The sequence below is a fragment of the Thalassophryne amazonica genome, chromosome 21 (genome assembly GCF_902500255.1).
Source record: "Thalassophryne amazonica chromosome 21, fThaAma1.1, whole genome shotgun sequence".
Taxonomy (NCBI): Eukaryota; Metazoa; Chordata; class Actinopteri; order Batrachoidiformes; family Batrachoididae; genus Thalassophryne; species Thalassophryne amazonica.
In genome coordinates this window covers 3,651,096-3,768,851 of record NC_047123.1, presented here as the reverse complement: position 1 = coordinate 3,768,851, position 117,756 = coordinate 3,651,096, and the positions used below count along the sequence as shown (strand labels likewise).

The 117,756-nt window shown below is 43.3% G+C and overlaps 3 protein-coding genes and 1 long non-coding RNA gene across 7 annotated transcripts; 2 read left to right on the top strand and 2 right to left on the bottom strand.

Moving 5' to 3' along the window:
* The first annotated feature begins 2,775 nt into the window (after positions 1-2,775).
* Positions 2,776-29,019, top strand: tube1 (tubulin, epsilon 1). The gene is made up of 13 exons (XM_034161665.1): positions 2,776-2,895; positions 2,980-3,053; positions 6,434-6,486; positions 6,566-6,623; positions 7,484-7,599; positions 11,285-11,406; positions 12,359-12,546; positions 12,629-12,801; positions 13,875-14,015; positions 19,991-20,131; positions 21,451-21,625; positions 22,602-22,762; positions 28,661-29,019. Exons 1-12 carry the CDS (start codon positions 2,871-2,873, stop codon positions 22,758-22,760), a joined length of 1,425 nt encoding a protein of 474 aa, XP_034017556.1. The 5' UTR covers positions 2,776-2,870; the 3' UTR covers positions 22,761-22,762; positions 28,661-29,019.
* On the bottom strand, positions 23,357-28,726 carry ccn6 (cellular communication network factor 6). The gene is made up of 5 exons (XM_034161666.1): positions 28,677-28,726; positions 27,423-27,702; positions 26,984-27,226; positions 25,723-25,916; positions 23,357-23,689 (listed from the first exon to the last, which is right to left on the bottom strand). Exons 1-5 carry the CDS (start codon positions 28,722-28,724, stop codon positions 23,408-23,410), a joined length of 1,047 nt encoding a protein of 348 aa, XP_034017557.1. The 5' UTR covers positions 28,725-28,726; the 3' UTR covers positions 23,357-23,407.
* A 2,677-nt stretch (positions 29,020-31,696) lies between the features above and the next one.
* On the top strand, positions 31,697-116,930 carry fynb (FYN proto-oncogene, Src family tyrosine kinase b). 4 transcript variants are annotated; one of them, XM_034161889.1, is made up of 14 exons: positions 31,697-31,824; positions 58,952-59,020; positions 92,384-92,638; positions 96,767-96,863; positions 98,431-98,529; positions 98,921-99,024; positions 101,467-101,616; positions 107,009-107,173; positions 107,428-107,583; positions 109,669-109,848; positions 114,829-114,905; positions 115,583-115,736; positions 116,258-116,389; positions 116,685-116,930. In XM_034161889.1, the coding sequence occupies exons 3-14, from the start codon at positions 92,392-92,394 to the stop codon at positions 116,891-116,893; spliced, it is 1,770 nt and encodes a 589-aa protein (XP_034017780.1). In that variant the 5' UTR covers positions 31,697-31,824; positions 58,952-59,020; positions 92,384-92,391; the 3' UTR covers positions 116,894-116,930. The 4 variants fall into 4 exon arrangements, with proteins under 4 accessions (XP_034017780.1, XP_034017779.1, XP_034017777.1 ...); XM_034161888.1 differs by lacking the exon at positions 107,009-107,173; XM_034161886.1 differs by lacking the exon at positions 107,428-107,583.
* Positions 116,840-117,199, bottom strand: LOC117502774. Its single transcript, XR_004558406.1, has 2 exons — positions 116,987-117,199; positions 116,840-116,950 (listed from the first exon to the last, which is right to left on the bottom strand). It is a non-coding gene; the product is annotated as an uncharacterized LOC117502774 (long non-coding RNA).
* Positions 117,200-117,756: the final 557 nt, after the last annotated feature.

Below are 117,756 nucleotides of genomic sequence, written 5' to 3'. Positions count from 1 at the left end.
TGCTCTCTGATGCCTTTAATTAATCAGATTGAAAACATAAAACATTCAGAAAGCTGTAAATACAAGATTAAATTTGTAAAAAAAATTAACAAATTATATTACAAATGTAATATGAATCTCACGCTTAAAATGAAGACTGAGTTTCTACTATGTTGGGGTATAAAGGTCAAACTTGATGACAGATATTTGTGACCTCAAAGCAAAGATGTAAAATATTGTTAATTTAATAATCAACATTAGTATTAAAGTAGTTTTTCTTCATGATTCCTGGAACTCCAGCAGATAGACTGTGAAAGTGATGATGATTTTTGTTTGTTTGTTGTTGATTGATTTGGTTTACTTATCAAATGCAACTTACAGTTTTTATCCCTTCTTGTGCATCAGACACAACACACATACACACACACACACACACACACACCAAAGGTCAGTCACTGGGGTCAAAGCTCCGAGTTTTGACTTTCATTCCAGTTTGCACAAACGTTGGCAAACATCTGTAGTGTGGTTCTGAAATTGCTTAAATGATAAAAAGACGGTATTTGTATCGCATTTTTTAATCCAATGTAGATGCTCAAAATGCTTTACAATCATGCTTCACATTCACCCGTTTAAACACACTGATGCTGCTGTGGATGGTGAGTCAACTGCACACCACAAGCAACTTGGAGATTAAGAACTTTGAATTGAACCAAGGATCCTCTGACCTTGAGTCCCCTGTTAGTGGTTCCAAAACCTGGTCCCCAGGAACCCTCTTGTGGGCACATTTTACGTCCTGCTCTGCCACCGGCTGATGAGCTCATTCATGTACCTGTTAGCTCGTGACTGGCTGAGCACACCTGAATGCAGCATTCACTAACCATCCAGCAGGTGGCAGTCACGTCTTTTTGATCTGGTTCATCAAAGTTCACCAGATAAAAGTCCTCATTATACAGTGCTGTTCTATTCTAACAAGCTATAAGACAACTGTTTACAGTCATCATGTTAAACATGACAAACTGGACTCATTCAGTCATTCATCTAATTTATTTCAGAGGATTTGCACGTGCCGACACTTTTCCAAAGCTTTGGCACATGGATGAAAGCCGACCCTGGAATTGCTCTGAAATGGTTAATTTGACACATTTGAACCAGACTCGGTGCTCACGTACAGTTGGATGCTGGAACTGACCCTGGCAAGGCCACCAACAGGACAATCATTCAGGAGGAAGTCAAGGTCATTGGGTCAAAGGCCATTTCCCCACCAAATAATGAACTGTTATTTGTTAATAAACGATCCTAAAACAGGAGATCACAGCCTTGTCAATACTCAAGGGTGATATTACCCAGTTCTTAAAATATTTCATGATTATGGGACAAACATATTTCATGAGCCAGACTTTCTGGGTGTGGATCACCCTGCATTGGGACATCAGGTTTCATCTTTATGACATCATCAGGCAGTGGGTTGAACCCCACAGTCAGATCTTGAGGGAATTCTACCTCCACAGTCTGCGTTCTTCAATCCCGTCAAAGAAACCTGTCCCGTCTGAAGATGGACAGTCCACAACCACGGAGCACCACCAGGTCAAATGATACGACTGTCAGGAACACGTGCTGCCAGTGATGACGTCACAGGAGAAGAGTGGATGAGAAGGGATGGCCGAGGCCTACGAGACGATTTGATAGACGTGTGATGTTGACGAAGATCTGTGGTCAAACAGGGAGCAGCAACAAGACACTTTGGAAATGTGATTTTACAGCGATTTTATGTTAACTTTGTGTTTCTGTTCGATATCAGTTTGATATTTTATTACTAAAGTACACATATTAATGCAGCATGTTTTTTAATACTGTATTCAGTTTTGTGTGACGTTTTTGTTTCTGTTTGCTGTGTTGAACGAAAAAAAAGGAAATAAAACTGAAATTGTTTCACTATGACACACGAGCAAAACATTTTGACCACCTTTGGGTTACACAATGAACGTTTACTCCCTGTGATTAGCAGAACAAATACAGGATTAAGTCATTAAATTTGTCAGTGGGTTCGCAAACATTCTGTACATAACTCCATAAAAACAACAGCACATTCAGCTCCAACATTCTGAGTCCTGATGGATCCTGAGGAAGACCAGTGAACCTAGTTTTTAACGCCACATCGTTTTTGTTTTAACGTACAAAAATAAAGTAACGCAGACAAGACGATCATTTTGTGAATTGCAGTTTTTTGCTGGCCACTAGAGGTCACTGTGGTCGTTTTGATAGTTAATTTTAAAACACGAGCAGAGTTTTGATGAATACTTATTTTTGTTGATCAGTTCCATTGTTTTGACAAATTTGCATCATTATATTACAAGAAATTAACAGAATCAATCAAGTATATTTTTAAATTTAAAATCAATTTAAAAGTATTTAAAAAAATCTAAAAATAAAACAATTATTTTTGTGTTTGTGTTGTTTCATTTGAAGTCAATTATGACGATTTTTATTTCTGATAATTTTATATTACTTGACATATATTAATTTTTTTCTGGACAATTTTCATTTTTATATTTCTATTTATGCATGATGTGCTTTTTTAATGTACAATTAAAGACTTTTTTTGTTTCTTTTTTTTTCCAAACATACCAAGTCACGTGATTCTCTCGTCAGACGTTTTTTCTTTTAAAATTTAATTAGGACAATTTTTATGTTTTTCCATATATGCATAATGTGTGCTTTTTATGTTGTATTTTACACTTTTTATCCCACTAATAAATATTTTTTAATTAACACAGCCGCATGTATGACGTGTTATTACGTCATCAACACGCGTCCTGATAAACAGAGGAAGCGGCAGTTTAAAAATCTTTGTTTTGGGGAGTACAAAGTGTTCAAAGTGTGAGTTTGGTGAAATGACGCAGTCGGTGGTTGTTCAGGGTGAGCGGCAGCCAGCAGCCGGTAAAGACTGTGGAAATGGTATTTTTATTTTGTTTTTTTCAGACGTTTTTGTGTGTTTTTCAGTGGGTCAGTGTGGGAATCAGGTCGGCTGCAGGTTCTGGGACTTGGCTCTGAGAGAACACGCTCATCTGAACAAAGTAAGTGGTTATTATAAAACAAACAAACAAACTTTAAACAAAGTGACTGTAAAACTACCGCCTGCAGGTGAGAAGTAGACAAGAAGGCGCTTTCTTGTCGAAAATTTGAATATCACTCTGTCTTTGCATTAGCATTAATATGTTTTGTCTCGCCGACATTAATGAGTGAAGCTTCTCAACATCTCACCATCATTTCAGCCTTCAGACTTTTTTCTGTATCAATTTAGATTATTTGACATGTATTTATTGTCAAAGATCCAAATATTTTTACATGTAATTTACACACTGGATAGTCCCTGACTGGCTGTCATTGTGAGCGCTGCCTCTCAGGTTAAAATTTCCGGTGTTGCAGACTGAACGGTCCCCCCTAAAAATCAGTTCGCTCTGCCTTCACTATGCATGCGTCATTAGCCTCGGTTCACGGATTATCACCTTGTTTCTGATTCAAACTGCCCCCAGTCATCATCTGTCTCAACGACAGATATCTGAAGCTTTTGTACAACAATCATTTCCACATAAATTCAGCATTATGTCATGGGGAAGCAATCAGAGTGCTGTGACTACATAAGCTGCTACCTGTTGCGTTCACTGCACATCAGTCATTTCAAAGCATCATCAAGTATCCCCTCATTTCTGCTTAAAACTGACTTTAGAATAATTTAAGAGGTTTTACCTTGTCATCTGATAGTTATTAATCCCATTAATCCATTTGATCGCTTTGGGTGAAGAGACTGTCTCAGACAAGCTGCTGAGCTCCTAAATGATGCATGCGCAGTGGACGCACGGCGGACCAATTTTTAGGTTGGTGTGGGGGAGGCGTTTGGTCTGACACCAGTTTCAGTGTCGACTGTCCACTGAGATCTCGTCTATTATCGCTCCAGGAAGATCTCATTATTTGGCATTTCTGGTTTTGGCATCGTCGACCATGGAGCGAGCTTGCACCAGCTCTTTGCTCATATTAATATTCATGATTGGCCCCGCCCTGTTGCAGGCAACTGTTTTGCATCTGTTCTGGGAGGTGGTGGCGTAATGGTTTGCACGTTGGACTGGAATGCCAGTGATCTGGCAGACAGACACCCTCTCTACTTTTAAGATTAGGCTTAAAACTTTCCTTTTTGCTAAAGCTTATAGTTAGGGCTGGATCAGGTGACCCTGAACCATCTCTTAGTTATGCTGCTATAGACGTAGACTGCTGGGGGGTTCCCATGATGCACTGAGTGTTTCTTTCTCTTTTTGCTCTGTATGCACCACTCTGCATTTAATCATTAGTGATTGATCTCTGCTCCCCTCCACAGCATGTCTTTTTCCTGATTCTCTCCCTCAGCCCCAACCAGTCTCAGCAGAGGACTGCCCCTCCCTGAGCCTGGTTCTGCTGGAGGTTTCTTCCTGTTAAAAGGGAGTTTTTCCTTCCCACTGTCGCCAAGTGCTTGCTCACAGGGGGTCGTTTTGACCGTTGGGGTTTTTACGTAATTATTGTATGGCCTTGCCTTACAATATAAAGCACCTTGGGGCAACTGTTTGTTGTGATTTGGCGCTATATAAATAAAATTGATTGATTGATTGACTTCCCGATTGCAACGAACCTCGCAACTGGTACTTTAAACAGGAGTGCTGGGGAGGAGTGAGAGACACGGACTGTGGGCCCTTCTGGAAATAAGCTTAGGGCTTTCGTTGGCTACCCACATTAAATAAGAACGTCTTCTTCAATATGCCTGTAGACAAATTTTGCACTCCTGATGTTTTTGTAAGGGTGCTGCGTGATTACATATTTGGAATGAGCTGAGCAAACTTACAAATTTCTGATCCCCTAATTCACGTCTGACTCCTGGGTAACAGATCAAGTAGGGGACTGTCTGTTGGTGTGAAATACGGTGGGGACCTTGTGTGCCCCGTGGCCACTAGGAACCATGAAGACCCAACAGGAACCCTGAACATCAGAATCGGAGTTCAGAATCAGAAGAAGTTTATTGCCATTGCCAATGAACAGGATTCACAAGACTAGGAATTTGCTTCAATATAATGGTGCAACATTAAACAGAGAGCAATATAAAATGCTAAGATAAAATATACAATATGTGCCAAAATAAGACAAAATATAAGATAAAAAAAAAACATAAGACAGCTAATGGAGCTCTGGTGAAACAAGGAAATCCTCAATGGTAGATCAGGTGGAGGAGACAACTGTGAAGGTGGATGAAGGCTCCAGCAAGTACTCAGACCCTGATTGTTTGGGATTTCCCAGGCGCCGGACCAGGCTAACGATCTGTCAAGGACCATGTGTTTGTCGGTGTGCAATGACATTCCCATGTTAAACAAACCCACGCACAGGCATCTCTGTATGGACACTGGATGTAGATATCCCTCATCCTGTCCAGGAATACAGCCTTCCTTGCCACAGAGGGATTGCCATGATGAAGACAGAAATGTTTTCAGGTTAGGATAAGAGTTAAGGATAAGACGACTCAATTTCCTTTTAAAAGCAGGAAAAGTCTGGAGTTTGGGAGACTTCTAGACTTCCCATATGGTCTGTTCACTGCTGGAATTTTGTGACTTCACATAAAAGTAAGTTATTCTGAGGTGGATGTGCAAGTTGATTTGGCACAAGTTTTACGCCGGATGGCTTTTCTGAGGCAACCCCATATTACATGGTGAATGAGCAGGGGTGGCCTTAACCAGGAGCGTTCTGCTCTGGACACAGACACACTAAACAACTCTAGTTTTGCAGCTTCACATACATCTTGTGAAATCAGTCATTTTTCATCTCTGGTGAACTTTAATGACAAAAATAACACACCAGGAGCAAAGACGCTGAGAGACATATAAATGTACAGCTTAAGTTATCTTTTGGCTCCTCCCATTAATTTCAGGTGGCTTCAGTACGTCATCCAAATTCATATTCAGCTCTGTTTTTTTCTTTTCTTTTATGATCCTCATATTGATCAGTCGCAGGATTTCCTGCCGCAGTTCCAGATGGATGAGGATCAAGAACCAGATTCAGATTTTAAACATTCCTAGAAATGGTAGAACATGTTTTCAAATCTTAAGATTAATCTTGATCACTTCATATAAAAAGTAAAATATGCAGCAGCAGGTTTAGTGACCACGGCTCAAAAGGACACATTATATTGTAGTGATTTGTCATTTAGCCCACATGGGGGCAGTATTGCACGCAGCAAAAATGGTCTATGACGGTCAGTTTTTCTTGCATACTGAGAAATTGGTTTACGTTTGTCATCACAAAAACCATGAATTCTGAAGAGCAACAGAAGACTGAGTCAGTTTGAGGTAAAATTTCAATTTCTGTTTCAGTCAGCTGAATCCGTCATCTGTGTCTGTGGCGGCGTGTCAGTTCTAACATCTGACTTTCTTCTCTTCTTCAGAACGGCTTGTACGATGAGGCCTTAAGCAGCTTTTTCCAGAACGTGGACTTGAGGTCAACAGATGTACTTTATTCACTGCTTTGTAGTTTGATCTGCCACAGACGTCCACATCTACACTTGTTGCTTTTCCAGGAAAGGAGGCGGGAGGCCGTGTGAGGTCGGTGACAGGATCCGACATCTGAAGGCCAGGGTAAGTTCTTCTCACATATCACTCTGCTTCTGTGTTTGGTCACGGGTTTGCAAACATACATTTCATTTTGAAGTTTAATTGCAGATCACTATGTGTTAAATTGATCAGTGTTTCATTTAGGGGTTGAGGTTTGGTTTTACTTTCTGTGATTTAAATGATTTAATGCTTTCATTAAATGGAATCAAATAATTTTCATTCCTAATCCATCACTGACTTCGTAAATAAGTACGTACTGTTTGCTCTGAACAGTCTTAGTTTTATGACTTCATCATGACACCACTAATACCAATCAATCGTAGATTTTGCTGATCAATATCAACTTTGGATCTTCTCTCCAGCCTATTGGTTGTGGAGAAAATATGTTTTTTTGCACCATGTTTTGTTGACCTTTGTGTTTGTTTGATCCTCTTCACAAGTTAATCATCTCAAGATATTTGCTAAAGAAATATTTCCACCAAATTTGGTTAAAATCCATCCAGCTACGTTTTAGTTATCTTGTTCACAGACAGGCCCACACGTTCACAGGACCGATTGTAATACTAACCAGATTGAAACATTTTTGACAATTTATTTATTTTATTGCCCCCTTTTAAAACCAGTAGAAAAGAGAATATCTGCATTAAGCAGATTTTAAAACTGTTTTAAAGCAATAAAATCCATTTGACTTTGGTGTAGAGGAGTTTGTTTCATCTACAACAGGAGAAGGCAACTCTAAATGTGATTATTTTTTCTACGAAATCAAAACACTTGGCGGTTTATGTTCTGCCAATCCTGGATTTGATTGACTTTTGATTTCAGCCTCAGTAAAGTTGTCATTGGTGTGCAGTGGTACTGATATATGTGCATGTTTGAATCCACAGGCGGTGCTGGTGGACATGGAGGAGGGCGTGGTCAATCAGATCCTGCAGGGCCCACTGAGAGAGGTGTTTGACAGCGCACAGCTTCTCACGGACGTCTCGGGTTCAGGCAACAACTGGTGAGAGACAGACTATTTACTGGACTCGGATCACACACACAAAGCTCCAGCAGCAACTGGTGCAAAAAGCATGGGGCCCTATCTTCCACCCGACACAAAGGAGTATGCAGCGAAAAAGTTACTGGTAGTTTCCACCCCATCCCTGACTGTTTTCACGCCCAGCATGCACAACATGATTATTTACACTTTGTTTGTGTAGCCACTCTGAGCACTTTGAAGGTGAAAATCCCTGAACTTTTCAGAAAGATGATACAATGTCACTGCAGCACCTTTTTGGGCAATTGGGAGAAGAGGTTTAAATTTCTGATTTGTCACTCAAAATCTAGCACGATAGAGAAAAAAAAATTCTGTGAAAGCAGATTGGACAGATGCTATGTTGCTGCTGAGAGTGAGTACTTTTTTGTCTCTGTACATTATAAGTTAGTTGTGGGGTGTTTTTATTTTTGTGAAAGAAACAAATCCTACGTATAATCTCAGTGCTTGCATGGACTGGGTGTTGTGTAGGGTTGTCTGAAAAATACTGGGAGGACGGAGAAAGAGTCTGTGCAACTTATTAGAAAGGCAGAAACTATTAAAGTGGGGGTGTGTTCTCTGTGGATGTGGAGGATGTGGTTGAACACTGGATATGTTAAAAATAAAAATAACGCAGCCAGCACATTGTTGAATCAGGAAGCACTAAGAATTAAATGAGGATATGTTAACGAGTATGTTGATATATTACAGACTTAACTGACTTCAGTCGGGTCTTCGCTGACATAGTACAAATGTGGTGCAGACAACCTCACCCTCAGCTTTCTGTTCACTGAATGAAATGTGTCAATCGCTGTCCATGGTGCTAATACACGGTCAAAAACATTCTCCCCTCTTATCCACACCAAGGTTTGTCTCAAAGGATGCACACACATGGAGCATATTTGCATGTGTGACATGTTACCATTAATTTATCATCGCGTGCGTATCACATGCAATTCATTCTTACAATATGCTTTTTTGGGGTTTGGGGGGTGTACTTTGCAAAAATATTGTGAGTACAGTAACTTATTTCCTAATTGTCTTATGGTCACCAAATTTTGTGTGTGCATTAGGCATGCTGAACCCAAAAAGTCTATTGATTCTGGGGTCAAAAAGTCAAAAGCTTTCTGCAGAAAATGTCACTTGTTATCATTATCCCAGGGCCCCATGGGTTAGCACAAATTATGCGCTACTTTTGTCTCAGATTCTGTTGCTTCAGGATAATGGTGTAGTTTATAATGTGAAAAACACATCGACACTCAGTAAAGACTAAAATCATCATCACCCCTGTGGATGCTGCAGGTGGTCTAACTGTCCTTCTGGGCTCTGCACTTCCAGCGGTTTGTGTTGTTTTTCTTTCTTTTTTTTCTTTTTTTTTTTTGTTGTTTTTACCTGCTGCAAGTGTGTGTTTGGAGTGCACTGAATTACTCCCACTCCAGGGGCCTGTACTACGAAGCGGGGTTACTGGCTTATCAGGGTAACTTCGGGAGTAAGTTGATGACGTTTGGAGTAACTTCCCGGTTAACCCATACTACGAAAGGTGGATAGGTTTTGATCGAGGTATGCTGTCATGGCAATTTATGCTGTGTGCCAAACCTGCTCTGAGCAGGTTATGTTCTCGGTTAGCTTGAGGTTTTCACTTAACCACTCTTTAGAAGTACCGTCCATCCACCTTCAATCACTCCGAAGACAATGCCGGCCTACCTGGATGATCCGTTTGATATTGGAGCACAAATTGTGAGGGGCTCTCTCCGCAGGGCGAGGGCTTTTAAAGACCGCCGGAATCCGCTGACATACCCGGACGATATTCTCTATGAAAGATATAGATTCTCAGCTGAGGGAATTCGTTATCTTTGTCAGCTGATCGGGCCAGAAGTCTGTAACATCACCCATCGTACACTGTAAAAAAGACTTGTTTTTACAGGAAAACACTGGCAGCTGTGGTCACCAGGGAATTCCTGTAAAAAATACAGCAGTTAAATGTGCAAAAAAGAGCTCTTCTTTGTAGATTTAACAGTTCCTTTAATGTGAATCAGCTGTGGTTCATTCACTGTAAAACCATATACATATTATGTCTGTAATGTTATCTACTGTGCTGCTGTGTGTTTTACAGGAATTCCCTGGTAACCACAGCTGCCAGCGTTTTCCTGTAAAAACAAGTCATTTTTTACAGTGTATCAATGCCCCGACGATCGAGCAGATAATGTGCCTTGTGCCTATTTTGCCAGTGGACAATTTATGTATTCCATCGGTGATGCTGAACATCTGAGCAAGAATACTGTACGTCATATGATTCGCAAGGTAGTACTTGTTCTATCTAAACTGTTGGATGCATTTGTCGTTTTCCCTGGCCATTTATCCGCAGTACAAATCAAAGAAGGGTTTTATACAATCGCGGGTAATTACTAATATCAAAATAGGTCTAATGCATGTCCATTAATTAGGCAAAGTGGGACTTATCAAGCTCTGAATATAAAACTACCGTTCTGAAGGATGTTTTTTATTTCATCTTCACCTGCTGCCAGGTGCGTTTGGCACTGTTGTTGCATCTGACACATTGACAGGATTAGGAATAGCAATCATACAGTCAAGGTAGCCTATTTAAGAAATATTAAATTAACCTAACATTTATTAGTAGGCCTATGCCCACTTCTGAATCGTGTTGCATCTGGGTGTAATTAATGGAAGAGGGGCATTTATTTTTACACATATCAGACATTCCACAGGTTAATCATCTGTAACAGATTTGGAGAACAATTACGCATTTACCTGATCAGCAATATGTTGCCAATAAGCCTGTCTTGCTTTATTGGCAGACGATGTGTTCGATTTCCCCCTTAACATTAATTTAAATTCCTCGTAGCTCCGCATAATAATCGTGCATTCTTCTTCAGTAAAGTAAGGTGACCGCGCCATCATTGAAAAAATGGTGACGTGTGCTGCAAAACGCCCCTTTTATGTGAACGCGCACAAACTCCACTTAGGTTAACACAGGTTCAACAAATCAACATCTTATTCAGCGTTGTAGTACCGATTAACACCACTTGAGGGAACCAGGTTTTGTCAACCCCGGTTTAAGAGGTTGACCCTGGGTTACATCTGAGTAAGTTAACCCCGCTTCATAGTACAGGCCCCTGGTGCGGCCTTTTAAAAAGGAACAACCTCCAACTTGGGGCACTTTTGCTCAAAGCCGATGACAACTTCCACTCTAATTGGTTGAATCTATGGCCCATGGCAGACCATACATTGAACCAATTAGAGTGTCTGCCCACAACACACCCATAAATAATGTGAATGTGTAATCCAGACCGTGGTGAACAGCGCCGTGGTTTGTGCTGAGTTTTAGCGCTGTGTAAATACCAATATGACTGTGGCCACACCCCAAAAGTATTTGGGCCCAAAGTTTTTCTTTCCCTGACAGTTTTAAAGGCCATGTTGATTTTACTGCAGACAAACCGTGTGTGTGTGTGTGTGTGTGTGTGTGTGTGTGTGTGTGTGTGTGTGTGTGTGTGTGTGTGTGAGTGAGTGAGAGACGGACGCTGCTGAACGCAGAGCAGGTTGATGATATCAGCAGAATCATCTTATTTTAACTCCTAACACCTTTAATCGTGATCGGTGTTCCACAGGAGACTCATTTAAGGTCATGTAAATCTCAGTCATTACCTTTGTCCAGGGCGGTGGGACACTTGACGTATGGCGCCACCTACAGGGAGCAGATAGTGGATAAAGTGCGTAAGGCAGCAGAGCTGTGTGACTGTCTGCAGTCCTTCCTTCTCATTCACTCCATGGGAGGAGGTATGTCACATGACACAGGATTTTATCCACTCAGACGGGATGTGAACTCATCATTGTGTCTTTCTGTAGCTGTTTGAACCTCATCTGTCCTACTGAGCTGAACCCATCTGTTGGTGTTTCTTTGGACTTTAGTTCACAAAATTATTCATTTCCTGAAATGCCAAATCCCGTGCAAACTCAGAAATGCATCAAATGATGGAAAGCAACAAGACAGACGAGCCAGTGTGACTAAATAGAATAAAGTAGAGTAAAATATTCTATTATACTTAGTGTTTTTTATTTTTGATTTGTAGCAAATATAAAATTAATTTTGACTTTTAAAACAGTTTGGTTTGAACCAACAAGAACTGGCAGACAGAGTGCGTTGTATTTTCCGGCATATAAGTCACGATTTTATGTTTGTGTGGTTCTGCAACTTAAACATGAAAGCAACTTATATACAGAAAAATCATGCATTTAATAATAATAATAATATTAATATAGGGCTTAACCAGAAATAAACAGTCAACTCCATTAATGAAAGAATAAACTCCAAGAACAAAAGTACATGACAGCAATGCACATAAATCTCAAATTAAAGAGCTGATAAAAACTCAAATGGACTCACTTTTTTTGTTGTTGTTGTGCATCCAACACAGTCTGCTTCAACCACTTGACTATCACCTCCCCTATGAAGTCCATTGCACATATATTTGTCCATCCTGCTTATTTTCTGAATGTTAATCATTACTTTAAGTAACAGCACATGCTGTGCTGTGCACATGTGCTACCCTAAGTTTCTGTCTGTTGTTAAACTCGAGTTCTACATACGAGTTCCATATACTCTGTTGTCACTTATACTCCAGAACATACAGCAGTTGCTGATTTTGGTCCTGTGTTGGAAAGGATGGATTTATCTGCTGAAATTGGCAGAGGAATAAAATCTGTTTTTGTCCCTCACTGTCACACTGAGGTACGGGCTCGGGCCTGGGGACCAGAGTACTGAACCTGCTGGAGGAGGAGTTCCCTGAAGTGTGCCGAATCGTCACCTCTGTCTATCCATCTGCAGAGGATGATGTCATCACGTCACCCTACAACAGCGTCTTGGCCATGAGAGAGCTGATGGAGCACGCCGACTGTGTCCTGCCAATCGAAAATCAGGTTTGATTTTGTTTCTGATGGACACACATGTGATTTGTCAGTGTTGGTGACTAACAACCACATGTTCTGATTTCTCCTCCAGTCGTTGGTCAACATCGTGAACAAGATCAAACATATGTCTGACGGCGGACGGTCAGGCTCAGCGATCAAGAGAGATGGCACCGTGATCTCCGGTCAGGGGGGGCTCAGCGTGGCTGAAAAACCGTTTGATGCCATGAATAACATCGTTGCCAACCTGCTCCTCAGTATTACCAGGTACAGTTTAACCCTATGTGCATCAAACAGAGGTGTTGAGAGACACCACCACATATGATGCCATGTGGGGGAAGGGGCGGATCCTGTGCTGGACCTGGAAAGATTTTTTTATAATTGAAGCACGGCTTGAGATTAATGTTTCCATGGAGTAATTGCATTAAAGGCCTTGCTCCTATTTATGCCAGACCCTTTTGCACTGACGCTGTAAAATTGACCGCTGAGAAGCCGTGTTAAAGTGTTATTAAATTAAAATTTTAACATAAATATTGAGGCCAACAACAATTTTCTATATAAGGGGTTAATGAGCATCTTGTACAGAAAACAAGTAACACTCCTTGTGTCTGTGTCGTTTGAGCTTTTCTGTCCTTTGTTCACATAACCAGGATGGGTGCACGTGCATACTTCGTGCACAAGAGTCCCACCCTATGAAAGTCTTGCCCCCATCCACATTTAAAAAGAAACTGAAGTACTCAGCATGTGGCCAACAGATTCCTCCAAAGCCTGCATTCAGAGAATAAAAATGTCTCTGATAAAGAATGTAGTCAGACTAGAATCAACATACGTCTGGCTTTTCCCACATGGAGAGCTGTTAGACCTGTTCAAAGGCTTCACCTGCCGTTCCTTCTGCTCGACACAGAGGATAGGGAGGGTTGGAGAGGAGTGGCTGAGGAGGGAAGGACGGTTTTGGTCCTTGAAGACTGAAGCAAATGTGACATCTAATAGCAAAAAAAAAAAGGGATGTGGTTCATATTGATTGCACCACATGCTAATGCTAAGTACAGTTAGCATTGTCTCTAATGTGACCTATCAGTAATCAATGTAACAGTGTTCAAGTATAAACAGCAGTGTGTGTGCATCACATCCGAAATCTGATTCCCAGAAAACATTACTCTTTATCAACAGTCTGGAGGAGCCTTTTCTTGTGATGCTACATTTACTTATTTCAAATTTGTCATTTAACAAATGACAATTAAATGTTCAGCCGGTCAAACACGTTCTGTCACATGATTTTCAGTCTCTGTGATTTGTGTCATTTTTAATATGGACTTCACGGTGTTTGTGCTTCGCTGCAGCTCAGCCCGTTTCCAGGGTTCTCTCAACATGGATTTGAACGAGATCGTCATGAACCTGGTGCCGTTCCCTCGTCTGCATTTCCTGGTTCCGAGCCTGACGCCTCTCTACACGCTGGCAGACATCCACGTCTCTAGCAGAAGGTCTGTCTGTCTGCACACTGGTCATGTGGCAACAGATTAACTATAAACTAGCACCTGAGACTAGTAAACCATGTTTACAGTATCAGCTGTAGTCCAGATTCACAGAGAAATGTAGATGTTTACTTTTTAATTATACCTTAAAACTGGCCAAATATTCACTGGTTTATGTTTTTCGTCATGGATCCATTTACTGACAATAAATTCTGACCTCGTCAATATTACAAGTTTAATTATGAAATGTTTCACTACTCCCTTCTGTCTGATCATTTTTTAATAACATTTACATTTACCCTGATGGACTACCCTGCAGTGGGGAATAAGTTTCATTACACTAGAAGTCTTTCAGAAAGCGCTGTAACTAGGTTTAAGGATATGATTCCTTCGTTATGTTCTCTAATGTCATATACCAACACAGAGCAGAGTAGCTACCTAAACTCTGTAAGGGAGTTAGAGTATCTCGTCAATAGTTTTACATCCTCTTTGAAGACAACTTTGGATGCTGTAGCTCCTCTGAAAAAGAGAGCTTTAAATCAGAAGTGTCTGACTCCATGGTATAACTCACAAACTCGTAGCTTAAGCAGATAACCCGTAAGTTGGAGAGGAAATGGCGTCTCACTAATTTAGAAGATCTTCACTTAGCCTGGAAAAAGAGTTTGTTGCTCTATAAAAAAGCCCTCCGTAAAGCTAGGACATCTTTCTACTCATCACTAATTGAAGAAAATAAGAATAACCTCAGGTTTCTTTCAGCACTGTAGCTAGGCTGACAAAGAGTCAGAGCTCTATTGAGCTGAGTATTCCATTAACTTTAACTAGTAATGACTTCATGACTTTCTTTGCTAACAAAATTTTGACTATTAGAGAAAAAATTACTCATAACCATCCCAAAGATGTATCGTTATCTTTGGCTGCTTTCAGTGATGCCGGTATTTGGTTAGACTCTTTCTCTCCGGTTGTTCTGTCTGAGTTATTTTCATTGGTTGCTTCGTCCAAACCATCGGCATGTTTATTGGACCCCATTCCTGCCAGGCTGCTCAAGGAAGTCCTACCATTATTTAATGCTTCAATCTTAACTATGATCAATCTATCTTTGTTAGTTGGTTATGTACCACAGGCCTTTAAGGTGGCAGTAATTAAACCATTACTTAAAAAACCATCACTTGACCCAGCTATCTTAGCTAATTATAGGCCAATTTCCAACCTTCCTTTTCTCTCAAAGATTCTTGAGAGGGTAGTTGTAAAACAGCTAACTGATCACCTGCAGAGGAATGGTCTATTTGAAGAGTTTCAGTCAGGTTTTAGAATTCATCATAGTACAGAAACAGCATTAGTGAAGGTTACAAATGATCTTCTTATGGCTTCGGACAGTGGACTTATCTCTGTGCTTGTTCTGTTGGACCTCAGTGCTGCTTTTGATACTGTTGACCATAAAATTTTATTACAGAGATTAGAGCATGTCATAGGTATTAAAGGCACTGTGCTGCGGTGGTTTGAATCATATTTGTCTAATAGATTACAGTTTGTTCATGTAAATGGGGAATCTTCTTCACAGACTAAAGTTAATTATGGAGTTCCACAAGGTTCTGTGCTAGGACCAATTTTATTCACTTAGGCAGTATTATTAGACGGTATTGCTTAAATTTTCATTGTTACGCAGATGATACCCAGCTTTATCTATCCATGAAGCCAGAGGATACACACCAATTAGCTAAACTGCAGGATTGTCTTACAGACATAAAGACATGGATGACCTCTAATTTCCTGCTTTTAAACTCAGATAAAACTGAAGTTATTGTACTTGGCCCCACAAATCTTAGAAGCATGGTGTCTACTCTGGATGGCATTTCCCTGATCTCTAGTAATACTGTGAGAAATCTTGGAGTCATTTTTGATCAGGATATGTCATTCAAAGCGCATATTAAACAAATATGTAGGACTGCCTTTTTGCATTTACGCAATATCTCTAAAATCAGAAAGGTCTTGTCTCAGAGTGATGCTGAAAAACTAATTCATGCATTTATTTCCTCTAGGCTGGACTATTGTAATTCATTATTATCAGGTTGTCCTAAAAGTTCCCTAAAAAGCCTTCAGTTGGTTCAGAATGCTGCAGCTAGAGTACTGACGGGGACTAGCAGGAGAGAGCATATCTCACCCGTGTTGGCCTCTCTTCATTGGCTTCCTGTTAATTCTAGAATAGAATTTATAATTCTTCTTCTTACTTATAAGGTTTTGAATAATCAGGTCCCATCTTATCTTAGGGACCTCGTAGTACCATATTACCCCATTAGAGCGCTTCGCTCTCAGACTGCGGGCTTACTTGTAGTTCCTAGGGTTTGTAAGAGTAGAATGGGAGGCAGAGCCTTCAGCTTTCAGGCTCCTCTCCTGTGGAACCAGCTCCCAATTCAGATCAGGGAGACAGATACCCTCTCTACTTTTAAGATTAGGCTTAAAACTTTCCTTTTCGCTAAAGCTTATAGTTAGGGCTGGATCGGGTGACCCTGGACCATCCCTTGGTTATGCTGCTTTAGACGTAGATTGTGGGGAGGTTCCCATGATGCACTGTTTCTTTCTCTTTTTGCTCCGTATGCATCACTCTGCATTTAATCATTAGTGATCGATCTCTGCCCCCCTTCACGGCATGTCTTTTTCCTGTTTTTTTCCCTCAGCCCCAACCAGTCTCAGCAGAAGACTGCCCCTCCCTGAGCCTGGTTCTGCTGGAGGTTTCTTCCTGTTAAAAGGGAGTTTTTCCTTCCCACTGTTGCCAAGTGCTTGCTCATAGGGGGTCGTTTTGACCGTTGGGGTTTTTCATAATTATTGTATGGCCTTGCCTTACAATATGGAGCGCCTTGGGGCAACTGTTTGTTGTGATTTGGCGCTATATAAGAAAAAAGTTGATTGATTGAGTTGATACTGTAAGGCAAGATTTGAATTTAATTTTTGTGTCTATTTATCTGAGAAAAAAATCTTTCCTCATAAATCTGTGATTTTTTTTCTTTGAATATTTCATACATCTATTTGTTTTGTTTTTCTTTTTAATTTACCATTTTAATCTTGGTGTTTTCCCTGCAGAACCCTCACATTAACACCATTATGTGACAAACACACTAATCCAAAGATGAGTCAAAATTGGGGTCATAAACATCATGTGTTGACTAGTTGGATACCGTTGGTGATCGTGAGTGATCGCAACAATAAATTCATCAGGTCAAATCAAAGCAGTTACACTCCAAAACTGACACTGATTTCATTGGCGGGGACAGGGCGGGACTATAAAATGACAAGTTCTAAACATGGCTTTAATACGGTGAACTACACGGGGGCTCAGTTTGTAAGGAGTTGGGCAGCAGATATGTAGACCTGTGTTCGATTCTCGCTCACATGTCAAAGCGCTTGATCTGCGTGGTCTCAGTCCATCCAGCTGTAAATGGGTGCCGGTCTCGGCTGGGGAAGTAACCTGAGCCAGACTGGTGTCCCATCCACTGCGTGTCTTAGACTCTCTGTCTTAGACCAGCTTCACGCTGTGGCATCTGGAGATGAGCCCCGGCTCAAAGGACTTCCTGTGTCTGCTGCTGGTGGATGTTGGTTGGTGTTGACGGCTGCTTGATCTCTGTCCTCAGTGAAGTGTGTTTTTACTCACTGTGCAGGAAAATCAGAATTACCACTTAGGGGGGGGAAAAAAAAGATAAAACTTCTAACAGTTTATTTTATTTAGTTTATATTCTAAAAGGTTGTATTCTCAGTATAGACTGGAACATATTTCACAGCCAGGACCTTGACTTTGCAACAGAGGCAATTACAGAGTATATTCATTTCTGTATTGAAAGTGTTGTCATAAAAAAGGATGTTGTTATATATCCAAATAACAAACCCTTCATTACTAAGCAAATCAAAGACTGTATTAACAGAAAGAAAATTGCTTTTAAAACTCATGATAAGGCTGCACTGATATCAGCACAAAAAGAACTTAATCAGCAATTGCGTGTAGCAAGGAGAAAACAGAAAGAGCTTTTAGAAGTTAATTTTAATACTTCAGACACCAAGAGAGTCTGGGATTCTATGAAGGCTATCACAAACATGAACCCTTATAAAAAGCACTTTATATCACTTGATGACTCCAAAATGGCCAATGAGTTAAATGATTTTTATTTGAGACACATGATTTCTCTGAAAAGTGTAACAAGGAGCTGGACTCCCTACCCCCCTCTGATAATGCGTCACATAGACTGTGACTGTGGATTGATCCACAACAGGTTGAACGTCTCTTTCAGCGTGCTCCGTTAAAGGCTGCAGGGCCAGATGGGATTTCATCATTTTTTGTTAAAAACATTTGCACAGGAGCTTACTGCAGCTTGGTGTCCTGTTTTTCAACAGTCTATAGACACCCATACAGTCCCTGCCCTGTGGAAACGTTCTATGATCAGCCCAAGAAGGCAAACCCCAGCGAAAACAATGATTTTAGGCCTATAGCATTGACATCAGTTGTGATGAAATGTTTCAAGTAATACATTGTGAGCAGGCTGAAAATAGATGTAGATGGCAAATTAGATCCATTTCAATTTGCTTACAGACGAGGGCGATGCACAGATGATGCGATTTCCACCATCATGCATCTTGTTTTGAAACATCTTGATGACAAGTCATCATATGCCCGATTACTTTTATTGACTTCAGCTCCGCCTTTAATATGCTTCAGCCATACTTATTAATTCAGAAACCTAAAGCATTGGATGTCAACCCGTCACTTATACGGTGGTTTCACTCTTTTTTGACAAACAGAACACAGCAGGTTAAGGTAAATTCTAGCCTGTCCCAAATCAAAGACATCAGTACTGGAGCACCACAGGGATGTGTGAGCTCACCTCTCCTTTTTACTTTATATACTAATGAGTGTTCAGCCAAGCACCCTGGGAACTATATTTTAAATATTCAGACGACTCAGCACTTCTGTGCTTACTTCAACAGAATGATTTGAATATCTATCATTCAGAAGTGAGGCAGTTTGTTGAGTGGTGTGATTCCAGTTACCTTACTTTAAATGTTAAAAAGACAGAGGAAGTAATTTTTGATCCAAAGTTAGTTGGCAATCACAACCCTGTAATTATACACCAGCAACCAATCACACAGGTGCAATCATACAAATATCTTGGTGTCTGTATAGACAGTTCCCTTACATGGAACACTCATGTTGACTGTTATGTTCCCGCTTGAATCAACGACTCTATTTTCTACGGTGTTTGCGTTTTCATGGAGTCGACCAAAAAATTATGTTACTGTTTTATCAGGCAGTTCTTGAAAGCATTCTAAGATATGGCATATCCACTTGGTTTGGGAACCTTCCTGTGTCCCTAAGATCAAAATTAAACTACCTTGTTCTTACAGCAATGAAAATCATTGGTCTGAAACCGTATAACAATCCTGTCAATTTTTGATCAGTGCGTGATGAAACATACACACATACATACATACACACATACATACATACAGTTTCCAGCATTCCACCATGAAGTGGCTGCACGTGCTGTTTGAAGTTGGACCTTATTAGCGCTGACAGGAGACTCTCTGTTCGACCCGCTGGTGTTTCCTCCCTCCACCTGAAAGCGGCCTTGTGTGAGTGGAGCGCTGTCTCTACCACCCAGGTCTGAATGTGTGTCACTCTATGAGCCGCTCAAACTATCAGACTCAGCCGCACTTCCTGCGTGGCTGAAAGTTGAAAAGTTCTCGGCAGGGAGTCAGTCAGCGACTCGAGCTAATAAATACTGATTTTATGTCTTATCCTCATGTGTGGTTGAGCATTTTTAAGGTTCAGTGCTTTGCTCAAGGGCACTTTGACATATACGTTGAAACCCCTGATGAGCAGTTTGTGGATCCTGCCCTGCCGCCTGTCCACATACAGATCGTGGACACCGTTACTCCGTCCTTGGTGCTGATCTGGTGTCATTGTTCACTCTTATTTCATTTCCTCTTCCTGTCTCCTCCAGACTGGATCAGATGTTCAGTGACGCCTTCAGCAAAGACCACCAGCTGATCCGTGCCGACCCGAAGCGCAGCCTCTACCTGGCCTGTGCCCTCATGGTCAGAGGCAACGTTCAGGTGTCGGATCTCCGCAGGAACATCGAGAGGTCAGAGTTCAACTTCCTTAATCCCCTCTTTAGTCAGAGTGCACGTGTGTGAGTGAATGAATGAAGCACTCTGAGCATCTGCATCAGATAGAAGAGAGCTAAATAAATGCCCTCCACTCAGAGTGCGCACCACCACCAAGGCCACATGTTCCTGAATGATTAATATGTCTTCTGGATCTTGGATCCAAAATATGTTCTGGATCAAATTCAAAATAAGATCTCCCATTTTCTGGGACATAATCTATCAGCTCACCAAATTTCATCAACATCCTTTTTGAACTAAATGATGCTATATTCCAAACATTCTTCTGCATCTCGGATCCAGATTACATTCCAGATCACCTCCAAAATGTAATCACTTACGTATTTGCTAGAACATGATCTATCAGCTGATCAAGTTTGAATGGAATCTGTGCATTAACTTTTGAGTTATTCTGCCAACAGACAAACAAACTGACAAACACCAGCGAAAACATTTGTTCCTTGGTGGATGTAAACGTCGAAGTGGAAAAAAAAGTTCTAATGAATTATTGATTTTATTTAATAAAATCTTAGTTTGTAATGTTGAAAAAGAAGTACATATTTTCCGGTGTCATACATAACTGTTATCCTTGTTGTACCAGCAATTTCTCTTTTTATAAAAAAATAAATAATAATAAAAATCTGTCAGAGAAGTAGGTTGACACATTTTTTCTGATTAAAAATATAACAGTGTGTATAAATATGTGGCTGAGGGGCTTAATTGAATGTATTTGGGCACTTGAAGGTTGAGTTGACTTTGATCATCTGGTTTTAATTTTCTGTAGCGTCGGAGTGCTCATTTAAATGTGTGTTTACACTCACTACAAGTCTGAAGTGCTGCAGAATGTCCCTAAACCACCTCGTGATGTCATTCACGATCTGACGGGGTGTTAACTGGCTTTGCAGAATTCTCGGCGCTGCTCAGGTTTGTTGTGAGATCTATCAATGTCACCAAAGTGCACGGCCAAATCAGACTGTGCAAGCATTTGTGATCAATAATCAGTCAGTGTACACAAGTGTCTCTGATATGATTTTATATCATTATTTGATTCAGTTCTTCAAACAACAGTGCAGCTTTAGAATGTATTTATTTTTTGATTCAGGTCAGTTTGTAGAAGGCTGTTACTTTACCTGTATTTTTATTTATTTAATGTAGTGTGGAGGCTGACAGAAAAACTTCGTATATATGTAAACTTTCATAGTAGCTAATCTGATCTGACGTCTCTCAGCATCTTCTTTCTCTACATTTGTAATTCACACAGGAGATTAAATGGAATAAGATGTTGTTTTTGCTGTAGGTTGAAGCCTTCGCTGCCATTTGTCTCGTGGAACCAGGAAGGCTGGAAGACGGCGCTGTGCTCGGTTCCTCCGGTGGGCCACGCCTACTCACTGCTCGCTTTGGCCAACAACACCTGTGTGAAGCCTACATTCATGGAGCTGCGAGAACGCTTCAGCAAGCTCTACAGGAAGAAGGTTCACTTCCCCTCGTTTACTACGGCGCCAACCTGCAAAGCTGGTGTTCGTTTACATGAGTGCCGAAGGCTGATTTGAAATCAACCAAAACTTAAAAGTGCACATGTTCTGGTTGAAGCTTGTGAGATTTGTGAAGCATCTCCCTGTGCTCAGGGATGTGTGATGGTGATTTATCATTGTAACATTCACAGACAGGTGTGCACATAACTGGTACTTATGGTGCGCTTCACCTTTGCAAGTGTTTCATGGTATCGTGTCTCTGTTTTAACCCATGTGGGTCTAAATTGTTTCCAGACAATGTGAGTTTTTCATCATATTCCTGATACAAGAATGTGAATCCTTCATTTAACAACTAACCAATGAAATTATAATCATGCCAAAGAAAATGTTATGACTTAAATTGTTGAGAGAGAGAGAGATGCAGCTTTAAGTTCTGGATTTTTAAATGTTACCTTTTAAACTCAAAGTGGGGAAAAAAATCTACAATCTGATCTAAAGTAAATGCAATAAAATGGATCATATTATTTAATGTTTTTTTGGTTTTTTTTTATAAATATGTATTTGGAGGGTTCATCTTTTAATGGGTGAAACACTGAAAAGCACAACTTAGCAGATGAATAGAAGAAGCCTGAAAATCTCAAGTAATTAACTTAAAGGAATTATTCCATAAAGTCTGTCTGTAGTCGCTTTTCATCAAAAAGTGAGTGAGTCTGCATGAAGGAGACAAGTGAGGGAAGCCACCAAGACACCCATAACAACTCTGAAGGAGTTGCTAGAAACTTTGAATTTTCTTTACATTTTTTTAAATGGTAGGTTTATCAGAACCATTAAATTTTGTTCGTCCCCTGATTCCCCCCCCCCCCCCCCCCTTATTGGGGGTGTTTTATTTTTTGATTTGATAAAACTGGAACCACAGCCAGGGAGGAAAGCGCTCTTTGGGCTAGTTTAAATCGATTGTTGTGTTGGTTGTTTCCAGGCTCACTTGCATCACTACCTGCACGTGGACGGGATGGATCAGAGCTTCTTCTCGGAGGCTCTCGGTTCTCTCAGCTCCCTGATTGAAGAGTACCATCATCTGGACGCCACTAAGGGCAGGCTGACCCCCGACACACCCAGGCTCAGCATCGCCACATGAAGGTAAACAAAGCGACGCCACGCAATCAGGTAGCTGGTGAAAGTTGATATTATTGTGACCTGAGATTTTCCTTCAATCATACCACCTGCTTTGATGTTTCTAGATTCCCTGATGTACGTAGTATTCATGAGGGGTTGATGCCACGTTTTTTGTGTCCAATATGATATCGATACTAAGACCTTCAGTATCTGCCGATACTAATCTGATTTAGTCCGTCTTAAAACAACCAATATGTCAATAAATGTTATCCTGGATGTATGCTGCTAAACTAGCCATTTAACAAATCAACTCCAACCATGGAACAAATATTCTACTTCCCTAAAGGAAAACATACAAAGCCTGCAGTATCTGATTCCCGATATCGCACCAGCACTGATCTGAACTATTGGCTTGGCACACTCCTAATTACACGTGGTGTTCCACTTATCACACAGGCTGCTGTGAAGAATTTTATCCTAATTATAATTTTTTTTTTGTTTGTTTTTGTTTTAATTGTCCCAGACGTCCTTCCTCATCGTCACAGACTAAGTTGTGATGATTGCGTTGTGTTGGTCCTCATCTCCTCCACTGTGGAGACTTTAAACACTCAGTTTTTTTCAGTTTGTCTGCAGTAACGTGGTCTGGGGTCAGAGGTCATTTGGGTTCCATTAGAGGAAGTGAAGGTCAGAAAACATGTCGCCCGGCTCGTTGCATTTCTTGTGGCACACGCAGGAAGTGATCCACTGCATCTTCCACTGCGTGCTGGATCCTCCTTTGCAGCTGAAGCGGACGGTGATCATGCGGGACTTGTTGGGGATGCAGCAGCGTCTGTCGGTACAGGTACCGCAGTAGGTGGGCTGGAACCTCCTGGTGCTGGTGCAGCCTGACAGTGACAGTTTCTCTGCCTTCTTAGCCGAGAACGAAGGACGACATGTCTTTCCCTTCGGCATCTGTCCGTGGAAATGAGATGTCATCAGTAATGTTCATCACTACCATCACACAGTCAGGTCCATAAGTAATTGGACAGTGAACATTTATACACAGTTCCTCTATTTTTCAGAGTCCATAACTGGACCAATTATATTTAAGCATTAATACTGATACACATCATCATTTTTACAGCCAGGGGATGGACACGTGAACATTTTATTCAGATTGTCCTGTGGAGCTTTACACTGTAAAAAACAAAAGTGTGGGGGGTGCTCCGGGAGTATGGCGTCCGGGGTCCTTTGCTAAGGGCTATCCGGTCCCTGTACGACCACAGCAGGAGCTTGGTTCGCATTGCCGGTAGTAACTCAAACCTGTTTCCAGTGCATGTTGGCCTCTGCCAGGGCTGCCCTTTGTCACCGGTTCTGTTCATTATTTTTATGGACAGAATTTCTAGGTGCAGCCAGGGTGTAGAGGGGATCTGGTTTGGGAACCACAGAATCTCGTCTCTGCTGTTTGCGGACGATGTGGTTCTGTTGGCTTCGTCAAATCAGGACCTTCAGCGTGCACTGGGGCGATTTGCAGCCGAGTGTGAGGCGTCCGGGATGAAAATCAGCACCTCCAAATCCAAGGCCATGGTTCTCGACCAGAAAAAGGTGCTTTGCCCTCTTCAGGCCAGTGGAGTGTCCTTGCCTCAAGTGGAGGAGTTTAAGTATCTCGGGGTCTTGTTCACGAGTGAGGGACGGATGGAGCGTGAGATCGATAGACGGATCGGTGCAGCATCTGCAGTGATGCGGTCGCTGTATCAGACCGTCGTGGTGAAGAGAGAGCTGAGTAGGGGGGCAAAGCTCTTGATTTACCGATCGATCTACGTTCTGATCCTCACCTATGGTCATGAGATTTGGCTCATGACCAAAAGAACGAGATCGCGAGTACAAGCGGCCGAGATGAGTTTCCTCCGCAGGGTGGCTGAGCGCTCCCTTAGAGATAGGGTGAGGAGCTCGGAGTCGAGCTGCTGCTCCTCCACATCGAAAGGAGTCAGTTGAGGTGACTCGGGCATCTTTTCCGGATGCCCCCTGGACGCCTCGCTGGAGAGGTGTTCCGGGCACATCCCATCAGGAGGAGGCCCCGGGAAAGACCCAGGACACGCTGGAGGGACTACATCTCTCGGCTGGCTTGGGAACGCCTTGGGGTTCCCCCGGAGGAGCTGGAGGAGGTGTGTGTGGATCGGGAGGTCTGGGCGGCTTTGCTTGAGCTGCTGCCCCCGCGACCCGACTCCGGGTAAAGTGGAAGAAAATGTATGGATGGTACAAGTATATTTATGTAATTTCTCATCAACATATCTAATCTACATCTATATACTAAGAGACAACTGTGTGTGTGTGTGTGTGTGTGTCTGCTGTCTACACGGCACCTGTGATCTGAGCCAAACTTGGCACATGTATGTCTTGACATATGGGGAGTGACATGGGCTATTGAGCACTTTTAGTAGCAGCAGCAGCAACATCTCTCTCTTCTTCAGGTAGCTTTAGTCACGCCCTCATAGTTCTCTGGAATCCGGGAGAGGTGGGAGGTGATGGGTTTGTTGGTGAAGGTGAAGTTTTCATTTCAGTTTCTTAATCAAACCCGCTCTGAGCGGGTCGTCACTAAAAAGTGATGTTGTAGGAATGCTGTGATGTTTGCTGGGTAACTGGATGTAATTGGGGGTAATCTTGTGTGAAAGCGGACAATCGGGTACATTATGCAGTCATCAGGACCTCCTGCTCTCTGAGAAGATCCTCCTCAGCAACATCATGAAAAGCCACAGAAGACATTCTTGAGATTTTAACAGAAATTTCAGCTTTTTTGTGACGTGTGGGAAATATGCAGGAAGAGGAAGTAAGAGTTTTACACACATGTTGGTGCAAAAAAAACAACAGATTGTATAATTGGTAACAATAGACTGAATCAGAAGTTTGTAAACAGAAATACTATGATTACATGTGAATTTTAGCTACACCTTTAAAAAAAAAAGTAGTGAAAACGGGTCTGACTGTAAACGGGTTGGAATGTTCACCTTGATGTTCTTCAGCAGTTTCTTCTCGCACGGCCTCAGCAGACACAGGCGTCGCTCCTTCCTCAGCTCACATTTGCTGTTGTCGTTATTGACGCGTACAGAGATGCCCAAACCGCAGGTCTTGGTGCAAGAGCTCCAGGGCGTGGTCTGGACCAGGCAGTTCCTCTTCCAGGATAAAGTTGGATCCCTGTAAGCTTTCAGAGTTACAGTTAAAGGAACTGCGTCAATAAGGTGCAGCTCGTGCATGCAGTCGAGAGGAGCCTGGAAGCAGACATTTGGTCTTACTGATGCAGATGCAGATGTATTATCAATCCTGATTCCCTGTTCAGTTCCTCATCAGCTTTTTTTCCCCTGTGTGGTGTAATGAAGTTCTGCTCAGGTTCTCGGCGTCTGCGGCCGTGTTACTTGTTGCTGAGTTTGGCATCATGACACATGCATTTTTACAACAAAGAGCTGTCAGAAAAAACATGGCAGCATTGACCAGTCAGGTCTGGAAGCGTGCATGAGTGTCACATGTCACCACAAGTCCTGGATGGCAACCACCCAGGCAGACAACTGGTCCATCCCCACCCCCCAAAGTAACCATCTATTTGTGTGGACGTGTCCTCGTCCTTCTCCAGCTGCCGAGGTCCTCAACACAGAGGAACCTGTGTTTTGGATCATTTCCAGAGAGACACACCACATGGACAAAATGTCAAAGTGGACGTTCCCTCGCAGTGTCTGTGATCCTGAGTCTCACTAAGTCTGTGCCTTGTTTGACGGTCAAACAGTCATTCCAGCAGGACTCAAAGATCCTCCACAGAGACCTGGTACCAAAGACATCCAGTCCTCACCTTAGGTCACTGGTTAGCGTCCAAGTCTGAGAACCAGACAGGAAGCACCAGGACCCTGAAGTCTTGGACCTTCATTCTCTTGCAGCTATTGGCATCACCAAACACCCCTGACCTTTGACCTCATGACTCCATGAGCTTGGCTGAGGCGTCTCTGGGGTCAGTAAACTCTCTGCGTGTCTCCTCTAACTCTGCTGTTGAGCTGCAGCTTTTACACTCGACATGCAAATAAAAACACAGCGCCCTCTGCAGGGCTCTTGAAGTCTTTATCTCAGTCACTATTATCTCTGAGCAGAAGTTTTCCTCCAGAGCTGCTCGTTGCACGATGTATACTTTTATCACATCAAGTGAAACTTTGGAGCTATTGAGGAATACTTTTTTGTCTTCATAACGCTGTGGCCGTCTGAGCACATCTCACTAAAATCACACACCTGACATGGACGTGTAGGTCGTATCCTGATGGTGCCTTTTCGGGTTCGGGCGACTTCGGAGGCTAGCTGGCTTGTTGGCCATCAGTGGGGCGGGGCCTAAGAGGGCAGCAGGTTTCTGGATGAAGGCGGGGGTGCAGCCAATGGCTCCAGCGATGCACATGCACTTGTAGAGAGGGCTGGGCTGGAAAGGTTGTCCGTTCTCATAGTGGGCCCCGTTCAAGTCGCACCCCACCGCCATCATGTCTGAAAGAAGGTGTTGCTGTGTGAGGCATTCAGGGAACTCCTGTAATTTAGCACCACTCTGAACGCGTGTGAGGTTGGACTTTAATCACAGACTCTTCTAACAGAGTTCACCCTAAAGGTCAGAGCTCAAAACTTTGCACATAGTTTTAAAATGGAAAATGTGTTCAAGTCTTTCAGCAAGCGGTGAGTCACTCACAGGCGCACACGCCGACCTCGAACCTGGGCCGGTCGGCTGAGAAGTCGCAGTACATGCCCTTGTGCGGATCGCAGACGTCCCTCTCGTTGCACGGCTGTCCAATCTGCCGAGCGCAGCTCTTACAGCACCCACACCCGTCCAGCACGGCGCTCACCCCCGGGGCGCACTGAGGTCTCCCCCCACACTTGCAGGGCCAGTGGCAGAACTGCCTCCTGGCGGACGCGGTTCGTCCGTCCCGAGGCGAAAGATGCTGCCCATGGTTTGGAGCTGTGCTGGTGCACTGTGGGAGGACAACGACCACGCTGGATCTTAAATACACTTTTAACCACCGTGTTCAAACTTTATCAATTTGTACCTTCTGTTTGGTGCCTCATGAACCTTCTGCATGTGACCGAGGGTTGACCAACACTTTGGTCTCTGATTACTGTATATCACCTATGATCTCTGATCCCTCAGACAGCACCGCATTAAGAGCTATCATTCATCAATAGCTGATCTAACTCCATGAGCATGGGATTACTTTGGGAAATCTCTGTCAAGCACTCCCAATAGGACGCTGTATATCAGCGGGGCTCTGATTGCTGCTGCGGGGTACAAAATGAACCTTTTTGTTAAATGGGAGCTCGTACATGTTGCTTATCACAGGAAAAGGCAAAGAAGAGTGAACTCTGTCTACAAATAAGTGAAAATGTTAAGGGGAAAGAAATGTGTGACCGGCAGCAGCATAATGCAGTGTGCAGCCTCACCACTAGATGGAAGTAGGTCCTATGCATTGTCACTTTAAGCTGTAAGTCCAGGGTCCTGTTGTTTTTTTCACTGTTACAACAACTAAGTTAATGTTCCTTTATCACAGCTGTAATTGTAACATTAATTAGGTTTTGTAGCCATGTTAAAGTTAGTGTAGCATCATCTGGTTTGGTCTCAACAGCCCATAAATACTTTAACATTCTGTCCTGTAAGCAATGTAATATTTTTCACTTTCCTTAGCAGTGGCGTAATCCACACGGGACGTGTTTGTTTGAGCGTCACTTCAGGGGTCACTGAGGGTCAGAGCGAAATCGTTCTGAGCAGATTTAGAAGCAAACACTCAGACTTTATCAAATCTGAAATAACTACCAGCCTGATTATTTAAGAATAATAAACGTGCTCCTGAAACCGTCTCAGCGTGTCCCCACAGTTAAACAACAAAAATGACAATAAATGCCTTCTGAGTGTGTTTTCTGGCTGCTTCCTGTCAGGAGCTGAAGGTCTTACCTGGACAGCGACGACGAGCAGCAGCGAGCGGCACAGAAGACCAAGCATCTCCTCAGTAGGAAGGTCTGTGTGAGCGACGGGAGGACGTCGAGGACGAGGGAAGGTGGGCCTGAGGGAGGGGGACACGTGAACAAAGCTGCCCTCTGTCTCCTTTCCCCAACGTACTGATCCAAATATTTGTTTTCATAACTGCCGGGCCGCTCCGAGACCTTCAGGTCCTGCCCGCTTGTTTATTCTTGGCCCGTGGAGCTCGCTCAGACTGATCTGGGTGCAGCTCGCAGGTACCTGCATCTCCAAAAGGAACGTGTGTTCTGAGCTTTCATGGGCGAAAACAGAACCCACCAAATAATCATGAAGAGGACCTCATGAAAGTTCAGGTTCTCTGAAGCTCCTCTGATGGTTTCTAACAAGTGCAACTTCAGTGCAATGATTATAAGTTCATGGACAGAAATGTGACGCCTGGAGTGAAGAGGTAGTTGTTGGTTTTCTGATATCTGCTGGTTTGGGTCAAGAAGGTCAACAAATTGAGACTCATTTCTGTGACAGAGTCCCGCTTTTGTGCTCCAGCTGAGGTGTTGGACACTGAATCCACATCAGAGCAAAGACATTTATTATACTTTCTAATTCCGTTAAAGAACTGTAGGAAACATTGAGGAAATTTTAAGATAGGCAGGTTGCCCCCCCCCCCAAATAGTGCAGCTTCTTTCATTCAAATGCACTCATCATTTGGAGATACTCTGCTGAAAATCTAATTAACCAACAAGTGAACTGCAATGAAAACAATCAATCTTTGGTGGATGTACATAATCACTTATAAAGTAAAATATTAAATGGCATTAAAAAGCCTGTAACATCTTAATATCATGAAGAACTGTTGGTAGTTGAGCAAACAAAACAAAACCAGTTGTTTATATTTTCAGGAGCTATTTGTTGTCATGTTTGTAAATAAAGTGGTGGAATTTGGCAAATTGTAAGTAACTTGCAGACAGCAGATGGCGCCAAAACGTCATGGAGAAGTAAAAACAGGTGTCAGACTGAACAGTCCGCCCCTAAAAATTGGTCCGCCCTGCCGCCACTGCGCATGCGTCATTTTGGACCTCAGCAACTTGTCTGAGACAGAGTCTCTTCACCCAACCGCGGCTAATGACGCATGCGCAGTGAAGGCAGGGGGACCGAGTTTTAGGGGGGACCGTTTGGTCTGCGACACCGGTTTCAGTGAAGGGTCTACCTGTTCATTCACAGGCATGCATAATCTATCAGTACGTCTTCTACAACCCCTGGCAAAAATTATGGAATCACCGGCCTCGGAGGATGTTCATTCAGTTGTTTAATTTTGTAGAAAAAAAGCAGATCACAGACATGACACAAAACTAAAGTCATTTCAAATGGCAACTTTCTGGCTTTAAGAAACACTATAAGAAATCAAGAAAAAAAGATTGTGGCAGTCAGTAACGGTTACTTTTTTTTAGACCAAGCAGAGGAAAAAAATATGGAATCACTCAATTCTGAGGAAAAAATTATGGAATCACCCTGTAAATTTTCATCCCCAAAACTAACACCTGCATCATATCAGATCTGCTCGTTAGTCTGCATCTAAAAAGGAGTGATCACACCTTGGAGAGCTGTTGCACCAAGTGGACTGACATGAATCATGGCTCCAACACGAGAGATGTCAATTGAAACAAAGGAGAGGATTATCAAACTCTTAAAAGAGAGTAAATCATCACGCAATGTTGCAAAAGATGTTGGTTGTTCACAGTCAGCTGTGTCTGAACTCTGGACCAAATACAAACAACATGGGAAGGTTGTTAAAGGCAAACATACTGGTAGACCAAGGAAGACATCAAAGCATCAAGACAGAAAACTTAAAGCAATATGTCTCAAAAATCGAAAAATGTACAACACAACAAATGAGGAACGAATGGGAGGAAACTGGAGTCAACGTCTGTGAACGAACTGTAAGAAACCGCCTAAAGGAAATGGGATTTACATACAGAAAAGCTAAACGAAAGGCATCATTAACACCTAAACAGAAAAAAACAAGGTTACAATGGGCTAAGGAAAAGCAATTGTGGACTGTGGATGACTGGATGAAAGTCATATTCAGTGATGAATCTCGAATCTGCATTGGGCAAGGTGATGATGCTGGAACTTTTGTTTGGTGCCTTTCCAATGAGATTTATAAAGATGACTGCCTGAAGAGACCATGTAAATTTCCACAGTCATTGATGATATGGGGCTGCATGTCAGGTAAAGGCACTGGGGAGATGGCTGTCATTACATCATCAATAAATGCACAAGTTTATGTTAATATTTTGGACAATTGAAAGGATGTTTGGGGATGATATCATTTTTCAAGATGATAATGCATCTTGCCATAGAGCAAAAACTGCAAAAACATTCCTTGCAAAAAGACACATAGGGTCAATGTCATGGCATAGGGTCAATGTCAATGAGCAGATCTGATTTGATGCAGGTGTTAATTTGGGGGATGAAAATTTACAGGGTGATTCCATAATTTTTTCCTCAGAATTGAGTGATTCCATATTTTTTTTTTTTCCTCTGCTTGGTCTAAAAAAGTAACCGTTACTGACTGCCACAATCTTTTTTTCTTGATTTCTTATAGTGTTTCTTAAAGCCAGAAAGTTGCCATTTGAAATGACTTTAGTTTTGTGTCATGTCTGTGATCTGCCTTTTTTCTACAAAATTAAACAACTGAATGAACATCCTCTGAGGCTGGTGATTCCATAATTTTTGCCAGGGGTTGTATATCATAAATACATTTTTTTCATTGAGATATTTTTAAAAGGATGAAGTGTGTGTGTGTGTGGATAACTATTTACAAAACCAGACATTATGTCCTCTGCATTGAATACATGAGAAGTAGTTTAAGATTTTATATATATATATATATATATATATATGTGTGTGTGTGTGTGTTTTTAGTGTAGTAATGGGATTTCCGTCAGCCCCTGAATGCAGCACGCTCTCATTGTGGCTTTGTAAAATCCGTGACGTCATCAGTGGCTACGACAGCGCGAGGAGCGCGAGCTGTGTGTCTTTTATTTTTTTTATATCGCGGTGCCATCATTCGGTTTAACATGGACCTGGAGCTCAGTGCCGCGGACTGTTAGACGGTTCCGAACCGGTAAGGCATGTTTTTTTTTTTTTTTTTTTTTTTTTTTTTTCTCGTCACAGAAAATAAGAACCAAAAATAGTAAGATTTATTTTTCTGCCGATTTTTGATGTTGTGCGCGTGCTGTCTAGCTAAAGGCGTCGCCTTCTTTTTCCCCTCTGTGTCTTATGTGAGACATAAAAACTGAGTTTAATAAGGAAGAAACAGAAGCGAGGGTCAGTTTGACGAACCGGTTTTGGACGAAAAGAGAAAGAATAACGATGTGTTGATGCTTGATGCAGTCGGATGAAGGACGCAGCCTCACGCGCTCCTCGCGGTGATGCTGCATTCCTGCACAGGAGCACCTGAGGTCACGTGACGGTCCGAAGTCACCCGGATCACATCAGCGGCTTGAAGTCTGGTTCCTGTCCGGTGTGGAATCTGGTGTTTCTGTTGTAACACACACAGGTCACTTATAAACAGTCTGACCTGGTTTGGAATCTTTAACAAAAAGAACGAACCTGGATTTGATTTGACATCATATGAATTCCAGATTCTGATAAATCAGGACACTCAGACTCAGTTTTCTTTGTGGCGCTGGAAGTTGTGATCACATGACTTCACTTTGAACTCGGATGGCAGTGGGTTAGTATTAGGTGTTTCCATCAGGAGTGAAAAGATAATTGATCACATGACCACTGACACTAGACAGATTTATTGTTCCGGCATTTGCAAAGATGGTCGCTTCCTGAATCCAGTCTGGATCGGATGCATCATCTGATCAGATCTATGGTCTCCTGCACGGTTCCTTTCACATTGCTGGCTGAAATAACCTGAATCTGATTTTTCTCCCTCTCCAAGCACATGATGAAAACCTGATCTTTTTGTCTAGGTTAAAGACATTAAATGTAACCTTTTTTTTTTTTTTTTTTTTTTTTGTCAGATCAGATTTGCGTGTACAGATATAAACTGATTTCTGTTATCTGGTGAGATCACTACAGTGATGCTGTGTTCACGTACTGGCCGTAGATGGGTATAAGAATTAAGAATTGATCAGATTTCATCAATATCAATGCAGTGATTGATTCTTCTTGGCTCCTGGTCAGTTTTCTACACCAAAGCAGCTGTTTCTTGTTGCTAAAGCAGAGTTTGATATCATAATGTGAGAGGTTTTGTGATGCAGACCTGTCAGAAAAACATGGAGGCACTGATCAGGGGTCGAAATAGTACGTGCATGTGCTAGTTTGTGCACGTATTATTCGAGCGGTGCACGTAATTTTATACTGCACTTGCACAGGTGCAAGTAACTTTATCCAGGGTTTATCAACTATAAGCACCAGGAAAATAAACCAATAAAGGAATAAATAAGGGGGAAAAAACAATTGCCAGTGTTTTGTCTTCATCTTCCCTGCGTTTTATGACTCACACACAGAGCAAGTTGCTGTGCTCTATTTGTTGTGGAAAGCTGACAAACGTCACCAGCTGCGCCGTCCCTGGCTTCACAACATCCTCATGAGATGTTCCCAATTCGGGGAGTTTCATTATTTGCTGCAGGAGCTCCAGTTTGAGGACCTCCTGTCCCGTTTGCATGCGCACATGTAAACAAAGAAAATAAACTGTCTGCCGCTGCTTTTCCTCGCTCTCTCTCCCCTCAAACTCTGTCATAATTGTGTTATAAACCAGTCACCATTTGTTTTATTATACATCTGTGTAGTTAATAAATAAAATAATCTTCACGGACGATTCATTCACGTGCACATGAAAAAAAAAGTCTGCCGCTGCTGCTGCTTGGAGAGGAAAAGTCTGACACATCAGAGGAGGAGTTTTAAGGTTGATATAAGACTGACATTTGGTTGTGCAAGTAATTTTTTTTGTTACTAGCACCAGTGCAAGTAGGTTAAAAAATGTATTTCAACCCCTGCTGATGAAGTTTGAAGCATGTGATTCAGGTGTTATTGGTTCGCTATCCTGATCCCTTATCCATCATGTTTACTGCAGAGCTACTGTCACCTACAGCAGCAGATGGGACATGTTGAGGGGCGACGCCCTGATTTTGCAACACCTTGTTAGTGTTTTACACAAAATTAAAGCAGGAAGCTCCTCTTCTTGCTTTTATGATATTACAGTTTAATTTCTGTTTGTAGTATCACGTTTTTCCTGTTTATTAGACACAAACAACAAAATATTTCATCTTTTGCTGTCAGTATTTGAACATCATTAAAAATAAATCAACATACGGTTTGTGGTTGTTGCTAGACTGCTGCTGTCACAACCGGCGGTGGTGACATTTCCCATCATCCCCTCCTTGGGGAAAAAAAGCAGAAAATGTCTCTGCTCCACACTGGCAGCACTCGAATGCAGCATGAGAATGTCAAATCAGGTGAAAGGCACTTTCAAATGTGAATGTGAACAGTGCAAGACAATCAAGTCACTTCAGCTGGTCGTGTGAACGCAGCCAGCTTCAATCTGATGTGAGCACATTTGATTTGGCACGCTCGTCCTCATCCACACTGATCAGATCTGTCATGCAGAGAAATCATTTTCACTCCATCCAGCTGGATGCTGCACTTTTATTTTGGTAATCAGGGTTAATTGCTTTTCTCGCCATCGTGCCTGCTGTCCCTCAGTTCCTTCCTTCGGTCTGTTGAGCGTGACTCTGCAGCCGTTTGTTGAGTGTAATTGATGATGATGCAGGCTGCGGCTGTGAGGCAGCCTTACCTCAGCGTTTGTGCAGCGACTCTTAATGAACTGCCAGCTCAGCCCGCGTGGTGAATTTACTTCAGCTGACAACAGAGAGAAACGCATCAGACAGAAACAGGAAGTGGTACAAAGCAGAGTGTTACTTCTCTGCTCACTTTTAGTACAGGAGAGCTGTTATCCCTATTTTCAGGAATCCAGCTTCTGCTGGTTTTGGCCTGGCGCCACCAGCTGGCACCAGCAGCATCATGCTGACTCCACCAACGTTTAAGATTTGTGCAAAACGACAAAACTGCCGTGTCACATGACAGGTTGCTGAGTCAAGATGCACAATGCTCCTGGAACAAGTCCCAAACATCTGACGTGTTTATTTGCAGAGATGAACGTTAAGTGTTCCAGACTCGAGTCTTTGGTGTGCTCCCAGTTCCGTGTTTGTAATCCTGCTCCCCTCAGGATGAGTTGTGTGTCACAGAGGAGAATCAGAGATTAAAGACACTCATAGAATCCATCAGACTGCTTTAAACAACTTCCTATACATTTCGTCTTTAATGGCAGGACAGACGTTTGTGCTGACGTTTGATTTCATAAATCACAGTTAAATGTCACCAGCTTGTTTTATTCACAACTTGGCAAGTTCAGCCAGACTTTTCTCCACCTCTGGTATCTGTACTGATTTTCTGATTGCACAGCGTCTAAAACTCTGCGCTGGTGTCGAGCTCTGGATGAAGACGATGTAGTAACCATGACGATGAAGCGGCTCTGGTGTGTGTTTGGCCCACGTGTTGGTGGTGTGCGGTGGAGTTTATTGATGATTTTCAGAATCTGTTTACTGCAGCTTCACCAATAATTAATTTTTGTTAGGCCGACACCAATATTGGAGAGTAAAAAACTGATATATGATAACAGCCACTGATTGAAAATGAATGACAGCTGGTCACTTTGCCTCTGTATGTTGTCATTAATGTGACCAAGGGGTGATGGGGTCCCAGCCTTGCTACACAGTAATGACACCAGTTCCAACAGGCAAATCATTTTTCTGCATTATTTATTAGTTAAAAGTTTTCTTATTAGCAGTAATAACACAGATAACAATGTTTGTGAAAGGCTTCTATCAATATGTTTGTCGGGTGTCATCCATGATTTTGCTTTCCTCAAAAGGAGGCCAGAGCCACCGGTTTTTCTGTTTGGTTAAGCTTAGCCTTGACTCTGACTGCTTGGTGCCACCTTGTGGTCGCATGGTGATACTACCCAGCCCACGAGCAAGCACATCGGTGACAGTAGGGAAGAAATTCAAACTAACAAGACAAAACTAAAACAGGAGATTGACAGTGTTGCAGCTGAACAGCTGTTTAAAGTCCAGTTTTTGATGTAACAGTTGAAATAACAAAATGAAGTTGTAAACTGACGCATTGCTCTGGTCTGTTTGTGGCCGCGCTATAGTGGACACAAAATGCTAATCGCCATTGTAGCGTTTTTGTATCACTATTCAATTTAAAACTTGATTCTTCAGCCATTAGGGCTAACTATTGACTATTTTCATAATTGCTGAATTTGTGGATTATTTTCTCAATTAAACGGTTAGTTGTGTTTGATCCATAAAATGTAGGTGTTGTCATGAAGTGCTGTGTCTGTGTGTGTTTGTTCCTGAAATAAAATGTAAAAATTAATACATTAAAGAAAATGACAGTGCTGAAGGGGGAAATGGAAGCTTGTTGGTTTGAGTCCACGTCACAGCTTGCAGGAGGCCCCGGTTCCACCAAGCTTAATGAGAGGGAGCCCAATGGAATAGTGCAGTTACAAGGAGTAGAAGTGGTGAAAGTAGATGAGTTTAAATATTTGGGGTCAACTGTTCAAGTAATGGAGAGTGTGGTAAAGAGGTGAAGAAGAGAGTGCAGGCAGGGTGGAGTGGGTGGAGAAAGGTGGCAGGAGTGATTTGTGACCGAAGAATATCAGCAAGAGTGAAGGGGAAAGTTTACAAAACAGTAGTGAGACCAGCTATGTTGTATGGTTTAGAGACAGTGGCACTAACAAAAAGACAGGAGGCAGAGCTGGAGGTGGCAGAGCTCAAGATGTTGAGATTCTCTTTGGGAGTGACAAGAATGGACAAGATTAGGAATGAACATATCAGAGGGGACAGCTCAGGTGGGACGGTTGGAGACAAAGTCAGAGAGGCGAGATTGAGATGGTTTGGACATGTGCAGAGGAGGGACCAGGGTATATAGGGGAGAAGGATGCTGAGGATGGAGCCACCAGGCAGGAGGAGAAGAGGGAGACCAAAGAGGAGGTTCATGGATGTGCTGAGAGAGGACATGCAGGTGGTTGGTGTGACAGAGGAAGATACAGAGGACAGGGTGAGATGGAAACGATTGATCTGCTGTGGCGACCCCCTAACGTGAACAGCTGAAAGACGAAGAAGAAGTAGTTAGCGTTAGCAACAGCTTTTCATTTTGCATTTGAAGCTTGACACAAAGATTATGTTTTCATGTTTTTGAGCCTGAAACTTTACTTAACTGCAGCTTAAATTGCAAGATCATTGCAACAATGCTACTTAATGAAATCGATGAGGAAGAGATGGAGGATGAACGTCACAGCTGCTGTGGTCCTGTTCGGTTTTGTTGTTTTTGTACAGCTTGAATGATCTTTTCCTGTGTCGTCTGTATTGCTCATCTTTCTGTAGGATGAACAAACTTTCTGCTACGCGTTGAGCACAAGATCATTTAATACGATACTACTGATGAACAGGCGCGCGGACCTTCAGCTTCCATGTGACATGGATGGTGTCACATACAGAAACCGCTTCCATGCGGGAGCGTCACTTGCATCCGATGCCGACTTTGAAGCGGCTGCAAAAGCTTGGTGGAAACAGTCAAGTGTTTCAACATAGAAGTGATGCAAACTCCGACATGTACACCAACGCCAACGTAGAAGCTCAGTGGAAACGGGATCTAAGGTAGGGACGAAAAAGCCCCTAATACTGTACATCAGTCCCAGTTCCTCTGGCGTGCAGCACATTTTAGAGCAGATATTGGTGTGTGTGTGTGTGTGGTGGAAAAAGCAGTGGTGGTTTGACAAGTTTGACTCTCACAGTGACTCTGCTCAGCAGCTCCACATCTGCAATCACACACCTGCTGATCTGCATTTATTCTGCAGCAAGTTCACCTCAGTCCACCTACTTTTACCACAGTTTCATGATTAGTCCTCTGAGGTTCTTTCAGCCTTTGTGTCACGTTCCAGACTGGGTGGGTTGTTGGAATCTCCGCTTTGAATATTCATACTTGGAACCAGTGGTGTTTCACGTCATTCTACAACCCCTGGCAATAATTATGGAATCACCGGCCTCGGAGGATGTTCATTCAGTTGTTAATTTTGTAGAAAAAAAGCAGATCACAGACATGACACAAAACTAAAGTCATTTCAAACGGCAACTTTCTGGCTTTAAGAAACACTATAAGAAATCAAGAAAAAAAAAATTGTGGCAGTCAGTAACGGTTACTTTTTTAGACCAAGCAGAGGGAAAAAAATATGGAATCACTCAATTCTGAGGAATAAATTATGGAATCGCCCTGTAAATTTTCATCCCCAAAACTAACACCTGCATCAAATCAGATCTGCTCGTTAGTCTGCATCTAAAAAGGAGTGAATCACACCTTGGAGAGCTGTTGCACCAAGTGGACTGACATGAATCATGGCTCCAACACGAGAGATGTCAATTGAAACAAAGGAGAGGATTATCAAACTCTTAAAAGAGAGTAAATCATCACGCAATGTTGCAAAAGATGTGGTTGTTTCACAGTCAGCTGTGTCTAAACTCTGGACCAAATACAAACAACCATGGGAATGTTGTTAAAGGCAAGCATACTGGTAGACCAAGGAAGACATCAAAGCGTCAAGACAGAAAACTTAAAGCAATATGTCTCAAAATCGAAAATGCACACACAAACAAATGAACGAATGGGAGGAAACTGGAGTCAACGTCTGTGACCCGAACTGTAAGAAACCGCCTAAAGGAAATGGGATTTACATACAGAAGAAAAGCTAAACGAAAGCCTCATTAACACCTAAACAGAAAAAAAACCAGTTAAAAATGGGCTAAGGAAAAACAATGTGGACTGTGGATGAGTGGATTGAAAAGTCATATTCAGTGATGAATCTCAAATCGCATGGGCAAGGTGATGATGCTGGAACGTTTGTTTGGTGCCGTTCCAATGAGATTTATAACGATGACTACCTGAAGAGAACATGTAAATTTCCACAGTCATTGATGATATGGGCTGCATGTCAGGTAAAGGCACTGGGGAGATGGCTTGTCATACATCATCAATAATGCACAAGTTTACGTTGAATTTTGGACACTTTTCTTATCCCATCAATTGAAAGGATGTTTGGGGATGATGAAATCATTTTCAAGATGATAATGCATCTTTGCCATAGAGCAAAAACTGTGAAAACATTCCTTGCCAAAAGACACATAGGGTCAATGTCATAGCCTGCAAATAGTCCGGATTTAATCAATTGAAAATCTTTGGTGGAAGTTGAAGAAAAATGGTCCATGACAAGGCTCCAACCTGCAAAGCTGATCTGGCAACAGCAATCAGAGAACGTTGGGAGCCAGATTGATGAAGAGTACTGTTTGTCACTCATTAAGTCCATGCCTCAGAGACTGCAAGCTGTTATAAAAGCCAGAGGTGGTGCAACAAAATACTAGTGATGTGTTGGAGCGTTCCTTTTTGTTTTTCATGATTCCATAATTTTTCCTCAGAATTGAGTGATTCCATATTTTTGTTCCCTCTGCTTGGTCTAAAAAAGTAACCCTTACTGACTGCCACAATTATTTTTCCTGATTTCTTATAGTGTTTCTTAAAGCCAGAAGTTGCCATTTGAAATGACTTTAGTTTTGTGTCTGTCTGTGATCTGCTTTTTTTCTATAAAATTAAACAACTGAATGAACATCCTCCGAGGGCCGGTGATCCATAATTTTTGCAGGGGCTGTAGAAGCCATAAGGAGATCATAACCAGGTGCCCGCTTCCCCAATCTCCACCCACGAAACAAAAAGCCCCCGCTCCTCATCTGCACCCACACAAATGCCAAGCTGCCACTCCAAAAATGAGGAAACATTATTTATTTATTTTTACATTAGCTTCTGTAAAATGCACAAAAGAGTTAACAAATACAGAGATTCAAACTAGTTTGTGCATATCTGCAGTAATTAAGTAAATTATTTAAGAAGCTGTCTCTGAGAAAATCTGGGGGGGGGGGGGGTCCTGATGGCCTGACTTGGATTTTGATGAAATTTACACCAATTACCCTTCAAATAGATTGATTAGGCATGGTAAAGTTTTTTTTAATCAGACCAAATTTTACCCCATTTTTGGTCAATTCAAAATTTGATGTCAAAACACGCTGAGAATCTGTTACATTAAAATATATAGTAAAAATGACCAACTTTGACAAAGTCATTTTCAAATCCAAGCACGTGATTAGAAAAACTGAGCATGAGGCATCATTAGGATTAGGGATGGGTATTGATAAGATTTTATCTTATCGATTCCGCTTATCAATACCTCTTGTGAATTTTCTGTGTACTAAAAGTAGGCTTAAGGGGTGTTCTATGTCAGCAACATTGTATTGAGCCTTAAAGTAAATAAATATAAAATTGGTTACTGGATCCTTAAACTCTGGACATAAATAAACTCTCCATGGTGGATCCTTAATCTCTGAACATGGAAATAGAAATAAACAAAATCTGTAGTTTTTGTCAAAAGCATTTTCTTTCAGACATTATTGGCATGAATGTCTTTCCATACATCTGAGCTGAACTCTTGCAGCTGGCTGTGCTGCACGTCAGGATGTAATTCATAAAGAATGCAGGACATCTCATTTTGGGAGAAAAAAACGTTTTAGTCAATTGTAGTTTATTGTCTGTATTACAGCTTTTGGAAAGAGGTGTCATTTGATTTAAAGCAGCATTTCATTTTGAAGTTATTAATTCCGACCGGACTTTGTCTCTGCAGAGAGCGACGCAGTGTTTGGAGCTGTGCCAAAGGAACGGATGACGATTCTCTTTTCTTGACTACAAGACAAGAGTCCCAGTTATGGCCCAGTCACATGGCACTTAACGAAGGGTGACGAAGCCCTGACGAAACAAGAAATCTGGACTTTCGTTGACTGTCGTTGGCATCGTTTAACCGTCGCGCAGCCTCGTTCCTGCAGCAGGCGCTTCTTCAGGATTTTTAAACTGTTGAAAAATTTGAACGAAGGGCAACGAAAACCTCAGTTCGTCTGTGTTTCGTTTTGCTGTCGTTCTTGACGTTTTTTAATCGTTTGTGTAGTTTTTGTAACGTTATTGTTTAATTTGACTTCGTTGGAGCAGCTGAACATTTTCACACAGCGCAGAAGCCGGTTTGTGAGCGCTGAGGCTGCTGCTGCTGCATTCATGTACCGTCGGAAATTACAGGGCAAACTCAGCCTGCTTGCTTGGATTTTTTTATCTGTGTGGGGGGGCAGCTTCAATGGGCTCAGGCACATTACATAGGCCAGAATTAATCTTTTGTGTGGATATAATTAATTATTTTGCCACAAGCAACTGTTGAATTTGAAACAACAAAAAAGTTGTGTAATTTCCAACAGTACTTGAATGCAGCATCAGCGGCAGTAGGAGCTGCTGCGTGCGCTTATTATTTTGTATTAAATATAACAATGTGAGTGTAGGAATGACAATCCAGTCCTTCTGTACATGTGGCAACAGGTAGATGAATCAAAATGATATAAAGAGCTGTTCTGGAAGGCAGAATTCACATTGTGGATCAGTGATCAGCTGGTGGAAATAACTGCACGAGTCAATGCGCGCGTTCACACGCACTGATTAATTTACTGTTCTGATATATTCAATCATCTTTACACTTATATTTATATTTATTCTCCCTATATATGTAACCACAGAACACTTTTTTTTTTTTTTTTTTTTGGAGCATGACGGACCACGCATTGTGTCGACAGACAGTGTGGATTCTGATGATGGAGATGATCCCTCTTTTCTTCTGGACAAGGAACCAGAGCAGGTGGTCCATCGACATCTCCACAGATTCTGTTTGCAGTTTCTCCAGGACTCAGGCGCTATGAGCTCCGTTCCAGCGCCGAGTGTTGGAGCAGACACGCTCTGCTCCAGCAGTGGCTCCAGGCGCGTTTCGTTGAGATCATGAGCTTCGGTTTTGTTAAGTTCCTCTTTCGTCCCTTTTGCACTCTTGCTTCGCAGACTATTCGGTGATAAAAGCTCTTTCGTCCACCTTTTCTCAACGAATTGTAACGTTTTTTACTTTTTTCCTTCGTTCAGGAATCGTCGTGTGCCGTGTGACTGGGCCATTAGTGACTTTAATCCACACAAAAGTGACTCACGATTGACATATTTTAATGGCTTTAAGAGGGGTTAAGAGGCGGAGTTATTATTGCTGTTGTTGCTATTATTATTAATATATAAATAAAAAAGTTTTAAAAATTACAATTTTTAATACATTTGACTCTTTTATGACAACAAACGCTGAATCATTAATTATTATACAGAAAACAAATGCACACAAACATGCTGAGATGGGAACAGCTTAATCAAAGTCAAAGTCAAAGTGTCTTTATTTGTCTCCCTAAGGAGAAATTTGCCTTGGACAGAGTCTGCTACACAACAACACATCCAGTACATAGCACCCATACATTAAAAACAACAACACAGTAAGTCAAAGGATAAAATATAAATACACAACATTATTAACATCTTTGTGCAAATTCCGCAGTACATACCCTTAAGCTATCTTCCCTGAACTATCTGCTGATTTATGAGCTTCACTGATAATGGAATAAATGAATATTTATATCGATTATATTTACAAAGAGGAACCCTGTACCTCCTTCATGAGTTAAGTAAAGTATATTCAGAGTGCAGTACATGAGACACATCTGTTAAAATATTGTCAGCACATCTGAGAACTGCCTATTCAAACAACTCTTGGGGAGTTACAGGTACCACCATACCCATGATTTTGCCAGCTATCTTAATCAGATTAAATATTTGAGTTTTTTATTTAACCGTTAAATTACAAAACCAGCTAGTAATACCATACCGCAACACGGACTCAATCGTTGCTCTGTAGAAAATCAGCATAATATTCCTACATACACCAAACAGTCGGAGTCGACGAAGAAAGTGCAAACGCTGGTGGATTCGGGCACAAACGCTTGACACTTGCATGTGCCAGCTTAATCAATCAATCAATCAATTTTTTTATATAGCGCCAAATCACAACAAACAATTGCCCCAAGGCGCTTTATATTGTAAGGCAGGCCATACAATAATTATGTAAAACCCCAACGGTCAAAACGACCCCCTGTGAGCAAGCACTTGGCTACAGTGGGAAGGAAAAACTCCCTTTTAACAGGAAGAAACCTCCAGCAGAACCAGGCTCAGGGAGGGGCAGTCTTCTGCTGTGACTGGTTGGGGCTGAGGGAGAGAACCAGGAAAAAGACATGCTGTGAAGGGGAGCAGAGATCGGTCACTAATGATTAAATGCAGAGTGGTGCATACAGAGCAAAAAGAGAAAGAAACAATGCATCATGGGAACCCCCTAGCAGTCTACGTCTATAGCAGCATAACTAAGGGATGGTTCAGGGTCACCTGATCCAGCCCTAACTTTAAGCTTTAGCAAAAAGGAAAGTTTTAAGCCTAATCTTAAAAGTAGAGAGGGTGTCTGTCTCCCTGATCTGAATTGGGAGCTGGTTCCACAGGAGAGGAGCCTGAAAGCTGAAGGCTCTGCCTCCCATTCTACTCTTACAAACCCTAGGAACTACAAGTAAGCCTGCAGTCTGAGAGCGAAGCGCTCTATTGGGGTGATATGGTACTATGAGGTCCCTAAGATAAGATGGGACCTGATTATTCAAAACCTTATAAGTAAGAAGAAGAATTTTAAATTCTATTCTAGAATTAACAGGAAGCCAATGAAGAGAGGCCAATATGGGTGAGATATGCTCTCTCCTTCTAGTCCCCGTCAGTACTCTATCTGCAGCATTTTGAATTAACTGAAGGCTTCTTAGGGATCTTTTAGGACAACCTGATAATAATGAATTACAATAGTCCAGCCTAGAGGAAATAAATGCATGAATTAGTTTTTCAGCATCACTCTGAGACAAGACCTTTCTGATTTTAGAGATATTGCGTAAATGCAAAAAAGCAGTCCTACATATTTGTTTAATATGCGCTTTGAATGACATATCCTGATCAAAAATGACTCCAAGATTTCTCACAGTATTACTAGAGCTCAGGGTAATGCCATCCAGAGTAAGGATCTGGTTAGACACCATGTTTCTAAGATTTGTGGGGCCAAGTACAATAACTTCAGTTTTATCTGAGTTTAAAAGCAGGAAATTAGAGGTCATCCATGTCTTTATGTCTGTAAGACAATCCTGCAGTTTAGCTAATTGGTGTGTGTCCTCTGTCTTCATGGATAGATAAAGCTGGGTATCATCGGCGTAACAATGAAAATTTAAGCAATACCGTCTAATAATACTGCCTAAGGGAAGCATGTATAAAGTGAATAAAATTGGTCCTAGCACAGAACCTTGTGGAACTCCATAATTAACTTTAGTCTGTGAAGAAGATTCCCATGAACACATGAACATGAACAAATTGTAATCTATTAGACAAATATGATTCAAACCAGCGCAGTGCCTTTAATACCTATGGCATGCTCTAATCTCTGTAATTAAATTTTATGGTCAACAGTATCAAAAGCAGCACTGAGGTCTAACAGAACAAGCACAGAGATGAGTCCACTGTCCGAGGCCATAAGAAGATCATTTGTAACCTTCACTAATGCTGTTTCTGTACTATGATGAATTCTAAAACCTGACTGAAACTCTTCAAATAGACCATTCCTCTGCAGATGATCAGTTAGCTGTTTTACAACTACCCTTTCAAGAATTTTTGAGAGAAAAGGAAGGTTGGAGATTGGCCTATAATTAGCTAAGATAGCTGTGTCAAGTGATGGCTTTTTAAGTAATGGTTTAATTACTGCCACCTTAAAAGCCTGTGGTACATAGCCAACTAACAAAGATAGATTGATCATATTTAAGATCGAAGCATTAAATAATGGTAGGGCTTCCTTGAGCAGCCTGGTAGGAATGGGGTCTAATAAACATGTTGATGGTTTGGATGAAGTAACTAATGAAAATAACTCAGACAGAACAATCGGAGAGAAAGAGTCTAACCAAATACCGGCATCACTGAAAGCAGCCAAAGATAACGATACGTCTTTGGGATGGTTATGAGTAATTTTTTCTCTAATAGTTAAAATTTTGTTAGCAAAGAAAGTCATGAAGTCATTACTAGTTAAAGTTAATGGAATACTCAGCTCAATAGAGCTCTGACTCTTTGTCAGCCTGGCTACAGTGCTGAAAAGAAACCTGGGGTTGTTCTTATTTTCTTCAATTAGTGATGAGTAGAAAGATGTCCTAGCTTTACGGAGGGCTTTTTTATAGAGCAACAGACTCTTTTTCCAGGCTAAGTGAAGATCTTCTAAATTAGTGAGACGCCATTTCCTCTCCAACTTACGGGTTATCTGCTTTAAGCTACGGGTTTGTGAGTTATACCACGGAGTCAGGCACTTCTGATTTAAAGCTCTCTTTTTCAGAGGAGCTACAGCATCCAAAGTTGTCTTCAATGAGGATGTAAAACTATTGACGAGATACTCTATCTCACTTACAGAGTTTAGGTAGCTACTCTGCACTGTGTTGGTATATGGCATTAGAGAACATAAAGAAGGAATCATATCCTTAAACCTAGTTACAGCGCTTTCTGAAAGACTTCTAGTGTAATGAAACTTATTCCCCACTGCTGGGTAGTCCATCAGAGTAAATGTAAATGTTATTAAGAAATGATCAGACAGAAGGGAGTTTTCAGGGAATACTGTTAAGTCTTCTATTTCCATACCATAAGTCAGAACAAGATCTAAGATATGATTAAAGTGGTGGGTGGACTCATTTACTTTTTGAGCAAAGCCAATAGAGTTTAATAATAGATTAAATGCAGTGTTGAGGCTGTCATTCTCAGCATCTGATGTTAAAATCGCCCACTATAACTATCTTATCTGAGCTAAGCACTAAGTCAGACAAAAGGTCTGAAAATTCACAGAGAAACTCACAGTAACGACCAGGTGGACGATAGATAACAAATAAAACTGGTTTTTGGGACTTCCAATTTGGATGGACAAGACTAAGAGTCAAGCTTTCAAATGAATTAAAGCTCTGTGCTTAATGCTAACTTTAACATTGTAAATGCCATAGACATGCTAACGTGTTAGCATCTGTCCCGTTTTTAAGTTATAAAATACATCTGTCAGCTGTTTCAGAAGACCATAACAGGTTGGTTTAATATAAAAAAGGTAAATATTACTCACAGATGCTCTTTGGGGTTTTAGCGGGAAAAATTAAGATAAAGCGAAATAAAACAAAGAACCAACGAGCCAGCGAATTGTTCACGCTTCAAATTGGAGTCACGCTGCAGAAGCGGTTGATTACAGAGCTGCTGCAAATGATTATTTTCCTGACAAGCACCCTCAAAAACAACGGCCGTTCTGAAGGGCTGATAAGGGAATTGTTAAGCAAAAAGGCTGTTGATGTCGGTGGATCAAATGATTTCTTAACGATACCCGAAAAGAACCGGTTCTCGATACCCAACCCTAATCAGAATGCCCTGAACCTCTGTAAGCCATTGTCCATTCAGTGGAACTTTTCCTTATACTTTTCTATAATCAACACTTTTTGAATTTTATAGGGCCAAATCCTGGTGAACAGGAAATTTGAAATTCCTCATGTATTAGTCAGTATTTTGCTTATTTCAGTAAATAATGCAAATTTCATGTGTTTTCCGATATGGGTTTTGTTGGATGTCAAAAAGTGTTGATTATAGAAATATAAGGAAAAGTTCCACCGAACAGACAGTGGTTTACAGAGGTTCAGGGCATCCCAAGTTTGCCATTTTTACTATATATTTTAATGTAACTGATTCTGTGGATGTTTTGACATCAAATTATGAATTGACCAAAAATGGGGTAAAATTTGGTCTGATGAAAAACAAACTTTACCATGCCTAATCAGTCTACTTGAAGGGTAATTGGTGAAAATTATATCAAAATCTGAGTCGGGCTATCCAAACACCTACATGGCCACCGCCTGATTTTCTGTGAAACAGCTCATTAAAAAGAAATAGCGCCAGTCCCTGTGGGCATTTGCCCCGCCCACATGAAGGTGAGGCCCCGGTTTCCCCAATCCAGGTGACCCCATCCTTACGTGTACATCATGGAGAGTTTTTCCGGATCACTCTTTGTGGGGGGAGGAGATGGTCGAGCCTTTAAAGCAGTGGGTTTGTGACCAGAAGATCCTCAGGTCAAACCCACAACAGACCAGAAAATCACTCCTTCCTCTTTGGGAAGGTCCTCTGGCTGACTAAGGAGAAAAATGCATGGTCACACACTTATGAAGATGAAATTTGGCCCAAATATTTTACAAATATTAATTGACAACATGTACAGAGGACTGCTGATGAATTGAAGCTTCCAGTGCACCTCACAGCTCACTGCTTCACTTGATGCCCCGCTGGGATTGGCTTTAGTCGGAATTCTTGCTCTGCGTTCACTCTAATTGTTTTTCTTGTTGTCTGAAATGTTTCTGAACGGGTTGACTGTGTAATTGCGCGGCCGGCGTGCTCGAACCCCCCACACCCAGAAGGCTGTAAGGAGGAAACACATCACAAGCGTCAACTGAAGAGAAAATATCACATTGTTCTTCACAAACAACCAAAACCACACTGATGACTGCACTAGATTCATAAAAATAAAACAACCTTCTGGACTAACTGCATGATTAAACATGTATGTCAGAAATATCTAAGGAGCTTTAATGTTTAAAAAGCAAGTGGATTCTTAGTTTTAAAGGTGCTCGGATTAAACAAAAGAAGGTGAAATATGTTCTAAGTCTGTCTCGTGAAGACGTGGTGATGGTCAAATGGTGAAGAGCCCGTTTCAGTTCAAACTGCGATTGTCCTTCAACAACTCTTTGGTCCAACAAATGGTAAACTGTAATAAATTGACTTTTAGAGCGGAGGGTTTGCTCAAGTTAATTTTCTTTTGAATCTTACTTCTGAAATTCTCTGATTTCAGCTTCTTAAATCAGAATACTTTTTTCTGGTTTATTTCATGAGTTTCTTTACATTTGAAGGCATCAATCAATCAATCAATTTTTTTATATAGCGCCAAATCACAACAAACAGTTGCCCCAAGGCGCTTTATATTGTAAGCGCCTTGGGGCAACAAAAACATTGATGTTGATCAACAAAAACATTGATCAACATTTTTCACAATAAGGGCAGTTTCACATTAAAGGGGACCCAAAATGTGTCACAGGAGGTCAAAAATAAAGTATAAAATCTGTTTTATCATTATCATAGAGACAAATCCCGAACTAAAGCAGCAGTGTATATTTGCTGTTGGACTATGATGCATTCATGTCTCCAAAAGTCCCGTCCGAATCCGTCCCCACACTTTCTTGCTTTGGAGGGGACAAAATTTTTAACAAAGAGAAATAATCGTGTTTTGCAACATTGTATCTAATTTGAACCCTTTTAAATATAGGTCAGGGATTTTGTAAGGTCACTGTAAAAAGTAATACAGTTTTATCTTTTAAGTGTTTTAGGAGCTTTGTTTTGGAGGAGACTTTTTTCAATGGAGTTTCCAAGGGTAAGTATAAAAAATATTTCCACCAGCATTAAATAAATGGAGTAGATGTTTGATACAGTTTTATCCACAAAACAGGCAGATTTGCAGCCATAACTTTTTAACAAATCATGGTAGAGCTCTGATAATTGGTGTGATTATTCATCATGTGGGCCTGATGTGCAAGAAAATAATATTACTGAAATAAACATAAGAATATAGAAATCTGAAATAAAACACAAGAAACAATTTCACCATTAATACTCATTTTTCACTATGTAGCCTTTAATGCAAAAGTGTCTATATTCTGACATTTTATAGACGTAGCAACTTGGGGTGGCTATATAATGACAAATGACAAATCATATTCAGTATTTTTTATATCACAGTGTTACTAGTTTTGCACTAGATGACCCTTTTTATAACTTATAACTCTTTTGATTAATTTCATTTTCAAATCTGTGCTGGTCTTTGGTGGTGTTGTTTTCACTTGGTCCGCCTTAATGTTGATTAGCGATGCATAAACGCTGCCCCATGAATAAAGGGACCCTCCAGTTCTGGAGCTGACGTGGTCACTTGGTGCTCTTCAGGGGTCAGATGGTTCATGTCGCACGTAATGACATCGCGGTCGGCATCACGCTGTAAGGAAAGCGCCATAACAACACCGTCCTTTGTGTCTCATGTCCACTGGAGCTCTCGGCGGCTCTTTTCCCGCTGCAGTTGGTGGTGGAATCGTGATGTACTGATAAATGAAGTGATTGTTTGGGATGTGTAAACACGGGATCTCTGACGAGGCTGTGACGGAGCCGCTGACACATCACATGTTCATCTGGAGCCTTTCTTACCGCCGTTTTCTTCTTTAAAGCCCACAGTTTTATACATTTTATACATCTGTAAATAAGCTGGGGAACGATGAGGAGAGGAAACGTGGCGGCGCAGTGCCAATGTAGACCTCGGGGGTGTTTCCTCAGACATTGTGGTCTTCCTGTCATCAGTCCTCCACTTCCACCTGCTACTGGGTGGCTTTGTTTTTTCCGACGTGTGTCAGAATCTTCCATCTCAACACGCTCACGCCATCGCTGCTTCGAATGTGGTTTCATTTCCGCTGAAAAGAATTTCAATTACTGATTTGCATCTGGAGTGCAGACGGAGCGCAAGCGGCTCCGCTTTCTCTCATATCCTGCAGAACCTCCATTTTTAAACTCCTGTTTTTTTTCTTTCTTTTACATCTCTTTAATTTCATTTATCGGTGGGATTCATTTAGCCTCCATCAGGAGGTCCATCATGGAGTTGGGCGTCTCAGTTCATATTTAAAACGTTCTGACTGAATAAATGGAGCAGAGAACAGGATCAGTAGAATTCAATAAACGTTTTCCACCGTGTGACGCCACGACTTCAGAAGAGTGATAACTCGCCCAGAGTGCTATTCCCCCTCACAGGGGTGTGTGTGTGTGTGTGTGTGCGCGCGCACCTGAAATCATCTTTTTATCCTCATTTTTAACTCTATGGGAAACACATTCCTTATATTTATCAGATTTTTATTTCAATGAGGAGCTCAAACTCAACACAAACTCACAGTCGATTAGCGCAACACATTTTGTGATGAAGTAGTTTTTGTCTTTTTCCCTGTCTTACCAACAGAGTGAGTCAAGATGGGTATCATGAAGTTCATAAGGGTAGTACATCATATCAGGCCATTACGTGAACAGTATTGTTCTTGTGTGTACTTTTGTTTTGAAGAAGGAGTACTCTGCATGCAGCCTGACAGATGGAGAATATGCTCTCATCTGCATTGTGAAAATGCATTGGTTTATTTTCCAGGAGCAAAGCACTGCCATTAAAATCAGAGCATTTTGTAATAATTTAGCTCCTGGGCCTGTTTATTTTTGGGTTTTGGTGCACATCCCCATGAATGAGTTAGCCCAGCCACTGAGTTACACAATAACTCAAAAACAGGAAATAATGAGGTCAAACCTTGCTGCATCTGCTGAACTTTGATGCACCAGATTGGGGAAAAGACCAACTTTGTTTTGCCTGTTTGTCTCTGTGGTGGGTGTCAAAGAGGAGGATGCTGAGGAAGCTGCTCAGCATTCTGGTTAAAACCTCCTACCCCTTGCATGCTGCGCTGACATCTGGTCAGAGCAACTTCAGCCATAGACTGAGACCACTGAAGCGCACTACAGAACGCCACAGGAGGTCTTTCTACCTGTGGCAATAAGACTGTATAATTCCTCCCGCTTCTGCAGGATGAATGCATAATGAACAGAGTTATTCAATTATTCAGAGTTATTTGCAATATTGTCAAACATCTTGTGCAACTGTCTTCCTGTCGTTTTGCATAAATTTCTTGTACTGATTGTAAAAAAAAAAAAAAAAAAAAAAAAGCATTGTTTACTGTTTCTGTACTCTGGAAAAATAATTTACATTGGGATAAATAAAGTTGAGCTCATCTTAATATCCTGTAGATGGACTGCCACCTGCTGGATAGTTAGTGGAGGCGGCTATCTTAAGCTGCATCAGTTAACAAGCAATGGCTGTTAGTGGATGATGGAAAAATTGTTAAACTCTCATGTAATTTGTCTGCCTCCTGGACCTGCTTTGTGCTGGTCTCACTGCCCACACGACAAACTAGCAAAATATACAACAACAGGAAACTAAAACCGGTATGAAACAATAGTTAGAATGTGCGGCTAGAGGTAGCACCAGTCAGAATCAATTTGATTTTGAATAAAAAAAGAAAATGAACCAAAATTTGCATTTGGAGAACTGAAAGTTTTAAAAATTGGCAAGACTTTACTTTGTTGTAAACTTCTTTTGTGTTTGAGATCAGCTGATTGTTTCAGCTCGTAAGCTTTGTGCTGATGGTGACAGTTTGTGCTGCTGCTGTGTGCGAGATGTGTATGAAAGATGAATCTCTTCTCAGTGGAACACGAAGACCCGAGCGTATGCGACGCGTGTTTCTGTGTTGAGCTTCGGCGGTTCTCAGACGCTGTGGCTGGTGTTCGACTCGCAAACATCCACACAGTGTGGACGGGCCGAACGTCAGGAGCTGCTGCAGTTTTCACTCAGTCTTGTGCCGTGGCTGCGACTGATGTTTCACCTCTCAGGCGGATCATCTCCTGTTCAGACTTCTCGCGTTTAGAGAAGGCAGACTGAGAGAATTTATTATCTGGTGCTGTTTGTGATGTGGGACAGTAAACAAACACGCTGATGAGCTTCAGCGACTCCACTGAAATTTCATGATGGAGCAGAAACGTCCTCCTCCGTAGCGCTTCTGAACGCCACCATCTGAAGCTTTGATTCCCAGCCGCTTCACTCTGTGTTATCGAGCGAGACACTGAAGCCTGAATGGACGCCGGTGTGGAGTGTGTGTGTGAAATCCGTTCTGTAAGTGGATTCAGAAACCGACTGTCGATCACTAAAACACATGAAGTACAGCGTGGAATCACGTAGATCAGTTCTGAGCATAATTGTTGCGTTTGATAAATCTCGTCTGTGGAATCGATCACCTCAAATAAACAGGTTCAACCTTCCTATTGTAGACACTGTCAGTAAGCTATTCTGTGTTTAATGAGATATTTCTTATTATCCCTTAGATGTTCAGAAACGTTTAAATAAATACCATAAAATTGCTAACTCAATTATTGCAACTGTCAATAACCAGTTAATTGCCCCCCCCCCCAGCCATGGTCCAAAAGCTTCATGTCCACTGGCTCATCTGCTTCAGTCATCTGGCAGGAAACATTTCTTTTATTTCCAGACTGAAGTCAGGTTATATATTTATTTTTAGGATCAAGATCTGTTTTGGGATTTGGCACAAATTTATTAATTGTCATTATTATTTATATACCGCTTGTTCTAGTCTGAAATTGGTCATTTTTTTCTTCCAAACCACACAGCTTTTTGTAAACACAGTTACTACAGCAGCTAACGAAGACTTTTTGAGTGAAGTTTTAAGTTTTACACAGTGTGTGTGAAGGTTTTCAGTTTTTGGGTTTGGTTTGATGTGGTTGCCTCATGTTGTGTTAATGGTGTTCAAGGAGAAGTAGCAGGTAGAATGTGGAGGTGTCCGGTGAATTTAAAGTCACTGGCTCGCTGGGCTAGCGGGCAGAAACCCTGAATATCTGCTCCTGTTTAAAAAACAAACAAAAAAACAATGCATATAAAATGGTGTTGATATTTGGAACTCACACAGTTGAATGGTCATAGTTCCCTGGTACATGTTGTTTGTTTGGAGGCCCCCAAATGAGAACAAATGCGTTTGGCTTCTGTGTCTTTCAACTGACCTGGGAACAGTTAAAGTCCCTGGTCTCTCTGTGGATCTGTTAAGATAAATGATTTGGTTGTTCCAAATGAGGAAGCTGATTATTTTGGGTCGTGTTAAAGGTGTTGGTGCTTCATTTGCAGCCTGTAATTGTAGATGTGTGATTTAAACCACAGTAATTACTTTTGAGCATTTGAAGGCGCTTCAGCTGCCACACAGGAGCGTCAGTCACGACGACACTGGCGAGCCATCTCACTGCTGTTACGCGTCCCCTCATGACGTGCCCGCTGCGGTGGCACGCAGGCTGATGACGAGCAAACTTCAAACTGTCTGTTTTCATACATAAATGTGACTTTTCAGGCTGTGTTCGGCGCCGTGCATGACGCGGGCTGTACTCTGTCTCAACAGTGCCTCTCTGTCCTCTGTGAACCTCATCTGCATTGCAAAGAAGCTGTTCTGTTTCATGCTTCTATGAATTTCAATGTGTCCATGTCCATAAACTGCTGTGATGTGCACGTGGCGCGCACTCCTTTCTGCCTACTTTCAGTCAGAGCACAGCAGAAAATGTGGCATGCGTAGCATTATACTTTGACAATAGCTGGAATCTCAGGTGTCCAAACTGTGGCCAGGGGCTTCCATCACAGACACGGTTATGTTTTCGCCTGAACCCAGCAGCTGCCGCCGGTGTTAACTTTGTGTTCTGCTGCAGCCCGCTGTTGCGGTCCTGCAGAATCCCTACGTGACTCTACAGCAGAGGTCTCAAAGTGATTCCAGAAAGGGCCAAGAGGGTGCAGGTTTTCTTTGCAACCACCCACTGCACCAGGTGATTTCACTGAAACTGATTCCATTTGCTCAAAGTGATGTTAATCACTCAAATCACCTGGTGGAGTGGGTGGTTGCAAAGAAAACCTGCACCCTCTTGGCCCTTTCTGGAATCACTTTGACACCTCGGCTCTACAGCCTCTTGGTGCGGCGCTGCAGAATCCCGGTGTCGCACACTGAACGGTCCGCCCCTAAAATTTGGCCCACCCTGCATTCACTGCACGTGCATCATTTGGGACCACAGCAGCTCGTCTGAGACAGGGTCTCTTCACCCAAAGCGATCAAATGGATTAATGGGGTTATTAACCATCAGATGACAAAGTAAAACCTCTTAAATCATTCTAAAGTCAGTTTTAAGCAGAAACAAGGCAATACTTGGTGACGCTATGAAATGACTGACACACAATGAATGCATCAGCCAGCAGCTCGTGTAGCTGTGGCGCTCTGATCGCTTCCTCCATCTTTTATGATGAAATAATGCTGAATTTATGTGGAAATGATTGTTGTACAAAAGCTTCAGGTATCTGTCGCTGAGATACACTTTGAAGCAGAAATGAGGTGATAATCAGTGAACCGCAGCTAATGACGCATGCTCAGTGAAGGCAGGGCAGACCAATTTTTAGGGGGGACCATTCTGTCGGCGACACCGGCATTGTGCTGCAGCCTGCCGGTGTTACTCTGCAGCCTGCCGGTATTATTCTGCTTGCCACCAGCTCTGCAGTGTCATTTGTCTGCAGTGATGATGCAGCTGCAGGATGCTGACAAAGGAGATGATTGCTCATTCTGGCAGCAATTTGTTGGCACGCAGCACCCGGGCCAACACCAGGCCTCATTTAACAGCTGTGATGATGACAAGAGATAAAATCAGGCTCCATTTTCCAACTTCCACAATTAATGTTTAGAAAATCAATTACTGACATCTGCGAATCGATTCAGAATCATCTGCATCGTGATTCATCAAAGAATCTACCACCCTCAACCCTTTTGAAACCAAGGTTTTAAAACCTAAAGATATACATTTTACTGTCAAAGAGGAGCAAATCTTGAAAATATTTAGTAATTTATTGCAGCTCTGCCTCTGTGTGTTCAGCCTCTTTTATCTACAAGGTGACCTACATTCAACCGCATAACATGACCCCTTTAATAGGCCAGAAATAGGTGGACAGCAGTTGTCTGTGAAGCTGCTGCATGTCCAGGTGTGTGTGTGTTAGTTACTAGTTCCTGTTAAATTAAAGTAAAACACAAAATGGTTTAGACTTCAGTTCAGGTGTTGGTAGTTTAACAAACCTTTAAGAGAAGAGCAATCTGTCATTTTAACAGGGTGTCCTCAAAAAATGAGTAAACATGCACAGAGGACTCATGAGGGAAGCCAAAAGACACCCATTACAGCTCTGAAGAAATTTCATTCTTCAGTGACTGTGATTGGAGAGACGGTGCACAAACCAGCTTTCATTTAACACGTCGCCATGGACCAAAAGGATATTATTTAATAAAGAATAAAATCAGAGACTGAGACATGTGAACAGTCTCTCCAGTCACAGCCAAATGAACAGAAATTAAATCTGAACACGGGAGACGAGACAAACAGCTACAATGAAAAATGTGCTTAAAGTGGTTTAAAAATGTTGAAAACCATTCAGTCATACATGAAATCACTTTAACAGAGCAGCAGGACCACATCCTCACATTCAGGAAGTCCAGATCAGCGGTTTTCACAGATTAAAGGACGAATCTCGTCAACTGAATCCTTCAGTGGAAAAACAATAAAAATAAATCCATGAACTTCTTCAGATGTTTTTTTTGTTGTTTTTTTGTCCTAAGCCCTTGGCTGTGCCGTGTGCGGCCTTCCTGCAGTCTGCTGGTGTCAGCTCGGTGGGTTGGCTCGCTGTGGAGCGCGCTTTGTATCGGACCGGTTCTGCAGCATTACCCCCCCCCCCCCCCCCAGTCCATCTCAGTCACAACGCAGCTCAATGACTGAGGCTGTTGGCTGTTGTGTCAGTCATGTGACCACTCTGTGTGGTGCACTGACCCTCGGTGCCATTATGTTTTATTGGATAAAGCTGTCAATGAAATGGTCAGACCCCCCCCCGCAGGCTGGAACCTGCAACCTCCCCCACCTAACACACACACACACACACACACACACAGCAAAGCCTGCTGGGAGTCCGTAGCATCACTTCCTGGGCTGACGGAGAGCGAGTGCGGCTGCAGATGGCAATTTTGTGCTGCTAAGGAAAGACTAAATCACACGTTTGACTTCCACACTGAGATTCGGGAGAGTATTTCTGGACTCTGGTCTCACCACAGACCCACTAAAATAGACCCGCTGGAACACGTGGCTGAAAAATTTTAGCATTTCGAAGACTATTTAAATTCTACTGTACGCTGCTGCAGTTGCTCATTGTGTCACAAATAATCGCATCAGAGACGATAAAAACTGTCTTTAACCTGTCTGATTAAAACAGCAACTAGAAAACAAAAGTACCACAGCAGAATGAACAGGAAATAAGGTGTCAAACCGGATCTCTCTGCTCTGTGTCTCTGATACTTTCTCTTTGTTCTCAGTCCGTCTGAGTCTCTTTTCTTTCACGAGTGGCTCAACTTTGTCTCAGTGATCACCGTCGCCTCTTAACCTGCAAGCACATCTCACCTCATCAGCTTTTACACCATTTAAAAACGATAAACACCAGGTCTGCTGCACAAATGAACTCCACTAAACACCAAATCCAAACATCAAGTAATCAGATTATTTTATTACTTTTGGATAATGTCAGCGACAAACACACAAAGATGTGAAATGTCAGAGATTTTTACTGAAGTTTATTCTGTTAGAAAACAGAGCCGGATTGTTGTTCTGTCTGAATCAGTGCTGCTAATTTGCATGTTTTGCCCCGCCTCCTTTTGCATTGACCTGCTTCACTGGGGGGGCCCTGATGATAAATATGCACATTACATTTTTAATTATAGTCCAATATGCTGTTTGCACCTGTGCAGTTAAAGTCGGGGGCGTTCATGACACAGAAGATCGTCTTTGGCTATTCCTTAATATGCTCATGAGTTGTGATTATATGATATATATATATTTGTATCATTTTTAACAATGACTATGGTAGCATTACGAACAAAGCAGTTTTTATTGTAAAAAATAAATCTTAACCCTTAAGAGCATGGGACCCTGGGGGGCCCACAGACCACCAGCAGGTTTTTATTTATTTTTTTATGTGTGCATACAGTGCGACTCTTTTCTGTCACTATGTGACAGCTTCTTTTTTGTTTTATTGGAAGCTCGTCCTCTCACCAGGTGCAGGTGCACAGACACAGCTTGCGATGTGGGTTTATGTGGGAGTGAAACATGGCGGTTGGCAGTGACAGCGCTCAAGAAACCTTCCAGCATCCAAAGATAACGAAGACCTGAAGTGTGAGAATATTTTAGCTTCTCCAAAAATCTTGAGGGAAAGTTGATTAAAAATAGTAAGCTCATGCGCAGAAAAAATGCAGCTCAGCACATTCTAACAATAGTGTGATAATACTCACAACTGATCATTTTTGTCACATAATTAGTGATATGAAAACTTCATGTCAGAGCTGCAGGTCCGGTCCTGGTACTTCCTGGTCTTACTGTTCAGCCTTCAACCTTGGACTCTGTCCAGTGTCCAGAGGCAATGACTGGATGTCTTTGGTACCAGGTCTCTTCAAAGGATCCTTGAGTGCTGCTGGAATAACATTGTGTCAGATGAACAGTAACTTATGGAGACTGCAATGAGGAGGATCACTTGCTTTGTGAGGGAACATTACCTTTGACATTTTAGCCTTGTGGTGTGTTTTTCTGTGTGTGATCCAGCACGTAGGACCCCAGTGATTGGAGAACTCCATCTACACCCCCATGTTTCACCTGGCTGCCACAGTGACAGGTCTGAATGGACCTCTTGAAACTAGATCTGTCTGGTTGGTTGCCATCCAGAATCCAAAGGAGTTCTGTGGTGGTTTGTTTTTTTTAATCCCAGGTTTTCCAAATGTTGCAGAGCAGGAAGCTCACTGGACACTGGAGTTCATTATTTACAAATTAGTTCTGCCGTCGCGGTTACTGAGGACTCTGTAATTGTTCCCTTAATAAGTGACAGACTGGAATCAGAAAACTGACTTTTAAAAGTGGCTGTGTCATCACTAAAAAGAAAATAAATACCCACAGAACTATAACAGTTCATTTGTTGATTCAGTGATGTTTTGTTTTTATATATGTATGTATGTATGTGTGCATATATATACTTTCTATGTGTATAACTGTAAAATTGGGGGTTGAGTTTTGCCACAAGGCACATGGGAGAGTAAGGTGGCACCGCCTCTCCAGTCCCAGCCACTGTAACTCCTGCACAGGTGTCTTGGTGGCTTCCCTCACTTGTGCCTGCTCACTCCATTTACCAGTAACTCATCATAGTGTTTACATTTGTTAATGGTTGATTTAACAAGTGATGACTTAGTTGTGTTTTGTTAAAGTGGGAGATTAGGTACCATAACGGCATCCACCCTTTATTTTGACCAAGCCAATGATTAGCACCTGTTCCTCTTCTTGCCTCAGCTAAACAAGTTATGTGTTAGTTGTTGCCTGTTAGCAGTGATGAGGTTGTTACTCAAAAACATAATGGATTACATATTAATCGCTGCTTCTAAAAGTGTAATATTTTACTTTACTGGCTCGGTGGATAACTCGTTACTTTTGCGTTCCGCAGAAGCAGCCTGTTGGCTTTAGTTTTTCATGTTTTAGTGTGGAAGTGCCAAATCCTGCAGTTCCTTGAGTGGCCATTTGAGGCTGCCTACAACAGTGAGTCATTTCCATAGGATCCCAAAACAAAACACGGTTTTGGTCTTTATAACTGCTCATGACAACTGTACAAGGTGTGAATATTTTATATAACTTATCATTTTAAGCTATTTTAAGCCATTAACATAAATAATTAGGGACATTGTATGCCAGTGTGTGCCAGCAGGAGGTTGCCGCCTGCTAGCATAGGCTGCTAGCTGCTGTGGAATCGAGGGTGTTTGTCCTTTCTGAGCATTTTATTAGAGACATCTGAGATAATACAGTTTTCTGTGTAGTTACTTGTACTAATGGTCCATCTAAAAGTCAGTGCTCCAGTATTTCCACTGTGTGAAATTTTAGTATTATTTAATTTGAATGTTAGCACCATTAAGACCAATTAGCAGGTGTCGAGAGCTTGTTGACATTAACTGACGCAATATGCCAGTCACAGCTTTTTCATAACAGGTGGCACCCATCCAATCACGGCCCAGTCCCCAAAAGAAATAAGCATTAATAAAATACCTGATGATACATTAGTTAGCCATAGCTTCTTTGGGAACTCCAAGCCGGGGGTCTGTTCAGGCTTCATTCATCCTGGCTAGTTCATGTCAGTCTTTCCCAGGCCCCGCCTCCTTTGGTCCGGAGGTAGGTGGAGTCAGGCACTCCCAGTATGGTGACATTTGGGGGACCCCCCCCAAGCTTCAAACCAGCTCTTCAGAAAACCTGTAGTCGATGTCAGAGCCGCATCAGTGACATTTGCTGTAACCCTGCTGATTTCTTATGTTAATGAATCCAGAAGTGAATAATTGAATTTGTCTCTGTTCCTGCAGGGCTTCTGTTTTTGAGGCACACAGAGAAATGTGGAGGAACTGAAGGTCCTGATAGGCTGAAAACCAGAGGTATGACTGCTGACACTCACATGACCACAATCTGACACAACTGTAACGCCGCACAAACACAAACTGCTCCTCAAGAACTCACTGACAGCACAGAGACGGAACAACACATGCTCAGTCTGCAGGACTTTACTCGTCTCTGAGGCCATGTGGGTCAAAAAAACACATGCACGTATTACATCATTCACAAATACACACCAGCTGCCCACCGCTCGCTCACATGTTTCACCAGGAACCAACCTGCTGCACAAAACTGCACCATCTTCAACGCTCCTACATACAAATACCAGCTGTGCCACAGACTGAGAGCTGCACAGTGAATGTGCACAATCTACATCCACAGCTTCATTAGATGTCTGCTTCTCTACCTGTGGTCATTACCCAAGGCCAAAAAAATAGGGCCATCGGGTATTGCAAAGACCTTACATCCATCTGTCCATCTGGCTGTGTCTGTCTGTGTTCAGCATAAGTCCAGTCCTATTACTGCCAGAGTCTTCAACTTCACAGGGAACATTTTTAGGACACAGACCTTGGACAAGTTCAAAGATGGCTAACCTTGACCTATTTTAATAGGTCAAAAAGTCACATTCTGTTCCCTATTTTTATGCTATGAATCATGCAACTCTGCTTTGTTTTCGGGGGAGGAGGGCATCATTCTGAGAAGAACATGGTGACAGCCAATCAGAGTAGAGAGGCACTGTGACATCACTGGCTGGTCTCTCTCCGGCTGCTAATTGAAACTGCTGCGTTTCTGTGTAAATATAACATGTTTGTCATATATTATGTAGAAGCAAGTGAGAAACAAGAACAGTCACAGATTTCTGACGTCCGCCAATCCGGATCCGGATCACCTCCAAAATTCAGTGGAATGTTCCGTGCCCTAATATCTATCTGGTGCAAAATTGGTGAGAATCTATGAAGTAGTTTTGAAGAAATCCTTCAAAGCCTTTATAAAGGGAAATCTTGATCCGGATCACCTCCAAAATTTAATGGGTTCTTCTGTGGCCTAACATCTATTTGTGATGAAAAGTTCATCAAAATCCATTCAGTAGTTTTCACGTAATCCTGATAACAGACAGACAAATAAATAAGCACTGATGACTTTATTACGTCCTTGGTGGACGTAATAACATCCGAAACTGAAAATGCTGTTTTTGTAACCTGCAAACACCAATGGAGTCATTTATAAGACATCTCGTGGACATCAGAGTGCGCGCACATTACAAGCTCATGTATGCGCACACGCACCCCCTCCTGCAGATGCCGTTGAAAGGCTGAGGGTATTTTAGCATTGCGTTATATTTTGTTAGTTTTAGAGGGTAACGGTGAATGTACACGCAGGTGTTTGTGTGCTGTAAATCTGTGTGCAGCTGTGATAGAAATAATGTGATGAAATGAATGAACATCACTGCCACTTGACTGCTGAGCTACATGGGGTCAGCGCCCTGCATCCACAGGAGGCTGGAGGTGACCCCAGACAGCTCAGACCCACCACACCGTGTGGCCACAGGCATTCACTAAATTACTATAAAAACTCAGCTTGAATATATAAATCAGATTTCCTTATAAACTGCAGCCCATCGAAAATAGATTCTGTATTTTTTAATCACATAAAAGAGATTATGTATATTTTTAAAGGCCACTTGCTTCGTGTGCACCTGATCCCATCAGACCTCAGACGTGAAACACAGTAGGACCCAGTGAGTACTCGGCTGGAAGGGGACTCAGGAGGACCAGGGGCTGGGTGTGTTTGACTGTACAGAACTGGAATTGTCTCAGTAAGTGCATCCGCTGTAAAAATTCCCATGTGGATCCGCTGTGATGACCCTGAACAACCGGAGCGGCCACAAGACAAACAACAGGAAAGATCACCTGCTTCATGCTGCAGTATCCAGGGATAAGGACTGATGGTCCTCAGGACCTGTGTAGGACAGTCGAGGCTGCACCTCCTGTAACGATGAGGAGACACTGTGGGTTTTTTTTGAGCTGTTCTGTTCTTTTACCAGTCAACTTGGCAGCAGACGAGTGACAGTTCAGTCATTCCCTGATCTGAGTTTAACCTCCAGAGTTGAAGTTAAACATGGAGGTGAAGTTGGATTATTGATTGACAGCCGGCTGCAGGAGCTGCAGCGTCTTCCTCGTCATTTCCGAGTACCATTCATGTGGTGATGATAAACAAACCGCAGCAGAGCGATCAGCAGGCTGGTAGCTGCTTGGTTATGCGTGCTCCAGCTTCCTGATGCGCTTATGTGCGTCTCGCTGCTCGGTGACGGAGACAAGCGGGATTTAATTATTTTAATGAGCAGCATCACAGTTCTGTTCGTGAATCATTGTTTGAGGATGAGCGTCTCGTTGTGTCGTCCCCGCAGCACTGACACGTAACATCAGAAGCAACCTGACTGTGGTCTAACACGTCTGTAGATGTACTTGCACGGCGCCGCTTGGATTGTGTTGGTGGGTGTAATGGCGGCCTGGTGAGAAACAGAAGATGAGTCAGAGTGAAACCCTCCATTTCTCTGAGAACAAGGAGCAGACTGATCATTATCCTCACATTATTCCAGGACTCATATTCATCCTGAGAATCACTTACAGTCAGGAAACAAGCTCATACTTGTGTTCCGCCGCTTGTTGCCTCCTTGCAGCTTGTTGTTGTGATGATAATGACTTTGTCCATGTGGGCTGTGGAGCTATGTGCTGAAATGTCACAGCCATCAGACTGTGGCTCTGTTGTGGCTCCCGGAGACGCTCGCTGAGTAAAAGCAATGCCGCTGTTCAGCCTCGTTATGCGTCGCACTGACGCGTCTGGTACCTACGTTCATCAGTGTGCTTTCCTTACGCTAACTAATGGGATCTGTTCACCAGCTGGTTCTGCCTGCACGACTTCAGTCTAGAGTCGTCGTCTTATTATTATTATTATTATTATTATTATTATTATTATTATTATTATCTGTTGCATCATCACAAGAAAGTCAAACTGCACTTTTCACCTTTAGGATGCTGTTAAAGCTCATGGTCTTACTGCTGGTTAAATGCTTACACTCCAACTCAGAGTTACTGGACCAAATGAACCAGTTTTGTATCATCAAAATCCTCAAAAAAGGATTATCGCGCCGAGTGTTTTAGTTGATCTGATACTTATAGCAGGATAACAAAATGTCCTCACAGAGGCTCCATTGTGTGAACAGTTATCCTCAAACAACACGCACGCCTGATCCTGACCCTTCAGAATAAAAGCCTTCAACATGCACTGCAGCTACAGTTCAATTCAATTTCAATTTATTTCATTTTATATCACTCCAACAAAGTTGCCTCAAGGCACTTCACACAAGTAAGGTCTAACCTTACCGACTCCGAGAGCAAGAACACAGGCGACAGTGTTAAGAAAGACTCCCTCTGATGATATTGAGGAAGAAACCTCAAGCAGACCAGACTCAAAGGGGTGACCCTCTGCTTGGGCCATGCTAACAGGTACAAGGTTTTACAAAGATGAAGAAACAGGAAATCAAAACAATATCAAAAACAAGGTGCAATTGTTGAGATGACCATGCAAGCATTTACGCCGCAGGCAGGGGCTCATCCAGCGCCCTGGGGTGCTGGGCACAAACTTTATTCCAAACGCAGACTGCAGTAGCTGCATCAGCTTTATACATGGCATTACAATAATAATAATAATAATCATAATCATAATATTTGTGTAGTACTTTCTAAACTCATACTCTATACAAAGTTCTTCCCAAAATAGTAAGTCCCTTCAGCTGCTCCCGTGTTTGCACTCGGGGTCACCATAGTAAATCCAAGGTGACTCTGCATGTTGAATTGGCACAACTTTTAACTCGGATGCCCTTCCTGACGCAACTCCACATTACATGGGGAACTGTGGCAGGGGTGGGGTTTGAACCAGGAGACATGTGCACTGAACCACTGAAACCCAAGTGTACTAACCACTTGGCCACCACTCCTGCAAAGTTTTTCCCAAAATAAAATACAATAAAACACTAAAGTTTAAGTAATTAACCTTATAGTTTCTTCAGGTTTCAGTCCTCATGTGGATACAATTCAAGCTGGCAGCACTATTAAATTATAAATTGTTAATATTTATCAAACAATAAAAAAATAATGATTTTTTTTTATTTGTCATATTGTCCAGTACTAAATCAGAGTATTTAATAAAATCTCCAAAGTTATTAACAAAAAAGGACTTTCATTTTCAGTACTGAATTAAAAAATGTACCCGTAACACAATTATTGGCACCTTTTGATGAATTCACACTAAATAAAAACAAACAATCAAAAACCATCAGCTACCCAATCAGACATGCAAAAGATGTAATCTGTGGTAATAGTGGCAGTGCAGAATGTAGTGACAAAGGAAGAATATTTTGAACATGTTAAAAAAAAAATTGATACATTGTGATCCAAAAAAACGAATAATCAGATGTAATTTGTGTAGATGGGGGGGGTTCTTTTATTTTAATAGATAACTTTAATTGGATGGTTTTTATTTCATTCTTCACGAAATAAATCTTTTTTGCTTCTAGATCTAGATCTTTGCTTCTAGTCTAGATTTGGCTGAGCAGTCTCTTTGATGGCAGGTTAAAATTAAAATACAGTGCAGATTGTTTTCTGTTTTGAGCAGAGTGCAGATTGTTTTCTTTTCTGGAGCAGAGTGCAGAGCATGTGTGTGTGTGTGGTGTGTTCATAGACTCACTTTTCACTGACTTCTTTAAATCTCCTGTTATATTTACAATCCATATCCCATGAAAGTCATGCAGCAGACATATTTTAGCTTTGTCGTAACGTGGTGTTATAAACACAGATGTTAGCGCACAGGCTGCACACAGTACTCTTGTGAACAAGCTCAGTCCTACTCCGTATCATGGAACTGCATTCAGTGTCACTTGTAATCTAGTGTTTAATCATGTACAGTACTATGACACACAACATTTGATGGCGTTGTGGACAGTCAGTCTGATCTCCTCATTTAGTGCTGTGGGGAGCAATTGAGGCAGAAAATTGGCAAAGTGGGGGCCACCCTTAAAGCCAGTTTTGTTTTGACAAATCATGGGATAAATACATGAACTGCATGAGTCACTGAATGTGCCTTGGATTTCATTTCCATCAGTCATGAAGAAATACAGAGTGTGGGATTGTATGGCAAATCTGTATGGAGTAGAGCGTTGTCAAGACAAGTGAGGGAAGCCACCAAGACACCCAGAAAACCCTGAAGGAGTTCTCTAGTTGTGATTAGTTGAACTTGTTTTGGCTGTACTGTATGAACAAACCCTGTCTAAAACATTTCTGTTTATAACTTAGTCGACCTTAACGCACCGTGCAGGGAGAGATCCTGAGGGACAGAGTACCATCAGTACGGTCAGAATTGAAAATGCTTTTTCACAAGCCGTATTACATGGACAGTATCAGAAACCCTCAAATTGCTCCGTGTTCCTGCTCAACCTTGTCATTATGTGTAATTTACCAGCAGCCGGAGTTTTATGAACGAGGCTGACTGAAGGTTGTCAAGTGGTTCAGTGCTGTTAAACGGTGCCAACAGCTATGCCGCGACAGCTCGTTTGATGTTGCATTAGCTTCCTGTGCTGGGGCAGCTCAGCTCGTCAATAATCAGCTGCAGTTTCCATCGGTGCTCCACATGTTGGAGGTTTGGCAGTGACTTTAATTATAGTGGGGGAGTAGGGTGGGTCGAGGGCGGCTGCTGGGCTGTGGCCATATGTTGGCCTTTGGTCCTCAGGTCCAAGCCGGAGGCTTAATGAGCTGCCACACAGGAATTAGTGCTGCTTTGACCTCAGTGTTTGGACTGGTGGGAGCGGCCTGCGGCTCAGCTGATTTAGTGCCACTGATTGGCAGAAAGACAGGAAGCAGCAAAGGTTGGATCCTCGCAGAACTTCAAACACACCTCAACAAGCTAATGCGATCGTTTCCACCCTGCACCTACAAACAAACTAAAGATAAATCAGCCTCAAACCCTGACTGTTCACAATTTAAATGTCAGACAGAAACATAAAGTCTGTTTCATAATGTTGTGAAATTATTGGACTCAGTCAGAAGATAAAACGGTTATACTGTACTCATGTTTCATCATCACGTCTCTGTTGGTTCAGGCTGTGACATGACAAACATCTCATATCATGGTAAAGGGCATTTCATATCGTGCACATAACTGGTGCGCTGGTGCTTAAGTGCTTGTGCATGCTAAAAATAAATGATGCACAGCAGAAAAAATGGAGCGTTGCGCTCTCATAATAATAATAATAATAATAATAATAATTTATTAATTTATATAGCGCCAAATCACGAGTAATCGCCTCAAGGCACTTCACAAACATTTAAAAGCAGAATAAAATGAAATAAGATTAAAACACAATAAAAGAAAATGTAACCATAAAAAGGTAAAAGAAATAAAATAAATAAAATGAATATAAAAAGACACACAATCATATAAAATGCTAATGATAAAACAGGGAGAACAAATGTGTCTTCAGCCTGGCTTTAAAAGTCTCCACAGAGTCCGACTGTCGTATCAGCACAGGCAGATCATTCCACAGAGCTGGGGCGCGGTGATAGAAAGTTCTGTATCCCGCTGACTTTTTCTTCACCCTCGGGACACACAACAGTCCTGCACCCTGTGAACGCAGAGCCCTTGCCGGCACATAGGACTCAACCAGGCCGGCCAGATAGGGGGGTGCCAGTCCATGAACAATTTTATAGGCCAATAGTAATACTTTAAAATCCGATCTCAAAGAGACCGGAAGCCAGTGAAGGGATGCCAGAACCGGCGTAATATGGTCAAACCTTCTGCTTTGTGTCAGAAGTCTGGCAGCAGCATTTTGAACCAGTTGAAGACCCCTGATGCTGGACTGTGGTAAACCAGAAAACAAAGCATTACAGCAGTCCAATGTAGAAGAAACAAACGCATGAATCAGAGTCTCAGCATCAGCCATAGACAGGATGGGACGAATCTTTGCTATATTTCTTAGATGAAAGAAAGCAGTCCTCATAAAGTCCCTAATGTGGAGGTCAAAGGACAACGTAGGATCAAAAATTACCCCAAGGTTCCTCACTTTGTCAGTATGATGTATAACACATGAACCTAGGCTAAGCGCTAGCTGATCAAATTGGTGCCGATGTCCCTCTCAGAGGGAAAGTGATGCACACATTATCCAGGAAGAGTTTTCTGCTGCACATCATGTATGTTTAGTGCACAGGAGCGCCTAAGCACCAGTTATGTGCGTGATACAGTAAATTATTACACATTAAATTTTGCAATCAAAAATGAAAAGGTAGTTACTCATATTTGATCATTTTTCTTCTTTTTTTTTTATAACTTTTGGGCAAATTAAGCTTGTAAGATTTACTCATTGACTTTCAAAACGTTCATGCATGTACTGCATTTCTTTTGGTCTTGCATTTTAAGTACATTTTCTTTAAATGTACATAACTTCAGTGGTTAGAAAAAACCACTTAATCTCTAAAACATACTGTTAGTTTGAATGTTTCACCACTTTTACACTTTAAAGCGCCAGTGAACGCAGCCACATCTCTGCAGCCCGTTTATTTATCTTTTTAAATCGTTGTCATTGAAGGTTTCCGCAGAGTTTTCTTTCATGCATTTCTGCTTTCTGTCCATGTATTTTGTTGTGCGTTCTTTCACTTGTGGCGTAACATTAAAGTCTCAGTTTATTGAAAACACGTGGAGTAGATGAATATCTGATCTCTCCAGAAGAAAGTACACCAGTAGCAGCAGGCCCGCCTCCGTCACGGCCTAAAGTCCACCCGTGTTCATCATCAGGGCTGAGGGATTCCAAATACACACCGCCAGCTTTAACTGCTGTGGTTTCAAAGGACTGATTGTTGTGTGGACCGCTGAAGAGGAGGTACTGCTGGCCCACCACCACCAGAGGGCGCCCTGCCTGGAGTGCGGGCTCCAGGCACCAGAGGGCGCTGCCGCCTTATGGGAGCAGCCGGGGTGACAGCTGTCACCCATCACCGGACACAGCTGTTCCACTCAGCACAGAGGTATATCAGGAGGACGGCGTCTCCACCTCAGTGCCGAGATATCGCCTAAGACTGAGGTAATATTCTCTGCATTCATATTCTGAACAACCAGCTAAAGCTTGTTAAACCTTTTCAGGACTGTTGACTACTGGTAGCTACATTGCTTGGATAAGTACTCACCTTCCTGCTATACATTGACAAGAGGTGGAGGCGGCTTCTCCCCTCTCCGTTACTGGGTGCTGTCGCATCCACACCTGTGTGTTGTTGCTCTCTCCCGCCAGCAGTACCGGATCCGACGAGCGGAGGCAGTGGCCACCTGGGAATTCGGGACTTGGCGGTTCCAGTATTTCCAGGGTTCGGTGGCAGAGGAGATCTGGGTGGTTCCGGTTTGACTGAGACAGACGTCTCCTACCTTCGAGCCTGCCCACACGACACCAGCGGATTCGACCCCAAATTGTGATTGTTGTATTCATTGTGCTCATTCCACAATAGTAAACCTTGTTATTCCCTTCCTCCATTGTCCGTTCATTGCGCCCCCTGTTGTGGGTCCGTGTTCCTACACTTTCACAACACTGATGTCTTCATCTCTAATAACACTGAAGACAGCCTTCTGGTGTCTCATCTCTCAGTGATCAATAGTTACAGTATCCATGCAATTATTTATTGATGTATTGATCAGGGTCACACCAGCTGACAACAGATGACGTTTGCCTATGATGGAGGAACTGTCACATGATCTATTCATCCCTTTGTAACACAGGCACAGTGGATCCTCTGCTTCTGTCTGTTAGCTGTTCGTCCTGCGTCCTGATGGGTACCCAGAACGTCTGGAGAGTTAGCTTTCAGTTTTGTCTGTGACTTGTTGAGGGTACGTCAGTCTGTTAACACCTTTAAGCATCATTTCAAAGCTTTGTTCTTCATTCATTTGTTTATTTTTATTGTTTTCTGATGAGTGGAGCTGGTAGCTCAAAGACTCTTGGAATTCTTTGGACTGTGAAGGACACACCTGTTGTATTTTTCATTTTCAGGGGAATAAGCCACCACAGTCTCATTTGAACACTACATGATCTTACAGGATTTGACCACTTGTGGGGACCTGCGCTCCATTGTGTAATATATACACAGCATAAGTTCACACAGAAAAATGGTGTACTGTTTTGTTTTTGGCTACAACCACCAAAGCAGTTGCAAAAGTATTTTTTCCCAGTTCCCAGTGAAGAGAAGACGAGGCGAGTGGGAGACGTCGTGTCGGTAAGTGTTAGCCTACACAGCTAACCACAGTAGCTCCGTTCTCTTGCCTGCAAATCTGCCTCGATACATTTGAGCTCTGGGTCTTAAACAAACTGCAACACATGTCCATTTTCCCACCGCATCGTCACTTTTTCTTTGCATTTTCACTTTCTTTGTGTGTAATTTTCCCAAAAACCCAGAGAAAATGCCATGTTTCTGTTCCCGGAAGTAGCAAAAGTATGTCATATGCATCATACGCCTTTTAATGCCCGACCTCAAATGACACTGCAGTGCCCAATGAAGGCTGCATTCAAAGGAGCGTGTTGGGAAGGTGTCGTAGCACGGACCCACAACAGGGGGCGCAAATGAACGGACAATGAATAAGCCAAAAAGTAACAATTTAATGTTGTGACAACACACAACTAAATACACAAAATTTGTAAAGTCAATTAACACCAGGTGACGTGTGGGCAGGCTCGAAGATAGAAGACCCCCGACGAGAGAGAAGCCGCGTCCCACACGGCTTCCACCACCAACGGTCTGAAGAACACCGGGGCCGCCAAGTCCCGAGTCCCCAGGTGGCCTCTGTCTTCGGCTGTCGACCCTGGTACTGCTGGCAGAAAACAAAGACAAGATGAATGAGTGTGAGTCCGCACACTCAGTAATCCACAGTCTGCACTGTTATGAGGGAGCACCTCCACCTCCAATCACACACTCGTGCAGCTCCTGTTTAAACCACTTATCTGGTTTGGGGTGTGAGGCGAAGCCGTCGCTGTCACACCAAACGCCAATCCCACAGATAAGGACGAACACCACAGGATAACGGCTGCAAGAGAAGTTCAGATTATCACTCAATGATATGAGTCCGCAGAGAAAATTACCTCTTCGGTAGTCGATTTCTCGGCGAGGAGGTGGAGTTGCAGTCCGGCCTTTATGGTGATGATGATGATGATGAACGAGTGACAGCTGGTGCTGAGGATGAGTGACAGCTGTCACTTCTTCTGGGTCTGGCGCCCTCTCGTGCTTGGAGCCCGCACTCCAAGCAGGGCGCCCTCTGGTGGTGGTGGGCCAGCAGTACCTCCTCTTCAGCGGCCCACATAACAGGACCCCCCCCCTCAACGGGTGCCTCCTGGCGTCCGACCAGGCTTGTCCGGATGTCTCTTGTAAAAATCGGCCAGGAGGGCCGGGTCCAGGATGAAGCTCCTCTTCACCCAGGAGCGTTCTTCAGGTCCATACCCCTCCCAGTCCACCAGATATTGGAACCCCCGGCCCTTACGACGGACGTCCAGGAGCCTGCGGACTGTCCAAGCAGTCTCCCCGTCAATGAGCCGGGCAGGAGGCGGCGTAGGTCCCGGAGCACAGAGGGGCGAGGTGTGGTGTGGTTTGAGACGGGACACATGAAACACAGGGTGGATCCGCAGTGAAGCTGGGAGTTGGAGCTTCACTGCGGCCAGGGTTGATGATCTTGAGGATTCGAAAGGGTCCAATGAATCTGTCCTTCAGTTTTGGGGAGTCCACACGGAGAGGGATGTCCTTAGTCGAGAGGCACACCTTCTGCCCGGGCTGGTATGTGGGGGCCGGGGAACGCCGGTGGTCCGCATGGGTCTTGGCCCTCGTCCGGGCCTTTAACAGGGCAGAGCGGGCGGTCCGCCACAACCGGCGGCACCTCCTGAGGTGGGCCTGGATCGAGGGCACACCGACCTCTCCCTCCACCAGCGAGAACAATGGGGGCTGGTACCCCAAACATGCCTCAAAAGGGGAGAGGCCGGTAGCAGGCGAGACTTGGCTGTTATGGGCATACTCGATCCAGGCCAGATGGTGACTCCAGGCCGCCGGGTGCGCAGAGGTGACGCAGCGAAGGGCCTGTTCCAACTCCTGGTTAGCCCGCTCTGCCTGGCCGTTTGTCTGGGGGTGGTACCCGGACGAGAGACTCACGGTGGCCCCCAGCTCCTTACAGAAACTCTTCCAAACCTGCGAAGAGAACTGGGGACCACGATCTGATACAATGTCCGATGGTATCCCATGCAGCCGCATGACGTGGTGGACCAGGAGGTCTGCCGTCTCCTGGGCCGTCGGGAGCTTCGGGAGGGCCACGAAGTGGGCCGCCTTGGAGAACCGGTTCACTATCGTGAGAATAATGGTGTTGCCCTGGGATGGCGGGAGGCCCGTGATGAAGTCCAGGCCGATGTGAGACCAGGGGCGGTGAGGCACCGGCAGGGGTTGGAGGAGTCCCGAGGTCCTCCGATGGTCTGCCTTGCCCCTGGTGCAGATGGTACAGGCCTGGACGTAGTCCCGAATGTCGGTTTCCAGGGACGCCCATCAGAAGCGCTGCTGGACCACTGCCACGGTCCTACGCACTCTGGGATAACAGGAGAGCTTGGACCCGTGACAGAAGTCCAATACGGCAGCTCTTGCCTCTGGTGGGACGTACATTCTGTTCTTGGGGCCGGTCCCCGGGTCCGGGCTCCTTGCCAGGGCCTCCCGGACGGTCTTCTCCACGTCCCAGGTGAGGGAGGCCACGACAGTGGACTCGGGGATGATGGTCTCGGTGGGGTTCGACAGCCCCGCCTTGGCTTCTTCTTCGTGCACCCGGGACAATGCATCCGATTTTTGGTTTTTGGTCCCGGGGCGGTACGTGATCCGGAAGTCAAAGCGCCCGAAGAACAGAGACCAGCGGGCTTGCCTGGGGTTCAGCCGCTTGGCGGTCCGGATGTACTCCAGGTTCCGATGGTCCGTGAAAACCGTGAAAGGCAACGACGCCCCCTCCAGCAGGTGTCTCCACTCTTCAAGAGCCTCCTTCACCGCGAGGAGCTCCCGATTGCCGACGTCATAGTTCCGTTCAGCTGGGGTCAACCTGCGGGAAAAATAGGCACAAGGATGGAGAACCTTATCAGCCTCCACGCTCTGGGACAGCATGGCTCCTATCCCTGAGTCAGAAGCGTCCACTTCCACTATGTACTGGTGATCAGGATCAGGCTGCACCAGAACTGGTGCAGTCGAGAACCGGCGTTTCAACTCCTGGAACGCGGCTTCGCACCGATCCGACCAGGTGAAGGGGACCTTGGTGGAGGTCAGGGGGAGGTCAGGGCAGTCAGGGGGCTAACTACCTGACTGTAGCCTTTAATGAACCTCCTGTAGAAATTTGCAAAGCCGAGGAACTGCTGCAATTTCCTGCGGCTTGTTGGTTGGGGCCAATCTCTCACCGCCGCAACCTTGGCCGGATCAGGGGCGACGGAGTTGGAGGAGATGATGAACCCCAAGAAGGACAAAGAAGTGCGGTGGAACTCGCACTTCTCGCCCTTCACAAACAGCCGGTTCTCCAACAACTGCTGTAGGACCTGACGTACATGCTGGACATGGGTCTCAGGGTCCGGGGAAAAGATGAGTATATCGTCCAGATATACAAAGACGAACCGATGCAGGAAGTCCCGCAAGACGTCATTTACCAAAGCTTGGAACGTCGCGGGGGCGTTAGTGAGGCCAAACGGCATGACCAGGTACTCAAAGTGACCTAACGGGGTGTTAAATGTCGTCTTCCATTCGTCTCCCTTCCGGATCCGAACCAGGTGGTACGCGTTTCTAAGATCCAATTTAGTGAAAATTTGGGCTCCATGCAGGGGCGTGAACACTGAATCCAACAGAGGTAACGGGTATCGGTTGCGAACCGTGATCTCGTTCAGCCCTCTGTAATCAATGCATGGACGGAGTCCGCCGTCCTTTTTGCCCACAAAAAAGAAACCAGCACCCATCGGGGAGGTGGAGTTCCGGATCAGCCCGGCAGCTAAAGAGTCCCGGATGTAGGTCTCCATTGATTCGCGTTCCGGACGTGAGAGGTTGTACAACCTACTGGACGGGTACTCAGCTCCCGGGACCAAATCGATGGCACAATCGTACGGTTGGTGCGGGGGAAGAGTGAGCGCCAGATCTTTGCTGAAAACGTCAGCAAGATCGTGGTACTCCTTTGGCACCGCCGATAGATTGGGGGGGACTTTAACCTCCTCATTAGCCGTCGTGCCGGGAGGAACCGAGGATCCTAAACACTCCCGGTGGCACAACCCCAGACGGCCAATCTATCCGGGGATTGTGCTTCACCATCCATGGAAATCCCAAAATCACTCGGGAGGTAGAAGGTGTTACATGGAACACGATCTCCTCCCTGTGATTTCCAGACATAACCAAGGTCACAGGCTGTGTCTGATGTGTGATTAATGGAAGCAGGGTGCCATCTAGTGCTCGCACCTGCAATGGTGCCGGCAGAGCCACCAGGGGGAGCCCTACTTCCTTTGCCCATCTGCTATCCAGCAGATTCCCTTCCGACCCCGTGTCTACCAGTGCTGGGGTGTGAAGGGTTAAATCCCCACAAAAGATCGTTACTGGGATTCATGCAGATTTGCGGGGTTTCCCCGCGTGCGTGTTATGGCCCACCCTTAGCCCAGTTTCTAAGGACGGGCGTTGTAGTTTGACCGTTTGGGGCAGTCCTTCTGCATGTGCTCACAAGAGCCGCAGACAAAACACTCCCCGCGGGCCAGCCTCCTTTGTCTGATGTTTGTCTTAACTTTGGCCCTGCTCGTGTCCATAGCCTCCTCAGCAGGGGGAGCTGTAGCCACACGGAGCTCTCTGGCAGTGAAGCGTGGGGACGACGTCACCTTTTCGGAACCGGAAGGGGGAGGGACGGCTCGTGCCCGGTCACGCCCCCCGGCCTGCTCCCGACGATGCTCATTTAAACGGTTGTCTAAGCGTATAACCAAATCGACAAGCCCGTCAAAATCCCGCGGTTCCTCCTTAGCCAGCAGGTGCTCCTTCAGGACCGGAGACGGTCCATTTACGAAGGCGGCGCGGAGTGCAACGTTATTCCAGCCGGACCTCGCTGCCGCGATGCGGAAGTCAACTGCATACTCGGCTGCGCTGCGGCGCCCCTATCTCATTGACAGCAGCACGCTCGAAGCGGTCTCGCCTCTGTTGGGATGGTCAAACACTTGTTTGAACTCCCGTACAAACCCAGCATAAGACGTTAGGAGCCGTGAATTCTGCTCCCAAAGCGCCGTAGCCCAGGCGCGTGCCTCTCCTCGAAGCAGATTAATAACATAAGCCACCCGGCTGGCGTCTGACTCGTACATGACAGGACGCTGTGAAAAGACGAGCGAACACTGCATGAGGAAGTCTGCGCACGTCTCACCACAGCCCCCGTACGGTTCCGGAGGGCTTATGTATGCTTCAGGGGACGGTGGGGGGGGTCGTTGAACGACCAGTGGAACGTCTGTTACGGGCCCAGGACCAACAAGAGGAGTGGCTGCAGCAGCGCCCTGATCGCGTGCTTCCACCCTGGCGGTGAGAGCCTCCACCCTCCGGTTAAGGAGAACATTCTGCTCGGTCACTAAATCTAGCCGAGCCGTGAAGGTGGTTAAGATCTGCTGCAGCTCACTCAACACGCCTCCCGCTGACGCCTGCGCTCCTGGCTCTTCCATTGGCCGTTCAAGCTCGGGTTGACGCCCCTCGGAATCCATGACGAATGGCCGAGAAATCCTGTTGGGAAGGTGTCGTAGCACGGACCCACAACAGGGGGCGCAAATGAATGGACAATGAATAAGCCAAAAAGTAACAATTTAATGTTGTGACAACACACAACGAAATACACAAAATTTGTAAACACCAGGTGACGTGTGGGCAGGCTCGAAGATAGAAGACCCCCGATGAGAGAGAAGCCGCGTCCCACACGGCTTCCACCACCAACTGCCTGAAGAACACCGGAGCCGCCAAGTCCCGAGTCCCCAGGTGGCCTCTGTCTTCGGCTGTCGACCCTGGTACTGCTGGCAGAAAGCAAAGACAAGATGAATGAGTGTGAGTCCGCACACTCAGTAATCCACAGTCTGCACACAGTTAGGAGGGAGCACCTCCACCTCCAATCACACACTCGTGCAGCTCCTGTTTAATCCACTTATCTGGTTTGGGGTGTGAGGCGAAGCCGTCGCTGTCACACCAAACGCCAATCCCACAGATAAGGACGAACACCACAGGATAACGGCTGCAAGAGAAGTTCAGATTATCACTCAATGATATGAGTCCGCAGATAAAATTACCTCTTCGGTAGTCGATTTCTCGGCGAGGAGGTGGAGTTGCAGTCCGACCTTTATGGTGATGATGATGATGATGAACGAGTGACAGCTGGTGCTGAGGATGAGTGACAGCTGTCACTTCTTCTGGGTCTGGCGCCCTCTCGTGCTTGGAGCCTGCACTCCAAGCAGGGCGCCCTCTGGTGGTGGTGGGCCAGCAGTACCTCCTCTTCAGCGGCCCACATAACAGAGCGCTCAAAGTGTGACAACATAGTCGAACTGCTATGGTGCACACGGTAGACGGATGCAGCCTGTGCATTATCACCCCCACCTGGAATAAAATGTGTGTCACAGCCTGAGTTTGGAGACGAGCACTGTGCCGTAACATGGAGATGTGAAAAATACAGATTATGAAGCGAGAATGATTAGAAATGGTGAACAGAGCTGGAAGTCAGTGAAGTTTTCTCCAAAACAGTGGATGCAATATGAGGAATAAATGCTTGGATCTTTCATTTTTTAAAATTTTAAATCTTGGAATTGATGCATCCCAGATTTATTTATTTAATTACATGGTTTTGGATTTGTGCCATTCAATGTCAGATTTAATTGTCTTTATTCCAGATTAACTCCAACCTTATGACAAAGTTTAGTTTTTGAATCCCACGAACAAACAGTCAGACACTGCAGCTGAAGATGTGCTGGCTACGTGTGGGGCCACTTGTTTGTGTCAGATATTTCTGTGTTTCTCTGCTGATTGATTAGCAGTAAATGAGGTCCCTACCACGCGCTGTTGTCTGTCAGCAGACGGGCGTTTCTGGAGCATCTGCTGTCTAGACGCCGCTGTGCAGAGGAACCATGCTGATTCAGCTCACGCTGGAAGTGACTGTGCTCAGACCGAGAACACTTTCTCACTTTAAGTCACCTAGATATCTCACACACATACACACACACACACCATCTATTCGATCCAGACACTGAAGTGTAGCCGTGTTGACGTCACGCCGTTTCCACATCCGCTTTCATCCTGTTATTCTCCAGGACAGAAACAATCCCTGTGTGGTGGCCACGCCCACACGCTGCCATGCAGCTGACTGTGCACCCAAGGTACTTACTATGCTTGGGAATGTGGTAACCTAGCAACAGGGTGTTGAGACAAATCCATGTGTTGGGTTCGGTGATGGAGACGGTGAGCTGAATCCTGCTTCATGATGTGTGTTTGTGTCACTTTGAGTCTTCATCCTGCTAACAGAGAAACAAACATTTTAAAAAAAGATTCAGGATCAAAGGCCAGTGATCACAATCAAAGAAACGAAAAGCCAGTAGAAGAGTGTTGGAGGTATGCTTTCTCCAAATGCCATTCAATTCAACTTATTTTATTTATACAAAGCTGCTTCAAGGTGCTTCACACAAGTAAGGTCTAACCTTACCAACCCCTAGAGCAAGCACACAGGCGACAGTGGTAAGAAAATACTCCCACTGATGATATCGAGGAAGAAACCACAAGCAGGCCAGACTCAGAGAGGTGACCCACTGCTTAGGCCATTCTGCCAGTTCCAAGGTGTTACACAGTTATTACCAAACTGAAGAAACAGGAAACAGAAAACCAGAATAGCATCAAAACAAAGTGCATTATTGAGGTAAGCACGCAGTCATTGTTGCCACAGGTCCAGGTCCAGCACTCTGGGGTGCAGGGCCAGCATCCGTCCATCACCTTGTCAGTGGGACACAGCACAAGCAGTGCTTATGGAAGAGTACATTCCAAAAGCAGACTGTAGTGGCTCAGAGAGGTCACCCTCGGCAAGATGGTCCACAAGCTGCTGCTTCAGCTTCAGCCAGGGCATCTCGTGGTCAATCCAGCACCCTGTGGTACGCAGCAGTCAGCCTTGTGCCTTCAGTGCCTCGGACAGAGAGAAAAAGTGCAGAATCAGTCGGCCAGAAATAACTGCGCCTAAAGTACAGGTTCACCAACAGTAAATCAACAGGGGAGCAGAGAGAATACTAAGGTGAATGCAGAGCCTGGGCCGGTACGTTGGGTATAATTAGGTCAGCTCAGTAGGGAGGTGCTAGTCTGTGAACACTTTTATAGGTTAGTAACAGAACCTTAAAATCTGACCTCACAGAGACAGGCAGCCAGGGAAGAGATGCCAAAATGGATGTAATGTGGTCAAACTTTGTGCTTCTTGTCAAGAGTCTGGCTGCAGCATTTTGAACCAGTTGGAGACCCCTAATGATGGACTGTAGTAAACCAGAAAATAGAATTGCAGTAGTCCAGTCTAGAAGAGATAAATGCATGGATCAGAGTCTCTGAATCAGCCATAGACAGGATTGGATAATCTTCACTATGTTTCAAAGGTGGAAGAAAGCAGTCCTCATATCTCTAATGCAGGGGCGGGTAACTTGTTCCAGAAAGGGCCAAGAGGGTGAAGGTTTTCTTTGCAGCCGCTGACTCTACCAGGTGATTTCACTGATTAATATCACTTTGAGCAGATGGAATCAGTTAATCAGTGAAATCACCTGGTGGAATCAGTAGCTGCAAAGAAAACCTGCACCCTCTTGGCCCTTTCTGGAACAAGTTACCCACCCCTGCTCTAATGTGTAGGTGAAAGGACAGCGTGGGGTCAAAATTCACCCCAAGGTTCCTCATTTTGTCAGTGTGATGTATGACGCACAAGCCTAGGTTAAGCGTTAGTTGGTCAGACTGATCTCGATGTCTCATTGGTCCAAGGACCATCATTTCAGTCTTGTCCGAATTTAAAAGTAATTGCTAGACATCCAGCTTTTCATTGATGCAAGGCAATCCTCTAAGGATTTTATGTATATGATTACCAGGAGTTATTGTTACGTACAACTGTCAGCGTAGCAATGAAAAGTAATCCCATAACACCACAGTATGTGTCCAAGGGGTGCTATATAAAGGGAGAAAAGCAGTGGGCCTAAGATGGACCCCTGTGGAGCCCCATATTTAATGGAAACAAGGTTAGAGGTAATGTTGTCGTTCAGAACACAGTGAGAGCGAGTGGTTAGGTAGGGAGGTGATGGTCTCGTGGTTAAGTGTTGGGCTTCAGACCAGAGGATACTTGGTTCAAAACCCAGCCAGACTGGAAAATCACTAAGAGCCCCTAGGCAAGGGCCTTAATCACCTAGTCATATTTTAGACCCCCAAGAGCCAATAAGATAAATCCAGATTTATGAATTAAAGCAACAGCTCCTGGGCAGGCTTCATTTAAGGGGAGGACAGTGGTAGGTTTCAGCCAGGTTTCACATAAACCAATCATATCTAAGTGGTGTTCCATAATTAGATAATTTATCAACAATCATTTTGAGGGCGGTGACCTTATGTTAATGAGACCCAAACTAAGGATCTCAGTGGAGTTGACATTCTAACTGTTGGGATTTGGGGGTGGTTCCAGAGTAATATATATAAGAGGCCTAAAATAGGTTTGGGTTTGTGGAGTTCCACACAGGTTGACACAGAATATTTGAAGTTGCAGAAACAGCCAGTGGGGCAGCCTCAGTTTTACTGTTATTGTTCTAGTTTAGAAATTGAACGGTCTTTTGTTTGTTTATTTGTTTTTTGTCAGACAGTCTGAATTACATTACACTAACTGTCTTCTTTTTTTGTTTTGGACATGATATGAGGATGAATTTGATTGTATAGAGGTAGGCGTGCCCTGCTTTGGGTCCTCGGGAGGGGACTGTTTATTTGTTGGTGTTCATGGTTTTTGTGTTCTTCATGACCACTGTGCACCGTGACGGAGGAACTTTTGATATGACTGAAGCACAAAGCTATAAGAAATCTTGCCCCGACGCAGAAGGAAAATTCAGGTCCATTTGTAGTCCTTTGGATGAAGGTCCATAGATCTGATACCATCAAGATGATTTTCAGAGAAAATTGTTTGTGCAATTTTTTTTTTTAATTTGGTACAAACAATCCTTGGGAGACTGCCTGGTCACAGGAAGTTGGACTTTCTGATTGAATCTTTGTGGGCCCCCAGGAAAGGGACAAAAAAAGCAATTTTTCACACTTTTTTTTCTCATTTTATGTAAACATTCTTTGGGAGGTTTCCTACAAATAAAAACAAAAAAAAATCTCATTGTCCTTGAATCATTCTAATGGCCTTGAAAGGACCAAAAATGGCATTTTGTGTTATATGGCTGGGGGGGGCCTGGCTGCCGGTTTGTTTGTCTGTTTGTTTTCCTCCCAGGTGGCGTGCATTTGGGACTGAGTGGCTGTGTTGCTGAGGCTGTCAGGACCTCACCCTGATCACCTGCGACTCGTCAGGACTCACAGCTGAGGTGCATCTGGATGGATTGGAGCATGTTGGCATTTAAGACTGGAGTGCACAGTGTGTATTTGCCAGAGACTCGACCTTGTGACCAGACGGGTGAGATCGTCGTCTCGGGAGCCATCTCATCAGCAGCGGATGCTGAGAAACGTCCAGGTTTGATGCACAGTCTGTGAAAGAGGAGGGGGTGAGGTCTCACGCTCGTCAGCACACTTCCTGAGGTACGTTAGATTTTGTGACTAACAGTTATACAGTCAGTAAATGTGGTGTCCCTCACACCTTATTGTATTGAGCTGTTTGTTAGTCATGTATCAGCTTCCACTGCGGTGGAGTTTTGTGAACTGGATGTTCCATGCCTGCAGGTTGGAAGCTGATCAGCAATCAAGCCAGGAAGTGTTTGCTGTTTGTACACCTTTAAGTGTTCTGTGTGTAGAGTGTGGACTCACATAATGGTTCCTTCTTTCACAGACTCGGTTGTTGCGGCCACCTGGGGGGTGTCGGCGGGGTCCTTGGGTCCGAAACAGCTTCTGGCTCTGGACCGTTAGCGCTGCTGGGAGCGCACCACGCCAGGCCGCACCTTTCTGTTCTTACATTTTCACTGTTATGTATTAAATTCAGTTAGCCTTTGTACCGTGCTCTGCTTATTTCATACTGGGTCCTTCAAACGCTGGTCGGTTCTCCGAGCTGCGTCCGACACATAACAATTTTGCACATTTTGCTGAAAAAACTGTAATTGCTTTCTGAAGGCAGTCTTGTAACGATGACTCAACACTGGAGGTTTGCACCTTCTGTCTCGACCTCATGGGCAGGAAGTTCTGCGTGTTTGCAACTTGTAGGTGCTGCATGTTACAATATTCTGTTGTACATAAAACATGATGGTTTGTGTTCTATGTTGCAAGCTGTCATTTTGAATTCTCATGTCTTTTCAACCACAAATGTCTTCAGAGTATGTCGAAAAAAATGGGTTTATTGTTCCAATACTTTTGAAGGAGACTTACGTGTTTAACCCCGTCCACATGCTGCATTCTTGAATTCTTGAGCCTGAATACACTTGTTTACTAATAATATACTCTGGTAATGTCATGAAACTCTTGGTACTGCGTGGCTCTTGCCCCGTGTTTTGTGGTGTAAGCAGTCAGAGTCACAGCCGACCCAGGAAACACTCAGTTTTTGTGTTTTATGTAACAATGCGGGTTGAAGGGTGATGCGTTTCAGTGCTAAGCTTTAAACAAAAATTGTCTTCCTGTGAGAGACGAGGACCGCTTTGGATGATGGCGGTGTTAGTGAGGCGTGGTCGGAGGTGAAGCGTGTGGAGGCTGCGGGGCCTGCTGGCGTCGAGCTCGCTGTGACACGGTTCTAACCTCATCAGCCTCCTTAATGAGTCCACAGAATGATCAGTCGCTGCAACATTTATGAATAAAATACAAACACGGTATCGGAGAGCCTGTTATTGATCAGGTCTATTGATCAAAATAGAAAATTAATTTTTTTAGTTTTTTTTTAAGTAAAGCGTCTGGTTTGGTAGAATGTGCTGGTGCTGCATTTTGCTGCATAATTCACCTTACAGAACTGCCTTGGGTCCCAGTTGGACACTAAAAGGTAGACCAGCACTCTGGAAGGCAGGCGGGGGTCTGCATCAGTCCAGTCATACGGGGACGTCACTCTGCTTTTCACAATAGCTGGACATAAAGTAACATAAAGAGGTCATTCTACCATTCTAATCAAGTTGTTTTCTGTTAGTTAATCAGTTGAGCAGTAAATGTTTCCACTGGTGACTGAGGAGGAGGTTGATTGACTGGACTCCAGCTTGGCGGCTGCAGCACTGAGCAGTCATCTTTGTTCTTGTTGTCCTTCACCTTTTCAGCTGACCAGCACCACCGCTGCTGCTGTTCCTGACACTGAGCCGCCCTGACACAATGGTGTCAGCATAAGCCCCGCCTAATTTCACTTTGACTGACAGCAGAGAGGGCAGGATCTACTGACACAGTCAGCAGAGGATCATGGGAGCAGCAGCAGGAAGAAAAGTAGATGCATGTGGCCTTTTTGCTGAACGATTCCCTATCGGCCCTTCAGAGCAGGCGCTGTTTTTGAGGGTGTTTGTCAGGAAAATGATCATTCTTTACTTTGATTGCAGACCCTGCAAAGCAGCTCTGCAATCAACCGCTTCTGCAGCATGACTCTGCTTGAAGCTTGAACCAACAAAGAAGTGCTCCGACCTGCTGCTAAATTGGTTCTCTGCTTCGCTGCTTTTCAGAAGCGGCAAGTCCACTTCTTAACCCTTCTCAAAGCCATTTAAAGAAGTCCATCATGAGTCACTTTTGTGCTGATTAAAGTCACTAACAGGGACTCTTGTCTTGTTGTGGGCAAGAAACGAGAATCGTGCACCACCCCAAACGCTGCATCGCTCTCTGCCGAGTCAAGATAGAGTCTGGATGGAATTAATAACTTCAAAGTGAATCACCGTTTTAAATCAAATGAAATCTCTTTCCAAATGTTGTAACACAAACAATAAACTACAGTCAACCAAAATGTTTTTTTTCCCTCCCAAAATGAGACATCCTGCATTTTTTATGAATTACACTGATGCTGACGTGCAGCGCGGCCGGCTGAGCTCAGCTCAGAGACCATGTATGGAGTTACATTTGTGCCATTAATGTCTGACAGGAAATACTTTTGACAAAAACTACAGATTTTGTTTATTTCTATTTATGTCCAGAGATCAAGGATCCAGTGACCAACTTCATATTAATTTAGTTTGAGACTCCATAAATTGTTGTTGACATAGAAAACCTGTACAGTCTACTTTCACTACACAGAAAATTCACAGGAGGTATCGATAAGGGAATCGATAAGGAATTGGATCAATAAGCAGATTTGATAATGGTATTGATATCGATAAAATCTTATCAATACCCATCCCTACTGCCTGCAGTGAAGTTTTTACCTGCCATCGTTGTGGATCTCTGTGTTGGGAGTCCTCTGTTACATTACCATTACAAAAGAGCTTCAAGTGCTGAGTCTGTTTTTTTTTTGTGTTTTTTTTTTAATTGAATGGGGAAACAGTTTTTGTTACCAACATGTAAACATGTTTATTTCTGCAGTAAACTTTGGCGTCTCTGGGGAGTCACTCGCTTTCAGAGCCAGCCTCATCTGGCCATTCAAGGAACTGCAGGATCTGGCTTTATTTTGCAGCTCTGGCAGTTGCTGCTTGGTGATAAAACCCAAACATCTGTCACCGACAGTTTTTCTGCTTTAAAGCCATTTTCAGACTGAAAGCGCAGAGACGCCTTTGTCACCATGATGCTGGGCAACAACTTGTAGCCGCTGAGGAGGCCAAACCGAGGAGGATTAAAGTCTGATAGAGTCCCTGACTTTTAATGAAGGGGGTTGGAGCTTCCTCAGGCTGACCGCCTGCAGGGATGTACGCCGTATTAAAAAAACATCTCCAGCACAGATCGTTAACTTTGAAATAACCTCAAAGCTTGTGTTACAGCAGCGAGACCTTGGACTGCTGGAACGCTTACTTAGGGCCAAAGTGTAAAGTCTTTAACGCTGACCCTGGCAAAAAAATAAAACATCAGCTGCTTCTTCCTGAAGCAGTAAGCCAAGTCATCACCGTTTTACTAATTCCACACAAATCTGCATTTTGCTCCTCCCTTTTATTTCCTGTTATTTTATCATGGTTTTCAGCCTTTATCTTTTTTGTCCACTCTCAAAATAGTTGCATCCACAACAATCTTTAAAGAAGGAATTTTATCGGCCGTCTTTTAAAGGATTCTAGGCAAAAATGTGGATATGTGATGATTTGAGAAGCTGAGCAGCTCTGTGTCACCGGTGGGGGGGTCACAGCTGCTGTGGCGACGTTATTATTTTACCTGCATTTCCTATGTGATGGTCCTGGTGACCTCCATGACCCTGTGGCGTCACGCCAGCCCTGCATCAAAGCGACTGCCACCCAAAGAGGAGAGCTGTCTGTGTTTGACTTTGGATGGAGATTTACACACACAGTAAGATCTCATGAACATCACACTGTTCTTCTAAATGCTGCTGGATGCTCTAGACACTGAGAGGATCCCACATCATCGATGGGCAGGAACGCCATAACATATATGGAGGAAATCCACGAAAGGGTTGTTGAGATTTTGGACAAAGTGCTGAAAGAAAAAAAAAAATAAAACAGTTAAATGTCAGTAAAATTGACAGAGTACTCTCCAGTTGTTTTATGATCGTCATTCTGTGTTAATATCTGAGATCTACTGTAGCTCCTGACAGACAGGTGGACAGACAGATTAACAAATTCCTCTGAATTAAAATACAGTTGATTTCACTGTGTACACTACAATAATGGACAGTTTTCTCTCCAATGAGAAGCAGAAAAAAGAAAAGGCAGAAGTTGATAGATGTTGCACAAGAGCTCAGAAAAGAAATCACATTTGTAATATTTATAAGTACTGGGGGTTGACCAATTATCGGCGACAATATTCTGGATATCGTGTCGACCATTTATACCAGCTGATATGATGGTTTATTTTTGCAGTGCTGCATGTAGCAACTCACTGGTCAGCAAGTTCCAACTTCATGCCTACATTGTAAAAAAAAATATATCGACAGCGACTTTAGCATTCTGTGAATCCACCGGCACTGTGTAACGGCAGCTCAGAGAGGAGCTGCAGGGCGCAGCTGAAAACAGCGTCTCTCTCTGTCTGAGTGGGAAAAAAAACTCCATCAAGATCCATCATTAAATCACCCAGAGCTCCTCCTGTTTCTGTAGCTACTGTTACATTCAGAAATTTACAGTCTATTTTACAGTTGCGATGCTTCATGGGTGATTCTTTAACTACGGGCACTATTGGCCTTGTAAATGTAATTTCCACCACACCATTGCCTTACAATATAAAGCGCCTTGGGGCAACTGTTTGTTGTGATTTGGCGCTATATACATGTGCTCTGATGTCACTGTTTATCGCCATAGAAACTACCCAAACAATCTTTCATACAAACTGTTTAAAGGGACATTACAGTGTTGTGGTGGAAATTACGGCAATAGTGTGGGACAACTACATTTTGTTTAAAAAAAATCAACAGTTGTATGACATTGAATACCCCAATTATGTTTTGATTATTTTACTGATATTTTATTGAGATATTTTAAAACATTAGAAAAAATGTTTTTTTTACCATTCATTTTTATCATTGAAGATCAAAAGTCTGGGTGTGGGACAAGCACAAAACGGCAATATTTGCATATAATGATGCTGAAAAAAGGTGAAAAGGTCATCACAGACTACTAGAACAAATTTCTTAACACACTTTCATTGTAAATATAACTATAAAAGTGTGAAATTTCCCCTTTTTTCTGTTTTTCATACAATATGATCAAAGGACATAATAAGTGCCCGTAGTCTAAGAATCACCCTCATGTTTCTAAAAAGCTCCAAGTTTGCTCGAAGGAGAAGAAAACAGCACTTTACGAACTGTTTACTGTTTACACAAATGATCACATGATCATTTGTATGAGCAGCAGACTTTACAATTAAACACTCATTAAAGCAGTAGAGCAACTTAATCATAAATGATCATCTTCAGCTCACAGCCTAACTTAGTGAAACAGGAAAGTATGGAAAAAACTACGACTCATAATGTTTTTCATCCAGGTTTGACAACCAAATCAGTCCAGTTTCAGCTCTTGTTCAAAAAATGCAATTATTAAAGGGGTTATATTGTTTAAAAAAATGGAATACAATCCTTCTCAAAAATGTTGAAAGAAAAAAAAAACTGTCAAGATGACAGAAAAACACTGACACAGCTCTCTGCCTCACTGGATTAAATGGACTGTGTCATTTTTTGAAGAAGATAGCAAATGTTATGTCTATCAAATATGAATGTGTTTTTAACCTTTTAAATGTTATTTATGACCTTTGCATAACATAAAATGACATGAAATATAACAGAAATGTCATGTTTAAGTTTTTTTCCTCACATTGCATCTTCTACAGTAGTTTACAAAACATTACAAATCTTGAATGACTTGAATTTACTCTGTCCACTGGTGTGTGTGTGTGTGTGTGTGTGTGTGTGTGTGTGTGTGTGTGTGTGTGTGTGTGTGTGTGTGTGTGTGTGTGTGTGTGTGTGTGTGTGTGTGTGTGTGTGTGTGTGTGTGTGTGTGTGAAGGGCCCATCATATGGCGCAAATGGCCCCTGACTTCAGGCACTGATGGGCTGTTAGCCCAAACCACTCTCTTAAAATATGAATCCCCACTTTCTATTCTGTAACGAGGTTCCTCCCACAGCGCTACTTGAGTTGTTAGATATGGATCACAGGTTCAGCCTGTCAGTCCTGAAGGCTACTGTCACACAGACTGGCATAGAAGAAGATAGCAGTGTGCAGACTGGTGCTGTGCTGGCTGTATTTATTTATTTGATCAACTTCATAATAAGGTTATTTATGGCTCCTTGCACTTTTTCTGTGAAGGTCATGTTAAAAGGTTCTGTGAATTAAACATATGCTGTAAAACATTTTCAAGAAAGTTTTGTGTTGAGTGTGTTATATACTAAATTTGAACACCTTTATTTTGGACATTTTTTACTGCAGGCAAAATATCAGCCACAAAAGTATTGGTATTGGCCTCCAAACCTTATTGACAATCCGTATCTGCCCTTAAAAATCCATATTGGTTGACTCCTAATAAGTGCACATTTGTTTCCATTCTTCTGTCCTCGTGTGGTTTTCTTTCTTTTTTTGTGGAAGTTTCTCACAGTTGCTCTTTTATTCTTTGGCTGACTCTGTAGTGCGGTTTGTCGGTTTGATCCCAGCGTGCAGCTCAGTGTGAAACTCCTGAAGGAAGGCGTGGAACCCGTGACCTTCTGGCCAGTTTTAACTGTTTACGTTTATTAGCCTGATTCTTTCTCATTTAATGATCCATGTCTGTCCAAATGCCAACAACGGTAATGACAAATGGATCACAAGTATGAGGCGAATGTTGAACATTCCCACAGTGTATTTTTATGGAGTTGTAGGTTCCAAGATGCTCATACGAGCTTGATCGGGGGAACTTTGTGGGTTCATTTCAGTGATTTATTCTCTGCTCGTTGTCAGCAATGATTAATGAGGCACTCAGACTGCAGATCTGCTGACAGGTGAGGCAGCAGCACACAGTTCAGGTGACGGATGGGACCCGGCGGGCTGGCGCAGTGTGGGTCACCTACATCGACACGGCTCCGTGTCAGGCTGCTGTCATCAGTTTTGTGTCTGATCTGATTCTTTTTTGCTGTTGTGGGTCTATTCCACAGAGTGCCATTCCTTCCCGTTTCATCCCTGATAGCAAATCGGGGCGTTTTGAAGCATCGTCGTAACTTCTTGATACATCTTGAACAAACTTGGTATAGATTTTTGTTATGGCTATCATCAACACCAGATTTGAAATCAGAATCCAGTTTTTGAACTGTTCAGACATGTCATCCCGATTCTCGAAATCATTGATAGTACGTGGTAACCTTCGGGCTTTCGTAGTCTTAGCAGGTTCAGTCGTATTCAAACAGATCGAGACTTGTTTGATCGTGTTCCATCAGGGTAAAAATTTCTAGTCGCAGCAGCGTTTTTGTTGTGACTGTTGTTCAGAGTTGAACAGCTCGAGCATGACTGGCCAAGACCGCCGCCCCTTTCTGTTGTTTTAGGGCAGGTTGCCAGGTCTGCACTTTCTAAGATAGCCTGTTAGGAGGCAAGCCGGATTAAGCCGGATTATTTTGTATCGTGGCTGCATGTAGTAGAACGGCGCCCTGTGGAACAGTCCTTTTACTTTGATATCTTGTTTGCATGTGAACAGGTAAAGCAGGAAGTGAAGGGAGGAGAAGTTGTTGCATTGTTTGCATGCACATCCCGTGTGTCTGATGCAGGGCAGCTCCCTCTGGTGGATGGAGCACAACACCAGCAGCGTGGCATCCTGGGAGATGAAGCTTTTCCTGGAATTAGAGGAGGTTCAGTGTGTGATATCAAACCCACTCATTAGCCTGTTCCCTTTGTCAAGTATTTGGGTGCTTGCTGTTCTCCTGCAGACACCCTCCTCTCCTCCTCCTCCTCCTCCTCCTCCCCCTTCTACTTATGTCCATTTCATTGCTCGCTGCTTTCTTTCCGCCCTCCGTCAGTTTGATGATTCTGACTTTTGTTCTTGTCTTGTTCTCCTCCTCTCTTCTCTGTCAGCCACTTTTATTTCTGCTGCAAACTGAGACGATTCTGTTCCACCACAGTCATTTTGTACCTCGTTATTACTCCCACTGAGGAGGCGTCTCCTCCCCTCGTCAACAGCATTACTCAGACTAATGAACCGGTTTTCACTAAATGCTTTCAGAAGATTTGTTCTGACCAGGAATAAAAATATTGATGCGGAGCTACAACAAAAAATTCTGTGGGAGATTATTGGAGTCACCCTGTGTGTCGGTCTGTGTCTCTATGAGTCTTAAACCATAGACAAACTGTCCTAAACCATTTAGTAGATTTTGGTGAAACTAATTTGCAGTATTTTCAGAACACTGGTAGAAGACATTTGGTATGTCTATCAGTATTCCCATCTCCTCTCAGTGTGGCGAGCAGTTAGTCTGCTTTTTTGTGCAACAGCAATCCGATATGAGCTACTTGCAGATCAGCTTTAAATAATCCTGTATCGGTATCAGCAGTGTGGTGCAGTCGCAGCAGTGCACCCACAGCGAGTTTTTAAAAAATATTTACACTTTGCTTTCTTTCAGTGTGTGTTTCTGACAGATGGCGTATGTGATAAAACCTTCTTACCTGTCAGTCAGGTAGTGCTTTCTGCATAAATAAATGGATTTTTCTTCACATCATGTTTTCTTCCTGCTCACACAGACTGTGTAGGTGCATAGCTAGAGGGGCGAGAGGACAGAATGGTACAGGATTGTGTTTTGGAACCAGTGTGGGATGTTTGGGGAGGTGATGGTCCAGTGGTTATGCAATGGGTTTGAGACCAGAGGATCCTCAGTTCAAACCCCCGTCTGGCCAGAAAATCACTAAGAGGCAAAGTCCTTAATCCCCAAGTTGCTCCCAGTGTATAGCAAGCGCCTTGCATGGCAGCACCCTGACACCAGTGTGTGTGTGTGTGTGTGTGTGTGTGTGTGTGTGTGTGTGTGTGTGTGTGTGTGTGTCTTTGTTAATGAGTAAATGTGAGGCATTGCTGTTAGTGGTTGCGATGATGTATTGCAGACTTTAATTCTGGATTTGCCTCTGACAAACTTTTCTCTGTTCATGTAATTTGTTTTTGTTTTTGGAGGGATTTTTTTTCCTCCTTTCCTAATGTTGCCCCTCAGAGCACAGTGGTGGAAGCACCTTATTCCGACATGACTTAATGGGTTTTTATCCCATAAACTCCTCCAATCACTGACTTTACATCATCAGATGCTTTTGGGTGTTTGGGTCCCTTTAGAGAACTTAATGCTCAGCAAACTTAAGGCGGTATGAAAATCCTTTTTCATTGTCTCGGTGTGGATTGGGCTCGAGGGCTGGTCTTGCTCTTTAATTGGAATTTCCTTCAGGGTTCATTGATTTCATGGTAAAACACGTCAGGAGGTGAACACGTCTGATCAGAGCTGTTACACAACATAATAAGAAGCTACCCGGTGCTGCTTTTTCACATCATCATACGCTAAATTTATTATGCATTAAATGGAAATACTCCAAAAATGAATTCAAAAGTAGTGTATAGCACAATTTTATTTTAAGTGTTCTGCCATATGAACGAAGTGTGATAACGTTTGTTCTGCAAACACTTAGAAACAGCATTTTGTTTATGCAGTTGCAGTTAAATAAAAATAAATTATGGTTACCCAGTGATATCCAGTCGTCCCCCACTGAGAGCAGTAGCGGGTGCACGTATAACGTTGTGGCTTTTGCAGTCCTCTCCTTTATGGTGCATCGTGAGGGAATCTCATACATGCCGTCATTTGTTGCGATTCTCAGAATGTCTGTCAGACCGACGTCCTCCACAACACCAGTCGGCCTGCAGTCTGTAGCAATCCATTTCGCTGTCGCATTTGTGAGCTTCTCCTGCCTTTGTTTATCTATAGTTCTCCCACATGCTGCATCTAATGTAGTCTACCGAAGCCTCACGCCACAGTGTGTTTCTTTGAATGATTTGCTGGCATCAGCTGTGTGCGCTGCATTTAGTTGAAATTTAAGACTTGAAGTACTCCGCTGATAAGAAAATGCAGCTTTGCAGTGGCTGCAAATAACTTTGGTTCTGTCAACTACGTTGTCTGAAAGCACTTTAAAATGAAAATGTCCATGTAAAAGTTCTGTGCCCGTCTCCATCTTTTTTGTGCTCTGTTTCACTCTGAAGTGCAAAAATCCTGATCACTGTGTGTGGCTTTGGCACTATAAATTTCTGGGTACTAAACTATGGAACATTTCCCATCTGGCAAAGAAAATGTTTAGATATTTGAAAGCTCTTTTAACTGTCGTCTCATAACTAGTTTTCTGTGCACATTTGTCTTTGTTCGCATGTATTTCTTTTAATATTATTTCTGTTGTGACTATAAGCTTCTTTTTTGATTTTCATGATGCCTATGTGCTTTGTTTTAATCGGTTTATTTTAGGTGTTTTTGTTTAAATGTAATGTGAGTGATGTTTCATTCTGAGGTGGAGGCTTCATATAAACCTGTTGGGCTTTCTGCTTTTTTCATGCATTGTTTAGTTGTTTTTCTCTATATTTATGGTATCTCTTAAAATGTGCAAAGTAAAGTTCTCTGGTGGGTTATGTAAAGTGGTTTGTGGCTTTCTGCTGTGAGCTGATGCACTTTTGCAGACACTGTGGCATGACAGTGGCTGTTCCCCGACCCCCTGCTGGGCCCATGCCCTGTCACACGGGATTATAGCGTTTGGTGACAGAGGCGCGGTGGCATGTGCCGCCATGCCGTTGCACTGGGCATTTCATCCTTTGGAGGAAATGATGTCAGTCAGTCGTCGCTGCTCAGTGTTGCACTCAAAGCAAACTGTGAATATTCATCTGATCTGACTGCAGCTGCTAAATACAGTTGTTAAAATTCTGTTTAATATTGTTACCAACATTGGTTAAGTTAACAAAAATCTAATTTAAAATGCAAAAACATTATTTTTACACAACAATTCTAAACTGTAAATGGACTGCATTTATATAGTGCTTTTCCATCTGCATCAGATGCTCAAAGCGCTTTACAATAATACCTCACATTCAGCAGCAAGTTTCAGCAGTACAACTCCACCACAAACACAGTCAGCTGCAACTGAAGAAGAAAAAAAGCAAAGTTCCAACATCTGCACTGACAAATTAATGCATGAAATGAAACAGCATTGTTAAAGTAGAAGGCGTCATGTTGTCATTGAATGGAAGCGCTGTAGAATAGCGTCTTGCATTTCTTTGTGACTTTCTAGATTAGCGCCTCTTCAGATGTGCGTTTTATCAAATGGACCTTTGTCTGGTTGACAAATATCTATTTCACAGCTGAGACCAAGTTCTTGCATGTTGCTGTTGAGAGTCCAACTGTCAATGAGTAAATCCCTCAAGCTGCTAACACTGGCACTAGTTTTGCTAGATGAGCTGATGGTAATGACTCCAGTTACTGATAAACATTAATGGCAACGTTAGTGTTTGTGCTAGCTTTAGTGCTGTCATTTCTGGTTGTGCTGCGTTCTGGTTTGTGCGTCTGCTGGTCTGTCTGATACATAGCATTACATGCTATTCCATTCTTAGCTTCCAGGAGCTGGATACAGTCGGTGTTACCCTAGTAAATGTGTACAGTGTCCATAATACTGATAGCTGTTTTTTATATTCACATTTTTTTGGTAAAAGTTCACACTATCAGAGTATAAACTGTTCTAAAAGCAGATCAGTGTCATTTGCAGTCAGTTATAAGAATTCTGGAAAGTACAAATGCATTCCCTTCATGGAACTGCTAGCCAGCTAGCTGCTGTACCTAGCTTAGCCACTACAATAGCTCACTTTGAGTTTAAAGTCCAAAATTTCTTAAAGCTTTCTTAAAACTTTTTCGATGTTGAAAAATTAAAATGCATAATTCATCTGGGGATATCCGACAGACGAGTTGGTTTTTATGCAGCTTGTGATCAGGGTTTGTTGAAGTGAAATATATAAATTTGGGAAAGCTGCACACGTGCCGTGATGTTGGACTTTGTGCAGATTTCAGGCTGGTTGGGTCTCGTGACTGTCTGCGCTCTCTGAGTCTCTGTCTGGTTTTGTCGTAGGTTTGATCCCCTGGTGCTTTCTGTGTTTGCTGCCCGTGCTCAGCAGATTTTCCTGCTTTTCTTGCTGCTGTTGCACATGAAGCAGAAGGAGAGTGAAGTTTATTCTTTGAGCACAGAGCCGTCCTTTGTCTTTGAGGGACAGACTGCATTTATCATCCATTGTGTTCGCACTGACAAACAATAGCAGCCAAACACTGACAGAAAACCTCTAAAGTCCTCTGACAAAAGTAAAAGTGTCAAGAAGAATGATTCTGATGCCAGTGTTTTATTCTTCTGTGGGAAATACCGTCACAGTTTAGTCAGGAACAGACGAACCAAAGATGGTTAATTTATTTATTTTTTGGGCGGATTAAAACCACAAAAGCGTTCCTGGTGCTCTGCAGCTTTCCTGTTTACATCGTCTGTTTGCGACAAAAACATCAGAGCTGATTCTTCGCAGCAGCAGTAAAGGCTCATTAAACGGAAAGCTGTCTGATTGACAGGTGTCTCGACCAGTCACGGTCAGCTTGCTCGCTAAACCCGGAATTTCCCTCCTTTCATGAAATATTATTTCCAGTTACGGTCAGAGCAGCAGTAAAAGTTAAGTGGTTAAGTCACTATTCATACGTAGAGTAGAGAGCTCTAGTTATACGTAGCACCTCTGATTGGTCAGTCTAGGTCATGTGATTATTGCGTTACGTACCTTGTTTTCTGTCTGTCTGTAGGACAGAAATGACCTTTTGAAGTGATGAGCTTCAATACTTTCTGTAGTTCCAAAATATTTGTCATTATTTATCTTTCTGACTTTACCACAGTCACTTGATACTTGAAGAACAAAAAAAAATGTAACACAATTGGGATTTGAGCCTGTGCTGCTGGTTTAGAAGGCATTTCCCCGCTTGGGAACACCTCGGGATCCCACTGGAAGAGGTACAGGACATGGGAATAGGGAAATGTGGGAGGAGCTGCTTGGTCTGCTGCCACCGCGACCCGGACCAGGATCAGCAGCAGACAATCAATGAATGAATTTGTGGCACACGTCATAATTCATACCGAACGTTGTTACAGAGAGATGGTGCATTTAACTAATGATGAGGTACTGCCCTTAGCATTAGCATTTGATGGTAACTGCGTTGCTAGTTGGCTGTAATCATCCACAGCCGCCCGTTAACTCAGGTTTTGCTGTGCCATTGTATACTCACCCGCGTAGTGGCCATCGTGTTTCTCTCAGCAGTTGCTAGCATAAGTTGTTACCTGACACTCACGTGAAAGCTGGGATGGATTAACCCCCTCATCAGTCAAAACCTTTGTTTATTAACATCACAGCTCATAGGTACAAACATTTAGTAGCATCAAGTTCTGTAGAAGGTGTCTGAAGGGCTGTTTTTTGTCCGGTAAGATCCAGATGAAGATGATGAGAGCGCTGTACATTCTCATAGTTTCCCCTCCAGACACGACGTTTTCATCTTCCACATCCTCACTTCCTGCATGAAGGCTGTTTCCTTGTGTGTTTGTCTTTAAACTCACGTCCAGTCACTGAATGTGTCTTTTTGTCCTCTTCTGGCCCACAGATTAGATAATGGGCTGTGTGCAATGCAAGGATAAAGAAGCAACCAAACTCACAGACGAGCGAGACACCAGCATCTCTCAGAGCGCCGGCTACCGTTATGGCGCCGACCCCACGCCGCAGCATTACCCCAGCTTTGGGGTCACCGCCATTCCCAACTACAACAACTTCCACACACCCGTCGGACAGGGGATGACCGTCTTTGGAGGTGTCATCACATCCACTCACACGGGAACCCTGAGGACTCGTGGAGGGACAGGTGAGAGGTCACCTGTGCTGCCTTCAAAGTTTTCATGTTTAGAAACTCATTGAGAAGTTTGACTTACAACCTGTGGTTTTCTCACCAGTCATCTCCTCCATCATCCAGAAAAAAGAAAAACTAAACAACAAACAACCAGATTTAAAGAAGCAGACCGTCAGTTTTCTTAGCTTTCAATCTTGTAGGACTTCAGTAAAAAAAAAACAGTTTAATCCTTTATGACCTCTGCTTATTTTGGGGTATTTTCACAGAAAAGACATTTGCAAAAGTACCACAATTTCTGGGCTACATGTCACATTAGAGTATTTAGTCTTATCTGTCCAAAAATGCATCATGAAGAGAAACAACTTACCGTCATATTTATTTTTGAAACCTGGTGCTACCACTTCATCCAACAAGAAGCAAAATGAATTTAAAACATACATTATTCATTCATAACAAACACGACATTAGCGAGTAGAAGCTAATGGGCTAATTAATACTATTAAATGAGACAAGTAAATTGCTTCTTGTTGCCACTGAACACACAAAACATCTGTTTCGTGCTAAATGTGCACATCTACCTCACTAGATGTAAATAAACCTCCTAAAATGACTATACATTTTTAAAACATGTTAGCCTACCTTACCTTAGCCTAGCTATCCTCATTGTCCAGCTGTCCCACAAAGTGTAAACAATTGGAGCACTGAATAGTATGACGGTTATTCCCTCTCTTTTTTAAGGGAATTGTATAAAATTAAGTCATGTAGTAGCTAATATGTATATTACTTATTACTTTTGATGCTGTTACCCTTTGGCAAGAAGAAAGCAACGAAGTACAAACTTTCAAGCAACACACAGGAGGAACACAGGTGTATAAATACACACGGAGGACAATCAGACTAGTGATGAAAGTTTTCTGGAAATTCCCAGAAATCCAGATTTTTACTTACGTGGTGAACATTTCCAGGCTGTTTTTGAAAACATACGTCAGAATCCATTCATGTACCTCGGCCAGACAGTTAGTGGCGGTAATGCACCGTGTTGGTTTGTAAGCTGCCAATAAACTTGAAAGACGAAGAAGCAGGGTTATTTTGTTTTTGGTTTGGGTGTTTATTAAATCATATTTCTGAGGACCGCGCGGTGGTTCTCCTAATGGTTTATTACATTGTGGACATTAAAAGTTATGAGTTTCGTATTTTTTCCAGTAATCATACATTAAGTGGAGCTAACGGGTGAAGCTAACGACAGCTGCTAAAAGTACTAACGCTGTTAGCATACGACATTAAATCCAACGCGAGTTTGACTCAGTGTGTCGACTGCAACAGAGGCGTCTGATTGGTGAGGACGTTTGCACTCTACGAGCGCGGTGCTCTAGTTTGGAGTATTTTATGACAACTGAAATTGCACGTACAGTAACGTTGATTTGGAGGTTGATGAGTGTATAAAGAAGTGGAGCTTGTTGAGGGACAAATTGGTCCAGAAAAAAGGGGGGGAAAGTCCCTTCACGACATGCCCCCTACTATTCCAGTGGTACACTGTATTACAACACACAACAACTTTGAAAGGGTCACGCCCACGTTGACGTCATTGCATGGCCACGGAGTTACAGAGGCGTAGAAGCAGAAATAAAGATTTAGGATTTTAAGGTACCACTTTGCAGTGGACTTAGAAAAAAGAATGTAACCTTTTAAATGCACATAATGTCCAGCGCTTATTGGAAGCAGGCATTTAGTTTTTTCAGAGTTTTGACCCGGTCATTAAAGGAGGCAGGTCCCGTTTCAAGATCAGGTGTTTGAGGAAATGTGGTAGTTCAAAATAGGAGGTTTAGGTTCAGTGACTGCATTAATCCTCTGCACGCCGCTAACTGCAGACCAACAAGTGAACAACCACATGAGTGTGTGAGCGGTTCATTGTGTGAGATGTAACACTAAGGATAACGTGCACACATCAAACAGCACAGGTCTCGACTTTACTGTCTGACACAGACTGAAGCATGAAGGTCGTTGTCCTCGTTCCCACGCAGCTGCAGCGGCAGTCGTACCGCTGGCTCACAGCCACCCACCTACACACACAGACACACACACACACACACACACACTTCAGTTTGCAGCTGCATTGAATCTGAGCGCTGCTTTCTGCAGCGTAACGTTTTCATGGCGTCTCACATCCTCGCGCTCCTGCCCTGTCAGGAATGTCCGGCGGGCTTTAGCGGCAGCTTAGTGTTTGGCGCCCGTTGTTTGGGCAGACTCAGGATGTCCTTTATGTTGGACTGAGCCCGGGCTGCTTTTCCCCTCCGCTCAGTCCTCCATCTCACGCTGTGGATTATTTTCTGCATCGTCCAAATGAACGCAGCGCCAAATGAACAGAGTCGGCTTTAGCGCCTTAATTTTGTCCTGGTGGACAAATTTGGACTTAAGCTCTAATTCCCTCTAAAACTCTATCAGAAGACTGACAGAAGACACACACTTTTATCTGTGCGGCCTCTTCGACTAGCTGCAGGACTTCAGACATATCAATGTCGTCTCAGAGTCGTTAGTGGCTGATTTCTGTCTCACAGTTTCATTCTGTGAGACAAAAAGTCATCTGAAGACCTGATGGTCTTAAAATTTATAATTCTGACCGCCGGCCTGCTGGCTCAGCGACCGTTTACAGCAGAGGGACGCCGTCTCTGTTAGGCTTGAGATGTCTCACTTTAACGGTGAAACTTTGAAGCAGGTTCACTGTTCATTTGAGGTGAAGAAGAAAATCTTGACACACACACACACACACACGAAGGAAGTGCTTAAAGACACACAAAAGCTTTATTTCAGTCAATCAGATTGATCACAAGAAGCTCAAAAAGGCTTCAGAGCCAAAAACGTCAACCTTCGGTTAAATCACAAATCAAAGTGATTGATCAGCAGATTTGTCAGTCTGATTCATTTTTAATAACAGCAGTCGGGTTTTAAAGTTGAACTTGGATCCAGTCTCATGTGTTCCAGGTTCAGCTGTTTGGTTTTGTGCTTTTTGTGCTCTGATGATCTCTGTTCTGGTTTACAGAGTTTTTTAAAGATTTACAGCTGAATTCGCTGGGTCCCATTGAAGCCATTTTAAAGGCTGTTTGTTTGAGTTTTCTTCGTACAGTAATTACGGGTCGCGTTCTGTTTGGCTCAGTAAAACCAGCACACACAGCTGCAGATTAACAGCCTTAAGATTCTTTGTGAAGGTTCGACGAGTCAACATGAAACCTCTTGTTCTGTTTGGAGATTGAGATTGTTTAGTTTTTCCCCGACGTCTCTCCACTTACACCAGAGTTCCTGTTTGTGAGCAGGTCTGTCAAAATCCAACCAATCATGCGTGTTGTGTCACCTGGGTAACAGATCAGTTTGGGGGTTCTCTGTTGGTGTGAAACACAGTGGGGACCTTGCGTGCCTCATGGGGATCTTGCGTGCCTCATGGCCACTACGGTGACCATGAAGGTCCAACAGGAACCCTGAACACGTTGAACGGCTAACAGGGCTCAGTGGCGGATCAGGCAGAGGAGGTGATGCTTTGTAACCCAACATCTGTGAAGGTAGATGAAGGCTGCAGCAGGTCCTCAGACCTCAATCATCTGGGATTTCCCAGCCATCGGACCAGGCTGAGGATCTGTCAAAGGCCGTGTGTTTGCTGTGTGCAGCGACATTCCCACGTTCAGCGACCACACACACACACACACACGCGTGTTTCTTCGTGTTCACATCCCCTCTGGGAATCTATCAAAAGATGAGCTTCTTCATCACCGAGGGATTCCCACAACAAAGACTGTGAGCAAAAAACTCAAATCCACTTTGCTGAAAACCTGTGGAATATTGTCTTGAAGGACTGTGATCATCTGGAAGAGAATTTGGAAACTTACCTGACAAAAGTCCAAAGAAAAACCTTCATCTTTTTTGTGGAAGTAATAAAATCAGTTTCCAACAGCACAGAAATCTAACCAGTTAAAACTGACGGCACTGAAGGTCGATTGCTGGCAAAGTCTGCATGACGTTCTTCAGTTCCTCTGTGTGTTAGTTAAAGGTTTTTTGAGCTCCAGTTCAGACGTTACACCTGTTTGATTGACTCTGGAGGCAGAGCTGGTTTCCTGTGGCTGACTCTGCTGACATGATGTTTGATTTGTCCTGCAGGGGTCACCCTCTTTGTGGCACTTTATGACTATGAAGCACGAACAGAAGACGACCTCAGCTTCAGGAAAGGAGAAAAGTTCCAGATTATCAACAGCACGTAAGTCTGCACAAATTGATCAGTTAACGGACAAAACAGAGGACGGCGAACAGAATCCCTTCTTATCTCTCAGCTCTTTGTGATGTCATAAGGCAAGAATGATAATGAAAGAGTTAACAAGAAGCCTGTTACAAAGAGCAGAAAAAAAAATAAAGTCAAGTTCTTTGGGCAGAAGTGATTCACCTACAGATCAAAAATCGTCTTTTTGGGGCGGGTGGGGGGGGGCGTTAATTCTGAAAAGTTGCTCCCTTGTTTCAGCCCGGGCTCAGTCCAATCTTTGGTCTCTAAGGTCTAAGGTCTCTTCTCTCACCACACCCGGATAGCATCCTGTCCCAGTTAGCTTCATACACATTCCTACACCTCCGTCCTGGCTGGACTTAAGCCAACAGAGGAAAACTCCTCCTCCTCCTCCTCTTCTTCCAGACCAGGAGCAGGATGGAGCTGTATCTTTACGCTTCTCTCTTCCTTCACCTCCTCTTTTCCTCTGTCCTTCTCTCTGCACATCTCTGCGTTTGGGTTTTTTTTTCCCGTTGAAGCACACTGACCCCTGCTGGGCGCAGACAGGAACTGCCACACTGAAGGTTGAAGCCTCCTTGTCTGCTTCTGATTGGCTGACCCAACAGGAAGTGAGTGACAGACGTCCGAGCAGACGACCTCAGTTGACAGGCGTGGGAGGGTCCGCTGGTGATGCAGAGCGCTGAGCGCGGCAGCTGACTGAACGCTCCGTTGTCCTTTTTTGTCAGTGTGTGTGAGGACACACACACAGCAGGTTGCAGACATTAATCTTTTATTGCAAATCTTCAGTCAGGAAATGTATCCTGTATTTGTTTTAACGAATCAGATGGTTGTGATTAACGATAACCGCCTGCAGCAAGGACGCTCTGCTAATGCGCGTCCATGTCCCTCGTCCCCGTGGTGAGAGGAGCGCTCCTGAAGGCGTTTGTTGCTGCTCCTGCTCTCCTCCCTCACAGCACAGACCTCCTCACTGATCCTCGTGTTCATGTCTAAACATCACGGTCAACACTGGAAACTCGAAGGAGCACTCGGAGAGCGCCCACCTCAGCCAGGCCTTTATTACCACCACAGAACAGAAGTATCTGGACAACAGCATGATTTAATCAAAGTTTGCACCACAGTGGAGTTCACACGAATCACCCACACACTCACTGCTGCCGACTCCACAGAGAAAACTGCTTCTCAGCACATATAGTTAGCCTCTTTGATTCATGTGTCTTCACTATTTCATCATTTCATCACTCACTGGTTGTTATGATGGAAGGCCAAGAGGAGAGAAGCGAGGGAAGCCACCAAGACACCCTGTCTGCATCATCAGTTCTGCAGCTTTATGTTGACATAGAACAGATCAAAAAGATAGGAAATTTCAGCTGCAGTTTGCCAAAAGGCACATGGGCGACTCGAGCCTAGATCAGGTCTGTTTTTATTGTTTGAGTAAATCAGTCCCTCACCAATGCCTGACTACATCGATTCACTGGATTGGTCTGTTTTTAAAATTTTCAGTCATGTGACCTTGACCTCTGCTGATTCTTTCCTCATTCTTCTCTCTTAGTGAAGGTGATTGGTGGGACGCTCGCTCGCTCACCACCGGCGGCAGCGGCTACATTCCCAGTAATTACGTGGCTCCGGTGGACTCCATCCAGGCTGAGGAGTAAGTACTCCGTGTGTGTTTGATCGTACACTGTGAAGCACCTGGAATCTGACGGGCCGATTTAAGCTTCCAAGAAGCGTCAAGTCACTATTTGCATTTTCCCTGCAGGGCAGAACAAAGGTCATGTATATGACATCATAAAGAGGTGGATTTACAGTTTGAATTGTCAGCAGAACTCTGGGAGAAAATTTAACTGTGGACTCCAAACAGGGAACCAAGGAGAAAAAACTTTATTGGCCTTACTGTTAGCATGCACGCTAACGAGGGGTTTCAGGTCTCGTGTTGGGGCGTCTCTGTTTGGAGGATGTTTCATGCACATCCAGCTGGGAGGAGTCTCCAAAGGAGTTCCAGCGACAGTCAGCTGATGGTGTCTTTGTGTTTGTCATTACAGCTGGTACTTTGGTAAACTGGGTCGAAAGGATGCAGAGAGGCAGCTGCTTTCCATCGGGAACCCCCGTGGCACCTACCTGATCCGGGAGAGCGAAACCACGAAAGGTAAAGATTTCCTGGATTACTTTGAGAAGAAAATAGATGACATTAGGTTAAACATATCCCAGCATGCCTTAACCCAGCCACTACACCCTGCTATTGAGGTGGGCACCACTACTGAGGTATTACCTAGATTTACAGAATTTGACAGTATCTTACTAGGCATGCTGACAAAACTCGTAACGTCAACAAAAAACACAACCTGTTTATTTGATCCTATACCAACAAAACTGTTTAAGGACCTGTGGCCCACTCTTGGGCCGATTGTGCTGGAAATTATTAATCTTTCTTTAACTTCTGGATCTGTTCCTAAATGTTTCAAATCTGCAGTGATTAAACCATTACTTAAGAAACCTAATCTTCACCCTAGTATATTGAAAAACTATCGGCCGATATCAAATCTATCATTTTGCTGTAAAATTCTGGAAAAAGTGGTGTCACGGCAGCTCGTAGACTATCTTACTGAGAATAATCTCTGAGCCACTGCAGTCTGCTTTTAGAAAATATCATTCCACAGAGACGGCTCTCACTAAAGTGGTGAATGATCTTCTGCTTACAATGGATTCGGACACCACTACGGTTCTGGTGCTGTTAGATCTCAGTGCTGCATTTGATACAGTGGATCATCATATTCTACTTGATAGGCTGACATCATTTTGGGATTACTGGGAGTGCCCTTTCATGGCTGACGTCATACTTGACCAGTCGTTCTCACTGTGTTTTGTACAGTAACACTACCTCTAACCTTAGTGACATGAAATTTGGGGTTCCTCAGGGGTCTGTCTTAGGCCCCCTGCTTTTCTCCCTTTATATAGCACCCCTTGGGCACATATTGTGGCGTTTTGGGATTACCTTTCACTGCTATGCAGATGATACTCAGTTATACATGCCGATAACTGCTGGTAATCTCGTTCACATAAAATCCTTAGAAGATTGCCTTGCAACAGTGAGAAGTTGGATGTCTAGAAACTTCCTACTTTTAAACTCTGAAAAGACTGAAATGATGGTTCTTGGTCCAGTGAGACATCGGCATCAATTTGACCAGTTAACACTCAGCCTAGGCTCGTGTGTCATACATCACACTGACAAAGTGAGGAACCTTGGGGTAATTTTTGATCCTTCGTTGTCCTTTGGCCTCCATATTAGAAATATTACTAGGACTGCTTTCTTCCACCTGCGAAATATACCGAAGATTCGTCCCATCCTGTTTATGACTGATGCTGAGACCCTGATCTATGCATTGATCTCTTCTAGATTGGACTACTGCAATGTTCTATTTTCTGGTTTACCACAGTCCAGCATTAGGGCTCTCCAATTGGTTCAAAATGCTGCAGCCAGACTTTTGACACAAAGCAGAAAGTTTGACCACATTACACCCATTTTGGCATCTCTTCACTGGCTTCCTGTCCCAGTGAGATCAGATTTTAAGGTTCTGCTACTAACCTATAAAATTATTCACAGACTGACACCTCCCTACCTAGCTGACCTAATTAAACCTTACGTACCGGCCTGGGCTTTACGTTCCCAGGGTGCAGGACTACTTTGTGTCCCTAAGGTGAATAAGAAGTCTGCGGGTCACAGAGCTTTCTCTAATCGTGCCCCTGTTCTGTGGAATGATCTCCCTGCATCAATAAAACAGTCAGATTCTGTGGAGACTTTCAAGTCCAGACTTAAGACGCACTTATTTTCCCTTTCATATGGCTAGCTACTGGTACAGTTTTGTTTTACGCTTTTTACTCTTTTAATTCATTTATTACTAATTGGAGTGGGCCACGGCCTCAACTTTACCTAAATTCTGAGTCTTTTAGTGAAGTTTAGGGCTAGCGGCCAGCGATCACCTTAGTATTTCTTCTGTTTTTCTTGTTGATTAATGCTGGCAAATTATACAGTATTTTTTTGTCTTTCTGATGCCTGATTCTGTTGTTTCTCTCTGTTTAAGGTGCAGCTCCATCCAGAGATGGGAGTTGTGTTTGTGTTGGTGAGCCTCCTGTCCTGTGCACCAATAGCATTTCTTGTATATTTGTCCGTGAATTGTTCTGTGAATTGTTTCTGTAATTTATGTTTGTATCATGGCCCAAGCAGAGGGTCACCCCTTTGAGTCTGGTCTGCTTGAGGTTTCTTCCTCAGAGGGAGTTTTTTCCTTACCACTGTTGCTCTGGGGGTTGGTAAGGTTAGACCTTACCTGTGTGAAGCACCTTGAGGCAACTCTGTTGTGATTTGGCGCTATATAAAGGAAAATAAATTGAAAAAAAAAATTGAAACCTTCTATTTCAGATATTTAATTATTGTCTCATTTGTGGTATTTAAGGTGAATAATAATGTTGCATTCAGCCAATTTACACCCCAGTTTACTAAAATTTAAACCAAACCTGGTTCCTTTACAGTCCAGAGCAGGTTTCCTGCCATTAAAACCTTTGTCCCCTCTAAACCCTGACCTTTGTCTCCTAGGCGCCTTCTCCTTGTCGATACGGGACTGGGACGATACAAAAGGCGACCACGTCAAGCACTATAAGATCCGCAAGCTGGACAGCGGCGGCTACTACATCACCACCAGGGCTCAGTTTGACACGTTGCAGCAGCTGGTTCAGCACTACTCAGGTACGCTGCCGCCGAGCGTCACTCGCCCTGACTGCCTGTAGGTCAAACCCACAGGTCACCCTGTCCTTCTGCAGACGGGTCATGGTTCCAGTATATCATGGGTGTTTTAGTTTAACTTTCACAGATCAGATTTGTATTTTGTTAAAGTGTGAAACACACACACACACACACTCATCTTCAACCGCTTAGTCCAATTAAGGGTCGCGGGGGGCTGGAGCCTATCCCAGCAGTCATAGAGCGTGAGGCGGGGTTCACCCAGGACAGGACGCCGGTCTGTCACAGGGCCACAAACAGAAACAGAAACACAAACACAGTCACACCCAAAAGTGTGAAACATAAAAAAAAAAAAATCATTCCGGTTTCCAAGAACAATCAAAGACAAAACCGTTTTTTCCTGTTTCCATGTTGCTAAATGAGACAGAAAAATATTTTTGCCACAAAATGTTCACAAAAGCAATTGGACTTTCATACAATAAATGTTCCATGTTTTGTCCGATGTTAGAATCCAAACTATGGCTTAGTGAGAGTTTGGAACCAACTCTGTCAGTACGTTTCTGTCTTTTTAAACACTTAAATCATAAAAGCATCATTATTTATTCTATGCTATAATGATGTTGTTTGGTATTGCAATAAAGGATTCACAATCTTATATCAGTATGATTGAAATTCACCTGGTCTGGAAACTGTTAAGGATTTAGACCCCGTGGGTTAAAGTACTTCCTCAACACAGCATTACACACTTTCTGCTGTGACATCACAGATGATGTAAGAGGTTATGTACTTTAGTATTACCATCATGGAGTCGAAAAAATTAAATCCAACAGACCAATTATGACTGAAATGGTCAAAGGCAAAGTCTAGGAGGATGCACTGCATGCATGAGACCACAGAACCACCTTAGGTCCTAGATGGCAATCACTCAGGTGGAGAGCCAGTCCAGCCCAGGTTTGCAGTTGACTAGAGACATAGCCACAAGAACCCTGGAACTGGAGATATCTGACATCCCAGCAAGAGGCTCTACCTGATACAACTGCTCAGAGTAGCTGGCCAAACGTGACAGTACAGCAGAGGCATCGGGAAGAACTGAAGCATCTTCCACCATAACTGCAGTGGGACGGGGTGTCGGTCTGGTGGAACAAAGTGCTTTGATTCCTCTGTAAACAGGTCGAGGGTCACTAGACCACAGATGGTGAGTCAGCTGAGCACAGATTCTCACTTACAAACGTGTCCCTGTCTGTTCTCAGGGCTGTGACAGTTTGCTTTCTTAGCTCCCTGTACAGCCTAAGATCTGCATCAAGCTGTGCACCATGACTCTTCTGGATGATATTTGGTGTTCTCAGAAACACATCTTCCTATGAACACTATTGACTCCAATACAGTCCCCAGCAATGCTCAAGGTCTGGTTGAGGAAGAACTTCCATGTTCAGACCACCAGTAGTGTCCATGTCTCCAAGTCCTCCACTCAGACTTTATATTCATGAAAAACAGTCTGATCTTGAAACAAGGTTTAATCTTGGGCTGTCTGTGAGACTTGAACTGATTCCTCAGGAAAGCCACAACAAATCTGTGGTCAGAATTCATAAATCGGGCACTTCTACCCTACAGCCCTACAGAGTTCTCCAGTGTTTTCCCACATGGACATGGTCATTCTTCTTGGCAACACTGCTGGTATTAGAATGTCCACAGGTGTACATCTGGATGCTGAAAGCATGTGGCAAAAGAATGGCTTAAAACTGGAGAAAGAAAGTGACAGGAACAGCTAGTAAACACAGGAGAGACGAGATCCCGTTGAGAAGAACTCCGGGTAAACAGCAAGCACACAGTAAGTTATTAATACCACCATTAGTTACACTTACAGCATGATTACTTGATTTACTTGTATTTGTCGTGGAATCCCCCAAAATAAATTCTGTAACAGCAAATTTTGTGCGATACCTCAGAAATGAAAGTACTTTATAATAAGACTTCAACACAAAGGAAATTTACTAATTTTTTAGAAAAATCGAAGCAGATGACGCCTTTAAAAATCTTCCACATGAGAAGAACGTGGAACATAAATGATTGTTTAAACTGCGATATTCATATTTAAACAAAGCACAGAGCTGCACTGTCCATTCAAAAAAAAAAAAAAAAAAATCTATGTTACCAAGGTGATGTTAGTGATGGTGGAGAACAGCATTGACTTATTTTTACAAACCAGATTTACAGCGTTTCCATCCGTTGAAGCAGAAACGCATTAAACAGTCACAGTTACACTGTAGTTTTATTTTGTTGAACATTTTCACAATAAAAGATTTTACTTGAAGTTCAGAAAAGCATCTTAACATCGTTCTGTTTGTTCACACTCACTCTCACTTTCCATAATGACCATATTTGTTTGGGACTTAAAATCAACATCATGAGTTTTCTTGACGTGTGTTTATGGCCACATGTTAACGATGTTTGCTTCTTCCAGCTGTGGCGTGACGCCGACGGCGTTCTTTTGGAAATAACCTCCACTCTTTTCAGGACTTGTGCATGTTTTTGTCTTTTGCTTTTCTCTTTCACCTTGTTAAGCTGTAACTGTGGTGTTAAATGTTGCAGCTTGTTGTTGCTGTGACGTGATTTCACGCATTCTGCTGCATTCTGTCCAGCTTTCAGAATAAAACCTCAGCGGGTTTGCACAAATATAAGATAATTAGAAGTTTGAGGAAATGTATTTTCCACTTTAACGTCTCTCTCTCTCTCTCTCTCTCTGTCTCTCCCTCTCCCTCTCTCTCTCTCAGCGTCAGTTTTCTGTTCCTTTCATTGATTATAAAACCGTTTTATCTGCTGCAGAACATCACCGCGCTGTACCACCCTAATTGTTTAAAACAATGATTCCCAAAGTGTGAACCACCGCCCCCTAAAATACTGTTGCTTTTCAATTTTGTAATAAAGTTTGAAATTGCTGAAAAATATTTCAGACTATTTCTAAAATGTAATAAAATACAACTGTGGGATTTAAATTACATAATTATTAATTTATCAAAGTTAGAAATGGAAATACTTCACCTTAGTTATGCACGTCAGACATAATTATGATTAAAGTTTTGGGTGGGCAGCAGAAGATTTTCACATTTCAAAGTGATGGTTTAGAAGGTTACTGCACGGCCTCTTAGTGGTGGCTTTATGGCAGCAGAATTCTGGTGGTGTAATTGCAGTATTGACGGCGAACGCAGCCGATGAAGCTGAAAGCAGACGGAAGCACTTTGAGCGCTTCAGTGGAGAAGCAGGTCCGACTCCATCGATGATGGGAAAAGCAAGCTCGCCCTTCAGAGTAAAAGCAGGTTGAGCTCATGGCACAGATGACACAGGATTCAAACAAAACTCCTAAAAATGAGTTTTAAGTCTCACCTAAAGTCATTCTATGATACAATTAATTCAATTAATTATTCCAAAATGGAGTAAATTTATTTTTTCCCTCACAGTTCGACTCACAACACCCCATAATGACACCATGAGAAAATGTTGTTTTTTTTGGGGGGGGGGTTATTAAAAATAAGAAATCTCATGTCCATAAGTATTCACAGCCTTTGCTCAATACTTTGTTGATGCACCTTTAGAAGCAATTGCACCCTCAAGTCTTCTTGAATCTGATGCCACAAGCTTGGTGCACCTATCTTTGGGCAGTTTGGTCCATTCCTCTTTGCAGCACCTCTCAAGCTCCATCAGGTTGGATGGGGAGCGTCGGTGCACAGACATTTTCAGATCTCTCCAGAGATGTTCAGTTGGATTCAGGTCTGGGCTCTGGCTGGACCACTCAAGGACATTCACAGAGTTGTCCTGAAGCCACTCCTTTGATATCTTGGCTGTGTGTTTAGGGTCATTGTCCTGTTGAAAGATGAACAGTCTGAGGTCAAGAGCGCTCTGGAGCAGGTTTTCATCCAGGATGTCGCTGTACATTGCTGCATTCATCTTTCCCTCAATCCTGACTAGTCTCCCAGTTCCTGCTGCTGAAAAACATCCCCACAACATGATGCTGCCACCACCATGCTTCACTGTAGGGATGGTCCCTGGTTTCCTCCAAACATGACGCCAAAGAGTTCAATCTTTGTCTCATCAGACCAGAGAATTTTGTTTCTCCTGGTCTGAGAGTCCTTCAGGTGCCTTTTGTCAAACTCCAGGTGGGCTGCCATGTGCCTTTTACTAAGGAGTGGCTTTCGCCTGGACACTCTACCATACAGGCCTGATTGGTGGATTGCTACAGAGATGGTTGTCCTTCTGGAAGGTTCTCCTCTCTCCACAGAGGAATGCTCGAGCTCTGACAAAGTGACCATTGGGTTCTTGGTCACCTCCCTGACTAAGGTCTTTCTCCCCGATCGCTCAGTTTATACAGGTGGCCAGCTGTAGGAAGAGTCCTGGTGGATTTGAACTTCTTCCATTTACAAATGATGGAGGCCACTGTGCTCACTGGGGCCTCCAAAGCAGCAGAAATGTTTCTGTTTCCTTCCCCAGATTTGTGCCTCCAGACAATCCTGTCTCGGAGGTCTACAGACAATTCCTTTGACTTCATGCTTGGTTTGTGCTCTGACTGTCAACTGTGGGACCTTATATGTAGACAGGTGTGTGTCTTTCCAAATCATGTCCAATTAACTGAATTTACCCCAGGTGGACTCCAGTTAAACTGTAGAAACATCTCAAGGATGATCAGTGGAAACAGGAGGCACCTGAGCTCAATTCTGAGCTTCATGGCAAAGGCTGTGAATACTTATGAACATGTGATTTCTTAGTTATTTTAAATTTAGTAAATTTGCAAAAATCACAGAGAACCTTTTTTCACATTGTCATTATGGGGTATTGTGTGTAGAATTTTGAGACATAAAATGAATTTTATCCATTTTGGAATAAGGCTGTAACATGACAAAATGTTGGAAAAGTGAAGCGCTGTGAATACTTTCCAGATGCACCGTATGATTTTGTTTGTTTATTAGAAGGATTACACGGAAACAGTGGAACCAATGGGTTCTGTTGACTGACTGAACAGTGTTTATAGCGGCGTTGACATCTGATGCTGCCGCCTCACCCACCCTCCTCTCTCGAGCTGCTGCTCTGAAATGTGACATGTTCTGACGCAGTAATGTCAAAAGACGTTTACAGAACTATTCAGATTTATCCAAACCAGAAACATTGTGCAGGTTTATAACAGATTTATTTATTTTTTATTTTAATTTTTGTTATGGTTTCAGATGAAGGAAGGTTTGATGTTTTCTCTGATTGGCTGCCGTGGATGTGGTCCTGTTGCACTTTGACTGGAGCAAGAGCTTCAAACCGACCTGGACTGGGTCCCGGCTCTGCCCCCGCTGCAGGATGCTTTGCTAACGCTCTGTCCGTCACTTTCTCCATTGTGTGTGTTGCTGTGTGCTGTTTGCAGACCGAGCCGCTGGGCTCTGCTGCCGCCTGGTGGTGCCGTGTCACAAAGGGATGCCCCGGCTTGCTGACCTGTCTGTCAAAACCAAAGACGTGTGGGAGATTCCGCGGGAGTCCCTGCAGCTGATCAAACGTCTCGGGAACGGGCAGTTTGGGGAGGTCTGGATGGGTACGGATCCAGTGAGAAGAGGCGGCGGGATGGAGGTCTCGCCGGCCGCGGAGACTCCTGATGTGAAATAATCAGAGGAGGTGAAAGGGGAAAAAAATCAGGCAAAAAAAAACTTTTCAATTGGCAGTTTTTCAGAGTAAAGACATCCAGACTGTCGGGAGACTCTGCTGTCAGGTTCAGGACGGCTTCCTTCCGCCTCACTCGCTGCATGTTCCTCTTCCTGCTAGTTAACAGTGTGTTACTCCCCCCTGTAGAGAGTGCGGATGGTTTGTGCTTTAATTTAACGGGCGTGTGTGTGAACTACATCCCCGACACTCTGGGCTTGAGTCATGATGCCTGGGAGATCAGCAGAGATGCACTAGAGTTGGACCTAAAGCTGGGGACGGGATGTTTTGCTGATGTGTGGTATGGTAAGGAAACACCCCCAAAACTGCCACATGTTTTCCTCTCGGCTTCTTTTTAAGTCCTTTTACCTACATTTATACCAAGAAACAATACGTAGCTTTATTTAATAACCTTAATTTAAAATAAGCGACACCTGGTTTGTGGATTCAGATGTAACTCCAACTGTTCTCTGTGCCTGGAGTAAGAAAACATGAGGGGTATCCCCAGTGACATCACGGGGAATCCCCAACATTAAAAACACTGCAGTGTGGTGATTTCAAAGCAAAATGTAAAGTAAATACAATTCTTCACATTTGTCACTTTTATTTCAGTTAAAAAAAAAATCTTGTAGAGACTAGTGAAACTCTGTGGATGTTCTCTCATCTGTCCTCATCGTCTTCTGTCCCCTAGAGTCCACTTGGAACCAATCGGCTGTCATTATGCAAATTTTGGGGACCATGTGACACCAACTCACTCAGAAAAACAGATTATCTAATATTTTTTATTTATATTTTCCCAACACCTGTTCAATGAAATAGACTGAAAAGAAACAGACTCCCGTTTAGAAATTAATCTTTAAATAAACAACTTTTCCTCAAATATTTAAAATTTGCGGGAACAATTTCAAAAGCGTTTGTGGCTGAATAAGAAGTTTATTAATCCCAAAGGAAATTGTTTTAGTGCAAAAATCAAAATTATCACAATGATGATTATTACTATTGTATGACATTAAAATATTAGAATTTCACTTTTTTATTTTATTTCACTGTTTTTTTTTTTTTTTGGTTTTTATTTACTGTTGTTGAGGACAATCAATGATATTTGCCCAAAACTGACTAAAAACCACAGTGAAATGTAATACTGTGTTGTATTTACGTTATTGTTTGAAGAATTATTGCACGCGTGCGTGTTTGCTCCGTCGTTCTTCATCGTGCCTGTCAGCATTCGTTCCCCACAGTGCGGCCACATTAAGCCGGGCCGCAGTCGTTTTGTATCCAAGGTAGAAAAAAGATGCAACACATTGATAGTGATAATCTTGCATGGAGGAATCTGACACACACACGCACACACAGCCTGTCAAAAGTTCCTATTATTTCACTCAACCGTCGAGTGTGACGCTGAGATGAGGCTAATGCTAATAAAATGTCACAGTTTCCAGAATCACAAAACAACCATTTTGTTTCCTGCCAAGACGAAAGTTAAAAACAGATCTACACGGTGAAATGAAACATCTGCTTTTAAATGCAGGTGGTACGAAGTTTGTGCTGATAATACGTATAGTTGAGCTAATGGCTTGGCTAACGCTAGCAACACCTAGCAAAGCATAAGAAGGCACATCATAGTCCAGTGCTGTCTGTAAGACCTCAATAATGTTTTCATTTTTTCCTTTGGGAAGAGTTACCTGTGCTAATTCAGTCAACTCAGCTAAGTCACATTTCAAAATAAAAGCATGTTTTTGTTTACTTTGTGCATGTCTTGCATGGATTTGTTGGACATCCTGGGCTGGATAACACATAGTGCAATGCAGAAAATCCTGAACATGACGTGATGCTCTCACAGGTTTCTACGGAGAAACTGAAGGCGCTGTCATATGACAGCACATAGCGAGGGCAGAGCTTTCCCACATGACACCTGGACACTGAGAGCCAGTTACCTTTAAAGCCAGACAGGCGTCCAGTTACTATTGGTCCCAGCCTCTGAAATGACAAGACAGCTGTCACGAGCCCTCCCCGTCTGTTCCACAGACCATGTGGGCGTGTCACACAACGGTGGGTGTGTCTGCACGCACACCCAGAAACCAGATTTGATGCAACGTGACCCTCAAACCGTCTCCTGCAGAAAATCCGCGTGGACTAAACACCAGCTGAGTTACTGGTGTGGTTCGCTCTGCTGTTTTCCACACTCTTACCTTGAGGCGGGGCACGCTAACGGCTAGCAGCGCTCGTTCCCGTACGGCCTCCAGAGCTCACGCTGTGTTCGTGATGACCTCATTACCATTTAATTTATCAGTCTGAATGCAAGTCAGCGTTTTCTGCATGCTGATATGTGTGTGTATGTGTGCGTGTGTGTGCATGTGTGTGCATGTGTGTGCGCATGTGTGTACGTGTCAGGCACGTGGAACGGCACCACCAAGGTGGCGGTGAAGACTCTGAAGCCTGGCACCATGTCCCCGGAGTCCTTCCTGGAGGAGGCTCAGATCATGAAGAAGCTTCGCCACGACAAGCTGGTGCAGCTGTACGCAGTGGTGTCGGAGGAGCCCATCTACATCGTCACGGAGTACATGGGAAAAGGTAGAAGATCGCACCCACGATAAATGCCAACGACAAGCGTTTTTAGCTGCTTTAAACTAAAATAAATTACAGTCACATGACCTGCTGCTTCTGTCATACAGATTTGTAGTCATTCATGTGGGTGTGGTTTTTTGGTTTGTTTGTTTCTTTCTTTCTTTTGTTGTTTTTAGGTTTTGGTATGTTGCCGTACACTTTAGCTAAAATGCCAAAAATAGCTTTATGCTACAGATTCCGTATAAAGTGTTCCATGACTGGTTGATGTTGGTGGAGGGCGGAGCCACTGTGTCAAATGTCTGTCACAGACTGTTTCAGACAACTCCATCTTCCAGTGATACCGAGTCACTTTAGCGTTGTCGGGGCTCAAGAAGTTCAGTTTCCACCAAAAAACATTTGTGGCTTCCAGTTTCTCACATTCTGTGATTGATCCGGATCTGTAGCGCCCCCTGTTTCCACAGCACCTACGAGATTGTTTATGTGCTGAGATCGCCAGAACCTGTTCACGTCACAGTGTTAGCCTCAGCGGGCTGCTGTCTGTAGGTTTGAGGCATCTATGTCAGGGTCACATGACCTAGTTCTGCAACAGTTGGAGAACAGCGATGTGGTTTCTGTGTTTGTATCGAGTGATGACAGAGTGGATTGTGCCATTCTGCTTATCAAGAGAAATATAAAACACCCAACATTTCCGTGTTGCTGTGTTTTACTACAAATCAAAAGCAGGCGTCGGGCCTGAAGCTTGGTTTGATACCAGCTGGTTGAAAACCACGAATGAAGTTGAACATCACAGTAAAGTCTGTTATCTGTCGAAGGCATTGTGTCACATGTGGCACCTAAAATGCATAATAAATAATGACAAAAATAAATGATGACATAAACACAGTAATAATCCTGGACGAACATGATGTTTGTGTGTTTGTATAACAGCGTGTTAGTGTTGGATTAGTAGATTATGAAGGTATTGGGGAGCAGGAGACTTTTTGTCAGATATGTCGTCATTAATTTGCAAGATTAATACTTGCAAATTTACAAGAAAACTTTGAATATTTTCATAATTATGATGTATTAATTTGCAACAACAAACTACATTGCAATATACATATACGAGGTCCGATGAAAAAAGCGGTCCTTTTTATTTTTTTTCAAAAAATAAATGGATTTGATTCATATGTTTTTACGTCAGACAAGCTTGAACCCTCGTGCGCATGCATGAGTTTTTTCACGCATGTTGGTGACGTCATTCGCCTGTGGGCAGGCCTTGAGTGAGGAGTGCTCCACCCCGCCTGTCGGAATCTCTTTGTCTGAATAGCCGCTGCGGACGGTGCGCGTTGCTTTATCAACATTTTTTCTGGACCTGTGAGGAATATCCGAGTGGACACTATTCGAGAAATTAAGATGGTTTTCGGTGAAAAATTTAACAGCTGATGAGAGATTATGGGGTGTTTCTGTCGCTGTAAGGACTTCCCACGGAGCGGGATGTCGCGCAGCGCTTCCAGGCGCCGTCGTCGGCCTGTTTCGACCTGGAAACATCCTAATTTAAGGCTTAATTCACCCAGAACGTCGTGAGAGAACAGAGAAGATTCAGAAGAGGCCGGCATGAGGACTTTATGCGGACATTCCACTGTTTAAGGACATTTTTTAATGAAAGACGTGTGCGCAAATTCACTGAGTCGTTTCCGTGACGACTCGGCGAATGTGTGTGCGCCGCGACAGGAAAAACACCTCCGTGTTGAAAACCATTTGTAAAATTCAGGCGGCTTTCGATGGCTTTCAACAAGTGAGTAACTGAGAAATTGTTTAACAGCTTGGGCATGTTCCAACTTGCCCGTTAAGGTTTCCAATGGAGGTGTTTTTCCTGTCGCGACCCTCCGCGGTCGGGTCCGGCCCGACATGCGACTCTGCCCGCACGTTCTTTCATTACAAAATTTCCGTTAACAATGGAATGTCCGAATAAACTCCTCATGCCGACTTCTTCTGAAAGTTCTCTGTTCTCTGACGACTTACTGGGTCAACAGAGCCTGAAATTTGGAAGTTTTCAACTTGAAACGGCGAGACGACGCGGCCACGAAGTGCAGATCGCCGTCAGGCGCCGTGGGCCGTCCTTACGGTGACACTACCAGACCAAAATCTCTCATCAGCCGTTAAAGTTTTTACCGAAAACCAGCTGAATTTATCGAATGGTGTCCACTCAGTTGTGCCTTACAGTTTTGCAAAAATTTTGATCAAACAAAGCAGCAGTCTCTGAGCCATTCCTAAACAATGAAAAAAACGACGAGAGGGTGGGCGACTCCTCACTCAAAGACTGCCCACAGGCGAATGACGTAACCGACAGGCGTGAAAAAACTCTCGCATGCCCACGAGGGTTCAAGCATGTCTGATGTAATCACACGTGATTCAAATCCATATGGTTTTTGAAAAAAATAATAAGGTCCGTTACTTTTATCACAGACCTCATATATATGTGTGTGTGTGTGTGTGTGTGTGTATTAGTCAAGAAGACACACATATTCTTACTTAACACACACACTGCTGCAGAGCCTTGTGCCAAACTCATACTTGTAACACCGGCTTTACACCAAATGTGTTGCGTGTGTGTATCGCGACTATGTGCAGTTGTGTCTAGCAGAGCTGTGCAGAGCTCAGAATTTTGGAACTGTAATTCTGTATCCTGTTTGCGTGCTCAGTTCAAAATTCAGGAATTGAATTAAAATTCAAGTATGGCTGCATGATATTGGGAAAAAAATTGACATTGTCAGTTTTTTTTTTTTTTTTACCCATATCAATATACTCGTATTGCGATATATGTTTGGTTCCAGAAATATCTCTGTGCACATGAATCAACTGAAATCGCATAAAAACACTGTAGCACATATTCCAGGCCTCTACATGGCGCTGTAACAATTCCACAAAAAAGTGGAGTTAAAGACAGGAGCATGTGAATAACTGGAGCTAATCAATGTAGCAGCAGAAGGTTAGAATGTTTCAAAGCAGCAAACTGAGTAAATAAAATCTTTTAATCTGACCCGTTTCGCCCTTTCAGTTGAATTCATCAACACAACCCACAGAAAACTCTTATCCACAGAAGATGCCCTTGTTTAAGAAATACTTTATTTCCTTATCATGGAAATTGCTTGTGAATAAACAGCATTTTTAAAGAAGAACCTTGTTTTTGTAAATCAGTGCTCTGGGTGCCTTTCTCAGCCATAGCTATAGGAAGCCACCAAGAAGAAGAAAAATAACTTATTTTAAAAGCTGAAAGTCCTTTCTGCAATTATTTTATCAGTGTTGCAGCACTCCATTTATTTACATGACCAGTGTTCACCACAGCCATCCGTTGTCTCGTCAGCATTCTGCTCATGACAAAATAAGTCCCATTAATGATCCACCAAGACAAAAAGTACGAGGTCTGTCCATAAAGTATCATACCTTTTTATTTTTTTCAAAAACTATATGGATTTCATTCATATGTTTTTACGTCAGACATGCTTGAACCCTCGTGCGCATGCGTGAGTTTTTCCACGCCTGTCGGTGATGTCATTCGCCTGTGAGCACGCCTTGTGGAAGGAGTGGTCCCGCCCCCTTGTCGGATTTTCATTGTCTGGAAATGGCGGAATGAAAAGGACTTTTTTTCCATCAGAGTTTTTTCAGAAGCTGTTAGAGACTGGCACCTGGAAACCATTCGAAAAATTTATCTGGCTTTCAGTGAAAATTTTACGGGCTTCACAGAGAATAAGGACTTTAACTACAGGTTTAAGGACCCCTTTAAGGACGGTCGGTGCGCCGCGCTGCGAGCTGCGACGATGCGGCACAAACCACTGGATCATTTCTAAGCTGATGGCTCTGTGGATACGAGACCGTCGTGTGCTCTTTCTCTGGTTATCACAAGAGCTGGACATCAGCCATTTTCTGGCAGATTTCACTTTTAACAAGAGATTTTGTCATGGAAAGCCGCGCGGAGGCTTCGCGCGTCACGACCGATTCCCTGATGAAGCGAGACAAAGGAACACCTCCGTGTCGGAGTGTTAGAGGACAAGTTGGGACATGTCCAGCTCTCCACAAGTTCTTTTATACTCACTCGACTGGTAAGCACTGAAAGCCGAGATAGACATGTCCCAACTTGTCCTCTAACACTCCGACACGGAGGTGTTCCTTTGTCTCGCTTCATCAGCGAATCGGTCGTGACGCACGAAGCCTCCGCGCGGCTTTCCGTGACAAAATCTCTTGTTAAAAGTGAAATCTGACAGAAAATGGCTGATGTCCAGGTCTTGTGATAACCAGAGAAAGCGCACACGACGGTGAATGTGAATGTTTTCTAGGTGCCAGTCTCTAACAGCTTCTGAAAAAATTCTGATGGAAAAAAAAGTCCTTTTCATTCCGCCATTTCCAGACAATGAAAATCCGACGAGGGAGCGGGACCACTCTTTCCACAAGGCGTGCTCACAGGCGAATGACGTCACTGACAGGCGTGGAAAAACTCACGCATGCGCGCGAGGGTTCAAGCATGTCTGACGTAAAAACATATGAATGAAATCCATATAGTTTTTGAAAAAAATAAAAAGGTACGATACTTTATGGACAGACCTCGTATGTTAAATTACACTGCAAACAACAGCAACAGCAACATGTCATTAATTATGAGTGGCTGAGGTTAGAGGCGGGCTTTGACATCATCGTTCCATATTGTTTGTCCACATGGAGATGCAAATCCACACAGAAATAATGAGCCGTAAAACCTTTGTTTCTGACTGACTGCTGATCATTAAAGCCACGGCGGTGCAGGAAACGCAGAACAGACGGTTTGAAGCATTCGCTGTCACATTCAGTTTGACTTATTAATCCAGAGAGAAGAATGTGTTTCACTGTGATGAATCTGTGCTTAGAAAAAAGGAACAATGACAAACCAAAACATTCAGCTGTCAGACTGCTGCCACTTCCTGTGAGGGCTGCTGTGGAATCTCACCTCAGACTCGTCTCTCTACGCTGCAGGAAGCTTACTGGACTTCTTGAAGGATGGAGAAGGACGAAGCTTGAAGCTGCCAAACCTGGTGGATATGGCTGCACAGGTACAGCCGGATTTAAAAAAAAAAGAAGAGAAAAGAAAGAAAGTAGCACAAAAAGTATACTGTGCCCATAAAACACTGTCACCCTGCCAGGATGGTAACATGTTTCTAGTATTTAAAGTGTAAATAATTTGGGGGGGGGGGACCCTCTGGCCTCTGAAATATAGTGTTTCCCCTACATCATTATAGGCCTGGCGGGCTGTCAGGCCTATAATGATGTAGGGGAAACACTTCATTGAAAAATGTGGTTTTGACATTTGATTATTTTTGTCCACATTTTTATGAGCTTGAGTTTGAAAGGTCAGAGGTCAAGTGACTAAGAGAAAGGTTATCTCTGAGTTCATGTTGGTGTTTAATAGTAACCACAAATCAGTCGTGGGTATCTGATCCATCAAGGTCCAGTGAAGGTTTTTCAGTCGCTGCAACAAGTGGGTTTAATGATGAGCTCCGCCCCTCAACTTAAAGTCTGTGACATCACCTGCTGAGGTCATCGGTAGCCAGATAGAGCTGCACTATTTTGTCCCTTCATGCCCACTGCTGTCATATGTGTGCTTTAGCCATTTATTCCCCAAAATACACTTTAAATATTCCCCGTGTGTAGCACCTGGCCAAACCCTGCCCTTGGTCTGGTAGTTTCAGTGGGTTTTTGTGCAGATATCTTGTAGCTGTGATGTGTTCAGGTGGCAGCGGGCATGGCGTACATCGAGAGGATGACCTACATCCACAGAGACCTGCGATCTGCCAACATCCTGGTCGGAGACAACCTGGTGTGCAAGATCGCTGACTTCGGCCTGGCCAGGCTCATCGAAGACAACGAGTACACGGCTCGACAAGGTGAGACCAGTTAGTACCTCCACACGCTGACGTGTTCAGTGTCCGCGTTACGGCATCAAGAGAATGCTTTGACCCCTAAAGCCTAAGGCCCAGACCAAAAATGTGACCCATCAAGGACCAGGCCAAAGCTTTGATGCTTTAAGGCCAAGAACAAGTAAGTCTTATAAAGGCCCTGTGGGCCTTTGATCCATATGTTGTAGTTTGAAGCACGTGAGTCTACAAATCCCCCAAAACAGGACAAAGTGTTAATTAATCTGCAACTCCATCACAGATTACTTCACCAGACAAGGCCAGTGCGCGTTTGTGGCTGGTGGTCTGAGACAGTCTGGATGAAGTGTCTTGTCTGAGGACAGACGGGTAGTGTAACTGATAATTAAACCTGACTGATGATTGTCTTGCTGAGCTTCCTGCTCTGCATTAAAGGGGGAAAAAAATGAACCTGAACCATACGAAGCAGGAGGTTCACACAAAGAAGACAAAGATCACAGACTTTTACCTTGTTGTTGTCTTGTTACCTGCAGGTGCAAAGTTCCCCATCAAGTGGACCGCCCCAGAGGCCGCGTTGTACGGGAAGTTCACCATCAAGTCGGACGTGTGGTCCTTTGGCATCTTGCTAACAGAGCTGGTCACTAAAGGCCGGGTGCCTTATCCAGGTGAGAGGGTGAATCATCCCAAAACCATGAACATCAGTGTGAGACAGAAACCAGGTTTTATCAGGAGGACAGGTTTGCTGGACATAACTCCACTCAAAGTCTACTTGAGGACAGGAAAGATGTTTGGTGTGTTGGTGCTTGAGGAAGGTCTGAGCTGAGGGAGCTCACAAGACAAAGATCCATGTTCACAAAACCAGTTGGACTTTCCGGCTCAATGTCCATATCGAAGGTCAAATCAACAGGTTTTGTCTCCGTTGAGTTGCCATACTCATTTTTTTGTCTGTTTACTTTCCAGGCATGAATAACCGCGAGGTTCTGGAGCAGGTGGAGCGAGGCTACAGGATGCCGTCTCCGCAGGACTGTCCCGTCTCACTGCATGAGCTCATGCTGCAGTGCTGGAAGAAGGACGCCGAGGAGCGGCCCACCTTCGAGTACCTTCAGGCCTTCTTGGAGGACTACTTCACAGCCACCGAGCCTCAGTACCAGCCTGGGGACAACTTGTAAATCCCTGCAGGCCACGTACGGTCCACAGGACTGCTGGAAAACAAACAAACAAACAAACTGGAGCCGTCACAGCCGCGTCCGAGCAGTCCAGACGCCATTTCCAACCGCACCTTTCCAAAACAGTGTCCCCTAGTGACTGAGCAAGGCTCTGACAGTGTCACACCACTAGAAGGAGGGAGGGTGGGTGGAGTTATCTGGAGTTACCTGAACTCATTGTAAATAAAGGCTGGTTTTAGGTTGTTTTTGCTAAAGATTTTTTATTAGTTTTTCTGCAAACATGAAACAAATGAGGATAAAGTCAGAGACCAGAACTTGGACATGGTGGACCTGGACACGGTGGACCTGGACCTGTTTTACAGCTGCTGTACAGTGCCTAGAAAAAGTATCGACCCTCGTGGCCTGAAACGTGTTGTATTGTTTTATAAGAGCAAATTGAAACAAAGAAAAAAAAAATCAGGCTTCAGCAAACAATAATAATACATAATAATACATAATTATTATATTTATATAAAAGCTCTTTAATCACACTGTAAAAACACCTACAAACATCAGCAAATTAAACTAAAAGAAACTCATGGAATTGCATAAATATTCTTTATTATCATGAACTAAATGGAAACTGAACATTTCATCTCAGCTAAAAATGGTTAAAATTCAAGTTTAAAAAAACCCATCATGCTTTGAAAGTCAATTTTTACATCCTTAATTAAACGTTTACTCAAAGATGATAAATAAAAGGAGAAAAATAATCAAATATGACTCAATTCAGTTTGTTGTTTGGAAAATTGATTTCAGAATAATAGATACGGCTACATTGATTTTAACGTTATAAATCAGTTTAGTTAATCTTGTTTCGCTGCTAC

Excerpts from the sequence above, each read along its gene's own strand:
- tube1 (XM_034161665.1), top strand. The coding sequence starts at position 2,871 with ATGACGCAGTCGGTGGTTGTTCAGG. Across the intron at positions 7,600-11,284 it reads TCGGGTTCAGGCAACAACTG|GGCGGTGGGACACTTGACGT; the intron begins GTGAGAGACAGA and ends ACCTTTGTCCAG. Across the intron at positions 11,407-12,358 it reads CATTCACTCCATGGGAGGAG|GTACGGGCTCGGGCCTGGGG; the intron begins GTATGTCACATG and ends TGTCACACTGAG.
- ccn6 (XM_034161666.1), bottom strand. The coding sequence starts at position 28,724 with ATGCTTGGTCTTCTGTGCCGCTCGCTGCTGCTCGTCGTCGCTGTCCAG. Across the intron at positions 25,917-26,983 it reads GACCTACACGTCCATGTCAG|CTTACAGGGATCCAACTTTA; the intron begins GTGTGTGATTTT and ends TAACTCTGAAAG. Across the intron at positions 23,690-25,722 it reads AACTGCTGAAGAACATCAAG|ATGCCGAAGGGAAAGACATG; the intron begins GTGAACATTCCA and ends TTCCACGGACAG.
- fynb (XM_034161889.1), top strand. The coding sequence starts at position 92,392 with ATGGGCTGTGTGCAATGCAAGGATAAAGAAGCAACCAAACTCACAGAC. Across the intron at positions 109,849-114,828 it reads CACGGAGTACATGGGAAAAG|GAAGCTTACTGGACTTCTTG; the intron begins GTAGAAGATCGC and ends TCTACGCTGCAG. Across the intron at positions 115,737-116,257 it reads CGAGTACACGGCTCGACAAG|GTGCAAAGTTCCCCATCAAG; the intron begins GTGAGACCAGTT and ends TGTTACCTGCAG.